General features: G+C 36.8%; 15 protein-coding genes, 1 long non-coding RNA gene and 3 other non-coding genes across 37 annotated transcripts; 11 read left to right on the plus strand and 8 right to left on the minus strand.

Moving 5' to 3' along the window:
• Nucleotides 1-9,096: 9,096 nt before the first annotated feature.
• LOC104706792 (vegetative storage protein 1-like) lies at nucleotides 9,097-10,383 on the minus strand. 2 transcript variants are annotated; one of them, XM_019229102.2, is made up of 3 exons: nucleotides 9,865-10,383; nucleotides 9,499-9,708; nucleotides 9,097-9,411 (listed from the first exon to the last, which is right to left on the minus strand). In XM_019229102.2, exons 1-3 carry the CDS (start codon nucleotides 10,269-10,271, stop codon nucleotides 9,159-9,161), a joined length of 870 nt encoding a protein of 289 aa, XP_019084647.2. In that variant the 5' UTR covers nucleotides 10,272-10,383; the 3' UTR covers nucleotides 9,097-9,158. The 2 variants fall into 2 exon arrangements, with proteins under 2 accessions (XP_019084647.2, XP_087319341.1); XM_087463215.1 differs by lacking the exon at nucleotides 9,097-9,411 and having other exon boundaries at nucleotides 9,495-9,708; nucleotides 9,865-10,315.
• Nucleotides 10,384-13,255: 2,872 nt separating this feature from the next.
• LOC104709356 (glutathione S-transferase T3-like) lies at nucleotides 13,256-14,200 on the plus strand. Its single transcript, XM_010425984.2, has one exon. It carries the CDS (start codon nucleotides 13,256-13,258, stop codon nucleotides 14,198-14,200), a length of 945 nt encoding a protein of 314 aa, XP_010424286.2.
• A 7,409-nt stretch (nucleotides 14,201-21,609) lies between these two features.
• Nucleotides 21,610-22,944, plus strand: LOC104706793 (uncharacterized). Its single transcript, XM_010423020.2, has 2 exons — nucleotides 21,610-21,886; nucleotides 22,125-22,944. Exons 1-2 carry the CDS (start codon nucleotides 21,719-21,721, stop codon nucleotides 22,698-22,700), a joined length of 744 nt encoding a protein of 247 aa, XP_010421322.2. The 5' UTR covers nucleotides 21,610-21,718; the 3' UTR covers nucleotides 22,701-22,944.
• Nucleotides 22,945-24,744: 1,800 nt separating this feature from the next.
• Nucleotides 24,745-32,514, minus strand: LOC104706794 (uncharacterized). 5 transcript variants are annotated; one of them, XR_015564573.1, is made up of 23 exons: nucleotides 32,272-32,512; nucleotides 31,939-32,109; nucleotides 31,609-31,836; nucleotides 31,342-31,428; nucleotides 31,151-31,240; nucleotides 30,917-31,043; nucleotides 30,492-30,592; nucleotides 29,928-30,096; nucleotides 29,689-29,810; nucleotides 29,341-29,469; nucleotides 29,151-29,249; nucleotides 29,023-29,080; nucleotides 28,844-28,919; nucleotides 28,634-28,763; nucleotides 28,393-28,550; nucleotides 28,147-28,219; nucleotides 27,867-28,058; nucleotides 27,657-27,750; nucleotides 26,696-27,583; nucleotides 26,489-26,563; nucleotides 26,051-26,363; nucleotides 25,654-25,926; nucleotides 24,745-25,514 (listed from the first exon to the last, which is right to left on the minus strand). XR_015564573.1 is itself a non-coding variant. In XM_010423021.3 (20 exons), the coding sequence occupies exons 1-19, from the start codon at nucleotides 32,314-32,316 to the stop codon at nucleotides 26,697-26,699; spliced, it is 3,036 nt and encodes a 1,011-aa protein (XP_010421323.1). In that variant the 5' UTR covers nucleotides 32,317-32,514; the 3' UTR covers nucleotides 26,471-26,563; nucleotide 26,696. The 5 variants fall into 5 exon arrangements, 2 of the variants coding, with proteins under 2 accessions (XP_010421323.1, XP_087319342.1); XR_015564572.1 differs by having other exon boundaries at nucleotides 24,745-25,568; XR_015564571.1 differs by having other exon boundaries at nucleotides 24,745-25,926.
• Nucleotides 24,964-26,406, plus strand: LOC104709358 (basic leucine zipper 9). The gene is made up of 6 exons (XM_010425986.3): nucleotides 24,964-25,125; nucleotides 25,240-25,330; nucleotides 25,422-25,593; nucleotides 25,699-25,774; nucleotides 25,854-25,979; nucleotides 26,053-26,406. The coding sequence occupies exons 1-6, from the start codon at nucleotides 24,964-24,966 to the stop codon at nucleotides 26,305-26,307; spliced, it is 882 nt and encodes a 293-aa protein (XP_010424288.2). The 3' UTR covers nucleotides 26,308-26,406.
• Nucleotides 32,515-32,973: 459 nt separating the features above from the next.
• LOC104706795 (aspartic proteinase nepenthesin-1-like) lies at nucleotides 32,974-39,234 on the plus strand. Its single transcript, XM_010423022.3, has 2 exons — nucleotides 32,974-33,783; nucleotides 38,710-39,234. Exons 1-2 carry the CDS (start codon nucleotides 32,990-32,992, stop codon nucleotides 39,131-39,133), a joined length of 1,218 nt encoding a protein of 405 aa, XP_010421324.1. The 5' UTR covers nucleotides 32,974-32,989; the 3' UTR covers nucleotides 39,134-39,234.
• Nucleotides 39,235-42,525: 3,291 nt separating this feature from the next.
• On the minus strand, nucleotides 42,526-42,632 carry LOC147939808 (small nucleolar RNA R71). The gene has a single exon (XR_015564883.1). It is a non-coding gene; the product is annotated as a small nucleolar RNA R71 (small nucleolar RNA).
• Nucleotides 42,633-43,287: 655 nt separating this feature from the next.
• LOC147939809 (uncharacterized) lies at nucleotides 43,288-47,680 on the plus strand. The gene is made up of 3 exons (XM_087461037.1): nucleotides 43,288-46,303; nucleotides 46,391-46,572; nucleotides 47,042-47,680. Exons 1-3 carry the CDS (start codon nucleotides 43,288-43,290, stop codon nucleotides 47,678-47,680), a joined length of 3,837 nt encoding a protein of 1,278 aa, XP_087317163.1.
• A 3,342-nt stretch (nucleotides 47,681-51,022) lies between these two features.
• On the plus strand, nucleotides 51,023-51,772 carry LOC147939810 (uncharacterized). The gene is made up of 2 exons (XM_087461038.1): nucleotides 51,023-51,526; nucleotides 51,572-51,772. Exons 1-2 carry the CDS (start codon nucleotides 51,023-51,025, stop codon nucleotides 51,770-51,772), a joined length of 705 nt encoding a protein of 234 aa, XP_087317164.1.
• A 2,135-nt stretch (nucleotides 51,773-53,907) lies between these two features.
• On the minus strand, nucleotides 53,908-54,331 carry LOC147939811 (uncharacterized). Its single transcript, XM_087461039.1, has 2 exons — nucleotides 54,050-54,331; nucleotides 53,908-53,994 (listed from the first exon to the last, which is right to left on the minus strand). Exons 1-2 carry the CDS (start codon nucleotides 54,329-54,331, stop codon nucleotides 53,908-53,910), a joined length of 369 nt encoding a protein of 122 aa, XP_087317165.1.
• A 12-nt stretch (nucleotides 54,332-54,343) lies between these two features.
• On the minus strand, nucleotides 54,344-62,640 carry LOC104709359 (uncharacterized). Its single transcript, XM_010425987.2, has 6 exons — nucleotides 61,987-62,640; nucleotides 60,904-61,913; nucleotides 59,517-60,747; nucleotides 55,019-55,246; nucleotides 54,650-54,850; nucleotides 54,344-54,538 (listed from the first exon to the last, which is right to left on the minus strand). Exons 1-6 carry the CDS (start codon nucleotides 62,638-62,640, stop codon nucleotides 54,344-54,346), a joined length of 3,519 nt encoding a protein of 1,172 aa, XP_010424289.2.
• Nucleotides 62,641-63,355: 715 nt separating this feature from the next.
• On the plus strand, nucleotides 63,356-66,320 carry LOC104706796 (pentatricopeptide repeat-containing protein At5g24830). Of its 3 annotated transcripts, XM_087463164.1 has the most exons (6): nucleotides 63,356-63,441; nucleotides 63,519-63,695; nucleotides 63,813-63,937; nucleotides 64,024-64,209; nucleotides 64,312-66,010; nucleotides 66,094-66,320. In XM_087463164.1, exons 2-5 carry the CDS (start codon nucleotides 63,690-63,692, stop codon nucleotides 65,777-65,779), a joined length of 1,785 nt encoding a protein of 594 aa, XP_087319290.1. In that variant the 5' UTR covers nucleotides 63,356-63,441; nucleotides 63,519-63,689; the 3' UTR covers nucleotides 65,780-66,010; nucleotides 66,094-66,320. The 3 variants fall into 3 exon arrangements, with proteins under 3 accessions (XP_087319290.1, XP_087319289.1, XP_087319291.1); XM_087463163.1 differs by having other exon boundaries at nucleotides 63,396-63,695; XM_087463165.1 differs by lacking the exons at nucleotides 63,356-63,441; nucleotides 63,519-63,695 and having other exon boundaries at nucleotides 63,807-63,937.
• A 10,735-nt stretch (nucleotides 66,321-77,055) lies between these two features.
• On the plus strand, nucleotides 77,056-77,162 carry LOC147939812 (small nucleolar RNA R71). Its single transcript, XR_015564853.1, has one exon. It is a non-coding gene; the product is annotated as a small nucleolar RNA R71 (small nucleolar RNA).
• Nucleotides 77,163-82,137: 4,975 nt separating this feature from the next.
• LOC147939813 (small nucleolar RNA R71) lies at nucleotides 82,138-82,243 on the minus strand. The gene has a single exon (XR_015564861.1). It is a non-coding gene; the product is annotated as a small nucleolar RNA R71 (small nucleolar RNA).
• Nucleotides 82,244-87,466: 5,223 nt separating this feature from the next.
• On the minus strand, nucleotides 87,467-88,984 carry LOC104706797 (uncharacterized). Its single transcript, XR_754488.3, has 2 exons — nucleotides 88,780-88,984; nucleotides 87,467-88,502 (listed from the first exon to the last, which is right to left on the minus strand). It is a non-coding gene; the product is annotated as an uncharacterized LOC104706797 (long non-coding RNA).
• Nucleotides 88,985-91,172: 2,188 nt separating this feature from the next.
• Nucleotides 91,173-96,172, plus strand: LOC147939814 (uncharacterized). The gene is made up of 2 exons (XM_087461040.1): nucleotides 91,173-91,547; nucleotides 91,650-96,172. The coding sequence occupies exons 1-2, from the start codon at nucleotides 91,173-91,175 to the stop codon at nucleotides 92,637-92,639; spliced, it is 1,365 nt and encodes a 454-aa protein (XP_087317166.1). The 3' UTR covers nucleotides 92,640-96,172.
• On the plus strand, nucleotides 92,756-93,793 carry LOC147939815 (uncharacterized). Its single transcript, XM_087461041.1, has 2 exons — nucleotides 92,756-93,356; nucleotides 93,462-93,793. Exons 1-2 carry the CDS (start codon nucleotides 92,756-92,758, stop codon nucleotides 93,791-93,793), a joined length of 933 nt encoding a protein of 310 aa, XP_087317167.1.
• On the plus strand, nucleotides 95,445-96,872 carry LOC147939816 (uncharacterized). Its single transcript, XM_087461042.1, has 3 exons — nucleotides 95,445-96,006; nucleotides 96,138-96,698; nucleotides 96,868-96,872. Exons 1-3 carry the CDS (start codon nucleotides 95,445-95,447, stop codon nucleotides 96,870-96,872), a joined length of 1,128 nt encoding a protein of 375 aa, XP_087317168.1.
• Nucleotides 96,873-97,149: 277 nt separating this feature from the next.
• On the minus strand, nucleotides 97,150-100,053 carry LOC104706798 (uncharacterized). Of its 12 annotated transcripts, none has more exons than XM_010423027.3 (5): nucleotides 99,726-99,972; nucleotides 99,318-99,429; nucleotides 99,155-99,240; nucleotides 98,895-98,947; nucleotides 97,150-98,335 (listed from the first exon to the last, which is right to left on the minus strand). In XM_010423027.3, exons 1-5 carry the CDS (start codon nucleotides 99,808-99,810, stop codon nucleotides 98,285-98,287), a joined length of 387 nt encoding a protein of 128 aa, XP_010421329.1. In that variant the 5' UTR covers nucleotides 99,811-99,972; the 3' UTR covers nucleotides 97,150-98,284. The 12 variants fall into 12 exon arrangements, 5 of the variants coding, with proteins under 5 accessions (XP_010421329.1, XP_010421327.1, XP_087319450.1 ...); XM_010423025.3 differs by having other exon boundaries at nucleotides 99,318-99,543; nucleotides 99,726-99,952; XR_015564629.1 differs by lacking the exon at nucleotides 97,150-98,335 and adding an exon at nucleotides 98,731-98,810 and having other exon boundaries at nucleotides 99,078-99,240; nucleotides 99,318-99,543; nucleotides 99,726-100,029.
• Between the last annotated feature and the right edge of the window lie 10,075 nt (nucleotides 100,054-110,128).

A 110,128-nucleotide genomic window follows, 5' to 3' on the forward strand; every position in this document is an offset into this window, starting at 1 on the left:
GAATATACTATTCAATAATTCATAATAATTAACTGATAATATATTATTTTAACTAAAAGTAATAGTAAGAAATATGTAATTTAAAAACGATCATACATTAACAATGCACACATCACTAAAATATAAGAATTGATGACCTATAATAAACATATATACATATATTTATATTCTACAATTATATAAATTATACTAATTAAAAATTAAACAAAACCCGTCTCTAGTGTTATATATTCATGGGGTTTTGAGTAATATTCATGTTTCTTATATACTAGTTAAGTTAAGTCACTTCTCATCTTTTTCATGTAGGATCTATTTGCACAAGTTCCTTAGGTCATCTCCATCAAAGATCCTTAAACATATCTTAGGAGATTCTTAGCTCAAAAACAAAACAAAAAAAAAATCAAAAATGCGAAATATACTTAGCATTGGCGCTTAGAAAAGTGATTTTAGGATCCTTTAGAACCAACGACGTGTCAGCATATTGTTGACTATATTTTTTAACAAAAAAGATAAAAATTACCCTATCTCCTTCTCATCTCTCTCTCGTCTTCTTACCGAGGACACACTTTCTGGAAGCGGAGGTAACTTTTTGATTAATTTAAGACATATCGGTGGAGGTAACGTTTTTACATCCATATGTCTTTGGACATTGTCACAATACTGTAATTTATATCTTCTCTTATCTCGTTCCCTTCCTTCTATAATGGCTTATGAGTTGCATGTTGATTGTTTTATGTCCAGCCGTCAACTACATAGCTATATCAAATCATCTCGGAGTTACACCATCGGTTTTAGCTGCTGGACTGGCTGCTGATAATGTTACATGTGCTGTATATTTCACGACATTGTTTGCTTTGGGCTCCAAAATACCTACCAAAGTTGTACCACCACCGAGTACCGGTAAGTCTGAATGTTGCTGTGATGTCCGGTTTCCGTTTGGTTTGGTGTCCTTTGGAAAGAATTGATCATCGAGGTTATGTAAATCTTAAGTTAGGTAGTCGTTTCTACTGTATTAAATATCCAGAGGAAGATGTTCTGTTTCATTCTTTTTATGAAATGTAATAATTTTGAAGTTTGTTTAAAATTTTATGAAATGCAATCATTACTAAGTTTTTTAAAATATACAATATTAACAAATTTAAAAAAAAAATTATACTATAACAATTTAGGGGGAGGTATTGGTTTGAGATTTTAAGAGAATTTTAATGACTTTAAATAAAATCATGGAAAGTATAAAATTGAGGATTCTAAGTGATTGTTTAGAAAGTTGTTTAAAATCTTGCTGATTTGTTTTTCCTAATCTTGTAAAATCACTCGTAAAATCTTGTAAAATCTTTCTCAAAAAATATTGCACAATATTCTTTTGATTCAACGCTTCTGTGAAAGAAAAAAAAAATCTCTTGCTTATCTCATCTTCTATAAAATCATCTTTATTCAACGCCTCTTGACATTGAATAACTCAAGTTTTTTTTTTGATTTGTATTTTTAGTGCTCTCTGTTCACATACGTTTGCTCTCTGCAAGATAACTAGTAAAATATATCTTCTTTAACAATTCACATTCACAATTCACAATCATAAGTACACGTTTGCTCTTTGTCTATCACAATTCATGTGCTGGCTGCGAAGGTACTGACTCTATCGCCGGAGTAATCAACGAAGAAGGAGGAGGAGGAGGCTTGTAGGGTAACAACGACACGACAGGTTTGGGTCGGAGCAAAAGCCGGAACCTAGCCACTATTTTTTTTCTGGGTATATGAGTTTGGTTTGCGACATATTCGGTTCTTCTTCTCTGCCTCCCAAAAAGTCATGGACTATGATTCACAAATCTCTCTATTTGATGAGAGAGTTTTCATGACTCTTTTTATGAAGAAAATGGTGTAAAATCTTAAACCAATAACATAATATTTGAATTCATTAACAATCCAAGATTCTTTTGTTTTATTTGAATAACATAAAACTTTTAATGACTTTGTAAAACTCTTAATCCAATAACAATAGATTTATCAAGATTTTAGATTACTTTTTATAAATCCACAACTAATAACACCAAATTTTAAAAGAGTTTTAGAAAGTCTTAATTGAATAACAACATATTTTACATAACTTTTAAAGTCATTAAAATTCTCTTAAAATCCCAAACCAATACCTCCCCCTTACAAAATTATATGTTTTTTTAAGAATCACAAATTTAACAATCTTCAATGGACCTATTAAATTCTAAAGTTTCTTAAGAATTTCTTAAACTAACTTTTTTCAAAATTAATAATAAATATATTTTCAGCAACTTTTGTTTACACCCATTGATGGAGATGCCCTTAGAGGTTATGATTATTTTAGACATTAATCTCTATATAATTTATCACGTTTATTTGAAATAATGATTTTTCAGCTATATCTCGAAGAATTGAATATTTCTATCTATACTATTAAAAGGAAAGCATTTTTAATAAGTAGACATAGTTTGAAATTATTACAATGAAATGCCACTCAAATAGGAATAAGGATATGTATAATCCTTGAAGCCAAACAGAAATAATTAATGATAAACTGTGAAGCCAAACAGTTATAAATGTGATTAAACGGATCAGTTATAAATGTCTATCCAAACAGATTTTTTTTTAAAAATGAATTTTTTTTTTGTCAACCAAACATTAAATTAGAAAATAACTGAATTTAATCAATTTCGTTTGATATATAAGGAAATCAAAATTTAATTCTACATTCCATATAAATAGAACCGATAATTACACAATATCTTTGGAAGTTGTTAAAAGTTTATGTCCATAATAATCAAATAATTAAAATCGAAATTATATATATGTAAACATATTTGAGTTGCTTTTATATTGTGAGATATTTATGGAAACAACAAATCAATTTAATACAATTAAATAAAAAACAAATAATCATTTAGTTTCAATTTTGCAATATTTTTTTAATAAAATGAAAGTAATTAATTGTTGACAAAAAAAGTAATTAATTATGATTAGTATAGATGGAAAGAATTAAAAATCGAAATTTTATATATTTAAACAAATTTAATTTGATTATATATTAAAAGATATAGAAAAGTGTATGTCGAGTCCCACGTCGGCTAAATATATTGAAATAGTACTAATAATCTTTCCAATTACGAAGGAGCAGGAGACTTTGATTTAGGCCTGGGCAAAATACCTGGATCCGAAAATCCGATCCGAACCTGATCCGAACCTGTATCCGAAATTGTAAAATACCTGAACGGGTTCTAAATCTCTAAATCCGAAAACCCGAACCCGAACCCGATCCGAACCGAAATCCAAACGGGTATCCGAATATATCCATGTTATTAATATATAGTAGTAATATATTAGTAATATTTATAATTTTAATAATATAAGTGTTCAAAATATTCATATTTTTAGATATTTTTGATAATTTGAAGTATTTAAACTATTTTTGATAATTTGATAATTTGAAGTAGTAAATTTAGGTAAAAAATACACTAAATTTTCAGATATATTGCGTATTATTGAATAATTTAGAGTAAATTAGATACTAAAATTTAGAGTTTTGTGAACTTCGGGTAATCCGAATCCAAACCCGAAATACCTGAACCGAACCCGATCCGAACCCGAAGTCTAGAAATACCCGAACGGATCCTAAATCCGAAAACCCGAAAATCCGAAATACCCGATCCAAACCCGAACGGGTACCCGAATGCCCAGGCCTATTTTGATTTATCAAACGTCCAAATTTAAAAGTTAATTCAGCTTCTTATTTGAGTATATATATAATATAAAACTTTTCAAAATTTCAAAATATTATGTTATTTATTTTTAAAAAGTTTCAAATATTATAAATATTGAAACTTTTGAAAGGTACACATATTATAAATATTCAAATTTTATAGAATGTTTAAATTATTATAAATAACTAAACTCCATTGAAATTTTAAAATATTATAATATTTAAACTCTATTAAAAATAAGTAATATTAATATTTTAACTCTATAAAATTTTAATATATAAAAAAGTTAGAGTTAAACATGTAATATTAAAAACTACAGTTTTTAGTTCTTCGTAATCGTCTTAAAATACCAATGTATAATTGCGAGATTTTGCAAGTTGTTTAAAGTTGTTCCATAATAACAAACAACTAAATTCGAAATTGTATATACTTAAACTTATTTGATTTGGTTTTATTGGTCAGGAAATAAAAAAATGTGACATTTAAGTCTTATTTTAACTTTAGAACGAGAACAAAAAAAAGACTAGAAAAAACAAGAAAGAGGGAAACCAAGAATTCAAAAAATTTTAAAAAAAAAGATTATGCTCCTTAGAAATTTTGGTAACCTACCAAGGAACATAAATAACGAGGAGAAATAAGAATAAAAAGAACGATCCGAAAAAGAAAAAATGATAAAACATGAATGAATAGGAAAATCTATTCCTTATACAATTTGAAAGGAACAATTTTCTTCTACGATTCTTAAAAAAAAAGAGAGTAGGAATAGTCTAGGGGCCACATGTTAAAATTCGAAAAATAAATTACTTCTAAATGGTAACAAAAACAAGGAAAAACACATTCCCTTTTTAAAAAATGACCAGTTGGACCCATAATCATTATAAATTAGTATGACAACCCGTCTCGTGGACTCCACTAGCCTTCTGCTAGCTGCCTCAACGGACCGTCCGTGGACTCTGCTAGCCCTCCGCTAGCCGTCCCAACGGACCCCAAGCTGGCCTTGCAGGACATCGATCCTAACCCCTCACCGTGGTAAATGGAACTATTCATCCAAATCCACAGTAGGTTATTGGTGCGTTAGGCGTTCCTCGAACCCTGTTCCCCACATTTTAACAACCTTCCCACAGGACAAGCTGTCACCAATTGATCCGATTTTTATATGACAATCCGTTCCGTGGACCCCACTAGCCTCCCGCTAGCTACCCCAACGGACCGTCCGTGGACCCTGCTAGCCCTCCGCTAGCCGGCCCAACATACCCCAAGCTGGCCCTGTAGGGCATCGATCCTAACCCATCACTGTGGATATCCAAATCCATCAGTAGGTTATTGGTGACAGCTTGTCCTGTGGGAAGGTTGTTAAAAGGTGAAGACCAGGGTTCGAGGAACGTCTGGCGCACCAATAACCTACTGGTGGATTTGGATATCCACAGTGATGTGTTAGGATCGATGCACTGTAGGGCCAGCTTGGAGTCTATTGGGCCGGCTAGCGGTGGGCTAACAGGGTCCACAGACGGTCCGTTGGGACAGCTAGTGGTGGGCTAATGGAGTCCCCCAAAACGGATTGTCACAGTTAGAAGCATACATGGATCATTTATGCTTCAGGGAGCATACATGGATCAAACATGTACTATGAAGTATACACCGGCTAATTGAATAATAAAAAATTCAATTAAACCAAGTTGAATTTTCAAGAAGTGGTTCATTTATTTTTAACTGTAGCATATATGGATCAGTTATACTTCAAATATTTAATGCGAATTCCGGATTAATGTTGAAAAATATTATTTTCTTTTTGATTAGACAAACAATTAGACACACATAATAGGAGAAAAAGAGACAAAAAAAAAAAAAAAACTACCCTTAATTTTAGAAATATTATGTAGAGTCCCACATCATATTATATGAAAAAATAACTAGATACTTTCTCCACTAAATAACAGTTTCACGTTAGCATGAAAATTGGGTTCCAAAGATTTGATCCGGTTTAACCAGCTCATCGGTTTAATCATGGTTTTTGGATCTTAAACGTTGTGTTTCCTGTTTTTGATGTGTTTTACGTATATCACCAGACTGGAACTCCAACCAGTTCGCGGTTAGACCGCTCTGCCTAGTCGGTTTGGTACGAATTTAAAAGAATTGCTTGAGAGAAATATATACAAGATGGGATGGGTTGGTAGTATATTTGAATATTTTCATTGACATATTTATTATAAATATTTGGAAAAAAAATGGGTACGAAACAGAAACTGGTAATTCGAAAAATAGAAAAAATTATCTAAACTATTATGGTAAAATACGATAAGAGAATTTTGGGTGGCGGGATAAAATTAAATAATTTGGATAGTTAGTTTATCAACTTGCTTACCGGGATGAATTTGACCCGTTTGAAAATTTACATCACCCGGTTTGGGAAGTTTTTATTTTTCTGACAATTTTGGCTTATTTGACACTTCACGGGTTTGATAAAAAATGAACCCGTCAAAAAATCCGATTTACATTTGATTCAGGTCTATTGCCATATCGATCCAAAATTTATGGTAACTAAAAAACGATTGGTTATGAGATGACAACGAGTAAATCAAATTATAAAAATTTTGTTTAAAAAACATGACGAGAAAATAAAGATAATGAGACGAGATCATAAAATTGGATCAAAATCATAATTTCAACTTTAAAATATCAAATATTGCATATGATACACCACATTTCTCTTACTATTTGCTGTCTCGAAATAAACATACCATATTGTTTTTAATATAGGTGTCATTATAAATAACAAAAACAAATCTGATAAATTTTTTTCGAGCTCGAATTAAAAACAACTCAAATAATGTTCTTAAAAAAATTACAAACATAACCCCATACATATGTAATATATTATAAACATAATAGCGAATTTAGGTTTTGAAATCAACCCCGCACGTACGTGCGGGTCCGAACCTAGTTTTCTATAAACCATTAGCTAGCATGCAACTACATATCTATACTATTAAAGCAAGAGTAATCATATGCTATTAAAGCAAGAGTAGTCAAATTGGACCATGACTTCTATTTGGTACGTTTTTCATTAAAAATGATTAGAGAATCACTTAATTAAATTAAATTAACCTATAGTTTAAATTTGTCTAAATGACGTTTATACCCTTTGGTCGACAACTTATTTACCACCGGTTTGGGATGCGGATCCTGTTTAACCCAACAATAGTAGACTTCAAAACACACGGATCTGTTTGTAATCTGGGTTGATACTATTCGGATCGTGTATTTGGTTTGATTCAAGAATAATTATTCTCGTCGCCAAACAGAGGTATAATCCCTATAAATAAGAAAATTGGTATCCGAGTATTTAATGACTTCAGTAATATCAAATATTAACTACTACCATACTTAATCCCTATAATTATTACGAATATTAATAATAATGAGAAATCTTTAATACTTATCGATTGTGACTTTGTTGCTTTCAAAATAATCAATAGATTAAATACAAAATTGTATATATATGTAAACTTATTTGATTTGCTTTTATATTGTGAGATATTTACGGAAACAATAAATCAACTTAATACAATTAAATAAAAACAAATCATCATTTAGTTTAGATTTTTCAATATTTTCTTAACGAAATTATAGTAATTAATTATGAGTAGTATAGATGGAAAGAATAAAAAACACAGAAACTATATATATATATATATATGTAAAGTTGTAAACTAATTTACAGAAAAGGTGTACTGTATATCCCACATCGACTAAATATTTTGGAATATGGTTCATAATCACTATAAATATATGACTAATATGTTTTGAGTACAAATGAGCAGGAAGCTTGATTTATCAGGTATCCAAATTTAACAGTTTCAATTGGTTCTATATTTGAGCATATTTAAACTTTTAAAAAGTAAACATATTATATATATTTACGTTTTTCTAAAAGTTTAAGATACTATAAATATTTAAATTTTTAAAGGATGTTTAAATGATTATAAATATTTGAACTTCGTCGAAAGTTTAAAATATTAGAATATATTTAAAGTCTATAAAATATTTAAAGTAATATTAATATTTTTACTCTTAAAAATTTTAAAATATAAAAAAAGTTTGAGTTAAACCCGTTAAAACAGCTATTTTTATCAAACTATAAATTAAATTGTTTGTTTACAATTTTTTCAGTTCGTAATCGTCCCAAAACGCAAATGTGTGTAATTGCGAGATATATTTGTAAGTTGTTTAAAGTTGCTTCCTTAATAATCATTTAAAAAATTGAAATTATCTATATTAAAGCATGAGTACTCATGGATCAATTTTTGGACCATGACTTTGTTTTAGTAGTTTTAAAATAAAATGGTTAGTAATCAATAATTATTAATACATTAGTATATTTTGGCATTAACTTCTAAATGATAACCTAAATATACATAATGTTACTATAAATACAATGGTTTCCTAACCATTAAAATATCTCACACTAAAATTTAACAAGCAACTTCTCCTCTTTTGACGACAAACCAAAATAAAGAAAAACTCATCCTCTTACAAAATTACGATCTGATATTGTGGTGTGTCTATCCTCTTACAAAACTACTATCCGATATTGCGGAGTATCTATTCTCTTATAAAACTACTATCCAATATTGCGGTATGTTTGTTTCCGTGAAAAGTTACATTCTGCAAACTAATTACTATATTAGGATTTCTAATTTACTGTATAACCCCAAATATACAAATAAACACGATATAAATAAAGAAAATAAGTCAAAATAAAAAAACTACATTACAAAAATACAAATTACAAAAAAAAAATAACTAACAAAATATATAATTTTGTGCTCTAGCACGGGCCTCCCTAGTTTATTAGTAGAGATAGCATGTATTAGGCTACATTCTAATCATATTAGCGAGATAGCATGTATTTATAACATGATACTATGTTAAGTTTTATGGATTTCAAAATTTAATTGATAATGAATAGATTAGTGCACATGTCCCTTATATACTAAGTCAACTCTTTTTTCCACACAAACTTATACTCCGTTTGCTCTTATGTTTTCACTTTGATATAAATAGTGAATTTGTTCTTATGTTTTCACTTTGATCATAATAAAGTATTGGGCTCAATTTATTGATTCTGGTAAGCGCAGCCCAGGTCCAAACCTAAATTTAACATGGTTTTATTGTTTTTGAAAAGGATATTCAATCCGGATAAATCGAAACAATACAATTTAACTCAACTGAGCTAATATTAATAATTTAATAGTTCAATGAATATTTTTTTTTAAACCAAACCCAAAAAAAAAAGTTTATTCATAACATTAAAATTCTAAAATCTAAATAACTCTGCTCGTAATTTTCATGCCCACTACACTTTAAATAATAGGAAGTTCTTTTCTTATTGAGTTTTGATAATATTAAAGTTTTATTTTAGAATTTGCACTAGCAAGTAGCAACCACGGGGATACAAAGATAAAAAAAAAAAACATACAAGGTTGATGCATGATCTTTATTAGATCTTGTAGTAGAGTGGATTAGGGAGCTTAAAAGTCCTTCTCCCAGGGCTGTCCTTAGCCAAATCAGCCCATTGGTCTCCAATATTCCCAATGATAGTGTGGCCATTCCTCTCCAGATTCTTCTTCTCCTTTGATTGAAGTTCGCTATCTTCTTGCTCGAGCCTGTTGGCCTACATTCCCTACATATACATATACATATATTGATGTAATCTTATATTATATATTTAAGTACTGTATATATGATTAAAGTTACAAACTATTCTTACTTGAAAAAGACATGCCTCCAGTAGGGGAAGCCAGCAGCTTTGAGATTCTTTAGAGTGACTTCCTCCAAATCTTGGAATCGTTCAGTGAGTAAGACGGGGCTAATCCAGAGTTCAAGGATGTTTTGGTAAAGATGCAAGGTCTCTGGGAGGACGGGAGCTTCTCCGGCCTCCAACCACTTCCTGAACGTCTCCGGTTCATGCTTCTCTGTTCTAAGAAACCAAACGAACAAAATGTATATCTCTCTATTATATGTTGACATCTAAGAATTAATAGAATATATGGACATGATGAGTACAACTACAAAAAGTTTAACTAAAACACTCTATGGTGGTGGTAGGACTAATAAAAGTAATGTATGTATATACCCGTATCCATATTTGGCGTAAAAGGGAATATTAGAGAGGAGGGTCTCGTCTAAGTCAAAGATCCAAACATTGTAGGTGTCATTCCTTAGGACAAGGTCTTTAGCGTAGAAATAAGCTTCTTTGCACACCGTTTTAGAGTCGTAACGGTACTGTTGGGAAGTTTTCAGATAGTCTTCAACATAGTCTTTGCAATTTGCGAACACCGTCTTGAAGTTTATGATGTTAGAGGTCTCGACACCAAGGTGCCAGCTGATGGAGAGTCGTTGTTTCTCTAAGAACTCGGCTTCATTCTCAACGATGTTAGTTGATGTGAGGAGCTCGATGAGCCTAGGAACGGGTTCTGAAGGCCGGCTGTGGGAGACCGTAGCGGTCAAGAACAAGAGAAGTGAGAGTGAAAGAATTTTCATTTTGTTTTTTTTTGTATGGTTATTTTTTTAATCTATAATATTTATCTGTGGCATATACAAAGGTTGGTATTTATAATAGCGTGAGGTTTGTTTTGCGTTATGGTTATTACTTATGATGATACGATGTGCAATGGGGAGATAAGTTTACGTGTCTAGCTTCGTGTGATGCAAATGATTGCTTATCCCATCACTATCAAGAGAATAAATGAGATTTTTTTCACTTGCACCATTCGATTTTGGAGCACGTTTTTGACCGTTAATCTATTTTTTTTTGGGCAAACGACCGCTAATTTATTACTAATTATTAGCTTTACAATCTTGCATGGTTGTGAAGTTGTAATCCAAGAGACTTCTTGTTATTTACAGAAACTCACTTTGTGTTTGGATCGTTAGGCCACGGTGATCCAAAGCTTACAACACCTAATCAATGCCTAATCTTTGTTTAAGTGGATGCTTACACGGTTACAACACCTTTTTTAATCTTTATTTTACATTTTCTAAGTTTTGATTATTACACGCCGTGTGTTGATAAACAAATTCCACAGCAACACCGGGGGAGAAACTCAGATTATCTTGTATGATATTGATTATGTGTGAGACTAAAATAGTTGATTATGTCTTAGACTATGCTGATACAACGAACATACGTATATGTCACTCAGAGTAGAAAATACGTACTTTTTGTATATATGTCATGTGTCGACCGACTGTACTAAAAATTTAAAACTACAAAAAAAATACATGTGTTTTTGCTATGATATAAGAGCCATACCATAGATAATATCTAAGGTGAAGATAAAACAATCGGTGGTGATGTATACACTTGTGAAGACGATTTTCTTCACGTGTTTATTTTCAGACCAAAATGATCCATTGAAAAAGTTGTCATGAAAACTGTTTTCACAAAACAAAGGTCAAAGGTGGTGTCATTCATTTTGAATAGGATAGATATATAGACCACGACAATAACAAAAAAAAAAAAAAAAAAAACGTTAATTACACGTTCATCTCCGACTCTGACAAATAATTTTTTTTAAAACAAAACCTAACAATAAAGAAAGCAAAAAAAAACTGGAAACTGATGATTAGATTTTGAGCCACCACAAACTTTCCACGTTGCAAAGTGTGGTTAAGTGGCTTAGTTCATAGATTTAGGATTTGGCTGCATATTTCAGAAATCACATGGATTAATAAGAAATTAAGCCCAGATTTAGCCCACTAATAAGCTTAAAGGTTTTTTTTTGTTCTAAAAGCTGAAAGGCTTTAATATTAAATTTCAGACTAAGAATGATAATCTATTTTTGAGTTTTGGACCCATGATTTTTCCCTCATTTCCTTTATAAATAAGAATTGAAGTCCAAAGACCTTCTCCATCGGTGGGTTGATAACAGAGTTCTTAGTGTATTTGGGCAAAAAAATAAATCATAACAAAAAAAATAACTAAGATATCCTCTTATATAGTAAACTCGAATGTAGGTTAAGAGGCGCTACGTGTCAGTTGTCTGTTGGGCTAAGAGAAAATACAAACTGACAAAAAAAAATTGGAAGTGATTGATTTTGTTATTTTTCCTCTCTCTCTCTCTCTTTCTCTCGCGTCTGTATCTCCGAAACAAAAAAAAAAACAAATTGGAATCAGAAGATTGAAGGTTTGGAATCGAAGGACCAATTGCTTCAGAGGAAGAGTTTGGATTCAATGGGAATGGAGAGAAGGCTATTAGTGGCGAAGGCGATTTGGCTCTGCAATCGCGAAAGAAAGAAATCGAGTTTCAGTTGGAGATGGATGCGGTTCGTATTGTGTAGTCGAATAAATTGGATGAGATTGAAGCAATTGGAATCACATGGTATGTTTCTTAGATTTAGTACAATTGTTTTATGATTTGGGTTCTTAGATTTTGGATCGCAAATTAGGGTTATGTGATGGGTGTTGGAAAATTAGGGATTTGGGTGTCCATGTTATCCGGTATGATCCATGTTTTTGATATTGGTATTGACGAATCCTTAATCTCTGTATATGTTTGATTAGCAGTGTAAGAGCAAGATTATTGGTAGGTTGAGACTTTACAAAACAAGTGTAAAGACTTGAGACTGTACCAAACAAGTGTTGCTTTGTTGTCTTGGTTTTGTATAAAGAGATATTGAGCTCCTGGGGATTGGTTTTGCTAATGGTGATTGTTTGTTTCTTGCAGACAAGGATCAGACAATTTGGAGAAGAAGGTGGTTACTCTTATAGTCCAAGCCGCTAAGAAAGAGAGGATGCAGTCTCTTCACAGATTTACTTGACATTTCCATCTGAAAGCTCCTTCACTCATGAAGACGTCTCAACTTATATTCAGGTAAATCATATCTATATGTGTGTTGTGATGAAATCGGGTTATGGATGTGAGGAAGGCTCTATATGTTTAATGTACAGTTGGATTTGGGGGTCATGGTTCTTGTTTGTTTTGATAGTCATGGTTCTTGTTTGTTTAGTTTAGCATGTGATGTTTGTTTTCCAATCTAACTCTTTTCTTTTTTTTTATTCATTCTTTAACAACAAAAAGAATGCTAGATCATGAGTATAGAGTCCTTGTGTCTATTCGGCCATCAATGAAGGTAATTTATTATCCTTCTCTTTCTTAATTTACTTGATGTTAGTTTAGGTATAAGTCGAGTGAGTGATTGATGTCATTGCTTTCGGATGGTGGTTGTGGTTGTGATTAATACGCTTTTGTCATTGATTTCATTGCTTTAGTACTTGTTGCTTTGTGTTAGGTAAACACTTGATGCTTTGTTAACTATGTTTGTGTACTTGATGCTTTGTGTTAGGTAAACACTTAATTTGAAAATTTAAACCATTTACCAACAACTTTAAAACATAATTTCTTTCTTATAAACCATTTACCAATCTCTTTAACACACAAAAGTAAAATACACAAGTTCTTTCTTATAAACCCTTTAGCAATCTCTTTAATCCCTTTTAACACACACAAGTTCTTTCTCACGATATGGATTCAGACGAGTTTATGAATCCATATCTTCCCTCCTCTAGCTATATGAACCTGTTACACAGCCAACTTGATAACCAAAACCTCGAATACACTCCTTTTGATAGTCCATGTTCTAAAACTCCATCTGAACCCCCATCCGAACCTCCATCCCCTCAAGTAAACCGCAAGTCAAGGCATGCATGGTTACCAACGGATGATATCATGTTGGTCAGCGCTTGGCTCAACACTAGCAAGGATCCGATTACTTCCAACGAGCAAAGACGTGGAGCCTTTTGGGGGAGGATTGCGGATTACTTTGCATCATGTCCGAATGCTGTTGATCGGCCAAAGAGAGAGGCGAGTCACTGTAAGCAGAGGTGGGGGAGGATAAACGACTTGGTGTGCAAGTTCGTTGGCTGTTACAAGGCTGCCACAAGAGAGAAGTCTAGTGGACAGAATGAAGATGATGTGATGAAGTTAGCACATCAGATATATTTCAATGATCATGGAACGAGGTTTACCTTGGAGCATGCATGGCGAGACTTAAGATACGATCAAAAATGGTGTGCCTCAACATCTATTAAAGGTAGTGGAGTGAAAAGGGGAAGAGTGAGTGTTGATGGGTCTGAACCGGATGCACACCCGGTTGTTGATGTCGATGAACCATTGCCTCGTCCTCCTGGTGTTAAGGCTGCAAAGGGGAAGTCCAAAACAAGCTCAAACACCCAACCGGATGTGGAGGAAGATGGAAAAGCTTACTTGGAGTATCAGTTGGACCGTGTGTCTTGGATGTATGAGATGAAGGAGAAGGACTTCGCATTGAAAGAGAAGGAGTACGCTATGAAGAAGGAGCATATGAAGCATGTGATGCTTGAAAATCTGATTGCCAAGAAGGATTCATTAACTGAATCAGAAAAAACTCTTAAGGATAAGCTAATTGATGACATGATGTCATCAACTTGAATGTTAAAGGATTCACTAACTATGTTTTGTTTCAGTTTGTTTGTGTTTTTTTTTAATCACAGTTTTAACTATGTTTTAACTATGTTTTTGTTTCAGTTGGACCGTGTTTATTTTTGTTTATTTGGATGTATTATTAATCGTTTTGTTATGTTACTTGGGATTAATCGGTTGGTTTTGTTATTAATCAGTTGGTTTGTTATTAATCGGTTGCTCATGGTTATTAATCGATTGGTTTTGGTAATTGGTTTGTTATGTTATGGTAATTGGTTGTTATGTTATGGTAATTGGTTTGTTATGTTATGGTAATTGGTTTGTTATGTTATGGTAATTGGTTTGTCATTGTTATGCAGGTCGACAAGAGGCAAGTCACTCTTACCCGTGACACCAAAAGAAGCCGTGTTTGTACAAGTAAACCAAAACTCACTCTTACCGTGTTTGTACAAGTATTTTTGTTTTTTGTACTCTTACAACATGTTTTTCTATCATTTTAGACCACATATTGTATCCAATGTTTGTGTACCACAAAATTATAGTTTTACGTTGACCTCAAAATTTTCTATATAATGTCCAAAGCAAGCACACAAAATATTCACACCAAACCGATTAAAACACTACTCCTTCTCAAAATTTAAAACACCAAAGCACCTTTAATTTCCTTTATTTCCAAACTCTCTACAAATGGCTTCTTCTTCCCACAATAATGTTGATGACATAATTGATGAATGTTTTAATCAAACATGCGATCAAATCAGCAATCAAGTATGGCAAAATCTTCTTAGTCCACCGGTTCAACATCAACAACCACCTAAACCAAGAAAAAAACGAGTTTACATTGAAAGAAATCGAGAAGTCGGTCATGACCACTTGTGGAACGATTATTTCAGTGAGGATGCAACTTACCCACCCAACATGTTCCAATACCGTTTTAGAATGAACAAGCCATTATTCATTCGTATTGTGGATAAACTCGCAAATGAAGTTCCCTTCTTTCAACAAAGAAGAGATGCTACCGGAAGGTTGAGTCGGTCTACATTGCAAAAGTGTAAAGCAGCAATTTGTATGATGGCATATGGTTCTGCAGCTGATGCGATTGACGAATACCTCCGTCTTTCTGAAACCATGGCGCTATCATGCTTGGACAATTTTACAGATTCAGTCATAAATTTATTTGGAGATAAGTACTTGAGAATACCCACACCAGCAGATCTTCAACGACTACTCGACATTGGCGATTTTTGCGGATTTCCCGGCATGATAGGAAGCATCGATTGTATGAATTGGGAGTGGAAGAATTGTCCCACCGCATGGAAAAGTCAATACACCCGCGGATCTGGAAAGCCCACAATCGTTTTAGAGGCGGTGGCTTCGTATGATCTTTGGATCTGGCATGCTTTCTTTGGACCACCAGGTACATTAAACGATATCAATATTCTTGATCGATCTCCAGTCTTTGATGATATTTTGCATGGTCGAGCTCCTAAAGTTAAATACAGTGTCAACGGACATGAGTATAAATTGGCTTACTATCTGACGGATGGTATTTATCCAAAATGGGCTACTTTTATCCAATCTATTCCGCTACCACAAACTCCAAAAGCCTCTTTATTTGCGAGACAACAAGAAGCTGTGCGTAAAGATGTAGAGCGTGCTTTTGGAATTTTGCAGGCTCGATTTGCCATAGTCAAAAACCCAGCTCTTGTTTGGGATAAGGTAAAAATTGGAAAAATAATGAGAGCGTGTATCATACTGCACAATATGATAGTAGAAGATGAACTAGATGGGTACACTCTGTTTGATAAAAATGAATTCGCACAATTGCAATCAAATAGAGCTTCAGAAGTAGACTACATGCTTCCAACAACCAGGCCTTCATGTGTCGAAACTATGCTCAAGATTCGAATGGATGTTCGTTATCGAGAAAAACATAAACGATTGCAAGATGATTTGGTTGAGAATATTTAGGCAAAATTTATAGCAAATCAGTATTAAAATTTATCATTTTCTCCATTTATGAATTGCACTTCTATTGTAATATGTATTAATGTTTTTATTATGTTTTATATGTTTAAATTAATTAAATGCAATATTTTTTATTTTTATAAAATCTTAAATGTTTACATATTTATATTACTTCTATTCTATTTATAATTTTTAAATTTTAAAAAAACAATATTTTCAAAAATAAGAGACCCAGAACTAAAACCTACTATTGGAAGAGAAAATTATAACGAGTATTGAAGAATATTGAAATTTCACAAGAATTCTAATTGATTTTTTTCGATTTACAACTTCATACTTAAAATGATAAGAATCATTAGCTTCCCGGTTGAATCGGCTTATTTGATTTGGTTTTTAAAATATTGCTGAATTGATTTGGAACTCGATTTTTTTATTTTGTTACAGAGTTTTAATTTGTTCCAAAAAATATATATATATCGAAAAGACGTGAGACACAGATGTTTTAGTCTGTTGTTCAAAAAAAAAAAGATGTTTTAGTCTGAGTAAAATACTACTCATATGACTCAAAAAAATCGATGGGAAAAAAGATCCCCCATGCATATGCACAGGGCGCTCATAATTTTCATTTTCTATTATTACTTTTTTTTTTGGTTCGCTTTGCATAAAGCCAGTTTCTTGCGTTCTTCACTCAATGTACACATGAGTTGTTTTATGCAAGACACATCACACATGCTATTATCTACACTAGCTACTATATATGTACCACAACACAACAAACTTTTACCGAACTATTTAGTCGTGGGATTCTACTCTCTAGTCCCATAATTCCTCATGCTAGACTTGCGGAAAACTTCTTGCTAGAGAAATCGTCACCTCTAGGCTCTCTAGCTAGTTAATATTAAATGAGTAGAACAGCGAACAATGTATAGATAACAGACAATCTTCAAAAGAAGGTAGAAGATTGTGACACAGAGATTGTTGGTCGCCATGTGAAACGTATATAAACACAGGACAAATGTTACTATGGCAGATTTGATAGTTGAATTAATTAATGAACTCATGGCTGAGTCATTTAAATGTATAAGGTTTTCGTAAACTTATCATAAAGCATTAAAAAGTTGTTTTATTACATTATCAATATTTTTTTTTTGTCAACAATATATTGTTTCTTTTAATTGCATAAACCTGAAAATTTATGTATTCTCTAAAAAAAAAAAAAAAAAAAATTAATGAAATTACGTTATAAATACTTGCAGACGTGAAAGAGTGGTATATTATATACTGTATTTATCAATTATCACTAAAAGACTTAAGCGAATATTCGCGTAAGTACTCAACTATTACATATACAGTTTACACACACACACACACACACGATTCAAGTGACTCCAAAGAAAAATGCATGCATATTGCATGTCGCCTTCCAAAGTTAACGTTGATTTCCATAATAAAACACATTGCTTTTTCTTCATCACACACGATTTGTTCTTTTTATGTAACTAATTATAGCTTACTAAACGAAGAAAAAGAGGTTTAGCTCCTATCACTACCTTACTAATTACTTTTGTTAGGTTCCTATATGTACTTGACAGGAATCTTTTAATGGTTGATATCTATTGTACTAATTTTATAGATTATATAAATTACCTCTAGTGATTTTATTTTTTACTAAGAGGTTACGTACGGGCTAACCGCCTAAGCATTAAACTCCGATTTCTTGATCTAAAAAAACTATTAGTCAACCACGTTTATTGTTCCCTAGCTAGTGTCGACTGTGCTTGTTGGCAGAGGTGGAGAATGGATATGCAGATTCTTCGATGTATTTGATTGCATATAACCCTTTAGAAGAGATTTAATATGTATACTTAATGTAACGTCGTTCCTAGAGGATATATTTTTCACATTAGACTTATTGCTCATGGCAAGAGGGTTGCTTGACTTTGAGGTGTTGACAAACGGTGGTCGAATCAATGGATGAAGAATTGAAGATGGATATGATACCATATGACCATGTAAAAGGTTGAAATGTTGAAAGGTTTATTGTATTGCTTAAGATACGAAAACGTACACATAAATTTAAAATTTTTATATAATAGATTTAATCTAAACTAGGAAGTATTCCATAGCTCAGGACTGACGTTTTCTTCAGAGAATTATAATATAATAATAAAATTATAATTGTATATATTTTAATATTTATTTTGTTTATGACCGTGTTTAAATTCAATATTGCAGTTATTTGGTAAATCTATATACAGTATCTTTATAAATTAATTATTTTGGGATTTATTAATTTTAAAGAGGTTTTAATTTATCGATAAATTAATAAAATATTAAATAATAAAAATTTTTGTCTATTCATATTTTCAAAAAATATATATTTCAAAATATAAGTTTTTGTTCTAATTCATATTTGTTTTAGAATTTCCTTTAATTATTTATAGTTTTTATGCTTTTACAGTTTACAGAATATTGTTTATAGTTCCTTACATATGTTGAGATAAGTTTCATCAAGAATAAAGAGTAAACAAACAACACCAATCAACTAACTTTTCTTACATATAAACATATATTTATATTTATTTTATATAATTATTAATTTATGATATTCATATGACCATATGTATCTATAAAATTTTCCAAAAAATAATATCTTACTATTTTATCGAATTATGTCATTTTTATACTGTCCGAACTCAGAACCGGAAAAAATTTATTAATTTATAGCGATTATTAATTTCTCGAATATTAGTTTAGTATTAATTTATAGAAATTTTACTGTACATCTTTTGAATTTGACATGCTTGGATGTCGGATCCACATTCAAGTATGTATTTGCTTTTGTATATATAAACTACTAAGAACAAATGTATAAAACAAGAAATATGTATGAAGTAGTATAGAAATGCCAAGAATGGATAGAAGATATAGTATATCTTATTACATTAAACGGTTATTACTTAGAGGGTATTCAAAATAGGATTTTGGAGGATTTTGTAGGATTTATGATAAAACGGTTATCTTATTATTCAAACGTATTACATCAAACATCTTTGCAAACCGCCACCATAAGCAGAACAGAGAAACTCACTGTGAATTAATTACAAGAACAGAGAAACTCACCATGAATGAATTATAAGAGCAGAGAAATTACAGTGAATGAAACAAGATTCACTCTTAAGTCTTTACAAACCTCTGTAAACGAGAGAGGATAATAGAGATAGAGAGAGAGTCCAGAATTTGTTTTTATTGCAAAATTGTAATTTGTTTTTTTAAACCAATATTTCAAAAACACACTCTGGAAGGTGGGATTTCTTAAATAGGATTTCCCTTATAAAAATGTACCCAAAGTCTCTCACAATCACTATTATGTTTAAAAAAAAAATTAGTTTTGAATAACAGTGGATTTGTTATGATTTTTGTAAATTGTTGATTGTATAACAATGGATTGTGAGTGATTTTGAATGATTTTTAACAAATTTCATATCTAATAACAGTGGATTTGAGATGTGATTATAAAATCATTAGTTGAATAACAGGAGATTATAAAAAAAATCACAAATCCTCCAAAATCCTATTTTGAATACACACCCTTTAGTAGTGTAAATTTAAATTTTTAATCCATATTAATAGAGTTTAATTTTGGATGTAGCGAAACAATTGTATGTCTATACTTCATATTTTTGAGTTCATATTTTGTCGAACTATACCCAAACAATCATATAATGATCTCATTGTACAAATTATTTTAGAAGATTATAGTATATTAAGTTATTTGATGTATACTATAGATTTATATTATTTGTTTGCTGTAATTGAGTTATTATTTTTGAGATATTTTAAAAAATTAATTCTAATATTGTATTTATGAGCAAATAAAACTTATTAATATATCAATTTACATTATTTCAATTTTATCAATTTGTCGATGTAGAACATTAAACACATGTTCTTTTTCATTGATTGAGTAATATATTTTCGTTTTCTAAAATTCGAATCACAAAATATGCAGAAAAAAATTCTACATATTTACTAACCATATGTATCATTTAATAATTCCAAATAATTTGTAAATGAAATCAAAGAAATATGATAGGAGAATCATAATTATAAATCTTAACAAAAAATTTCAAATATAATAACTAAAAACAAATAATAAGATATAATTGGTATAATGATAAGTTAACAATTTTTAAAAGATTAATTACTATTTTCGTCCATAATTAATGAGAGAGAGTGAGTTAGTTTTTTACAGAAAAAAATGTATTAATTTAAAATCTTAATTTATACTTTTATTCTGAATGAGAAATTTTAAAAACAAGGTTGTAAACAAGGAAACAAAACTACATGTCTTACACAAGATTTAAAGTTTTGACTAAATCTTTTTCGGTAATTTTGATTACATATGTACAAGGTACTAACCCGCGGAAAACCGCGGGCTGAACTTTTTTTGTGATGAAGATTTTTAATAATTTTTTTTGTTATTATGTTATTATATTATTTATAAAGGTTTGTGATTAAAAATTTAGTTTGTTTATATTAAAAATTTTTGTATTTTAAAAATGTTTGCTGAAAACCTGTCAATAAAAAATTTGCATGTAATGAATAAAATTATTTAAACCTTTGCAATTAAACGCAATCCTTACTATAGTTGTGAAGTAAGTAAAAAAAAATATAACTAACATGTAAAAAAAGTAACTAAATATAGCTAGTGAAGGTTCTGAAAAACCTCTTAAAAAACAACATTCATTGTTTTTTTCTGTGACTTCCCTTACTTGTCTATAATAACTAATAAGCACCTTCAAGCATTAAATATATTTAAATCTCAACTTAGTTTTATTTTCCTAAAGAACGATGGTTAAAAGAAAAATATAATTTTTTTAAATAGATAAGATACTATATCTATATTTTTTATTTTTTTAATTTTTTAAATCTAAGCCGTTAAACGGAACTGTTATATATTTTATTACATTTGATTTTTGATATAAATTTTAATCTGTGCTGAAAAGTTTTGTAATAAAATTTGTAATTATATAGATTTTATTTGATTAGATTTTTAAAATCTTAGCTGTTAATATATTTTTTTAAGTACAAATTAGTTTTGATTCTAATAGATTTTTTTTTTTACTTTTCTACAATTTATTTTATTTTATGTGTCCCCAATTTTTGTTTTTTAATTAATTATATTTATCTAATTAATTAATTAAACTTAATTAAGTTTTTCTAATGGCAAATATTGAATGTAATTTTTACACATTTTAAGGTTAGTTTCATATTTGTACTTCCCAATTAATATAGTAGGATATATAATTTTATGTATGAAATAATATTAATTATAATAATTAAGCTTCTATTTAAATTTTATGGGGAAATATTCATATATTAATTGATATGGGACAATTTAACTGATTATATTTAGAATTTATACTGAAAATCAATTTTATTTTTTCATCTAACTTTTTCATATATATAAATGAAGACAAAAGAAATCGTTAATATCGAAGAGGTTGGAAAGAAAAAGAAAAGAAAAAAGAGCTAGGAAGAGAGATAGAGGCGCAAATGGAGTGGAAGAAATGGTACTTGGATGCTATTCTTGTGCCCTTAGCTCTTGTGATGATGCTTTGTTACCACATCTACTTGTGCTTCATGGTTCGAACCCATCCCTTCTCCACCCTCCTCGGCATTAACTCTCGCGGCCGCCGGATCTGGATTTGTTCTATGATCAAGGTTTATACATCTCCATTTTCTTCTTACCCAAAATATAAAATTATGGTACAATTTAGTCATTGTCATCGTATTGATAAGAGCTTTGGTATGAGGATTAATTAGTATAGATGGTATAAAAATTAGTCTTGGTTCTGGTCTGAAATCCTCTCATACTACGACTACAAATGAAGTTTGAAAAATATTTATAATTGGAGAAATATATAAGGATTTTATTATTGTTTATTTTTTAACATTTCAGGAGAATCAAAAGATGAACATATTGGCCGTACAAACACTGCGTAACATAATAATGGGAGCTACACTGATGGCCACAACATGCGTGCTCCTCTGCGCCGGTCTAGCCGCGGTGTTAAGCAGCACCTACAGCATCAAGAAGCCACTAAACGACGCCGCTTTTCTTGGAGCTCACGGAGATTTTGCCATATCTATCAAATACCTAACAATTCTCACCATTTTCATCTTCTCCTTCTTCTTCCACTCCCTCTGCATCCGTTTCTTAAACCAAGTCGCCATTCTCGTTAACATCCCTAATTTAGACCCTAATCTTTCCGGTTGCTTATTCCTCACGTCTGAGCACGTCAGCGAGATGTTCGAGAAGAGTATCTTTCTCAACACGGTAGGGAACAGGTTGTTCTACGCCGGGTTTTCACTGATGCTGTGGATCTTTGGTCCCATCCTCGTGTTCTTGAGCGTTTTGGGGATGGTTCTTGTTCTTTATAACCTCGATTTCGTGTCAGCCAACGATAAGAAAGAGAAACAACGTGTAGTTGATTGCCGTCGCGCCTCTGATCTTCTAAATGATGGTGATGACTGATGATGATGCTATATGATTTTTCTTTTGTTTAAGGATGATGCATGAAGTAGTAAAAGACGGTGATGATGTTATATTCTCCGGATTGTTAAATATATGCACGTGGAAGAGTTTCTCTATAACCTCTAGCTTTCAGTCTCTCATTAGTCGTTACCAAATAGACGCCATGAGTTCTTTTGGTTGGAAAAATATTATATATTCCGTTTTGTAAACAGAAAGAAGATTCTAAACAAAATTACTACACTAATTTCTCTCGTGATTTTTTTTTTTTCTTTAAAGAACATTCATTTGGTCCCTTAAAACTAGAACTAAAGATACTTGTGTTGTTTATTTGTTATTTCGTCAGTTTCATATGTCACGAGAAATCTTGTTATTGTCTTGAGTTTCAAATGGTTTTTTTGGTCCTATAATTATATTTATGCACCTACGACCACAAAAGAGACAAATATGTATAACACAGCTCTATGATTTGGAATAAGTAAATTTCGGAAAACTTAAATCACTCCTAGTAATATTACTACTCTAGTGGCTAAACATAGAACAACGTCTTCTTTTTTTTCTTCTTTTTATATATTTCCTTTCCTTTTCTTTTCTTTAATTGGCTTTATCGGAAGGAAGGTGAGACCGAAGTGAGAAGATGAAGCTGTTGCCGCTCTTGATGGAGAAGGACATGTAAGGCTTACCAGCCTTCTGTGAATTAGTTGAAGTATCCCTTTGACTATACGGTCGAGAGGGTGTTCCATATGGAGCGTAAAGTTCCTTGCTTTCCAAAATTCATAAATTGTGGTATGTAGGATAAGCTTGCATATTACACTCAACTTCGGAAAAGTGGATGCATATTATTTACCCGTGAGAGAACAACGTCTTAAACTTAACTATGTTCATAAATTTATTTATTTTCTTACTAATGTCCCAAGAATTAGAGTGGTACAAATGCCATAATATCTAGGAACTGACACAATATTTTTCTAAAAAAAATCTTGAAAAAAATACTATAGTACTTTATATACATGAAGAGCTACTTGATAGAACTGTAGTGAAAAATATTCATATTAGTAAAACTTTTCACTAGAATAACAATATATCTACTAAATAAGTAGTGATGTTGTTCTCTCATGGGTTTAGGCGTTTAACCTATACTTTTGTGGCCCTTTTTTTTTTTTCTTTTTTGGATTTGAATGAGTCAAAGCGTAATCAATTGTGAATTGTATAATGGGTTCGAATCAAATGAGAACTTAAGGTCCAGTGGTTGTTTAAAAACATCACTACTTATTTATTATTCCTCATGCAAAGGGTTAACCTGTAGTGTAGTCGGTAGATCGTAAACTTTGTAGTCCACTAAGTTCGAATGTTCTAGTTGATGAAAATATATATACAGAAAAAGCTTTTCTAAAATGCTTTTGGATTCTAAATTCGGATCTAAATAACTTTTGATTTTATAAAGACACATCATTTCCTAGTTTGTTTCTTTTGTTGTGAAATATTATATAACTTTTTAAAGGAAGTAGTGCAGATCAAAAGAAAGAAAAGTTGGTTTTACGCACAAAAGCTAAAATGACTCTAGAGAGAAAAAAAACAAAAAAAAAAGCATTTCTGGTGCTGGAGAAAAGAAACGTCTTTAGATCTGCTTTCCAAAAGCATATGACGACGATAAAAGTAAGAAAACAAAGAAGGAAGAAGCATATTGTGTTCTTAGTGTGAACAGAAAAATTATAAGTTTATTTTTTGCTTAACTTTTTACATTTCGATTTCTTCATATTATTAACCATATTTTCCTAAATATTTTAGGATCCTTTTTATGAATATAATCTCTTTATATGCCTAAAAACACAAGGTTTGATATATTGAAAGAGTCTCTGACTAACCTTAGATATATAGATACCTCTAGCTGGTTAAATGTTATCATTATCATATAATTGGTAGCATAATCTTCTATAAAAATAAAACTATTTGACATATATCAAGAGGCTAAGGGAGAAAAATACAGAGCCTAAGATCTCTCTCTCTCTCTCTCTCTCTCTCTCTCTCTCTTTGCTTTTCAGTTCTCTTTGTTATTTGTTGTCATTAAAGAAAAAAAAGTTGAAAATGAAGACGTTGCATTGACAAAGCAAATTCAATTTTGCTTAGCCATTAAGAAGCTTTTTACAACTTTAGTAAAGAAGAGACGGTTATATAAAGAAGATGTCTGTCATAACTTACTCTCCCCCCTCCCCTCTTTTCCCACCAATTCTCTTCTTCTTGTGTGTTCGCATACCAAAAAAAAAAAATGAATGGTCACACAGCCAAAAACATGGGTATGAAGAGAAGTGCTTCTGAGTTGGCTCTACAAGAGTATCTCACTAAGGTCTTGTCTTCTTCTGCTTTATCCAGACAAGAATCTATTCTTGACACAAGCCCTCTAGACCCTTCTTTCGATCTCATCAACCGGGTTAGTCTTTAGTTATGTCTTTCTGTTGTCTCTCATGTTTGTATTGTTTGTTGCTTGTGTCTAGATCAAGATCCAGAGATAGTAATAAGATTCTTGGTTTTCCTTTGGTTGCAGGATTACACCAGTGAATTAAGAGATAGTCTTTTGTGGTCTGAGGGATTGATTCCGACTGGACGTTTTCGCGATGCACAGTCCTCAATCTGCGGTATGCGCAGGCCTCTTTGATTTGACTCCATGTAATGAGGTGTTGTTGTAGTTAGTATTAATGTTCACTTGTATTTCTCTTATCTGCAAAGAGAATCTGTCAGCTGATAGTCCAGTGTCAGCCAATAAACCTGAGGCAAGAGGAGGAGCTCGGAGAACCACGAGTGCATCTTCTCATGATCACTCTGATGAAGAAGATGCAGAGACAGAAGCTGGTCAATCTGAAATGACAAATGATCCTAATGATCTAAAACGTATTAGAAGGTGTGTTGGATACTGTTAATAAGTTAGATGTAAAACACTGAGAGAGAGAGAGAAAGATACATAGAAGGTGATCACTCTTCTTTTTTTTTTGTGATGTGAACTCAGGATGTATTCAAACAGGGAATCAGCAAGGCGGTCGAGGAGAAGGAAGCAAGAGTACTTGGTAGATCTTGAATCTCAGGTAAGGTTAACACAAATAGCTGGTTTGATGATTTGATTCAGGAGTTATGTTGTGATAGTGACCTTGTGTTTTCGTTAAGGTTGATTCTTTGAAAGGAGAAAACTCGACACTGTACAAGCAGCTCATAGACGCAACACAACAGTTTCGTAGCGCTGGAACAAATAACAGAGTTCTCAAATCAGATGTTGAAACTCTGAGAGTCAAGGTATCATCGATCACTTGCTCTCTCAATTTGTGAAAAGTAAAAATTGGAATGTGCTAATTTAAGTAACTTACAGGTGAAACTAGCAGAAGATTTGGTAGCTAGAGGTTCCCTCACGAGCAGCTTGAATCAACTTCTACAAACTCATCTAAGTCCACCACCACACTCCATCAACAGCCTGCACTACACAGGACATACCTCACCTGCCATGACAGTCCACAGTGACCAATCTTTGTTCCCTGGAATGACACTTTCTGGACAGACCTCAAGCCCTGGACTTGGTAATGTATCCAGTGAAGCCGTTAGCTGTGTCTCAGACATCTGGCCATGACTCTCTTTCTTCACAACATGTAATGATCACTCAGCTAATTTCCTGTATGTGTTTCACTATAGAACGAGAAACATAATGAAAGCCGACGTGTTCGTTAAACGATCTCTAGTTTCATTAACTTTAACTTCGAAGAATGGAAAATAAAAACAAAAACTATTTCAAGTTTGTGTCTAACATATACTTTATTGCTCGAAATACTGCAAATGGTATAGGCGATACATTACATTCTCACAAGGGAATTGCTCCAATTAGTTCCCTGGGTATACAGACAAAGAAACAAAAAAACTGATCATTACACTTTACTTTCCAGCAATGTCTATTTAGCTATTTAAGGAGACCGCTATGTATGTTGAAACGTAAGCAGGCAAAACTTATGTAGAAATCCAACCTTAGTTGATTAGAGGCGTAGCCATCTCTGAATCTGGACCGATAGCACTTGAAAGGGAGAAGTCCTTAGGCAAGGGAATATTTAACTCTGAGCAAACCAGTTGCATAATATTAGCCGTAACACCTCCCATAGACATCTTGTTTAGTGTAACTGCAATGGAAAATCTGTTTTTGATGTCACAGAAGCCTGTTGATCCTCCCATCCCCGAATGTCCAAATCCAGCCAGAGACCCATCTTGTGAAATGACACGCTTAAAACCAAGCCCAAACTTCCCATCAGGTACCACTAAGTTACTGTAATCTCCAGCACCCATGAAAGCATCATGGATCCTCGGGTTGCTAAACATGTTGTGAATATCATCTTGATGATCATCTCTACTGATCTCGGTTTCGCCTGCAGAACTGCTGGTATCAACTAGTCTAGCTAAACTTTCTGTATTTGACTCTCTGCTGCTACTAGCACTCATAAACTGCTTCTCATCATACAGCCTCCTCTCTTGATGATCTTTTGGTTTAAGCTTTTCTGTAGCTGCCATCTCCTTACCCTTTCTCTTTTTTGTTGTGTCTTTCAACGATGTGAATTTCGGAACATGGGTGTGGCTACCTAGCGGTGGCTGGGATAAAGAGGAATGTGGAGGTGGCACTAGGCCACCATCTGCTAGGGTTGCATAGTACCGTGCAAGTGCTCGAGCAGATAAATGTCCATTAGCCGCAGGAATGATGGCTCTGCGCACATTCAATGTGTTAAATAAGACTGGCAAGCTGGTTGCCAGTTGTAAGATCTTGTCAGGCTGAAATGTGGAAGGAAGCTCAGGCTGACTGGCAAGGGACGAGAGCTTGCTCAGTTCATCGGTGTCCAACGTCAAAGTGGCAAGCCTAGATTCAACACCTATAATAAGATCAAGATGTTAGATAATTCCAAGTAAAGCTCGTAACGTAACCAATATCTGTTACTATTTTACCTGGGGGGATTCCAATGTACATTTCTCCATCAATCTTTAGAGGTTTAATAATGGCCTCTTCCAGGATCTCCTGGAATTTCTTTCCAGAAGCATACTGTTCAAGATTGGTGAAAGCAAGATTGAAATCAACATATAGGTAACAGGTAAGAGATACAAACTGAGAATTGCATAAGTTTTATGATTAAACAATGAATGATCTGATTAGTTTACCTCGAGGATTCCACCACATAGCCATCCAAACGTGAGATAGTGATAAAACTGCTGAGTGCCAGGCTCTGTTTCAGGTGATGAATTAGCAATACGTTTCAAACATTCATCCCAGTCACAAATAAGCAGAGGATTTTCTCCTACAGGGTCAAAGGCACTGTGCATCCCAGATGTATGGTTAAGCACATGATGGACCTGAAACATAAAACCAAGGTATTAAATTGAAAAGCAATATCTCACAACAGATTGCAAAATGGTTATGTGACAGTGTAGCTCCTTATACCTTAATGGTATCTTTTCCATTTGATCCGAATCCTGGCCATATATTTGCCACAGTCTGGTCGAGCTGGAGTTTTCTGTATCATTAAATACTTAACATTACTAAAGTATGACTAAGCATGAATTCTGCAAACGAGATCATGGAATTAACAATGAGACCAATATGTAAGACTTGTAGCCGATTCGGATTGTCAGGGTGTGTGAAATAAATATATGAAAAAGTTTGAAAGCTTATGATGTTGTTACTCACCTTTTGTCGACAAGCCAATGTATCATTCCGGCAGTGACACCCTTTGTCACAGAGAAAACAGGAAATAAACTATCGGGTTGAACTGGGCGTGGGTCATATCTTCCAAGCACTCCAGCAGCAGTGTCAATAATGACTTTCCCATCTTTATATGCACATACCTAAACAATCATGGCCGAATTAAACCAAAGGTATAATGAAACGAAAGCCTCTTGCAAGCCAACAGTAAAAGAGTGTAGCTCACCTGAATTCCAAGAATTTTCTGGATACTTCCAAGTTCAGTGAGCAGCTTCCTCAGTTTGGCCTCTACATCAGAATGGATTGGCGAGTCATGTATCCAGTGAGCATCTACAGTTGGTCCTCGACTGATACTCCTGAAAAATCACATTATCATCGTACGAGATATCTTCCAAGGAAATGATGAAATGAACTGCAAAATTCCAAGGGGGCTTACCCCAACAGAACAGATTCGGCGAATGGTCTCATGATGTCCAGATAAACGATCCGAACATTCATAGTGGATGAAAGTCCTAAATAGCCAACAAAATAAATAAGTAAATAAATAGCAAAGGAATATAACTAATCCAACCCTTTGATGTAATGAGGTAAAGTAGTATGATTCACACATCATACCTCTGAGTAGATTAATGACCCTTGCAAAAATAACAATATCACCAGGAAATGCATCTATCTGTATCAAATGTTTTCAATTAGATATCGATGGTCACTAAGGCATATACTTGAATGAAATTAATGCTCACCGGATTGAAGCGTTTAACTTCTTTCTGGCTAAGCTGCATCTTCTCCTGTATAACTTTCATATTTTGCGTTCTTTGATCGTTCAGGGTTTTTAGCGTTTTCTATTAAGAGAGGAATATGTAAGAGCGGATTCGCTAAAGTTACCCCAATAGAGAAAGCAAGGTTATGGAAGAAAGAAGTAAATTTACTCACCAGGGCTTCGTTTGAGGGAGTTGAAGATCGAAAGAAGAGACCTGCCACGCTCATTGCCTGATCGGGCAGGTCTAACCGCAGCTTCAGTCCCATTTCTGAAAAGGCAGACAAAAGCGCCACTTGATCTCCCTGTGACAAAAAATTTTCACATGACCAGAGTGCAGTTGGCTCAGTTTTTTTTTCTTTTACTTTTTTTTTGCAGACTGTTCAACTGTTCAAATTTTAAAACATTTAAATTCTGTTAACGAACAAACTCATCACTCTAACATCCTACAAAATGATCAACTAATGGGTTGGGTAAGAAACACAGGTAGAAAAGAGAGATGTATTGCATAATCTTTCACAAACCTCTGCCGATGCTAAAAACATTTTGGCTAAGGCTTGTTTCAAGGAGTGTGATATTTTTTTTGTAAGCCCAAAATCAAGTAATATAGGACGGTGTGGTGGTTCTTTACTAACAAGAAAATTTCCTGCGAAACAAAATATAGATATTATTCTATCAGATGAAGACCTTATGTCTAAGCAAGCTTGGTGGTTACAAGATAGAAAACAATTGGCGAACTCCCAAAAAATCATGAGGACCATACCTGGATGAGGGTCGCCATTGAAAAATCCATCAACATATATCTGATGGGCATATGCACGAGTGATCTCTTCAACGATCTTTTGTTTATCTACACCAAAAGCATCTAGAGATTCCATATCGTTCAAACGAATTCCATCCATGTACTCAAGAATGAGAACACTCTCAGAAGACTGTCAGTTAGAGCAATAGAGGAGGTATAAGACATAAGTAGCAGGAAATTAGAGTAAGGAACGAACAGCTTTCAGCTTCTAAATTCATTAAACCTAATGCTCAGTTTAAGTGTACACTGAATACCTGGGACAATCTGTGTTACACATTAGCTTCCACTACTTATCCTAGCACATTTTCTAAGCAATACCAAATATAGACAATGTGCAGCAACAGAGATACCATGATACAGAATTACCATCGGTAAACATGACTTATCCATCCATATGCATATTCTTTGAGTATTTGGATGTCTTTTGTGATTTTCGCTAAGGGCATTGATATTTCCATCCTAGACTTAAAAACTGTACATGAAATTTTGTATGTATGTATGCTTTAGAGTAGGACAGATAAGAACCTGAATTATATCTGGAATTAAGACATCAACCCGATTGTCACTTCTAACTTCATCATTTGTCTTCTTGCATCCGAGATTCCTAGATACGGCTCGAGTATTTTCTACATATTGAGAAACAAATCAAAAATGGGGAAAACTTAGGTAATGCAGTTCAGAGTGACGCGTAAGCATTGAAAAATGCTGAATCTATGAAAGGAATTTAAAGACACAGAGAAAAGATACTGAACAGTATGATTCATCTCTGTTACTTTATCTTAGCCAGCACAAGTAACAGAGATGATATCGATGCAGCAACGTTTATCTCAGAACCACAAGCACATCCCAAGAACTTGGTCATGGATGGCAATCACAAGCTTTGATGCAAGTATAGTTTTCTCAGAGGATGAAAATTTTAACTACTCATTATTTATGCAAGTGAAGCATACCGGCTTCAATATTGAAGTCTAGTTCTCTTGGAGCTTCCTTGCACCATTCATCTATCATGGGGTTAAAGTCGTACTGTGGTTCTGCCCACGCAATCCAGTCAACTATGGACTTAGCATTTTTTAAGTCCTGTTAAGAATTGAAAAGAGAAGAGAAGTTAAAAGGAGTGTCAACAGTCATATAATATCTATAGCTCCCACTGTTCATCTCAAAAAGCTTCAAAACGAAGACAATACCTCCAAAATAATCGCTCTAATGCCATCATGCTGAACTTTAACAACCACATCCTGGCCATTAGCTAGAGTTGCACGATGAACTTGTGCTATCTACAAAACAGAGAGCTCACTATAAAACAAATCATACGAGTTTCTAGCCATTTAGTAGCTTAGAAGCATTTTGCTTCTATTAACAGATCTCAGAATTTTACCGAGGCAGTTGCCAAAGGCTCGTCAGCAAAATCGGTGAACAGAACATTCATGGAATGCCCTAGCTCTCTTTCAATGGTTCGACAAACCTGAGAAAAAGAAGGTACATAAAGAGCTTAGTATATCAACAAGGACACAGTATTATAAATAACGAGCACTCACATATAAGAGAACTTCAAAATCATACTACATTGACATAACATCACAAACAAAAACTTCAGCTTTTCTCTGTATATCCTCTAATGCTAACATAAAAGTAGAATGACAACCTCCTGCAAGGGACGAGGAGGTAGGGAGTCCTGCAACTGCCTGAGAAGAGATATATAAGCCTGAGGTAAAACATCAGCACGAGTAGATAGATACTGCCCCATTTTCACCCAAAGTCCTTCCAATTCCACAATCAAATTCAAAACCCGCTTAGCATTACGATCATGAGCTTTTTCCCACAAAGCAGGAACTTTGGACTTCTTAATCCACTTCTCCTTTTGCTGAACACCCTTCACTCACAAATCCAAATCCAAATAAATTAAAAAAAATAAATAAAAAAAATGTAACTTTAACAACACAAAACAGAGAATAAGAGAATTCAAAAGCTTTACCTTGTAATCGAGGTAAATGAGTATAGCTACTGAGAAGACTTTCACACGTCTCCTATAAATGTTTCCCCAACCCATTGATGCAAACTTGTGAAAGAGTCTCTTAAAACTTGCTGAGAGTCTGATAAAAAACGAAACGATGCAATCCAACACTAGTGACCACCACCGTTTATTCTACAACAAAATCAGATCATAAAGAGAGATTTTTTCAGTTACCCAAGTCATCGAATCAATAGAAAACAGAGAACCCAGATCGTAAAAGGAGAAATTGGAAGATAAGAGAACAAAACAAGAAAAACAGAGAACCCAGATCGTAAAAATGAGATTTTTATATACCTGGAATGAGCCAGAATTGATTCCACGAAATCGCGAACTCCGCATCAATATAAATATAAATAAATAAATAAATGCGTGAATTAGAAAATTCTACGTTTTGAATTTATAAAGAAGAAAAAGAAAAAGCTCAAAGCTTTTTTTGTTGTGTTAGGTGAGAGAGAGTGCTCAATGTATAAGATATTGAAAGAAGAAGAAGACAAAGAAAAAACGCGTCCTGCGTTTTGTTTTGTGTAAATGAAACGAAAACAAAACCCCCGCGAAGCAATGAATCTATACCGTAGATTCTTGTGAGACCCCACGCATCTCTCTTTTGTCTGATTCTTTTGGGCTTTTACGCCCAGAAGCCCAAGTTCTTATGATCCTAAATGGGCCACGTCACCTAATATATATGTGCCTCTATCACGGTAGATGCGTTTTGTAACCAACCCACCCACCTACATTATAAACCCACAAAACATGCCACATGATTTATGATGATTTTCCAGAATTTTAATAGTATTTTTAAAAACTACCAAAACTAAATATAAATTAATTAACATTATTTCAATTTCATGCAAGGTAATAATTCACAGATAATAATATATACTATAGTACCAACTTAGAAAGTTTGGATGTTACCGTTCGGAGTCTCTTAATAATTCACAGATAATAATATATACTATAGTACCAACTTAGAAAGTTTAGGGAGCATTAAACCCCATACAAGACCAAAACAAACATGGTTTCATCAATTCCACTCTTTATCTTTTTTCTTCTTCTTCTTCTCTTCATTGCATTAACTCATAGCTCTAGCCTTGATGATGATATCTCGAACGATCAACCAAACGGCTTCTTTTTACCTTTCGAATCAAATCTTTACGTTGAGATCACCATCGGAACCCCAACGCGAACTTTCAACCTCAAACTAGACTCTTCTACACATCTCACATGTCTCGATAATGATGATGACCACCAGTGCTCACTCTCAGACAAATCTTCCAACACTTTCTCTACAATCTCTTGCAATAGCTCTTCTCTTTGTCCTCATGTCTCAACCAATTCAACTGACCATTACAACGCAACAACAACGAAAATAACGTCTCTCTCTCTTCTCTGCACGCCTTCAGATTTCTGCCGTTACGAAGCCTCTCCCTCTAGCTCCGGCTACCTTGTCTCCGACACACTTCAGTTGACATCCTCGATCACTGACCAAGAAAACTCTCTCTCTATAGTTCGAGGGTTTGTCTTTGGCTTCGGGACTAGTAACCGTGCGTCGCCGAATGAAGACGGAGGTGGCGTCGACGGGAGAGTGAGTCTAACTACTCATCGTTTCTCACTCCTCTCACAGCTTCGTCTCACAAGATTTTCACACTGTCTATGGCCTTCCACCTCGGGGTCGCGTAACTACATCCGTCTTGGATCAGTGGCTGCGTACGGCGGCGATATGATATTGGTTCCGATGTTAAACACGACGGGGACGGAAGCTTACTCGTATCATGTTTCTCTCTTAGGGATCAGTCTTGGCCAACAGAGGTATATAAATATATCTTTTACTGATATTTTGATTATATATACTTTTGGATTAGTCCATTTTAGACCTAGTTAACATGGTTACGTAAAATGAAACAATGTGATATAATATACGATTCCACAGGCTCAACCTCTTGAGAGAACTAAATACTTAAACAGCAAGTTAAATAATCACAGTGAATGTAATTGTATTTCCCCATTCACATGAATTACATTTACCAATCACACATCTTTAAGCAATTGCTATATATATATATATATATATATATTGATGAACAAAATTAACTTATATTCTTAATTATACGAGTTCTTAGTTAAATAAGTTTTTAATAAGAAAAAAAAATTATTCAGTCATTGATCTTTAAAGATCTTATACTGTTGATGGTTCTTTCATTAGAAGCAAAAAACCATATTAGTCTCCATTGTTGGCATAAGCTTGAAGATAGCTTGAGGTGCAAGCTATATTAATTCTACCGAGTTATGGAATTAAGATTAATTATATTTAGGAGTTATCTAAATATGTTAATTTACCGGTTTAGAATAGGAAAGTTGTCAACTCTAGGGTTGAGCAATTGCTATAAATACCAAGAGAGCGTTTCATGAAGAGGTGCGCGTCTTAAGGTATTCTTGAGAGATGCACACAAGGTGTGTGGCGTTCCCCCATCAATAAGATAGAGATCTTTTGATGGTATTGTTGAAGTTCTATTTCTAACTAATGAATTCTGGACTTGGTCTCGGGGATGTAGGTTATCCGAACCCCGTTAACAAAGCTTGTGTCTTATTTACTATTATGCTCTTCCATACACTCACATGAACATCTCATACTTCAACATATATAGATCTAGCCACATATATATGTGCTTTATTTGGTATGAGAGCTTGTGTTTCTATTCCTGTTTCCGATGTGATTCTGGATTTGTGGCTAGGCTAGAATTGGAAGAAGATGAGAATGAGGAATATTCATGAAGAAAGAAAATAAATCATAAACTCTCAGGAAGGGTTTGTGCTATCCATCGAAGTTGTATGAAAACGCTACTTGTTTCCATTACCGCCCAGAAACGATTGAAAAAAAAAAAAAAGAGTTTTCTTGACATAGGCTAGAAAAGAAAGGTATGATGAATTCAAGAGCCAAGACCGATGACAAAGTAACAGCCTGAAATTACAGAGATTTAGAGGAGGTTGTTGATCAGAATCGTGTTGCAGAAGCATCGATGAAGAACAGAGAATCGTTTTTTTTTCTCATCATGGGTCTATGTGTTCTGTTTTGGCCCTCTATCTTGTCTAATTAAAATCAGGCCCATGAAAGCCCACTCTCTTAGTACGTGTATAGTCTTCTGTGCGTTCGAGTGAAGAAGGAAGCTCGAAGCTTGTGAAACAGAATCAAGGAGATAGTACTGAAGAGAGAGAGAGAGAGAGAGATGGAGAGAGAGGGAGTTCTAAAAGTTGTATCCCATAAAGGACAAAGAAGAAATCGAAGATCTAATTGATTGATGGGATTGATATCAGAAATCTGAAAGTTGTGATTTGTGTTGTTGTGTTTCGGGAAGAACGTGGGATTGAAGCTTGTCAACTTGTCAGCGTGTTCGTTGGGAAGAACGTGAAACATGAATCTGGTCTTCTTAATTGAGTTAGGTTTGTAATGGATTGGTTAGGAAAGAGAGAACCTGACAATGAGTCTAGAAGAGTTTCTTTGTATTGATTGAGAATCAATGATATGTTTAATTTTGAGATGGAGAAAAATATCATGGAACTCTGAGAGAGCCGGAGAAGATATCGTATTTGGTGATTCAGTGCCCAGAACACATAAAGTAAAAATTGTCAAATAATTGGTGAATAAACATCCCCAAAGAATGCAGAAGCAATGACTGAAGTTACATATGGTTCTATTGTAGGGTAAGAAGCTTTGAGGCAGAGACAAGTAGAAGGGTTATTGTAACATCCCAAATTCTATATGTGTGGGCCACTTTGAAAAGTAGACGTGCTCTTGATGTGTTGCTATTGAAAGAGAGAGGAGGAGAAAAGAGAGTCGTGAGGAGAAAAGAAGAGAGAGAGAGAGAATGGGATGTTTAGAGAGGGGAGAGAAGTAGACGTCATGGAGGCTGTGGGAACATTGGTGGGGTCTGTTTATTCATGTCATGGCTGTGGAAAGCCTCAGTGGTGGTGGAGGAGCAACGCCGGAGTAACTGAAAGGTGGAGAAAAGAAGAACAAGAAAGAGTTAGGAAGGAAATAAGAGCAGTTTGAAAAGGCGACTTTGGAGGCTCGTCGGACGCCGGATTTGACATCGGTTTATCAATCTAAAACCACCATCGCGTTCACTACCAAGCCATGAGCTCGTAGAAACTGACGGAAGTCCGATCGGAGTTATATTCAAGAAGTTAGGCTGGTTGCTTCCTGTGCAAGAAATATCTGAAACAGTTCGAACCTGCAACCCTAGAAGTCGGATTCGAGGTTGTCTCCTTGGAACAGCGTTTCGTAGTCCAAAACTTTCCTGATCGAGCTGAGATTTGGTGGAGAGCTTCACGGTACTACTGGCTACAGATTCAACGGTGGGATCGTGATTTTAACGGTTAGTTGTTGTTTTTTATGTGTCTTTCCGAGACATATTTGTATGGAATAAATGGTGACATTGTAATGTTTGGTTGGCAAACTGAGGTTGGATGGAACTCCAGCGTGTATGACCGTTCTTTAATATTGGGTCTGACATGGGAAAGGAGAAATGAGTTTCAACATTTAAGTGGCAAAGGTTAAAAGCTTTATGAGACATGAGAGAATTGGAGGCTGATCGAGTTAACAAAGGAAAGAAATAGGCATTAGATTTGAGAAAGGAAAGTTTGATTTCACCATGGGATATATGCCTTGAATATTGTATCGACGATCATCAAGGTTGATTGAGGTGGAGAAACTTGTCTTAATTGTAATATCTGGTTTATTGATGTTCATGTCACCTCATGAAGGAGAGTGTTAACTCAAAGAGATACTTCGTGCTGGATTGAAACGATGCTGAGAGAAATCCATAAAAGAGTATAAAATCAAGTGAAACGGGTTGATACTTTGTACTTGATTTCCTTTGGTTACATATGTCGGGTTTTAAGTCTGAAAGGTGTTCTGAAAACTTGAGAGCGAGATCGTTCAAATGATATAAATATCGTCATCTGATTCCTTGTGGTTTAGTGGGGAATTTCTTTCAAAGTTGGACTGCTTGCAGGTTGCATCATTCCGGATCAGTTCTGGGAAAGTGACCGTAACTTTCAAACCGTGAATGAAAATCGTGATCTGTTTTTTCCTGTGTCTTCATACGACTGTTGTTGATATATCCACAAAATTTCAAAATTTTCTGGGTTGTTTTGCTACTCCATTATGCTCTGCATCAAACGTGATGAAAATGGCAGAATTTTAGTTGTCTCAAGACAAGAAGTTGTGGAGAAATATATTGGCTAGATTGGAGAGCATAATTTCAGAAGAGAAGATAATCTTGTCTGTCTTGTAAACATGTATGTGTGATTTCCAAAGTTCATCAAGAGGATTGTGTGGTTGAAGAGATTACAAAGGGAAAGTAGAGCTGTTGAAAAAAAAAAATTCACGACATGATCTGCATCATTAAGGTTGAAGTATTTGATCTTTTTTTTAGATGAAAAAGAGAAGAGGTTCTTCTCAGTGATTATCATATGTTCAGTTATAAGTTTTCAAAGGAAATTTGCAAGGAGATATCAACCTTATTTGAAAAGAAAATCCTAACAAAAATTACTCTATATGAGAAGCTGATTGGGATCAATCTAATATGTGTTCACTGCAGTCACAAAGACTAGAAAGACTAAGGTAAAGTCTCTATTGATTATGTCTTTGTGGAATGAACCTGATGTTTAGGGGTATTAAAGATGGTTCAAAAGTTGAACCTTGTTTGATATAAGCATGGGAGAATGAAGGCGATGAAGATAGTGTTCGACGACATCAAAAGGGGATCAATCAAACATGAAATAAAATGAGATTTTTGCAGAGATATAAGAGAATGTGTGGAGAATGGGTAAGTGCAAGTCGAGCATGTTCCCGAAAGTGAGGGTAAGGTAGATATCTTCACTAAAGCGCTCGGAAGAAACGAGTTTAAAGAAATGGGGGATCTCATTGGCATGAGAGATTTGGAAGAAAAGTATTTCAAGCTTAAGAGGGAGAATGTTGGCATAAGCTTGAAGATAGCTTGAGGTGCAAGCTATACTAATCCTACCGAGTTATGGAATTAGGATTAATTATATTTAGGAGTTATCTAAATATGTTAATTTACCGGTTTAGAATAGGAAAGTTGTCAACTCTAGGGTTGAGCAATTGTTATAAATATCAAGAGACCGTTTCATGAAGAGGTGCACGTCTTAGGGTATTTTTGAGAGATGCACAAAAGGTGTGTGGCGTTGCCCCATCAATAAGATAGAGATCTTTTGATGGTATTGTTGAAGTTCTATTTTTAACTAATGAATTCTGGACTTGGTCCCGGAGACGTAGGTTATCCGAACCCCGTTAACAAAGCTTGTGTCTTGTTTACTATTATGCTCTTCCATACACTCACATGAATGTCTCATACTTCAACATATATAGATCTAGCCACATATATATATGTGGTCTTATAGAAAATTTATCTTATGTGACCTATCCTAGCCATTATATTTGGGTTTCGATTGTTTGTTTGCTTAGAAATTTGGTGTCTATTTCTTTTTTTTTAAGATACAACGTACAACGTTTAACAAGTTAAACAGCAGTTTTAATTATTCGCAAATAGATTGTAAAAAGAATAATAATATTTTATATCTAAGAAATTTATATTTTATCATCTTCACATAAAAATGCAAATGAGGGAGTAGCGTTTGAAACAAACATGTTTTTTTTTTGTTTAAATGTTAATCCATTATATATGTTTCTCACAAACTTTTTTTTTTCATCAGAATAAGCAATGAGAGTAGTGTAATAGCAATAGATATCGGGACGTACTATACAAGTCTAGAGCCATCACTCCACGAGGAGGTGAAGGAAGAGCTAATGACGCAGATTGGTCCAACGATCGTGTACAAAGTGAACGAACTAATGTGTTTCACAACCGAGGTTGGGTTCGACATAGATTCATTACCCAAACTCACTCTCCATTTCCAAGGTTTCGATTACACAATCTCAAACAAAGGCCTTTATCTCCGAGACAGCCCATCTTCTCTCTGCACGGCTTTGGTCAGATCTTCCATGGAAGATGAGGAAAGGATTAATGTGCTTGGAGCATCAGCTCTTGTTGATCAAGCAGTTGGGTATGACACTTCACAAAGGATGTTTGCATTTCAACAAAGGGATTGTTTGGCCGATTTCGTAGATGGTACGTAGGTGAGTTTTAATTATTTGTCTTTATGACCTAAATATTTGTAGACATGATCATAGTAAAGACAATGTTCGTGATTATTTTAATAAACACAACTCCCGACGCAGAGCATTGCACATGACTTATATTTAACTAGCACAAAATGATCAATAGCAAATTTTCATGTTTTTGTACTGACACTTGTAAATATATTTACCAAAACAAACAACGGAGTCATCTGTAATTACTGTTTAGAGCATCTCCAATGGAAGATTTACCACATACACTTATTTCAAAAGTGATTAAAAATAAACCATAATAGATGGAACAAATTAGAGTTTTTTCTTATTTAACAAGTTTAACATCCAATTCTCATTGTGTCTGTATCATTATATGGTTGAATTAGTATTTATTATAAAAGAAGTTTTTTTTTTACAATTAATTTTTTTTTCCATTTATGATTTGTTCTTTTATTTTTAATATAATTTTATGTTTTTTATGTTTAAAATATTATAAAATGCAATAATTTTCCTTTTTATATAATTTAAAATATTTAATTTAAACTAATTATGGGATGACAACTTTGTTTTTCCAAAAGGCATGGAATGTGGTTAAAGGTGATCTGGTGTCTTTGGTTAATCAATTTTTGGTCGAGGGTGTTTTTGACAAAGGTTTAAATCAAACGCATATTTGCCTCATCCCAAAGGTGGCTAAGCCGACCCGGATTACGGAGTTGCGACCTATTAGCTTGTGTAACATCAGTTACAAGGTCTTTTCAAAAGTCTTATGTCAAAGGCTTAAGACAGTTTTACTTGGTCTCATCTCAGAGACTCAATCGGCTTTTGTTCATGGGCGGTTGATTTCAGATAATATTCTGATTGCTCAGGAGATGTTTCATGAGTTACAGAGTAATCAGTCCTGTAAAGGCAAATTTATGGCAGTCAAGACTGATATGAGCAAGGCGTATGATAGGGTTGAGTGGGGTTTCATTGAGGCTTTGTTACGGAAGTTGGGTTTCGCGGAGTCATGGATCTCATGGATTATGTTTTGTGTTTCTTCAGTGGAGTATAAGGTTCTTCTTAATGGACAACCAAGTTGTTTGATTGTCCCGGGGAGGGGTTTACGGCAAGGAGATCCGTTTTCTCCTTATTTTTTCAATCTATGTACGGAGGTCTTGATTGCTAATATTAGAAAGGCAGAGGTAGATAAGGAATATCGGGATCAAGGTGGCCAATAAGTGCCCACCTATTACAGATTTGTTGTTTGCGGATGATAGCTTATTGTTTTGTAAGGTAGATAAGGATCAGTGATGATTAAGTCAGTGGCGGTTTCTGTTCCTACGTTTGTGATGTCTTGTTTTCGTCTTCCGAAAACGGTAACATCCAAACTTACTAGTGCCATCGCGAATTTCTCGTGGAGTTCTGATGGCCAGTCCGGAGGTATTCATTGGTTAGTGATATGTTACGGTTTTGACTCACTTTGACCCCGTTTATTTGATAGTTTTGTAGTTGTTTGAGTCATTTTCAGGTTATAATACGAGGCTAGGAAGCTAAAAGCAAGGATTGGAACAGCAGGAGCAATCGGAGCAGATAGGAGTTGAATTGGAGCAGAAAAGCTGATTTTAGACCCAGGAGCACATGCTCCCGATTTCCGAGCACATGCTCCCAACTCTACGGTTTCATGACGACACGTGGCAAGCATCTAGGCGCCGATTCCCTGCCTAATTCCCCTTATTTTAGGCGATCCTTTGTGAGAGAAAGAGGGAGGAGATCGATTTTTAATAGGGAGATTTGAATTTGGATTCTTTCCTTATTTTTCTCTACTTGTATGCTATTTAACCTAGGGTTTTTAGGAGAGAATATACCCTTTTTCTTTTTGTTTTTGAGCGACGTTTTTGTGAGAGGAAGAAGAGCGGCTACCTTGTGAAGCGTTCTCTGAACCTTTTTTTATTTTTATGTCATTGAATTTCTCATCTTTTGCTATGATTCATTTCTCTATTTCTGAGTAGTTTTCTTTGCTAGATTAGGGGTTTCAAAAGGGGTTTCATGGGTTAGCAACAGAACACAAATAGGGCTTTATATAATCGATTGTCTTCACTATTGTTAGACTTAATGCTTAAGTTGATTTGATCACCCAATCTATGATTCTAGGTTTATCTATTCATCAAAAGTGTAATAGGTTGCTAGAAAAGACATTAGTGGGCAAATTATCCTAGACCTGCGAAAGTTGATGTGTAGGTGATTTGTGAACTTATCATTCCTGTTCTTTAATGCTTGTCTGCGATTTTGGGCTCAAACGACAGTTTAGGGTTTATGGACCGCCGAGCATGTGCTCCGGATGTCTGAGCATGTGCTCCGCGTTTCCGCACAGAATCGATCAGATAGAGTTATTGATACCACGACAGTGGATCAGTTTATATTTATGTTTGAGTTCTAGACTGGTACTTAATCTATACCCTGAATAGTTGTTTAGTTGCTATCTCTGAAATTCCCGAGAATCACCCCTGATCTAGTGTTTTGCTTATTGCCTTTTTATACCGTTTTAATCGCGTTACTGTTACCAAAAAAACCCAACTTTGAATTGTCTTAGCTTGAAATTGAACCAATAGAACCATAGTGTAAAACTTGGTCTTCGTGGGATTCGACCCCTAAGTACTACTTCTTTGCTGTGCACTTGCAGTAGGAAAATAGGGTTTAAAACTCTGTGTATCAAGTTTTTGGCGCCGTTGCCGGGGACCAAATTCTTACCTTTGGTTTTCGGCGAAATTACTAGACTAAGACCTTACTGATTTGTCTTTCTGCTTCTTCTTTGCGTGTGTTTCAGGTGCATGTCAAGAAGATCTACAAGAAGAAACAACACCGAAGAACTAGTTGCTTAGTCAGCCGCAGAGCTCTCTTTGGCAGAAAGAACAAACCGCAAGAACAGAAAGTTTCAATCCGTCAACATGGGTGACAACAGAAACAATGAGGATATGGCTGCCGAGTTGCAGCAACTTCGACACCAGTTGGGGCAGTTGCTCCGTGCTCAACACGAAAGAGCCGCGCCGCCGCAACCGTCCATTGGGGACAAGGACAACCCGCATGTGTCCTACACCAACCGAGCGGCGATTGTTCCTCCCACCATCCCGAACCAAGATTTTGAGATCAAGCCACATATGATCTCTCTAGTGAAGGAGCACATATTTCACGGTCTCCCAGCTGAGATTCCGATGGACCACATCGAGAATTTTGAGGAGATATGTAGCACCACTGGTTCAAATGGGATACCGCCAGGCTTTCTGAAGTGCAAGCTCTTTCCCTTCTCTCTTGCGGATAGAGCTTCACGTTGGCTGAAGTCATTGCCACCTGGGTCTCTGACATCATGGGAACAGTGTAGGTCTGCGTTTCTGGACCATTTCTACACCAAGGCTAAGACCGCTGCCCTGAGGAACAAGATTTCATTGTTCCAACAGCACACTGGAGAAGCCTTCTGCGAGGCTTGGGAGAGGTACAAAGAGTACCGTAGAGAGTGTCCGCACCATGGATTCAGTGATGAACAGATTCTGGGCATTTTCTATGATGGAGTTAACTGGGACTACAGAAACGTTCTCAACTCGGCCAGCAATGGGGATTTTATGACGAAGTCTAAGGAAGGAGCATATCAGTTGATTGAGAACCTAGCTGCAAGCTCCAGCAGCAAGGCTCCTGAGTATGACAGGTCCGTGAAGGTCAACAGTGTCGATACGCAAAAGATTGATGAGTTGACAGCCAAGGTGAACCTTCTTCTGAAGGGGAGCCAGAAAACTGTCCATTTTGTCGATAAGACCGGAGACATGCCGCTAGCTCAGGAGATTTGTGATGGAGAGGATGAAACGATGGAGGTTAATTATGTGAGTGGGCAAGGTTTTGTGCAGAACAGGGGTTTCAACCCGAACTACAGAAGCCATCCGAATTTGTCCTATAGAAGCACCAACGTGGAGAACCCTCAGGATCAGGTGTATCCGCAGCAAGGAGCTCAGAATCAGATGGGTTATCAGAAAACCTTCTCAAACAACTTCCAAGGCAAACAGTTTGTGCCCACTCAAAACCGTTTCCAAGGGGGGAACCAGCAGGCATATACAAGCGCTCAGCAAGCACTGCCTTACACCAACCAGCAGTTGGGACCTTCATCTGCTAGCAGCTCTCAGGATGAGCTGAAAAACATGATGCAACAACTCTTGGTGAATCAACAAAAAGCTTCAGTGGAAATCAACACTAAGGTCGATACCATGTACAATGACCTTAATGGGAAGTATGAGGCAGTAATGTCACATGTGAAGAAGCTTGATGTTCAGGTTGCACAGACTGCTGAAGCCGTGAAAAGAACTCCTGGGACTCTGCCCGGAAAAGGGGAAGCAAACCTGCGGAACGAGTATGTCAATGCGATTGAGCTAAGGGGAGGAAAGAAGTTACCCCCTAGAGAAGCACCATCCGCTAGGATTGACAAGGGCAAGGGTATTGCTGAAGAATACCTTCCTCAACATGCTGCTGAGATTCCATCGTTGAGTCAAAAAGAAGCCGAAGCATCCGGCGAGCATGTGCTCCCATCCAGCGAGCACGTGCTCCCGACTCCCGATCAGACCGTTCCTACTGAGGTACCTCCTGCACGCGTGTACACCCCTAGGGTTCCTTACCCTGTTCCTCCTAAGAAATCTCGCAAGGATTTGGAGGATGCAAAGTGCAAGGAGATGTTGAGAGAATTGACGGTAAAACTACCCCTAGCTGAAGCTGTTCAGATGATACCTGCTTTGAAGAGATATGTGAAAGGGTTGGTATCTGGGAGAGTGTCAGAGGAAGAGAACGTGATGATGGTTTCAAGAGAGTGCAGTGCTGTGCTGCAAAACAAAGTGCTAAAGAAGAGAGATGATCCAGGGCAATTTGTCTTATCCGTGAGAATCGGTAAAACGATTTTTGCAAACTCCCTCTGTGATCTGGGTTCCAGTGTGAACCTTATGCCATATTCAGTGGCTAAAAGGCTGGGATACACGAAGTTCAAGTCTACACGGATTTCGTTAGTATTCGCGGATAGATCCACCAAGCGCCCCATAGGAGTGTTGGAGGATTTACATGTCCAGATAGGGGACACGCTTATACCAGCAGACTTTGTGGTTCTGGAACTTGAAGAAGAACCACGTGACCCCCTGATCTTAGGTAGATCATTCTTATGCACAGCTGGTGCGATTATAGATGTGCAAGGGGGAGCGATCGATCTCCATCTGGGGGATATGATCGCAAGGTTTGAGATGAATAAGCTGCTCAAGAAACCTATGATAGATGGTCAGACTTTTGTGGTTGATGATGGTTCAGAGGTTGCACATGAGGTCACCGATGAAGTTCTCACTCTCGACCCGTTGGAGGTTGCCTTGATAAAGGCAGAGGGTAAGTATGGATTCTTGAATGAGGAAGCTGATGGTTTTACACGCATTTTGGATGCAGGTACACGGTTCCAGCAACTGGTAGCTTACGCCAGCCTAGACGATGAGAACCAATCAGGGGAGGAATCCACCGAGGGAGCACCTGCTCCGGATTCCGGAGCACATGCTCCAGTAAAGTCAGCGGATGGTCCTTGGAGCGAGTTAAGAGCTCCAAAGGTAGAGCTAAAACCACTTCCAGTCGGGCTAAGGTACGCGTTCCTAGGTCCTAACTCTACATACCCCGTGATAGTGAACTCTGAACTAAACAATGTAGAGACCGCTTTGCTCCTTTGTGAACTTAGGAAGTATAGAAATGCTCTAGGGAATTCACTAGATGACATCCCAGGAATCTCACCAGATCTTTGCATGCATAGGATACATCTAGAAGATGAATCAATGACTTCGGTAGAACATCAGAGGAGGTTGAACCCGAATCTAAAGGATGTTGTTAAGAAAGAGATAATGAAACTTCTAGATGCGGGTGTAATTTATGCTATTTCTGATAGTTCCTGGATTAGTCCAGTTCATGTAGTCCCTAAGAAAGGTGGAATTACAGTGGTTAAGAATGATAAGGATGAGTTGATTCCTACTAGGACAGTTACGGGACATCGCATGTGCATAGACTATAGAAAACTTAATGTTGCGACCCGTAAGGATCATTTTCCTTTGCCGTTTATTGATCAAATGCTTGAGAGATTGGCTAACCATCCTTATTACTGTTTCTTAGATGGCTATTCAGGTTTCTTTCAGATCCCAATCCATCCCGACGATCAAGAGAAGACCACATTCACATGTCCTTACGGCACCTTTGCTTACCGCAGAATGCCGTTTGGCTTGTGCAATGCACCAGCGACCTTCCAACGATGCATGATGTCCATTTTCACTGACCTGATTGAGGATATAATAGAAGTTTTCATGGACGATTTCTCCGTCTATGGGAGCTCCTTTTCCGTTTGTTTGTCTAATTTGTGCAGGGTGTTGCAGCGGTGTGAAGACAAACATCTGGTGCTGAATTGGGAGAAATGCCACTTCATGGTCAGAGATGGGATAGTGCTGGGACACAAGATTTCTGAAAAGGGGATTGAGGTTGATAAAGCCAAGGTTGAGGTGATGATGAGTTTACAACCGCCTAATTCGGTAAAAGGGATCCGCAGTTTCCTTGGCCACGCCGGTTTCTACAGACGGTTCATTAAGGATTTCTCCAAGATAGCAAGACCACTTACCCAGCTGTTGTGTAAGGAAGTGAAGTTTGATTTCGATTCTGCTTGCTTGGAGGCCTTTCACACGATCAAAGGAGCTTTGGTTAGCACTCCGATTGTACAACCGCCAGATTGGGACCTTCCCTTTGAAGTCATGACTGATGCGAGTGATTATGCCGTGGGAGCGGTTCTGGGACAGAGAAAAGACAAGAAGCTGCACGTGATATACTATGCCAGCCGCACCTTGGATGAGGCTCAGTGCAAGTACGCTACAACCGAGAAAGAACTTTTAGCGGTTGTGTTTGCTTTTGAGAAGTTTCGATCATACCTTGTTGGTTCCAAAGTGGTTGTTCACACTGATCATGCAGCATTGAGGTATCTACTAACCAAGAAGGATGCAAAACCAAGGCTACTCCGTTGGATTTTGTTACTTCAAGAGTTTGACTTGGAGATTAAAGACAAGAAGGGTATTGAGAACGGTGTTGCAGATCACTTGTCAAGAATGAGGATAGAAGAAGAGTTACCCTTGGACGATAGCCTTCCTGAAGAACATGTTTACTCGATCGGCATCTTTGATCCCGCTGAGCACATGCTCCGCCCGGGAGCACATGCTCCGAAAACCCCGTGCAAGGCAATCGATACCAACAAACAGCCGAGTTTTCCTTGGTTTGGAGAATATGCAAAATACCTAGCAGCAGAGAAAGAATCTACTGAGTTTGTGGGGAACAAGAAGAAGAAGTTCCTAAAAGACATAAGGCGGTATTTTTGGGATGAGCCTTACCTCTATAGGCATTGCTCGGATGGTGTTTTCAGGAGGTGTGTGACTGAGGAGGAGGTTCCTGGAGTCTTGTTTCATTGCCATAGCTCACCCTATGCTGGAAACTTTGCTACTTTCAAACCCGTTTCCAAAGCTCTTCAAGCGGGTTATTGGTGGCCTACCATGTTCAGAGATGCGCAGCGGTTTGTGTCTACTTGCGACACATGTCAGAGACAAGGGAACATCAGCAGGAGGAATGAAATGCCTCAGAATTTCATCTTGGAGGTTGAGATATTTGATGTTTTGGGAATTGACTTCATGGGACCTTTCCCGAACTAAAAACATATTGGTGGCTGTCGATTACGTGTCCAAGTGGGTAGAAGCTTTGGCCAGCCCCAATAATGATGCAAAGACCGTGCTCAAGATGTTCAAGTCGGTTATTTTCCCACGGTTTGGTGTCCCACGGGTAGTCATTAGCGATGGTGGATCGCATTTCATTAACAAGGTCTTTGAGAGTCTTCTCAAGAAGAATGGAGTGAGGCACAAGGTCGCCACCCCCTACCACCCACAAATGAGCGGCCAAGTTGAGATCTCTAACCGGGAGATCAAGAGCATTTTGCAAAAAACAGTGAACACAACAAGGAATGATTGGTCTCTGAAGCTAGATGAGGCTCTATGGGCTTATAGAACCGCCTACAAAACACCCCTGGGAACTACACCGTTTCACTTGGTGTATGGTAAGGCGTGTCACCTTCCAGTTGAGCTAGAGTACAAGGCTGCTTGGGCAGTGAAAATGCTGAACTTTGACACTAAGAGCGCCCATGAAAGGAGGAAGATGCAACTGCATGAGCTAGAGGAGATTAGGCACCTCGCCTATGAAAACTCAAAACTCTACAAGGAGCGTACCAAAGCCTACCATGACAAGCGGATCCTCACTAGGACCTTTGCTCCTAATGATCAAGTCTTGTTGTTCAACTCTAGGCTGAAACTGTTTCCCGGAAAGCTAAGATCACGATGGTCCGGACCCTTCACCATCAAGGAGATTAGACCATATGGGGCTGTTGTGTTGCTGGACACAAAAGGAGGAGAATTTGTGGTGAATGGACAGAGGCTGAAACCATATCTTGCCGCCTCTGAGCACGCAAGGGGTGAAACCTTCGCCCTAGGCGACCCTCCTATTGCCTAAGGAGCTTTCGAGTCAAGCTAATGACCTAAAACAAGCGCTGGGTGGGAGGCAACCCACCAGGTATATATTGCTGAGTTTTTCTTTTTCTTTTTAGGATTTGTTTCTTCTCTTTTTGGTTTCAGGAATGTTGGAAGAAGATGCGGAGCACATGCTCGCAAGACGCGAGCAACCCGATGCACATGCTCGGCGAACTGAAAAATAAAAAAGAAAAAAAGCGGAGCACATGCTCGTAGGACGCGAGCAACCCGATGCACATGCTCGGCGAATTGAGAACAAAAGAAGAAAAAGAGAAGAGCGATTGGGCCAGGTAAGTTTAATGAATTTCAGGCCCAGGCCCAGGTAACCCACCAAGTTTAATGCTCGGAGACGGTGTGAAGTAAGTCCGGGGGAGGGTCACCTATGACATTTGTTTTCTTTATTTTTCTTTTTATTGAGTCAGTTTGTCATGTGAGTCGAACCAAAACTTGTGGGAATTAGGACCGAAATCTGTGATGTTTTTTCACCATTTGTGAGTTTGACCATTTTTCCTAGTGACCATTGTTGCAGAACTAAGAGTACAGAGACGAGCTAATACCTCTTCACATTCGGACCCTTCTCCTGGCCAGAAAAGCTTCATCCCATTAAGGTTTCATCGGAAAGACTTAGACTCTACTTTATTGGAACCTAACCGGATTTAAATTCTTCTCGTTTTGGGCATTAGGATAGGGAACGTGTCACATATTCAGGACTTCTTATTCATTTTGCCAATCTTGCTGATCCTGAATAGCTAGCTCATTTTAAGTTAGTACCCACCCCGAGCCTAACCTCCTTTCAAACCACTTGCACTTGTATTTTTGTTTTCTCATTCTGTGCAGCTATGTGCAAAACGGTCGGGGAGAGCAGGACTGACACAATCTCTAACTCGCTCTTGCTGGAGAACCAAAGAGGAAAGAGCCGGACGGACAAAGCACGTGCTCCAACCCAGCGAGCACCTGCTCCGAAATTATATAAATCCGAGTCCGCGAGTTGTTTTGAGCAGAGAGAGAGCCTAGGATACGGTCCGCATGCTCCAGGGGCAATATCAGAAGAAGATCCCCCATCATCCTTAATTTCTCATCAAAAAAAAAAAAAAAAAAAAAAAAAACGATTAAGGATGATGGAAAGGGACCAAAGCTAGTGTTACACACCCCCGACCATGCATTGTACCCTGAGGAGAAAAGAGAGGCTGAGTTTGAGAAGATAAGAAGAGGAGAGTGATTAGAGGTTGTGGACATCAATGAGTCCACTCTCCCTTACCATTTTGTGCGATATCCTGCATCTCTTTCGAAGTAATGGTAACCCCTAAACACTCTATAGCTCCACCATTAAAACAGCCTTTTATCTACCAAGCCTCGATTTCACTAGCTTAATGCCCTTAATGAGAAGCTCACGCCAATTTTAATTGAATGTAAAGAGTCTTTGTCTGGAAAGTGATCTTTTTCTGGGTTTGATTGCCAATTATGGTTCTGGTTTTGGAGATGTTTGCTGGAGAAGTTTTTGGTATAGCTTGTTCTAACACATGTGGTCTGCAGGTCATGGTCTACTCACGGTTTCTGAGATTTTTGCGAGTTCCCACCTTGGCTCTCTTGGCACTTGTTTTGAGTTTGTTTGAGGACAAACAAAGATCTAAGTCCGGGGGAGTTGATATGTTACGGTTTTGACTCACTTTGACCCTGTTTATTTGATAGTTTTGTAGTTGTTTGAGTTATTTTCAGGTTATAATACGAGGCTAGGAAGCTAAAAGCAAGGATTGGAACAGCAGGAGCAATCAGAGCAGAAAGGAGTTGAATTGGAGCAGAAAAGCTGATTTTAGACCTAGGAGCACATGCTCCCGATTTTCGAGCACATGCTCCCAACTCTACGGTTTCATGACGACATGTGGCAAGCATCTAGGCGCCGATTCCCTGCCTAATTCCCCTTATTTTAGGCGATCCTTTGTGAGAGAAAGAGGGAGGAGATCGATTTTTAATAGGGAGATTTGAATTTGGATTCTTTCCTTATTTTTCTCTACTTGTATGCTATTTAACCTAGGGTTTTTAGGAGAGAATATACCCTTTTTCTTTTTGTTTTTGAGCGACGTTTTTGTGAGAGGAAGAAGAGCGGCTACCTTGTGAAGCGTTCTCTGAACCTTTTTTTATTTTTATGTCATTGAATTTCTCATCTTTTGCTATGATTCATTTTTCTATGTCTGAGTAGTTTTCTTTGCTAGATTAGGGGTTTCAAAAGGGGTTTCATGGGTTAGCAACAGAACACAAATAGGGCTTTATATAATCGATTGTCTTCACTATTGTTAGACTTAATGCTTAGGTTGATTTGATCACCCAATCTATGATTCTAGGTTTATCTATTCATCAAAAGTGTAATAGGTTGCTAGAAAAGACATTAGTGGGAAATTTATCCTAGACCTGCGAAAGTTGATGTGTAGGTGATTTGTGAACTTATCATTCCTGTTCTTTAATGCTTGTCTGCGATTTTGGGCTCAAACGACAGTTTAGGGTTTATGGACCGCCGAGCATGTGCTCCGGATGTCTGAGCATGTGCTCCGGATGTCTGAGCATGTGCTCCGCGTTTCCGCACAGAATCGATCAGATAGAGTTATTGATACCACGACAGTGGATCAGTTTATATTTATGTTTGAGTTCTAGACTGGTACTTAATCTATACCCTGAATAGTTGTTTAGTTGCTATCTCTGAAATTCCCGAGAATCACCCCTGATCTAGTGTTTTGCTTATTGCCTTTTATACCGTTTTAATCGCGTTACTGTTACCAAACAAATCCAACTTTGAATTGTCTTAGCTTGAAATTGAACAAATAGAACCATAGAGTAAAACTTGGTCTTCGTGGGATTCGACCCCTAAGTACTACTTCTTTGCTGTGCACTTGCAGTAGGAAAATAGGGTTTAAAACTCTGTATATCAGTTAGCATGGGATAAACTCTGTTGTAGTAAGCAAGTGGGTGGCTTGGGTTTCAGGAATGTCGATGATTTTAATACGGCCTTGTTGGCCAAACAATTATGGTGGCTGATTGAGGAACCAGACTTACTGTTTGCCAGGTTTTTAAAAGTAGGTATTACCGGAATTCGAATCCTATGGAACCGATTCGAACATTCTCTCCTTCCTATGGGTGGAGAAGTATTATCCCCGCTTGATCTTTGGTAAACAAAGGGCTTATTAAACGAGTTGGCTCTGGGGACTCTATTTCTATATTGACTGATCCCTGGTTTCCAGCTCAATCCCTGAGACCAGCTTAAAGCAAAGGTCCTTTTAAGGACCTTTCTCTTCAATTGACTCATTAAATTTACCGTCAAACAAATACATGGCGTATGGATATGCTCGATGAGCATTTTGATCCGGTGGATGTCGCTTTGATCGGGGCAATACCTTTAGGCAGTTGTCCAAAGGCAGATTCTTTAGGGTGGCATTATACAAAATCATGCAAGTATACGTTAAAATCAGGGTATGATACAGAACGCATGGGTGTCCCAAGACTCTTTCAGGCTCTTGGGTCTGGTCCGGAGATTACTCCTCTCCTGGCCATTGTTTGGCAGATTCATTGTGTACCCAAGCTTAAGCATTTTATGTGGCAATTTTTGTCTGGCTACATTTCGGTTTATGCCAATTTGCGGCGACGGGGAATAACATGTGATTTAGGTTGTGCGCAATGCGGGGCTGATGTAGAGACTATTAATCATGCAATTTTTGTGTGTCCTCCGGCACGTCAGGTATGGGCTTTAGCTAACGTTCCGGTGGGGCCGGTTTCTTGCCCGACGGATTCTGTTTTTGCTAATGTGGATCATTTTCTGGGACCCAAAAACCCGGGTTCCCAGGTTGCGGCCTCCCCTTAGCTTATGTTATATATTTGGAAAGCACAGAATGCTCGAGTTTTCGAGAATCATGATGAACGACCTGATGATGTTGTTCATATAGCGGTCGGTGAGGCGGTGACCTGGCTGCAACCTCAGGAGGAGGCTGAGGAGGATGAGCAGTGTTTATCTCCTATTGTTTCACCTTCTCGGATTCAGGGAGTATCCCTTCCCTTCCAGCGAGATACTCAGGTTATCGGTGTTTTGTAGATGGGTCATAGAAAGAAACTGATGTTTTTGCAGGTGTAGGATGGTATTGTACTTCTTCTCACGGATCGTTGCTATCTTTGGGAGCCTCTAATTTCCGGCGTTGTCTCTCTCCATTACATGCAGAAGTCGAAGCTTTCATTTGGGCAATGTGATGCATGATTGGACATGATTTTCGGGACGTGGTTTTCTTAACAGACTGTTCAGATTTTGTGAAGATGGTGTCTTCCCCTCTTGACTGGCCAGCCTTCTCAACATACTTAGACGACATCAAGATTGACTGGAAGGAGTTTTCTTCTTTTTCTTTGATTTTAGTTTCTCGTACCGCAAATGTTAAAGCGGATTATTTGGCACGCCAAACACGTATGCCTCCGCGTCATGTTCTGTTTGTAAACAATTTCCCTCCAAATTGGCTCATATGAACTGATCTTTTGTTGAAGAAAAAAAAACTAATTATGTTCTACATAAAATATTTCTATTTTGAAAATAATATTTTTTTCAAGAGTAAGAACCCCAATTATAATTTTAATTAACTAACTCAAAATCCTTATTTTTGGAAAGTATAAATTTTTTTTTTGTCAACCGAACATTAAATTAAAACCGTACTCCAAGGTTGGTTGCCCAAACCGGAGGGAAAAGTTTACAAAAGTAGTTTTGGAATCTAAAGTACGCGATGAGCGGGCTAGACAATCTGTCCCCACATTTGTCGAACGCGGAATCCTCCTTAGGATGAAGCCGGGGATGGAAGCTCTAAGTAAATTGAAGTCGTCCAACAGGTTGGAGAATGCGGGCCAATCATCCGGAGATTGCACCATCGCCACTAGCTCTGCACAATCAGTTTCGAAAAAAGAACAATCCACGCCAGCCGCCAACATAGACTCCATGGCCCAGATCAAGGCTTGTAACTCCGAATGTAGAAGTGAGGGTGTTCTTCTATAGCATCGTGCTCCCATTAGTAACACTTTGTCCTCTCTATTGAAAAAGCACCAACCCAAGCCCACAAAGGAGTCTGACCCCTTCAAGGATCCATCAATATGACATCGTGGAGAAGGTTCCAGATTTTCCATAGATGTCGAATAATCCATGGCTCTGCCTGTGAATGACCTCGCCTCCTCCCATAAAATCCTATCATTAGCCGCCTGATTTATAATATCTATTGGCGTCGCCTCCATACCCTGAAAAACCTTTTTATTCCTATCCTTCCAAATTGACCATACAATCCAAGGTAGCCGGAAACTAATATCCGAGACACTCGATTGAGTTGTCGCCCGCCAGAATAAGAAGTCTAAATTAGAATAAACTGAGCCATAGGGAAAACCATTGAATGTTAACGAAACCGGAGATAAATCTCAGATCCGACGAGACCGAGAACACTCAAAGAGGGCATGGTTTATCATCTCAGCCGCCAGCCCACACCGTGTGCAAAGAGTGTCGCACCGAACACCACGATGAGCTAGTCGTTCCAACACCGGAAGAGAGCCGGATGCTATCTGCCAAAAGAAATGTTGAACCTTGGAGGGAACGTCAAGTTTCCAAGCTTGGGCCCGAAGGGCCGTACACGTCGGTCCGGACTCACCTACCTTAACTAAATCACGGGCTAGCCGATAACCCGATTTGACCGTATATTTCTCGGATTTAGTGTAATGCCAAATCAGTCGATATGGTATATAGGATTTACTGATTGGCATAGCCTGAATAATCTGAATATCCTCTGGATCCATGAACTCCTCAAGGATGGGCAGATGCCATTCCATAGTGTGTGGGTTGATCAAATGATTAACCATTAAGCTAGGATGGAGCAGTCTCCCTCGACTGTTAGCTTGTCTTGGTTGACTATCCGGTATCCAAGGATCTTTCCATACCGAAATATCACAACCAGATCGTAATGCCCATCTTGCTCCTTTTTCCACTAAGCCTTTCGTTGAAAAAATACTCCTCCAAGCAAATGAGGGAGAGTATGGCTTATTGGCCAATAGAGGATGTTTATTTCTAAAATATCGACCTCGCATCACACGAGCCATTAGAGATGTCGGATAATGAATTAACCGCCTATACTGCTTAGCCAGCATCGCGTCATTGAAATTCTCCAAATCTCGAAAACCCAAACCACCTTCGCATTTATCATCACACATTTTATCCTAAGCAACCCAGTGCAAACCACGAGCTTTGTCGTTAGACTGCCACCAAAATCTTGAAATAGCACTTGTTAATTTAGACGTCAATTCCTGTGGCAATTTAAAGCACGACATAACATGAGTTGGGAGAGCCAACGCAACTGACTTGATCATGATCCTTGCCGCCTTTCGATAAATATTTCGCTGACCATTCATTTACACGATCATCTAACCGATCATTAACATAAATAAAAACCATAGCTCGCGAACCTTGAAGGCTTTTAGGAATACCCAAATAAGAACCCATACCGCTTTCTTTTGAAATACCAATGACAGACTTTAATTGGGTTCTTAAGTCCTCTGGGACGTTTTTACAAAACATGATAGATGATTTCTCCAAGTTAACCTCATGTCCGGACGCTTTTCCATAATTTCCTATGATTTCCATGACCGTACTACATTATGTCGCTTCTGCTTTACAAAAGAACAAACTATCATCTGCAAAAAGCAAATGCGAGATGGTGGGGCAATCCCGAGCTAGCGTAATACCAGTAAGTTTATCCTCTCGTTCAGCCTTTTTGATATTAGCTATCAACACCTCCGTGCAAAGGATAAATAAATACGGTGAGAGAGGATCACCATGGCGTAAACTTCTCTGAGGTATAATAGAACCACATGACTGACCATTAAGAAGGACTTAATACGAAACTGAGGTGACACACCACATAATCCAGGAAATCCACTTCCGATCAAACCCCAACCTAACCATAACTGCTTCCAAAAAATCCCATTCAACCCGATCATACGCCTTACTCATATCCGTCTTAAAAGCCAGAAAATCCGTTTTACATCGATTATTAGTATTTAACCCATGAAAAATTTCCTGAGCAACAAGAATATTATCTGTTATCAGACGACCAGAAACAAAAGCCGATTGAGTCTCTGAAATAATAGAAGGTAGGTACCGCTTTAGATGGAAACACAAGATTTTTGAAATAATTTTATAACTCACGTTACAAAGGCTAATCGGCCTAAACTCCGCCATACGTTGGGGTCTTTCATTTTTCGGAGTGAGATAAATATTTGTCTCATTCAATCTTTTCTCGAAGCACCCCGTATTAAAAAATTCTCTAACCAAAGTCACTAAATCCCCTTTCAGTGAGGACCAAAACCGTTGAAAGAACAGCACTGTCATACCATCAGGACCTAGTGTTTTCTCTGAATGCATCGCAAATAGAGCCTTACGAACTTCCGATTCTGAGATTGTTTTTATTAGTTCCCTATTCATACTGTCTGTAATAAGTGGAGATACCTCATTAAACATCTCTGAGATGCCCCTCACATCTGATTTCCTAAAAAAATCCTGGAAATATTTGAAAGTATACAATTTAAGACTAAAAATATATAAAAGTCTCAAAACAGTAACCTCTCATTTGAAATGGCCTCAGCCTCTTAGGGATCTCGAGTTGAAACAACTCAAAATGATATTCGAAATATAAGTGGTAACCTGTAACTAACTTCGCAGGGTGTAATTTGAATAAATTTTTTTCATCTGTCAGCTACTATGATCTAGTAAAATCCATTGTCTTCATAAGAATTAATCAACTTAATTATCGATTAGTAGTTGATAACATTTCTAGAATATATGTTGCGGAGACCCCATAAAGATGACTAATGCTACTAATTCAATAAATGATAAATCAAAACAACAAATCATATCCCTAACAAATGATGAAAAAGTTGATTTAAAACATTATCTTAGCTTTGAGGCTTAGATACTTACATGTACCGACCAACATATATGGCAAGGACATAGGGGCGGTGCAGTTGTTGGCGGCCGCCACACCTTTTTTGCTTCCATTTCTGTTTTTTTTTTTTTTTTCATTTACTTAAAAACTAAGCTATATCTATATTTATATAAAAAAATTTAGCGTCCCTCCATATCTATGTCTGTGAATCTGCGATCAATAGAAGTTCTCAGAAGAAGAAAAAAGGTTCTAAAATGTAGAAGTCGTTTAATGCCTAGTTAAGCCATACTAATACCCTACAACAAGGTTTTATTAATTGTTACCTAGACAAGTAAATATTTAGAGGTAGTCGAATCTTTTTAAATAAATATAAAATCAATTTTGAGATCTGTAACTAAACATCATGGACTAGTTAACCAAATCGAATCCACTAAAACTAAAAACACCAGTTTATATATGCTATATTCTTTGAGCAATAAGTAAAGGTCACCCATGCTGAAGTCAAGTCCTCCTTGTGACACTCTTAAGCATTCTTTCAAACAAATATGTTATTTGGTAACCATTGTTTGAATTCTCTCTGAACGTGATCGTTTGCAGGAGTCAAGAAGACACTAAAGTACTATTTGGTATTTATATATGTAACTGACGAGGGTTATAAGATTAAGATTGAATGTATACTATAATTGACAACCCCATTTATACATATTCAGGCAAACATGGATATATAAATTACTGTTTGCATAAATCTGTCAAATAAAAGTATCTCTCTCATATCTCTAATGTTTCTTTTATTAATAGTCTCCTTTTTTTTTGTTTTTCTTGATTCTTATTTAGCATCGAGGCCAATCACCACTAATGCAATAATTCCTTTGACTTCAATATATTTGTAAACAAGTAAAACATATATTTGGTTCAAAGTAGTGGACCAATGCGCGCACCACCTAATTATATTCCGCTCCCTTTCCATGCGGTTCCTTTCGGAAACATTAAACATCAATTATATCGAATAATTGTTTATGTGTCGATACTAATTTGTTTACAACTTTGTAAACAAATTTCACATATGAGATGATTAAATAAACTTTGTCCGAATTCTTTTATTACCAATGAATTTGATCCACCTAATGTAAAGATTTTGAGAAGTGTACAAGATTTTATGAGTGGATAGTGGAAAGGCCGTGCAGTGCGAAAGGCCGAGTCTTTTGACATTATAACATAATTTACCTTTACGTTGAGCACTACAGCCACTTGCTATAGGAATCTCCAGCTGATGGTCGAATATTTATATCACCAAATATGTAAATGTATATAATATTAGAATGTAATATAATATTGGAACGGAGTATAAAACTTATATGTCTCTCTTATAAATACTTCCTCTCCTCCACTCCCTAAACCCACCACAAAACCACACACTCATATTGATGTACTTGAAATCTTGATGGACATGTGAGCCCAACGGAGTAGAATTACATGACGTGGAGTAGAGTATAATGCAGCCAAGGATGACTTGCCGGAACATTGTTAATCATGCATATATGGTGATAAACATATTTCTGGCAAGTTGTCCTTCGGCTACATTTTGCTCTCTTCTTCTCATGCAAACTCTCCTTGGGATATTCTACTTTTTCTTTCTTTCAAATCGGCGATGTCAAAATTGTTAACAAGATGTTGGTGTTGATCAAAACTCCATCGACGGTACGAGACTATCAGTCACGTATACTTATTTTTTGATTAAATGGTCAGCATTATGTATGAAGCAAGCTTAACAAAAGGTGCATGTAGACATATTTTATATACATGCATATATATATATATGTATATGCATCATGATGAAGTATATTATACTGATATTATTAAAACTACTAGTCACTAGAATGAATTCAATCTGTAAGACAGATTGATCTTCATATATTTTTTTATAAGTGTAACGTGTTTTATCAAATTAAAATCCGTGCAGGGGAAAAGGGTTGGCGGATCTAGTATGCATAGATCGGTTCACATGTTCATATAATTTTCTTCTAAACATAGTCAGAATAAGATTGTCCTGCAGGTTTTGCAAGCCAAAAACAAAACCAGACCCTTAGGCTTACAATAAGATGATTCTAACTAACCTTTAAGGGAACGAGCCCGCTTGCATTGAAGGTCCTAATATAAACGTGACTTCCCAAGGGTTACAACACACGTACCAGAGCGGATGAAACATACAAAAAACATTTTGGCATGCTCCACCTATAAACCACTCGCAGGTTGTTTTCTTGGTGATCAGCTCAGATGTAATTTTACGTAACAATCAAGGAAAATATATAAAAGCGATGAAGAAAAGAGAAAAGAAGCAAGGAAAAGAAGCCGAAATTTGTGGAATATGTTGAAATGTGCGTTGTCGGTTTTGGGAATCTAAGGTACTGTGAGCCGACAAAAGTAGAGATGTAATAAAGATTTTTGGTCAGGCAATCATAAATCCAAATCTTTGTGCATTTTAACAATGACACTCATCATCACTTTCCTCTTTTAATATGTCTCAGCTTTTTTAGTTACGTGCGTTATCATCATGTTCCTATATCGTATTCGTATTGGCCTCTCTCTTGTACAATCTGCATAGCACATTAAAAAAAAACGGATAGGACAAGAACAAAACGTCACCATATATATGGGAAAGCAAAGCCACTCAATATTGATTGTTTTATATGAATGGTATCACAAGGCGCATCTATTCATTCACACTAAATTTAGTTTGCAAGCTAAATAAGGAATTTTAAGTTAAGATTGCCGTAGCGACTTTTGGCTTCACAAGTTTATTTATTTTAGGTTCATACATTGGATCCATTGAACCAATATCAGAAAGAGAAAAATTTATATATTTCTATCCTTGAAACTTCAAAAACTAATATGTTAATATCTTAACCAGTAAATTTAACTTAGAAATTTCCTAAGATATAAATGTGTCATGCATCTACTTACTGATACATAAGTAAAACTCTGTATAAGGTTAATAAAAGTAGAGAAGAGGGAAAATGCATCACACATAGTCATGCTATAGACGTTACTAATACTACTAATGTACTTTCGTCTCTACTAATGTCTACTAATAAAATTCACTCACACTGACTCATCCATGTAGTTGTACGTAAGATACCACACTCTTTATTCATTTCAGTCGACAATTATTTCCTCTTTTTTAATTTGCGTGTAAATTGAGTTTTCCAAAAATGATACGCCCCAATTTTGACATTTTAATTTGTATTATTATATACATCTTTACGCGTCGATCGATATGGATTTACGTTTACGTATGTTTCTTAGTGGGGACGAATGAATGACACTCGAGATTCAAGTTGATCGAGAGTAGGCATGTACAAAGAGAGATGCAATTGGCACTTAAAAAAATATCTTATACTGCTGTATTTGTCGGAAAATTAAATATCATGGTCTCTCCATTAAGTAGGAATATAATATTCATGAAAATAGTAGTGGTCCGGTCGATATACATCCAAAGATTTGATTTAGGAAAGTGGGAAATTGGGGAAAGATATGAGAACGAGAAGGTGGCGGTCTTACCCAAAATAGATAAGGCCATTAAAAAGATTCGAGCCTATGAAGGATATATATACATTTGAATGTGTAAGTCTCTATATAATGGATTTTTTATTTTTTTGTTGTCAACAATAGATTAGCTCAGATGAACCAATGCGAAAGGAAATTATTTACATACAAAACATTATGCGGAGATGTGCGTGCATAGTGTGCCAAAAGATCCACTTTTACATTTGCATTTCTAGGAATAAAAGATAAGGAAACAGAAGAGAACTCCTCCCTGTCCATCTTGATATCATCAAGATATGTCGAGAACGCTGGTCAGTCGTGTGGCGAAGACACCATCTTCACCAAATCAGCGCAGTCTGAGTAGAACGCCACATCACGGTAATCATGTCCAATAATGCAACGCATCGCCCAAATGAAAGCTTCGAGTTCAGCGTGTAAGGGGGTAAGACTTCGTCGAAAGTTAGTAGCTCCCATACTTCGCGTCGGATCCTGAGACTGGGTGCAAAACCATCCGACTCCTGCGAAAAGATCTCCTGACTTCCAAGAGCCATCAACGAAACAACGATAGCCTGAAAAGAACATAGGAAGGGAAGTGTTTGGCCCCCGTAAACGAGAGTCAGCAACCGTTGGCTGGACAGTTGAAACCACAGCTTCACCCTCTTCCTGAGCCTGCTGCCAGGACAAAGCCTCACCTTCAGCTACCCAAACGACCTCCTCTGGCCGCTCCGTGATATTTTCAAAAACTTTTGCATTACGCGCTTTCCATAAATACCACAAAATCCACGGGAAAGCTGACACATGGGATCCCGGGCTTTTGGGATCCAAGAAATGATCCATATTAGCATAAACAGACTCCACCGGAAAACAATGTGGTCCTACCGGTATCTGAGATAAAGCCCACATCTGACGCGCTGGTGGACAGAGAAACAGAACATGATTAACTGTTTCCTCCTCCGCACCACAACGTGAACAGCCCAAATCACATGCGATACCACGCCGTCGCAAGTTTCGTGAAACCGGAATACACCCAGAAAATGCTTGCCACATAAAGTGGTGGAGTTTTGGTGGGCAACGAACCTTCCAAACACTAGCTAGGAGAGAGGTTATCTCTAGCCCATCACCAAGCGCCTTAAAAGGCCCAGAGATCGTCATACGTGCCGCATGATAACCAGATTTAACCGTATACCTCCCATTCTTCGTAAAATGCCAACCAAGAGAATCCTCATTTGGACAACTACCTAAAGGTAAAGCTCCTATCAACGCAACATCAACTGGATCAAAGTGCTCAGAAAGGACATCCATCCGCCACGAATTTGTCTGACAATCAATTAAGTGTGAAATTTTAAGAGAAGGGTCCTTAAACGGGCCCTTACTGAGAGTTGGTCTCGGGGATGGAGCTGGTATCCAGGGGACAGTCCATATAGAAATGGACTCTCCTGATCCAACCCTTTTAATAAGTCCTTTATGTACCACAGAGCGAGCTGAAACAATACTCCTCCACCCGTACGAAGGAGAGTAAGAACGAATCGGTTCCATGGGATCCAAATTCCTATAATACCTACCTTTAAAAACCCTGGCAAACAAAGAATCAGGCTAATCAATTAGCCTCCATAGTTGTTTTGCCAACAAAGCCGAATTAAATCATCAACATTCCGAAATCCTAATCCGCCCAGTTGTTTGCTACAACATAGTTTCTCCCAAGCTAACCAATGCATACCACCCGTCCTACCATCCGTACTCCACCAAAAATTCGCCACAGCACTGGTGAGTTTGGATGTAATTGTCTTTGGTAGCCGAAAACAAGACATCACAAACGTCGGGACCGCAAGTAGCGATAGATTTGATCATCACCTTCTTTCCCCCTTTAGAAAGCAGTTTCGCCGACCAACCAGTCGTACGTCCCTGCAGTCTTTCCCGGACAAACGAAAAGACCTTCGTTTTAGACCCTCCTAAACTCTCTGGCAACCCTAGATAGGAGCCCATGCCACCCAGATTTGTTATGCCAAGAATCCCTTGGATCTCCGTTTTTGTATCTTCTGCAACCTTATGACCAAACTGAATAGAAGATTTTGCAAAATTTATTTGCTGACCCGAGGCAGCCTCATATTTCCGTAAAATACTCAAAATGACCTCACATTGTTCTTTGGCGACCTTACAAAAGAATAGACTATCATCCGCAAATAAAAGATTTGTGATTGGCGGGCATTGATTTGCCACCTTGATCCCTGTAATTAATTTATTCTCCTCCGCTTTCCGAATATTGGCAATTAAAACTTCCGTGCATAAGATAAACAGATAAGGAGATAAAGGATCCCCTTGTCGTAAACCCCTTTCCGGAATAATCAAACCATTAGGTTGACCATTCAGAAGAACTTTGTACTCAACCGAACTAACACAAAACATAATCCATCCAATCCATCTTGCATCAAAACCCATTTTGTAGAGTAACTTTTCAATAAACCCCCACTCCACCCGGTCATATGCCTTGCTCATATATGTTTTTATTGCCATAAACTTCCTTTTACATGACGGATTAGTCCGTAAACCATGGAACATTTTCTGAGCAATCAGAATGTTATCTGAAATGAGACGGCCAGAAACAAAAGCCGATTGAGTTTCCGAAATAAGCCCTGGTAAAATCTTCTTAAGCCGTTGACACATGATCTTAGAAATAATTTTATACCCCACATTACACAAACTAATTGGGCGCAGCTCCGTCATTCGGGTTGGCTTTGCCACCTTCAGAATGAGACAAATGTGCGTAGTATTTAAACCTCTATAAAACACTCCCTCCTCGAAAAAACCAATAAACCAGCGAGACAAAGTCTCCTTTAACAACCAGCCACGCCTTTTGGTAAAACAAAGCGGTCATCCCGTCCGGACCAAGAGCCTTATCCGGATGCATCATAAATAGAGCCGCGTGTACCTCTATCTCTGTAACCGGGGCCGTTAACTGGGTATTGACCTCATTTGTAATAGCTGTGCGTACCTCACATAAGACCTCATCAAAATTTGTCGGGTGCAACGTTGTAAACAAATCGGCAAAGTACAACACTGCAGTATTGCAGATATCAACATCCTCCGTAGACCAAACCTTGTTCTTATCAAAAATACCTGTAATCCGATTGCGGGCCCGTCGCTGCTTAGTCAGGGCATGAAAATACTTAGAGTTCTGATCCTCCACCCGCATCCATCTATTACGGTTCTTCAAATACCAATATACCTCTTCATCCCTATAGGCTTCCCGCAATCGGGCATTTAAATAGGAGATTACTGAAAGTGGAGTTGCGTCATCGGCCTGAGCCACGACCAGCTGGCTCTTTAGAGCCTCAATTGTATCCCGACCAAAAGGAACTTGTTCCTTACGCCACCGAGAAATAGCCCGTCGACAATTTACAATTTTATCTAAAAAAGTGGATGAACTCTGAGTGTGTCCCCCATCCCAACCCGCTGAAATCGCCTCCATCAAACCGTCCTTCCCAATCCACCGGCGGTCAAACAAAAAGCGTCGTCTTCCTCGCGGCCTTTTTGTCCTTATATTAATCACAATGGGCTTGTGATCAAAGGCAACCATAGGTAAATATTCTAGAATCGTATCAGAAAATAATTCATGTCAATCCTCATTACCAAGAGCCCTATCCAACCGAAAACGAATAAGTTTTTTATCCCGCCAATCCCACCAAGACAAACAATCTTCAAAATAGGAAAATTCCAAAAAACCACAGTCTCTATATAATGGATATTAGCAGTTTTTTAATATTAAGAAAAGTTGTGAACCATTGATTCCCCCAGCTTGCGTTAGCTTCTCTTTTCGCAAGTTAACTAGTTGACATACAACATAAGTAAATCTGTAATATACAACACAATTATGTTAGGTCGGTCATATATGTATATCATTATTTATAATGTTCATATATATATATATATATGTTCTTGCTTTGATTTCAACTTCTCATAGTTATGAGTTAATTTTCACATTTTGTGAGTTGTGAACTTTCAAATGTCGACCTTAACGGGCAAATTTGAGTGTATAAGGAAGATTGGATGTAATATGATTATATTACACAATATCCAATTTATCTTGTTTAAGAAAAAGAAAAAGTGAAATGAACGAGAGCATGAATAATGAAACTGAAGCCCGTCTTAAAATTACTAATGGGCTACTACGGCCCATTAAAAGCAAGAACCCTAATTTTTGTCAAACGTGCCCAGAACCAAGGAGAGCTTACCTCAGCATCTGATTCCCATTTTTCGCAATCTGGATCAGGTTTGCAATTTCTGATGATTCAATCCTCATCAGGGCTTATCTTGTGACATCTCTAAGACCATGATCTTTTGTTTCAGCTTTAAGATCATAATCCATTTTGCGTTTGAATGAATGAATCGTCTCTGTTCACCAAATCAAGGCATGTTTAGAGTATAGCCGAAATGTATCTTCTCTAATTCCACCGGAGAAGAGCTTATTTCAAATCGCTGTACTTGGCTTTGTCGTTCCATTGCTTATCTGATTAATCCATGGCTGTAAGTTTGCAGATTTTTCCCTCTTTACACAGCTCTGTTTTGTTTTGGTTGGTTGGGTTATACGAAAAGTTTTGATTTTTATGCTTCAGCTCTTTTGTGTTTTACATTCGGATGCAGCTTTTCATTTCTTGTGGGGAAGTTTCATCTTCGCATGTCACTGTACTTCGCTTACTCAACCAAAGCCTTGATTTTGTTAGCGACAATGTTGCTAGGATCTTTGCTCCTATTTTCACCAACCTGAGGTTAGTCTAGTTTGATTCATCTTTTGTTCTTTTATTGTTTTCCTCACAAATCTGTTTGCTGAGTCTCTTCTTTATGGATTTTGCAGGGACTTTGAAATGCGTCTTTCTTGTATTGAACATCCTCGATTCACTCCTGTCAATCATCCTCACTCGTGCACTGAGAATTGGTTTTCTGATAAAAAAGATTTTGACCAAAAGGGAGACCCGGAAGCTATTTTTAATGTATTGGATTCGATTTTGAAAAGCAGTTTGGATCGTCTGACTTCTTTGAGGTTTGTATTTTCACAACTAACTTATGGTTTTGTTTTGTATCTCTAGCAGTTTATGTATGTGAACTGTTTCTGATAAAAGCCTAAATTTTGCTTTTGTTGTAGGGAGAGTGTATGTCGGACGAAGAGCTTTGATTATGATGATTCTTTGTCTATCCACTCGTCTATAATGAGGGATCTCTGTTTACAAGGGAAGTTGGATGCTGCTCTCTGGCTACGGAAAAAAATGATGCAGAGTGGATTTATTCCAGGTTTGATCACGCACAATCATCTTATAAACGGGTTGTGTAAGTTAGGTTATATCGACAAGGCAGATGGGCTTGTTAGAGAGATGAGGGAGATGGGTCCTTCTCCCAACTGTGTTTCGTATAACACCTTAATGAAGGGTCTTTGCAGTGTTAACAATGTAGATAAAGCTCTTTATCTCTTCAGTACTATGAATAAATATGGTATTAAGCCAAATAGAGTGACTTGCAACATACTCTTGCATGCACTTTGCCAGAAAGGTGTTATAGGAAACAACAACACAAAACTTCTTGAAGAGATCTTAGATAGTAGCCAGGCGAACGCACCCTTAAATTTAGTCACCTGTACCATTCTGATGGATAGTTATTTTAAGAGTGGACATGTGGTTCAAGCCCTTGAGATTTGGAAGGAGATGTCACAGAAAAATGTAGCTGCTAATTCAGTTGTGTACAATGTCATTATTCGTGGGTTATGTTCGAGTGGAAACATGGTGGCTGCTTATGGGTTCATGTGTGACATGGTAAAGAGAGGAGTAAACCCTGATCTTTTCACTTACAACACTCTCATAAGCGCCTTGTGTAAAGAGGGAAAGTTTGATGAGGCATGTGATCTCCATGGTACCATGCAAAATGTCGGTGTTGCTCCTGATCAGATCTCATACAAAGTTATCATTCAAGGTCTATGTATACAAGGAGATGTGGACAGGGCGAACGAGTTCCTTCTAAGCATGCTAAAAAGTTCTTTGCTTCCAGAGGTTCTGCTATGGAATGTTGTTATTGATGGTTATGGAAGAAGTGGAGATACTAGAAGTGCTTTATCTGTCCTAAATCTAATGCTTTCTTACGGTGTTAAACCAAATATTTACACAAACAATGCTTTGATTCATGGGTATGTGAAAGGCAAAAGGTTCTTTGATGCGTGGCGGTTCAAGAATCAAATGCGATCTACCGAAATCCCCCCAGATACTACCACCTATAATCTGCTAGTAGGTGCTGCTTGTACATGGGGTCACTTGGGGTTGGCGTATCATTTGTGTGATGAAATGCTGAAAAGGGGATGTCAACCTGATATCATTACTTATACTGAGCTGGTTAGAGGGCTCTGTTGGAAGGGTCGATTGAAGGATGCCGAAAGCCTTTTGTCGAGAATGCAAGTAACTGCTGGTATTACAATGGATCATGTTCCATTTTTGATACTAGTAAAGAAATATACCAGATTGCAGCGACCAGAGGAGGCGCATTTAGTTTACAAAAAGTGGTTAGTGACGAGGAACGGAGGAGTTTCATGTCCAAGCATCCTAAAGCACATGCATACAGAAGAACAGTAATGCGTTGGTTCAATCGATAAAGAGAGCAAGTTTATCCTTCCTGAAAGGCCCTTGATTAATAGTTTGATGGACATCTGAGTTAAGTTCAGTTTCTTTTGAAAACATAGAAGATCTGACATGAAGAACAACAGAACCCGGTTCCAGATTAAACCAACACATTACATGAGGAACAACAGAATCTTGGTGGAGTCACAAGAAGTCGCTTTGTTACATGCGAGGAATCCTCAAATGGTATTCCTCTATTCCTTGTTTTGGGAAACATTTGATATGTTTTCTTCCCATTCGCATCTCTCACAAATTATAGTTACATTCAGGTTTTGATGGATGATTTGGGCGTTCGGCACTCACAGGGCTGTTTCTTCAAAAACTCCCAATACATTTTTATTGTCTGAAACATCCTTTCATTACAATTTACAAGAAAAATGTGAATACGTCCCTTGCAAGCATGATTTTTTGGGTCGCGTACAAGAGTTGTATTATGCTTATTGCATTACAAATTTATATTGGTATAGTTGACACTCAGTTGACGCTTCATGTGAAAGTTAATCATGTACAACAAGATACTAACATAAATCTCCAACCTGTTGTCCTCATTGCACCATAACTTCTTAATATCTATAAACACTATCCCAAAATTTTCAAATTAAGAAAGAAGCTTTTGTTACAGCAATAAAATTACTGGGGAAAGGTTGGAAAGAACTATCCCAGCTTACTAGTCAAACATGTATCATTTGTGGAGGTTAACGTAAATATCAAAAATACATATAGTATGATAAAATCCAATGTTCTTTAGTTTAGTTTTCTATTTTTTTTTTCTATCCACATCAATTCCTCTAATGTTTTAGAAATCTTGGAAGATGAGATCAAATCAAAAGAGGAGGATCATACATATTTTTATTTACCTGTAAAAAATTAAAGAAAATTTATTAAAGATGTTAGATACTTTTAAAATCAAATCAGAGAGAAAAGCACACATAGAAAACTAAAAAAAAAAAAAAAAAAAAAAAAAACAAAGCATATATGATGCGGATAGTAGTAATAAAAACTTTCAAAAACAAAAATTCACCTTATAAAATATAAGATTTTTAAAATGAAAAATTTCATTATTCTACTTACCCTCTAAAAAAAGAAAGAATATATATGTTATACTTTAAAAGAAAATTGTTATAAACTTAAAAATTTGGGAGAAATAACATTGATTTGATGAAATATAATTTTTATCTTACTTTTTACGAATCTATTTTTCTGAAATTAAGTCCATAAAACAAAAGAAAAATCTATGAAAATGAAAAGATTTTTCGGAAAATAAAAGATTTAATTTCCTTATCTTTAAAGAACTCATATGATGAATATTTTGAAGACTAAAATATGGTGATGTTTTCTATATCTCACATCAGCATAGAGAGATTCTCCAATGCAGCTTTCCAAATATCTCGGTCCAACAATCAATAACATTTAAAAAATCAGTTATTTAGAAGGGGAAAAAACTAAACACAAAAAATAAAACAAAAATATGAGAAATTTTTATATATATAAAAAAAAGATGATGTTCATGAAAGAAAATTACTCAAAAGTTTATTATCACCATGATGTTCATGACCAAGATGATAGTCTTTTTGGTTTATGGTGAAGAAATCTGTAGCATAATTTAAAAAAAAAAAATAACAGGTAGGATTAGCAAAATTGTAGCATAGATTTGATCTAAAATTCTTTATTTATGATGCATCTAAAACAAAATTTGGCCATGAAAAAAAAAACAAAAAAAAACATATCTTATCCTACTTTTATTGTCATGATTACAATTGAGCTGCATAAAAAACAATACAAAATATATATTAGTGATGCAGATTGTGAAGAAATCTATTATTTTCTAGCATAGAAGAATTGAGAAACAAAAACTAATAACAAAGTAGTACGAATGAGTTTATTTGGTAGATTGATGTTTGGTAGATTGACGTTCATAGGTTATCTATAGTGTTAGGTGCGATATCAAATCGAATAAATATTGATGAGCAAGTAAAAAGATCTTTTAAAATATAATGATTATTATGAAAGAATTCAAAAGATTTAAAATTTATTTAGGTATATTTTTCTATTTTTTTAAATAAAATTTTTTTTTTTCCAAAAAAGGGATCTTTCAACCGTTCTCCTTCTTTGTCGACGAACCTGAGCTCTCTACTCTACGAGAGGGTAATGAAATAGGTTCCTCCACTTAAATTTTCTTGCAAATTCTCAAAGAGATCTCTGAGCTCTCTACTCTACGAGCGCCTATCTCTTGCCTTATACATTGTTCATCATGAATTTTTCTTCTTTATTATGCTCTCTTTTTCCCTTCATTTTCTCAACCTGTTTTCTTAACCAAATCAAATGTCTCTCAGAAACAACAATAAAAAAAATGGGAATGAGCTTTAGCTGTCCGCATAGGTGATTCTATTGTAGTAGCTCACCACAAATCAATTAGAGTCAAAACAATAATCAAATCATATATATTTTGAGCATGTTCCAATCATTAAACAACTATAATTTCACACAAAACTTGAACGAAAGTCCAAAAGAAATAAGTTCAAACCCTAACAAGTAACAAAACATAATTTAAAAACAAGTGAAAATGATTAGGGGTGGGCGTTCGGTTTTTCGGTTTGGTTTCGGTTCAGTTTTTTCAGTTTACGGTTGTTTTGGTTTTATAAAAATTGAACCATATAGAAACTATATGTAATTCGGTTTGGTTACGATTCGGTTTTTTCGGTTTTATCAAAAATGAAACCATATAAAAACTATACGTATAACGGTTTGGTTTGGTTTCGGTTTGGTCCCTGTTTTTAACGGTTATTCTATACTTTAAAAAATAGATAGTTGATACATAACTAAAAAATAAGCATAAAAATAACTAAACATAATTCAAAAAAATTGAATCTAAATATAGTTTTGTAAACCCAAATACTTAATTGAAATATAAACTTTTAAAAAGTAAAGGCTATTGAAAAAGAAAACCAAAAAAAAAAAAAAACCAAAAAAAAACTTGGAGATCAATAACTATAAGCCCAATAAAGAAAAAAATTAGTGATATTGTTATACAATATAAATTTATAAGTTGAAAAAACTAATTATATCTAATTATCCTAAATTTTTATAAAAAACCAAAAAAACCATTCGGTTTTACGGTTTTTAACCAGACCAAACCTAAACCAAATAGTTAATTAAAATAAAAACCAAACGGATTTTTAGACTTAACCATAACCAAACCAAACCATTTATTTCGGTTTGATTCGGTTCGGTTTTTTGGATTTCGATTTTTTTGCCCACCCCTAAAAATGATAATGAAAAATTAATGAGCTATCCATACTTCTCCTCACCGACAGTGGAATCACCACTTGAAATTTCAAAATTTAATCATAACTTTGTACGAGTTCAAAAAAATTATTACTAAATTAGACAGAGATGTAAAACTTACCTACAATAATTTGAAGTTTCTCTTTTGCAAGAATATGCATGGTTTCAACTCTTTCAAACATTTTAATTTTTGCTCAAAAGAAAATTTTACATGTTTGAGGTGTTCCACGAAACAATATATATTGAAACAAAAATTGTTTTGAAATTTTTGGCTTCTCCTATATTTTCTCTCGAGAATTATCTTTTAGAGTGATTTGGAAGAAGTATTAAAATAATAAATGAATTATAATCACAATAGAGTAAAAACATCTCAAACGCAAAATTTTTTTTTGAGAATAATCACAATAAATTTCTCTCAAACGCAAAAATTAGTTTAGGAATCAAATTAGCTATTACATATCAAAGCAGGCATTAAACAACCAGATCATCAATGTCAAAAATCAAACAAACATCTAATCTCTTAGCATGCTTCATGATAATCTTTAGTATTAGCCTTATCTAGCAACTTAGACATTGGTATGATGCTAAGAAGCTTAAGATCAATCCTTACCCTCTCAATATAAGAATAGCATAGAGCATATCTAACCCATAAGAGATATTAAGCAATCAATCTTGACCAATCCAAACAACCATAACCTTTATCCACCCTAATCCATCCTCAAGATCCTATGCCACTACTCACAATCACAAAACATGATGAACAAAGTCATAAACCCATAAATCAATGAAACTTGAATTATTAGGTAGATGAGATGAAGATCTACAATATTGAAGAAGAAATCAAACTCAAATTCTCAATACTTAGAAAGTTATGAAACCAATAAGTATCAAAGATTTCTTTGTTTTTCTACAAAAGTGGCTAGAGAATCTAAGCAAAGAAGTGCAAAAAAGTAAACAATTCCTAAAAGAGTAAATACTAGGTCTAGAATTGTACTCTAATAAAAGTCTCTCTCTTGGTGGCTGCAGGGTACAAGGCCTTTTATAGGAAAAGGAAGGGAAGCCCTAAAAATGCTAAAAGACAAAATAGGTGGACAGCTCGGTCAACTCGACCAGGTGCTCGGTCGAGTGCTGGTCGAGTGGCCTCCCCTTCTGCTTCTCTCATCCGGTCGAGTCCTTCTCCCCCACACGGTCGAGTGTCTGGTCGAGTGGACTTCCGGACCTTGATTCTTCAGCTCCAAATCCCTTGTTTCCTTCTCTTGACAGCTCCAATCTTCTTCAGCATCACTTAAATACTCCTTAGGATCCAAAATCACCTGTTTATGCAAGAAACTATGCAAATGCAATGCAAATCTACTCTAATGCATAAACAGTTTTAAAGCTACACATTAATGGACAAATGAGATAGAAAATCATGCAAAAGATGTGAATATGCTAAGGGAAAACAGGGTAAAATATATGAACATCAACACGCCCAAACTTAGTCTTTGCTTGCCCTCAAGCAAATGAAAGACACAATAAGGTAGGTGAGATTTGAAAGTGGGATCTCAGCTCCTAAAGCTTGCTAACAAACTAGCTAGAATCAATGTCCAAGTTATTAGTACTATGATGCAAGTTGAATGAGCTGTACTTAAAGATTTTAGACAAGCCTATCACAACCTTTACTGATTTGAGCCTTAGATATCCACATGCATTCAAATCAACCATTTCCTTTAACATTCATTAAGCAAGAACATGAATCAATCTTATGCAATGCTTTAAACTCATTTGGCTTGGTAATAAAGGTCTAGAGACAATGATGGTCTCTCTTTAGAGTGGGGCTAGTCAATATCAAGGTTCTCTCATAAAAAATGGATTGAGCTTTAGAAGAATGCTAAAGGTAAGAACACTTAGACACATACAAGAACAAAACCTTGTCTACCCAAAAGTAACCAAAGTGTTTGATCCTATCATTCTAAACCCAAATGATCCTAGTTCTACTCTTTGTCTTCTTCTCTTCTCAAATACCCTTTTCTCTTTTGTTTTCAAGCCTTAGGAGATGTTTCTTATTTGAATCAACTAGTGGAATGGGGATTTCTTTCTTATTGCTATATTCCTTTTTTCTTTTCAATTCTTAAGACATAAAAGCTTTTTGCTAGACTCTTCCTTTCTTTCTTTCTTCTCTTTGATTAGAACCATCTTTAACAATCTCATACTTCCCATTCTTTCACTAGAGTTTACATTTTCTTAAACACATTCCCCTCCTAAAGACTACTACCTTTTATTTCTTTCTTTCTCTTTTCTTAGAACCATCTTTAACAATCTCATACTTCCCATTCTTTCACTAGAGTTTACATTTTCTTAAACACATTCCCCTCCTAAAGACTATAACCTTTTATTTCTTTCTTTCTCTTTTCTTTTTCTTTTTCAAAACAACCAAGTCCCAAACCCAACAATTAAACCACCTAGTCCTATCTAGTTTGAAAATTGCAAACTAGAACTACACAAGGCAATATTCTTGTCAGCTCAAACCTAACACTTTCTACCAAGTTCAATCCCAAAAAGTCCTTACATACACAAGAATAAACATGGCTTGAAAGAAGGGTTGGTTAAGGGTATTGGAAACTGATCTTAATGATTAAATCAGCTACTTGGATCAACAAGAGTGGTAAAAAAGAGAAAGATGATCCAAATATGTATATGGTATCCATGAGTTTAAAGCAATGCACAAATTGATAATTAAAAGTCAATATTAGGTTCTTATAAATAGGAAATGGTATCAAATCACAACATGCTTCAATTTAGACCAAATGCAATGCATGAATTCAAGAGTTGGTTCAACCTTATGCTTCTAACCACTCAACTAGCATCAAAGTACTATTAACTTGGGCATTGATCCTAGTTTAGTGAATTTAAACAAGCTAACAAGGCTAAACTCATCATAGATCCCTAATACAGATGTGAAACAGTCCTAAATGAAACATGCTAAACAAGTTGCTAATATGCAACGCAAGCTACACGAACACTCTGTTTTTGTAAAGATGAAATGCAAGTACTAACATGATTATGCTAAAAATTTGAAATAAGAAAATAGAACACACATCAAATACTATCTCAAACCCTCCCCCAAACTTAAATTACACAGTCCCTTGTGTAAGATAAATTTGTAAGTGGATTCAAGACTTAAAACAAAATAAAACTAGAGATGCAATGTTATTTATAATGAAAAGGTGATGTTATTACCTCATGGATTGTGGAAGAAGCTGTCCACATCCTCATTCATGCTTTCATAGGTGTAATGGGAGTCTTGTGGTTGACTTGGAGGTGGGGAAGGAGGCAACTCGACTATGGCCATCGATTGATACTCGGTCGAGTGCCCGGTCGAGTAGGGTGGTCGAGTTGGTTGCCGAGTATGTGGTGGTGGAAAGAATTGATGACCTTGTTGCTGGTATAATTGCTGCAAGAGGGCTGGATCCATGAAGTATTGGGGAGGAATGGGAGGGTAAGCTTGGCCATAGGGGTATCCTGGATAGCCTGCTGGAGCTGGGAAACCATAAGGAGGTCTTGGCAAGTACTCGGCCAAGTGCATTGGAGGTGCTCGGTCGAGTGGTTGCTCGAGTGTGCCGGTCGAGTGTCTTGGAAACTGTTGTTCTGGGCAACTTGAACCTCTCCTCCTCTGAATTGGCTCATGCATTGAAGCTCTTGCCGGTTCCACTGCTAGTTCAGCTCTAGATAATGCTCTTGTTTAATTACTCCTCCTCAAAGGGTTAGATGGTGTTGGTGAAGAATTTTCACTCTTCAATTCAGCAATTTCCTTCTTTAAACCTTTGATAGACTTAGTCATTCTTCCCATCTTCTTCTTCAGCTTGTCAAAGTTCTTGCCATGCCACTTGTTCCACTTTTGTAGGAGTGTCAACTTCTTGCTAGTCTCTCTCACTCCTCTAATATCTCTTGGGCTTGGCTCATAGTCTTCAGAGTAGAATTGCTCTTCCCCATCAGCCATCTCTACATCTCCAGCTTCATCTACTCTCACTTGGGCTGTCCCATCAAACAAGAACTCAGCAGCTGGCCAAAAATCAATGTTCACCCCTTCACTTATGGTGGTAAGCTCCTTGTTGGGTAGAACAAGTTGAGTCTTCCCTAGTGTTGGGAGCTCAAAGTTGAAGAGGTGCTTCCCATTGTGCATCTCCTTGGCTAGAATGAGAGTAGAGGTGAGGTAGTTGGTGTCAATCCATCTTGGCTTGGCTTGCTCTCCTCTAAGTGGTACTTTTGCAGCCACTAGCATTGGAGTGATGATGCCTCCAATGGTTAGAACACCAGTTGACCCCCTCTTGTGCAACTTGCTTACCCAGCTTCTATAGTAGATCATTTGGTCAATGAGGAGCATGGCAAGATCAGTCTCTACACTACTCCCAAGGATGATGGTGCCATTTCTTGCTTGGAGGATGATACCATTAAGTGCTACATCAATCATCTTGAGCCTTCCTTCATTCACATTTCCAGTCTCCTTTCTAGCAAAGAAAGTGTTTGCTAAAGCCTTGTGGAAGTACCTTAGGACTGGGCTCCTTATCTTTGAGCTCTTGGACTTGGAGGATGAGTAGATATTGTTGTCTCCAATGGTTTCCCAAACAGAGAAGAGCTCTTCCCTTGGTATAGCCATACTCCTTTCACTACCAACTTCAAAGCCAAAGATATTGGCTATCTTCTTGAATGAAAGCTCATATCTCTTCCCCTTGATGGTGAAATCACAACAACCCGCTCCTAAGTCTTTATCCATCCTTGGGTAGAAGTGAAACTTGATGGTGGCTAAGAACTCTCAACTCTCTTCTCTATACCCCTCCATGCACAAACCCATGAACTTGCTTAGGTTGCACTTCTCAAAGAGAAACTCCATATCTTCAGCAATCCCCAGCTTTTCCATGGTCTCCTTGTGTGGATATCTTGTTCCTTGGAAGCTCATCCTCATGAAGGCTTCATAGAGCTGTTTTGTAGTTAGACCACAAGATTGTTCTTCTTCTCCCATTTCTTCCTCTTCTTCTTCACTCTCACTTTCCACCTCTTCTTCTTGTTGTTCTTCAGCTGGCCTCTTTCCTTTTTGCTTTGTTCCTCCTCATATGTTCTTGAAGAGTGAACTATATCTCTTCTTCACTCTCAGTTCTCTCTGGATCTTCCTCAATGAGTTGATGCTTCTTACTCGGCACACCACTCGACCGCCTACTCGAACCGGTGCTCGATTGTTTGCTTGCTCGAGTAGGTGGTCGAGTACTTCCCCCAACTTGTCTTCTTGATGCAGGATGTGCATCACTTCGATCCAAGGAGCGTTCAGCAGCTTGTTGAGATGATCTTGTAATCCTTGAAGACATTTTGAAAGAAAACTGAAAGGAATAGACTCAAAGCTCAAAGTTAATAAGTTAGTAACCCAAAAACCAAAAGAACAAAGCTTGAGTAAAGAGATGAACTTGAGAGAGATTTTAAGCAAGATTTTGATTGTTTTAAGCAAATGAGAGAGTGTGAGAAGCATATGATCGAGTTTAGCTGCTTATAAAGGAGCTAAGGGGACAAGGAGACAAGGGTGGAGCGTCCATACCATTCAAATTTGAATTGGGAATCTTTGACTTACTTTTTGCTGCAACTCGACCCCACGTGGTCGAGTGCTTGACCAAAATTTGAAATTTGAACTCCTTTCTCCCTCCACTCGATCATGCAAGAAAAAATTGAATCGATTGGGCTTGATCTTCTAGTCCACTCGATCGAGTACCTCTCATGGGCTGGTCGAGTGGACTTGCGAATCCCCTTCTACAAGTCCAAATCTTCTTAAATCCATCTACACTCTCATAAAATGGCCTGCCCAACACAAACATAAAAGAAAAGAAATCAAAACTAAAAGGAAAATTAAACATATTTACAATGATACCTTAGGGACTTCCTCCCTAGTGAGCTTGTTTAAAGTCACTAAGCTTGACTTTGATTGCCTTTTCAGGCTTGGTTTAGAGACCAAGGAGGTGATGAAATCCTCCCTGGCACCACTTGATCAATGTGCAACTGATCCTTGATCACTTCACCCTTAACACATGACTCTTGTTTCTTCTTAATCGTGAGCCTTGGTCTTGCCTTCTTCAAAGACCTCTTGTTGAGTTGCACTTGAAGTTCCTTCACCAACGTAGTCAATTTTTGAACTGAATCCTTAAGATTTTCCATTGATTTCTCATGAGAAGAGAGCTTAGCTTTTGGAGTTTCCACTTCACTTGAAACCTCATAACCATCCTTGTTCTTGATAGTAAAAGGTTGGCCCTTGATGGAGGGTAAGTTAGTTGGATTGTTGATATCAAACCTCAAGATCACATCCTCAGCTATTTTCAAATTTATAAGCCCTTCCTTGACATCAATGACAGTCCCAGCAGTAGCTAAGAAAGGTCTTCCCAAGATAATAGGATCCTCAAGCTCCTTGTCCATTTCTATCACCACAAAATATGTAGGGATCCTAGCCTTGCCTATCTTGACAAGTAAGCTCTCCAATTTACCAACCACATCCTTGTTTGATCCATCTGCTAGACTTATGTGAAGGTTGGTGGACTTGAATTTAGTGTGCCCAAGCTTTTGTGCTATGGAATAAGGCATCACACTGATAGATGCTCCCAAGTCACATAAACATTTGTTGAAGTGAAGATAGCTTAAGGAGCAAGGCAGATTGAATGGACCTAGATCTTCAAGTTTAGTTGGGATGATAACTCCCTCAATCTCTTCAAGATCCTTCTTGTCTTGATTCTGAGCTTTCTGCTTTGACATCTTAAGCAACATATCTTGATAGAGAGGATATAGAGCATACTGTTCCAAGGCAGGTCCTCTCTCTTCTTCCTTGAATGCTATGACAACTTCTTCCTTCAAAGCCATCACTTCTTCTTTCTTCTCATTGACAACCTCTTCTTGTAAAGTCATCATTTCTCTTTTCTCAATGATTTCTCTTAGTTCTTTCAGCTTTTGTGCTTTGAAACGTCCTGAGAATGGTAAATGTGGTTTCTCGATCGTGTGTGTGGTCGAGTGGTTGGTCGAGTGCTTTGCCGACTTCAACGTGTTGTGAAAAAACTTCACTCTGGGCTTCAAGAAATGATAAATCCTCCCCAGCTTGAACTTCACTGACCTTAGTGACAGCTTCCTCATACAAATGAATAGCCTTAGTAGTAAACTCCCTTGGGTTTCGAATGGCTTTTCCAGGAAGTTGATTAGGCTTTGTAGCTGAAGTAGAGGCAATGTTGCTCTCCATGTACTTCACTCTAGAGTTCAGACTTTCAAACTTAATGTTGAGATCATTATACTGAGAAGTTATCTTTTGGTTCAGCTCAACAAACTTCTTTGCATCTTTAATCTGCCCATTTGCTTGCCCAAGCAACATTTGTTGCATCATAGCCCTTAAATCTGGTTCTTGGCCTTGGTTAGTCTGGAACCCTGGTGGGGGACACAATTGAGGCTGGAAACCATTGTGCTGCTGCTTAGGTGCATAGTTATTTTGTTGTTGGGGCTGTTGAGGTGGGTAGACTTGATCTTGAGGATTTTCTACATTGGTGTTTCTATAGGAAATATTGTTGTTCTTGAACTGATTGTATCCTTTGAACCCTCCTTGATTCTGCATGTAGCAAATCTCTGCAAATTCACTATCCCCATCTTGAACTAGAGCTTGTTCTTCAGAAAGGAAATGAATGTTCTTTTGTTGGGTTAGTAGAATGTTGTCCAACTTCTCATGAACAACCTTCAAGTCCTTCTTGTACTTCTCATCTTGATTATTGGAGACAAACCTTATTGTTCTGTCATAGTCTTCATTGTAGTTCCCATCAGATTGTGCTAGGTTCTCTACTAGCTCCCATCCTTCTTCTACATTCTTGTTGAGGAAATTTCCATTGGAGGGTGTGTCCAAAAGCATTCTTATCTTGGGAAGGACTCCTCTATATAAGGTGCAGAGCAGAGACTCATTGCTGAATCCATGGTGTGGACACTGAGTTTGGAAGCTCTTGAATCTCTCCCATGTCTCACAAAAGCTTTCATTATTTCTTTGTGCAAAGCCAGAGATTTCATTCCTCAATCTAGCAGTCCTTGCATTGGAGAAAAACTTAGCTAAGAAGGCCTTTTTGCAGCCATCCCATGTTGTGATAGCTCCTGTTGGTAAGGTCTTCTCCCACAAGTGTGCTTTATCTCCAAGGGAAAAAGGGAACAGTCTTAGCTTGAAGCCATCCTCACTTACACCATTGATTCTGGTGAGGCTACAAATTCTGTCAAACTCATCAAGATGGTCTAGGGGGTCTACTATTGGCAAACCATGGAACTTATTTGCTTGAATCATAGAGATCAATCCACTTTTGATCTCATAATTATTAGCAACTGTTGGAGGCACAATACCAGCTCTTTGGTTATGTGTGTTTGGTGCATCTCCAGCACCAATGTTTCTTGGTCTTGGATCTTGATTGTTTTGTTGCCCCATTAGCAACTGATTCACTTGTTCTTGTTGGATTCTTGTTCTCTGCTGTCTCAAATCTCTTGGTAGTTTGTTGATGTGATCAAGGTACCTCTGAAGATTCTGATTGCCCTTGGATCTTGTTTGCATCAACTGACTCGATCACTGACTCGAACAGGCACTCGGTCGAGCACTGGCTCGAGTGAAGGTCGAACTGACTGAGACGAAACGACTAATTGTATCCGGGTTGTGACTCGATCAGTAGACAGTCGAGTGGTAGCTCGAGTTGTATGTCGAGTTGGTACCTGAGACTCAAAACAACCAAGCAGATGAAGAATTCAAATCAGTAATGGTTAAAGGAGCAATATAACTTAATCTTGGACTTGTATAAATCCTAAATGTCACAAAAAAACACTCAAACAGGCAACGACGCCAAATTGAAACATGTTCTTTTTTTTATGGTGATGATGGAGATGGATGAAGATAGAGATGGATGATCAATGGACAGGTGGGTGCAAAGTGTTTCAATTACCCTTATGTAGTTGTAGCATAAAGGATGTCAAACCATAATGAGCGTGATGCAAGCAATCAGGATGTGAATACTTATCTAAGTCAAGCCAAATATAAAGGATGTTTGTCACTAACAACCTAATGATGATTATGAAATGCAGAATGTAAAGCTACTAAGACGGGATTCTAATTGCAAAGTAAACAATAAAACAAAGCAAGAATGAAACTAAACAGGAACATAAATTAAACTAATGCGAAACAAGTAATGACACAGGATTTAACAGAAGCTAAATGAATGCAATAGTAATGCAACAAGAATGAAACAGAAAGATGCAGAACATAAAACAGGAACTCTGGAATGAGCTCGAGCAAGCACTCGATCGGATGCTCAATCGAGTGGATGGTCGAGTTGATGTACGAATGTCAGAAACAGAGCAAAAATTGAAACAGAGCAAACAACAATCAATTAACAGGATTTAAAACAGGGACATTAATAAACAAAGAAAGGTCTTAAGGATGGATTCATGGGATGGACTCAAGCTATAGTTATCTAAATTGGTCAACAAATCTCAATCAACAATGAGCTATCTCTAGACAATGATCTTCTAATATATGTTAATTCATTCTCATGATAATAACAATCAAGCCAAGATACTTCTTAGACCTAGCTCTCACTAGCTATTACATATCAAAGCAGGCATTAATTAATCAGATCATCAATGTCAAAAATCAAACAAACATCTAATCTCTTAGCATGCTTCATGATAATCTTTAGTATTAGCCTTATCTAGCAACTTAGACATTGGTATGATGCTAAGAAGCTTAAGATCTACCCTTACCCTCTCATTATAAGAATAACATAGAGCATATCTAACCCATAAGAGATATTAAGCAATCAATCTTGACCAATCCAAACAACCATAACCTTTATCCACCCTAATCCATCCTGAAGATTCTAAGCCAGTACTCATAATGACAAAACATGATGAACAAAGTCATAAACCCAGAAATCAATGAAACTTGCATTATTAGGTAGATGAGATGAAGATCTACAATATTGAAGAAGAAATCAAACTCAAATTCTCAATACTTAGAAAGTTATGAAACCAACAAGTATCAAAGATTTCTTTGTTTTTCTACAAAAGTGGCTAGAGAATCTAAGCAAAGAAGTGCAAAAAAGTAAACAATTCCGAAAAGGGTAAATACTAGGTCTAGAATTGTACTCTAATAAAAGTCTCTCTCTTGGTGGCTGCAGGGTACAAGGCCTTTTATAGGAAAAGGAAGGAAAGCCCTAAAAATGCTAAAAGACAAAATAGGTGGACAGCTTGGTCATCTTGTCCAGGTGCTCGGTCGAGTGCTGGTCGAGTGGCCTCTTCTTCTGCTTCTCCCATCCGGTCGAGTCCTTCTCCGCACACGGTCGAGTGTCTGGTCGAGTGGACTTCCGGACCTTGATTCTTCAGCTCCAAATCCCTTGTTTCCTTCTTTTGACAGCTCCAATCTTTTTCAGCATCACTTCCATCCTCCTTAGGATCCAAAATCACATGTTTATGCAAGAAACTATGCAAATGTGATGTTACTATATTTTACCATATTTAAGGCCTTGTTTAGTTCATGTTTTGCATCATATAGAAATGATTCCTTAGGTTTTATAGCCATTTATGTCTAAATATACAGTCAGGATGTTTAGAAGCATGCATTGCATACATTTGTGCATTTGGAGTATCATTAGGTGTTATGGAGCTCTAAAAGGGTAAGGAAGGAGTTGGTGTTATTTTTGGAGCTAAACAAGAGGACTGAAAGTATCAGGAAAAGAATTCGCAAGACAACTCGACCACAGCACTCGAGCAGGCACATGGTCGAGTACTCGGTCAGATTCATAACGAGCTCCTCAAAGATCGATCCAAATGAAGATCTTCCGTTGCGATTCAGCTTCCGCATCCTTCATGAGAGTTGTACGAAATTGAGATAACTTTCTAATGCAGCTGGTTTAAAGGCAATCAGAGGTGTAGTGTAAAAGGTATCCCGATTTTACTGAACGGATATCATCCCAGATCGAAAACTCGAGCTACGTGACGGACCAACCACTCGACCATGCACTCGACCGAGCACATGGTCGAGCTGACCGCCGCCTCTCTGTTTTGTCCTTTAGCTAACTAGGGCTTCTCTCTCTTTACTATATATATGTGTACTGGCACTTGTGGCCGAAGAGAGAGACCCTAGAGACCATGTAGACACCTCATAACCTAGTTTTTGCCATTTTTAGCTTCTTTTACTTTATTGCATCATCTCTTATCTTTTCTCTAGATTTTCATAGATTTGTAACCTTCATAACTTTGAATCTGTTGAATATTTGCTTTCACTTCTTTGTTCAATATTGTTCATTTTTATCTCATCTTTCTAATCATGATAGTTTCATTAATTTCTGGGTTTGTGTTCTTCATGATGATTTTTAGATCTTATTAGTGGCTTAGGATCTTATGGATGGATTAGGCTGGGTAAATGTTATGGTTGTTTAGATTGGTCAAGCTTGATTGTTATATATCTCTTCTAGATTAGATATGCTCTATGTTATTCTCATACTAAGAGGGTAATGATAGATCTTAATCTTCTTAGCATCACACCAATGTCTAAGTTGTTAGATAAGGCTAGTGCTAGAGATTATCATGAAGCATGCTAAGAGATTAGATGTTTAAAGTGATTTTTGACATTGATGATCTGGGTTTTAATGCCTGCTTTGATATGTAATAGCTAGTGAGAACTAGGTCTAAGAATTATTTTGGCTTGATTGTTATTGTCATGAGAATGGATTAACATGTATTAGAAGATCATTGTCTAGAGATAGCTCATTGTTGATTGAGGTTTGTTGACCAATTTAGATAGCCATAGCTTGAGTCCATCCCATGAACCCATCCTTAGGATTTTCTTTGTTTATTGATTTCCCTGTTTAAGTATTGTTAATTGCTTGCTGTTTGCTATGTTTTCATTATTTGCTATGTTTCTGTTCATTCGCTTGTCCACTCGACCTCCCACTCGACCATGCACTCGACCGAGTGCTAGGTAGAGCTCCATTTTACTTTCTTGCTTATGCATTGTTCTGTTCATGTTTTCTTCTGCTTATTAGTTAATTATGCTTAGTTTTGTTTATTGCACTTGTTCTACAGTTTAATTCAGCATTAGTATTGTCTTAAGTTGCCTTAGTTCATTGCATTTCATTATTGTCATTAGGTTGTTAGAAACAAATCAACTTGATATTTGGCTTAACTTGAATGCATTGATCACATCTTGACTGCTTACATATCACACTCTTTATGGATTGACATCCTTTATGCTACAACATCATAAGGGAACTGAAACACTTTGCATTACATTCTGATCATTCATACTTATGTTTGTTTGTTTGATTGCATCATTTATTCATTTATAAATAGATACTTGAAAAATCTCATGTTTCAATTGGCGTCGTTGCCATTAGGGTGTTTATATGTTCCAGTCGAGATTTCATTGTTTCAAGATTAAGCTATGTTACTTTTTATTGTATTACTGACCTCTTTCTTGTTCTGGTGTTCTGTTTTGATTCTCAGGTACCACTCGTCTAGGCACTCGGTCGAGTACCTCAAAGCAAACGGTCGAGTGCTTGTTCGAGCACCTGGTCGAGCACCTGTTTAGAGTCTCAAAATCAAAGAAAAAGAGGTGGCAATGGAACTCCCACATGATCAGACTGAACCTCAAAGGAGAAGGAAGATTGGTGATAGTCATGCTCCCACAACTCATACTCAGAGATTTGGGATAGTGCCTCCTGTTGTCCATAACACAACCTTCACAATCAAGAGTAGTTTTATCTCAAGGGTTCAAAGCATCAAATTTCATGGACTGCCTACTGAGGATCCACTTGCACACCTTGATGAGTTTGATAGGCTATGTAGCCTCACCAATATAATTGGAGTTAGTGAGGATGCCTTGAAGCTGAGATTGTTCCCTTTTTCTCTAGGAGATAAAGCCCATCAGTGGGAGAAGACTCTACCTCTTGGAAAAATCACCTCTTGGATTGATTGTAAGAAGGTATTCCTTGCAAAGTTCTTCACTAGCTCAAGGACTGCATATTTGAGGAATGAAATTTCAGGATTTCTCCAAAAGAACAATGAGACCTTTTGTGAGGCATGGGGGAGGTTCAAAGGATATCAAACACAATGCCCACATCATGGATTCAGCAGTGAATATTTGTTGTGTACTTTGTATAGAGGTGTTCTTCCCAATATCAAGATGCTCCTAGACACAGCCTCCAATGGAAGCTTCATGAATAGAGATGTAGCTGGAGGTTTGGAATTAATAGAGAACTTTGCTCAGTCTAATGGAGATTATAGTGAAGAATATGATAGCAGCTTAAGGGGAGGTGTTGATTCTGAGGAAGAGCATAGAAAGGAACTACAAGCTTTAGAGGAGAAGCTTGAGAAGCTAGATAACCTCTTTCTAACCCAGCAGAAGCAAGTACATGTTCTTTGTGAAGCTGAGCAGTTTATGGTCCCAGTTTACCCTCCACAACAACCCCAACCAGCTCCTGCTCAAGATCATGAGATGAAGAGTATGCTTCAGCAACTCCTACAAGGTCAAGCTAATGGAGCTATGGAAACAAGTAAGAAGCTCACAGATATGAATAACAAGGTGGACTGCACATACAGTGACCTTAATACCATGATTGAAGCCTTAACTTGCAGAATGCTTCTACTAGAGAGGAAGAATGAATCTTCTTCTTCTAGTCAACTCAATGGGACCACAATTGACAATCTAAAGGAGTTTGCCACTGCCCAAGATATCTCTCTCAAAGAACTACCTTCAAAGCGCACTGAGGACAGTTGCAACCAAGTTGAGGAGGATTTTCTTTAACCAGAGGTGCAGAATGAGAAGAGAACTGAGCTTGAGACACCATTCGACCATACACTCGACCATGCACACGGTCGAGTGCCTGACCGAGTCATTGCTCAAAATTTTAGCAAGCCGGTTTGGTTCATTCCTCCTCCCTATCAGCCACCTTTGCCATTTCCAGGACGGTTTAAAGAGCAAATGCTGAAAAGGTACAAGGCTTCTATTGATCAGCAAGCAATGATGGTCTTGATTCATGAACCTTTATTAGAAGATGTTGAAATGAAGGATAAGCCACAAATTAAAGAGCTTGAGAAGAAGAAGCCAACTATTGATGGGCAGACCTTCAGGATTGAAGAAAAAGGTCATGAAACTGAGTCTGAAATCTTTAAGGGTGTGAATGGGATAGAAACAGAGATTTTAGGTCACTCGGTCTTCCACTCGACCTACCACTCGACCTACCACTCGACCGAGCACCTTAAGTCACTCGACCGAGTGGTACCAAGTCACCCAAAATGCCCAGACTTCATCCCCAAGCTTCACCAACAACAAGAGCCAAGAAATCCTTCCTTTGATGGTTTGTCTGACCTTCAAACTATCAACTTTCTACATGATTCAGTGAGGGAATTAACAACTAAGGATGAGGAGATAAGTGGGCAAATCAAGCAACTCCATGGTAAAGCCAAAAGTTCCTCTCTAAAGAAAGCAAGGGAAGGTCTGAGTATTATTAGCAGACACAGCTCTTTTAGCATTAACCCAGGAATAAGAGGAGCAATACAATCTTTGGGAACAAAGGGGACTTCATCACCTCTCTATGACTCTTCCAAAGCATAAGAAGTATGCAAAGTCAAGCTTAGATACTTTAAACAAGCTCACTTGGGAGGAAGTCCCAAAGGTATCCTTGTATATATTGGTTTAAGTTTCTTGTTATTTTGATCTTGTTTTCTTTAATGTTATGGTTGGGCAGGTAGCATGAATGTCCTTTAAGCACTTGGTGGATATCAAATGAATCCCACCCTTATCCCATCCCAAGTAGTACTCCAACTCTATCTTTGTATATACCATTGCATTTGTTGTTTTTGTGCTCTTTCTTGATTCTTAAATCCTCTTTCAAATTTTTCTTACACAAGGGACTGTGTAATTTAAGTTTGGGGGAGGGTTTGAGATGACATTTGATGTTGTGTTCTGTTTTCTTATTTCAATTTTTTAGCATAATCATGTTAGTACTTGCATTTCATCTATGGCATAGAAAAACCTAAAAATTTGAAAATTTTTGCAAAAATCTTTACAAAAAAAAGAGAGTGTTCATGTAGTTTGCATTGCATATTAGGATCTTGTTAGTATGTTTCATGTAGGACTGTTTCATATTTGCATTAGGGATCTATGATGAGTTCAGCCTAGTTAACTTGTTTAAATTAGCTAGACTAGGATCAATGCCCAAGTTAATAGTACTTTGATGCTAGTTGAGTGAGCTAGAAACATAAGATTGAACTAAGCCTTGAATTCCTATATTGCATTTTGGTCTAAATTGAAGCATGTTGTGATTTGATGTCATTTCCTACTTATAAGAACCTAATATTGACTTGTAAGTATCTGGTTGTGCATTGTTTTAAACTCATGGATACCATACACATATTTGGATCATCTTTTTCCTTTTTACCACTCTTGTTGATCCAAGTAGCTGATTTCACTTTTAAATCAGTTTCTCCTACCCTTAACCAACTCTTCTTTCAAGCCATGTTTATTCTTAAGTGTGTGAGGCCTTTTTGGGATTGAGCTTGGTAGAAAGTGTTAGGTTTGAGCTGACAAGAGTAAAGCCTTGTGTAGTTCTAGTTTGCAATTTTCAAACTAGATAGGACTAGGTGGTTTAATTGTTGGGTTTGGGACTTGGTTGTTTTGAAAAAAGAAAAGAAAAGAAAAGGTTAGAGTCTTTAGGAGGGGAATGTGTTTAAGAGAATTTAAGCTCTAGTGAAAGAATGGGAAGTATAAAAATTGTTGAAGATGGTTCTAACCAAAGAAAAGAAAGAAAGAAAAGAAGAGTCTAGCAAAAAGCTTTTATGTCTTAAAGATTAAGAAGAAAAGGGAACCATAGCAATAAGAAAGAAGTCCCTATTCCACTAGTTGATTCAAATAAGAAACCTCTCCTAAGGCTTAAAAACAAAAGGAGAAAAATGGTACTTAAGAAGAGAAGAAGACAAAGGGTAGAATTAGGACCATTTGGGATTAGAATGTTAGGATCAAACACTTTGAGTGCCTTTGGGTAGACAAGATTTTGTTCTTGTATGTGTCTATTAGTTACCTTTAGCCTTCTTCTAAAGCTCAATCCATTTTTATGAGAGAACCTTGACTTAATGAGCCCCACTCTAAAGAGAGACCATCCTTGTCTCTAAACCTTTATCTCCAAGCCAAATGAGTTTAAACATTGCACAATCTGATTCATGTTCTTGCTTAATGAATGTTAAAGGAAATGATTGATCTGAATGCATGTGGATATCTAAGGCTTGAATCAGTAGAGGTTGTGATAGGTCTGTCTAAAGTTTTTAAGTACAGCTCATTCACCTTGCATCATAGTACTAGTAACTTGGACATTGATTCTAGGTAGCTCATTAGTAAGCTGTTAGGTTCTAAGATCTCACTTTCAAACCTCACCTTCCTACTTATGTCTTGTTTATTTGCTTGAGGGCAAGCAAAGACTAAGTTTGGGGGTGTTGATGTTACTATATTTTACCATATTTAAGGCCTTGTTTAGTTCATATTTTGCATCATATAAAAATGATTCCTTAGGTTTTATAGCCATTTATGTCCAAATATACACTTAGGATGTTTAGAAGCATGCATTGCATACATTTGTGCATTTGGAGTATTATTAGGTGTTATGGAGCTCTAAAAGGGTAAGGAAGGACTTGGTGTTATTTCTGGAGCTAAACAAGAGTACTGAAAGTATCAGGAAGTAGATTCGCAAGGCAACTCGACCACAGCACTCGAGCAGGCACATGGTCAAGTACTCGGTCGGATTCATAATGAGCTCCTCAAAGATCGATCCAAATGAAGATCTTCCGTTGCGATTCAGATTCCGCATCCTTCATGAGAGTTGTATGAAATTGAGATAAATTTCTAATGTCGGTGGTTTAAAGCAATCAGAGGTGTAGTGCAAGAATTATCCCGATTTTACTGAACGGATATCATCCCAGATCGAAGACTCGAGCTACGTGACGGACCAACCACTCGACCATGCACTTTACCGAGCACATGGTCGAGCTGACCGCCGCCTCTCTGTTTTGTCCTCTAGATAACTAGGGCTTCTCTCTCTTTACTATATATATGTGTACTGGCACTTGTGGCCGAAGAGAGAGACCCTGGAGACCATGTAGACACCTCATAACCTAGTTTTTGCCATTTTTAGCTTCTTTTACTTTATTGCATCATCTCTTATCTTTTCTCTAGATTTTCATAGATTTGTAACCTTCATAACTTTGAATCTGTTGAATATTTGCTTTCATTTCTTTGTTCAATATTGTTCATCTTTATCTCATCTTTCTAATCATGATAGTTTCATTGATTTCTGGGTTTGTGTTCTTCATGATAATTTTTAGATCTTATTAATGGCTTAGGATCTTAGGGATGGATTAGGCTGGGTAAAGGTTATGGTTGATTAGATTGGTCAAGCTTGATTGTTATATATCTCTTCTAGATTAGATATGCTCTATGTTATTCTCATACTAAGAGGGTAAGGATAGATCTTAATCTTCTTAGCATCACACCAATGTCTAAGTTGTTAGATAAGGCTAGTGCTAGAGATTATCATGAAGCATGCTAAGAGATTAGATGTTTAAAGTGATTTTTGACATTGATGATCTGGGTTTTAATGCCTGCTTTGATATGTAATAGCTAGTGAGAACTAGGTCTAAGAATTATTTTGGCTTGATTGTTATTGTCATGAGAATGGATTAACATGTATTAGAAGATCATTGTCTAGAGATAGCTCATTGTTGATTGAGGTTTGTTGACCAATTTAGATAGCCATAGCTTGAGTCCATCCCATGAACCCATCCTTAGGATTTTCTTTGTTTATTGATTTCCCTGTTTAAGTATTGTTAATTGCTTGCTGTTTGCTCTGTTTTCATTATTTGCTATGTTTCTGTTCATTCGCTTGTCCACTCGACCTCCCACTCGACCATGCACTCGACTGAGTGCTAGGTAGAGCTCCATTTTACTTTCTTGCTTATGCATTGTTCTGTTCATGTTTTCTTCTGCTTATTAGTTAATTATGCTTAGTCTTGTTTATTGCACTTGTTCTACAGTTTAATTCAGCATTAGTATTGTCTTAAGTTGCCTTAGTTCATTGCATTTCATTATTGTCATTAGGTTGTTAGAAACAAATCAACTTGATATTTGGCTTAACTTGAATGCATTGATCACATCTTGACTGCTTACATATCACACTCTTTATGGATTGACATCCTTTATGCTACAACATCATAAGGGAATTGAAACACCTTGCATTACATTCTGATCATTCATACTTATGTTTGTTTGTTTGATTCCATCATTCATTCATTCATAAGTAGATACTTGAAAAAGGTTCTTGTTTCAAAATGCAATGCAAATCTATTCTAATGCATAAACAGTTCTAAAGCTACACATTAATGGACAAATGAGATAGAAAATCATGCAAAAGATGTGAATATGCTAAGGGAAAACAGGGTAAAATATATAAACATCAGTAAGTGGCTGATGCCCATGGCAGCTTTAGGTCTATGAAATGAGGCTTCATAAATTAGCTCTCCAACTCTCTCACAAACTGAAGACCCTCTCTATCCCCCATTCTGCCAAACAATCTAGAAGAACATCAGCTATGGTTGCTCCTTTATGGTCCAAGACATGCTTAAACCCGATGATCAACTTTCTTAACCTCCAACAAGAATCAACAAAATGACAAGTAATTACCATGTAGCTTGCTCTTGTGCTTTGTGCGACCCAAATATCAGTAGTGAGGGAGACTCTTTGCTTTTGAGCTACAAGCATTGTCTTCAAGGCAGCTTTTTGGCTCACATACATTTGAACAATATCTCGGGTGGCTGTCCTTCTGGAATGTGGCTGGTAAAGTTGAACCCGTCTGCAGAAGTGTCTCCATGCTATGCTTTCAATGAAAGCAAGAGGTAGCTCACCTAACACCAACATCTCATTACATGCCTCTCTAAAAAACGCTTCTGATACTCTACCCACTTGCATGTTCCCAGCAGTAACTCCACTACCGCTGTTCAAATTTTGCTGAGTCGCTCTTTGCTTCCAAGCAATGTATGGCTTTCATGTTGTAAGATGTTTACTCAAATTTGAAGTTCCCGAAGTGGTGACACACTTCAACCCTAAAGCACAGTAGTTACACTTGCATCTGTTTCTATCATTTGGCAGCCTTGTAAAATGAGCCCACACCGCAGACCTTGTCTTAATTTCTACTTGGGAAGTAGACCCAGAACCTCTTGATTTGGCTTTCTTTTTGGAACCGGTTTAACCATCTACAAAATTTGTATCATCCTCTTCACCTTCACCCATAACTTCATCTTCTTCTCCATCGACAAAGTTTTCTTGGCAGGACGAAGTAGTCATCTACACAATAGAAAAAAAAAACAGTCACTACTCACTACATACGTCAAATTCTGAAGTACAGATTTATCTAAAAAAACAGTCACTCATCTACATAATCGAGACATGAAAGCAAAAAAAAAAAGTCACTACACATCAGAAGTATAGATTTATTTCAAAAAATCACCTTATTGATGCTCTACACAATCAAAAATTCTATGGAAGTCTATAAAGTTAAAACAATCACTTTATTGAATCTATGACTATCTACAAACAAATACGACACTGTGGGATAACTAACCTTGAATACAACCAACGAATCGACAAAACAGAGAGAGAAGATCAGAAAAGTGAAAACTTAAGCCGACAAAACCAAATGTGTGACTTTGTTTTTTTAGTTGTGGGAAACTCTACATAATCGAGAATGAGAGAAGAGGCAAGATGGATCGACAAAAATTAGGTTTAGGTGTATATATGTGGTGGGCTTAAGATGAAATAAAATCAAAATGAACTTGGTTGATATTGGACTTGTACATACACGTATCAACTAAATTTTAGTGGGCTATATATAATGTGATCTGTTAAGGTGTTGGGTAACCGAATGGATATCGGTTAATAACCGAACCCGAACCGATATCCATGGATATTTGAAATATTATCCATTCGGTTATTACCCTATATCCGAACCTGAACCAAAACCGAAATTTTTGGTCGGTTCGGTTCGGTCCATTCGGTTCCGGTTATATGCCTAGGACTACTCTTTTTTCTTCTGTCCAGGGATATTCATTGCTTGCCTCTCTCCAAGGAATATTCTAGTACAACTTCATTTAATCCCTTTTTTTTTTGCTATACTTTTAACTTAATCGTTTTAGCTAACCCTTGTTATGAAAAGTTGTTGACCTTTTATTTATTTATTCTTCCCACATGAGTGTTAGTTAATTTTTAGATTTTCTTTTCCTTATGCATTTTTGGAATTGTTGGAAAGCTGTAGTTTGTACACTCATATCTAATAAACATTATACATATATAAAAGATGTGAATATTTTGACCAAAAAAAAAAAAAAGATGTGAATATTTTTTTTTGCCTAGTTACTTCTTTTTCAAAGTCTGAAACTAAACACTCTAACATATATATGATCAAAAGACAGGTTCACGATACTGGTTCTCCAACATTAGTTCATTTTGCTTGCTCACCACCCACACTGGGTATAACAACTTATATTGGATGTACAATAAACTTTTGATATGATTTGCTATTACACTTGATCAAGTAAAATATTTCAGTTCATGATATATACATTCAGTCTTATATTTTTTATAAAAAGAAAAAAAAATATTCATTAGGGATTTATTTACACCACCCCAACGGAATCTATCTACTAATTTTAGTGAGTTGGTGACATGAGAAAATATGGTTTATCCGAGATATTATTGTTCACATTTCCCTTGCCTTTTGGTAACGATTATACTTACATTTATGAGAAGAATTTTTCCTTACAAAAAGAAATAAGCGAGAAAAATTGACAGTTCCCGACGAACAAATACCACTACAGCACGTCTTACCCTTGCACTTCTTGGTTAGACATTTTGCAATAATGAAGTAGAGAAAAAAAAGTAAAAAAATATATATATATATATACTAGCTAGTGTTTAATAAAATATATACCACGTAGGTAGGAGTATGGGTCCCCACATGCTGATTTAGTTGGGTCAACAACGAAAGCAAGCAAATGAAACATTAAAAAAATAAAAACAAAAAAGGTTGGCTCTCCCAATTTCTATGGGTTTTATGGATTCTTTCTGAAATCAAATGTCCACTTATAGAAGAAACTGGGAATCAAAGGGTTACATATCAGTGAGTCATGACGACCTTTTTATTAGTGTTTTTTACATTGATACTACTAGTACAGTTTTTTTTATTAGTGTTTTTGTTACATATCAGTGAGTAATGCACACATTTCATAAATTCGTATCACTAAAGAAAATAAACAAACAATAGCAGCCATTTAAATAAACAAAACATACTACTAGTATAGTTTGATTTTATTTTTAAAAATTTATTGACGAAAAAAAAAGAATTCTTTTATGATTTTATTTTGGACATCAATATATTTTGGGTTTCTTTTTTTTGTTTTCCTCCAAATATTACTGTTTCTTATTATAGTTTTCTATTTACCCACTTACTTTCACATTTTCAGTTCTACTACACCCAGTAGCTTTTTTTTTTTGTTTCTTTGACGAAATCAAGAATACTCTTATTAGTATTACTGTTCCTTATTATACTCTTATATTACTATAATAGCTAACACTTTTTTTGTTTTTTGTACCAATGTTAAGTAATAGCTAAATTAACACTTACTCTCAGTTGACCTTTGTTTATCCCAACATGAGTATCAATTTATTCACGGTCCATGATTTCATACCCTATCATTTCTATTTCCTAGAACATGCATTTCATCGCTTCTCTTTTTTGGGCTTAAGTCTTTCTTTATCAGATAGTGTCTTCGACTAGTTTTGAGTATAGAGTTACAGTGGAAAAAACACTTTTCTTTTCATCGTATCTCTCCTCTTTTATTCACATAGTAGTACTATTTGCCCAGATCTGAGTCCAAAACTAGGGTTTATTCTTATTTGCTCTTAGTCTGGGTTTGGTGGTGTTCTAGGAAATCTGTCAGAGAATTAGCGGAAATAAGGATGTCGTCGGCCATGGATAAAGCTCTTATGGCGATGTCGATCAGGGAAGAAGAAAATTTACCGTTTGAGATGCCAGATCTCCCAGAGTATTTTTCCACGGTTAGAAATACTTTTAGCCTGGTGGGTAGAGTTTTAAACCCGATTTGTCAACCAATGAACCGTCTGCTGAGGAATATGCCAAGTAAATGGCAAAAAGAGGGTCGGGTTAAAGGGATAGCTCTCACAAAAGAGAAATTTCAGTTCATCTTTGAATCAGAGCATGATCTTCAAGAGGTTTTAGATAAAGGGGTTCATACCTTTAATGAATGGGCACTAGCGATTGATCGTTGGTATGAACATCCTCGTGATAACTACTTGATGTTAATTCCAATTTGGGTCCATATTTGGAATATGCCGATAAATTATTACACTAAGGCGGCGATTACCGCTCTGGGTGAGTTGATTGGGCAAGTATTGGAATTGGCTTTTGATCCGTAGGTGCCTCAGTTACAGGAATTCGTGAGGGTCAAAGTCTCTTTTGATATTTCAAGACATTTGAGAAGATCAAAAGTGGTCAATCTGCCAAAAGGGGGTTCTGCAACAGTGAGGTTCCAGTATGAGAGAATCCAGAAGAGGTGTTTTGAGTGTCAACGTCTAACCCATGAGAATGATCTCTGTCCTATACTCATCAAAGAGAGACAAGATGCAGCTATGGCTAGACGTTTGGGGAAGCCTGTGGAAAAGAGGAAACAGTCAGTGATTTTGAAGGAATCGGATCCTCTTTTCGGTGTGCTAAGGGAGGATCAGGTGGGAGTGGATTCTGCGACTGGAAGACCAAGGATTGCTCCTGATGTACTTGAAGGAATGCGTCAATATCTAATGGTTGCGGATGAGACTGAATTATTGCTGAGGAAGAATAAGGTTATGAAATCTGTTGGAGAGGTTGAAAAAGATCCATTATTACAAAAATCGATGCTAAGGTTAGAACCTCTGCCTATAGTGCACATGGACCTAAACAAAGACAAAGGCAGGGTTTTCAATTATGAAGAAGAGAGGATTATCCAGGAAAGATCTAAAGGAGTGAAAGGGTTGACCAACTTGATGATGGCCTCATCTTCGGGTGTTGTGGAACATGATTGGAGGAGGGAATCCATAGCTCCTAATTCATTGCAAGTTTCGGCCAATTTTCTTGCTCTATCGCAGCCTTTTCAAGATAGTCTGACGGTTTTTAGTCCTGGTCTCTATGAGGCTGGGTCTTCCGGGATTAAACCTTTAAAGGCCAAGGCAAGGAAGAGACCTACTAAAAACCAGAGAAAAGCCAAACCAAAGGAGATCTTAAGGGCGGAAGATCTCCAGATTTTGAAGCTCGGCTGGAATAGTGGGGTGAAGGAGAAAAGAAAAGCAGTTGATGAGGGATCAAGCGCTGAAAAATCTACAAAGTTAAATCCCTTAGAGGTAATCCCAAAGGAGGGATTGCCCAACGTGTAATGAGCATAATAAGCTAGAATTGCCAGGGCTTGGGACGGTCTCAAGACTTGGCTTTTCCTCGTCTCAAGGAGATGCATAAAAAACATTTTCTCGAGATGTTTTTTCTTATGGAAACTATGAATAGTAGGGATTTAGTAGTTGACTTACAATGTTTTTTGGGGTATGATAAGGTTTATTCAGTCGAGCCGGTTGGAAAGTGTGGGGGTTTGGCGATTTTATGGAAGGATAGTGTGAAGGTTGAGATCAAGTTTGCTGATAAGAATTTGGTGGATCTCCAAGTCCAATTTGGTGGGGTGAATTTATTTTTATCCTATGTTTATGGAGATCCAGATTTTAAGAAAAGAAAGGTGGTGTGGGAAAGGTTGAGCAGAATAGGTGTTGGCAGAAGAGATAGTTGGTGCATAGTTGGTGATTTTAACGATATTTTGCACAATGGGGAGAAAATTGGAGGGCCTAAAAGAAGTGAGTCCTTGTTTAAACCTTTCAAGGAAATGCTCGAGTTTTGTGGGATGGTGGAAATGTCAAGTTCCGGAAATTGTTTCACCTGGGCTGGTAGGAGATATGATCTTTGGATCCAGAGTAGATTGGATAGAGCTTTTGGCAACAAAGAGTGGTTTAAAAAGTTTCCGGCTTCTAATCAACATTTCCTGGAAATGAGAGGGTCGGACCATAGACCGGTTTTGGTGAATCTGATGGCGTCTCAAGACTCTTATAGAGGTCAATTCCGGTTTGATAAAAGATTTTTACATAAGCCAAGAGTTGAAGAGACGATTTTACAATCTTGGAGATCAGGGGCAGTTGAATGAAATCTGAATGTCTCAGAACGGCTTAGAGTCTGTAGAAGAGCTCTTAGCAGTTGGAAACGGGAGAATAATATGAATACAAAAGAGAACATTCATAAGATTGAAATAGCTCTCGAAGTGGAACAATCAGTTTTATCTCCGAGATTCCATGAAATCTTCTTCCTTAAAAAGGAATTGGCTAAAGCGTATTGGGAAGAGGAATTCTATTGGAGTCAGAGAAGTAGGGAGAAGTGGATGCATTGTGGAGATAGAAATTCCAAGTTTTTTCAGAACTCTGTTAAAAACAATAGAGCAAAAAAAAGCATTGAAAAGCTCTTGGATATCAATGGTAATGAACAGTTCTCTGAATGAGCTAAAGGAGAAGTGGCTTTGGCTTATTTTAATGAGCTGTTAAAATCTTCCAATCCAACCAGTTTCGGCCAATGGTTTGAGGACTTTCCATCAAAAATTTATGATCATATGAATGAGTGCTTGATAAGAGAGGTCTCATCTGAAGAAATTATAGAAGTTGTGTTCTCGATTAAACCGGGTAGTGCTCCTAGACCAGATGGAATGTCGGGTTTATTTTTCCAGCATTACTGATACATTGTTGGTGATCAGGTGATTCTAGAGGTGGTTTTTGATACATGAGTTATGCCGGTAGAGTGGAATTACACACACTTGTGTCTTCTGCCAAAGGTTATCCACCCGGTGGTGATGTCTGACTTACGTCCGATCAGCCTTTGTTCGGTCCTTTATAAGATAGTGTCAAAGGTGCTGGTCAAGAGATTGAAGCCTTTTTTGGATCTGATTGTTTCAGAAACTCAAACAGCCTTTGTTCCTGGTAGGCTCATTTCTGACAACATTCTGGTCGCGCATGAAGTTGTTCATAGCCTTCATACCAAAGACAAGTTCGCAAAGGAATTCATGGCGGTGAAAACGGATATGTCCAAAGCGTATGATCGTGTGGAATGGAGTTATCTTCGAACTCTGCTTTCAGCTTTAGGTTTTCATCAGAAATGGGTTGATTGGATGATGATGTGTGTCTCCTCTGTTACGTATGCGGTTCTCATCAATGATAATCCTTTTGGCATGATTATTCCACAAAGAGGGTTGCGTCAAGGAGATCCTTTGTCTCCTTTTCTCTTTGTCACGTGTACTGAAGGTTTGACGCACTTACTGATTAAAGCACAATCCTTGGGTCTTCTTGATGGAATGCAGTTTTCAGATCAGGGACCAAACATTCACCATCTCCTATTCGCAGATGATAGCTTATTCATTTGTAAGGCTAATAAGGAGCAAGCTTTGGTTCTGTATAATATCCTTAAGGTCTATGGGAAGGCCACTGGTCAGACAATCAACCTAAACAAGTCTTCAATTTCTTTTGTTTCTAAAGTGAGAAAGTCTGATAAGCTGGAGGTTAAAGCAACGCTTGAAATTGTGAATGAAGGAGGGGCAGGGGTATATTTAGGTTTACCTGAATGTTTCAGTGGTTCTAAGTTAGAAATGTTGGATTACATCAAAATCAGCCTCAAGAGCAAAACATCTTCGTGGTTCTCAAGATCGCTTTCGCAAGGAGGAAAAGAAATCATGCTCCAAGCGGTGGCTTTGGCAATGCCAGTGTTCGCCATGTCCTGTTTCAAACTTCCTAAAACTACTTTTAGAAATTTGACAAGTGCAATGGCTGAATTTTGGTGGAACTCTAATGAGCACTTAAGGAAGATTCATTGGGTGAGTTGGGAGAAGATGTGCCTACTAAAGGATCTCGGTGGTCTTGGTTTCAGGGATATAGGACTTTTAAATCAGGCCCTTTTAGCAAAACAGACTTGGAGGTTGATTCAATTCCCAAACTGTTTTTTTCTCCAGAGTTATCAAGAGTAGATATTATCCTGAATCTGACTTTCTTAATGCGGTGCTGGGTTCAAGACCGTCTTTCGTTTGGAGGAGCATTCTTCATGGCAGAGATCTTTTGAAACAAGGGTTAGTGAAGAGAGTGGGTAATGGCAAAAGTATTAGAGTGTGGATGGACCCTTGGTTGGATGATAATGGGATGCGAGTCCCTTGGATAAAAAACCCCATAATAAACATTGATTTGTTGGTGAGTGATCTCATTGTTCCAACTAGAAAGGATTGGGATATCGACAAATTAGAGGATCAGTTCTATGCAGGGGACGTGGTGCTGATAAAAGAACATAAACTGGTGGTGGCCATGGATGACTTCTGGGTCTGGAAGCATAACCAGAGTGGGGCTTACTCAGTGAAGTCCGGATATTGGCTAGCTACTCAGATTAATATGAGACCACTATTAGTAGAAGCTTCAGTCCAACCTTCGCTAAATGAGCTTAAGATTCAGGTTTGGAAACTTAAAACTGAACCCAAAATCAAAGTTTTTTGGTGGAAAATTCTGAGTGGGGCGATTCCGGTTATGCAGCTATTATCTTGTCGAGGAATGAAGGTGGACAATAGTTGCCAAACGTGTGGTTTTGAAGGAGAGTCCATTCACCATGTTCTATTTGGTTGTTCTCTCGCGAGACAAATTTGGGCCTTGTCGGACTTTCCTACACCTGAGTTTGGTATGGATCAAGGTTCGGTTTTCTCTATTATCTACTATCTCTTGATTAATAGAGATAATAGAATTTGGCCGTTTGAGTTAGAAGAAGTTTTCCTTGGATTATTTGGAGAATCTGGAAGAACAGGAATCTATTCTTTTTTGAAGGTAAAAGGTTCTCTCCTTTGGAAACTATGCAGAAAGTAAGGAAAGATGTGGAGGATTGGTGTGCAGCTCAGGTGGTTGAAGGAGAAAGGATAACTACACCTGCAGAAGGGGGATCAAACTCTCGTTCCCCGAGGGTCTCTGTAACTACGGCATGGAAACCTCCGCAAAAAGATTGGGTTAAATGTAATATTGGTTTTTCTTGGTCAAAAAAGAAGTCTCTGGTGGGAGCAGCTTGGGTCGTAAGAGATGAGAAAGGGTTGGTCCTTCTCCATAGTAGGAGATCTTTCTCTAATATCAAAAGCAGTTTGGAAGCTCATGTGGTTTCTATTGTGTGGGCAGTTGAGAGTATGAAAAGTCACAATTTGAATAAGGTTGTGTTTGCAGTGGATGATATCTTTATGGTTGGAATTATCAACAGACCGCAGGCTTGCCCTTCCTTCAGATTTCAATCATCAGAAGTTCTGGGGGTCTTGGCATTTATAGTCGACTGGTTGTTGGTGTTTGAAGGAGTTGCAGCAAATAGAGGAGCTAATCTCATTGCTCAAAGTGCTTTAAGTCAAGGTCTGGTACAATCCTATGTGGCGATGGGGTTTCCGGTTTGGGTAGAAGATCTCTTTACGGATGAGAGAGTTTCTTCCTTTTTTTGAAGTTTTTGGTTCTGCAAGTGGTATTAGCTCTTTAAAGGAGTAATTCTTTTTGTAAAGTCCCTGTTCATATGGTATATTTTCAGGGTAGATCAGTTAGGCGGGCCTATATGTTTGGGATACCCTTTAGATCGATTTTTTTTCTGACTTTTCTCAAATTAGGGGGTGGTTTTAACATCGTATGTAATCTATATATATCAATCTAAAATCAGTTGACAAAAAAAAAAGTATCAATTTATTAAGATTTTCCTTTCATTAGGGATTTTTGGAATTACATGTACTTGGATAGGGGGTACGTAAAATGATTTTTTTTTAAAAAAAAGAAGTAAAAAACAGTAGTAGAGAAAATATACTTTTTTAACATGTAATGATGTAATAGTCTAATATTGTTAACATATTGAGAGAAAAAAAAGACATGTTCACAGTACGCAGTAGTAGATAAAAGTAATAACGTATTTGCCGAACTAATAGTCTAATATTTGTTAACATGTACAAGATACGACAGACATAAACTAACATATGATCGAAACATAGGTTCATGAATCACGATACTGGTTCTCCAACATATCAGTCAAATATTTCGGTTCATGAGAAATATTTGTCATTTAGAAAAGAAAAGAAAAAAAAAATGTTAATTAGTGATTTATTCACCCACAAAAGAGAAAGAAATTACTTTTGCTTTAGTGAGTTGGTGACATGGGAAATGGTTTATCCGATATTATTCATCTTTGCTTTGCCTTTTTGGTAGCGGTAACATACATTTATAAGAAAAATAAAAGTTTTTTATAATTAAAAAAAAATTACTACTGCTTTTTTTTACAGTTCCGGATAGACCTAGGCATAATAACCGTACCCGAATACCTAATCCGGAACCCGACCCGAAAAACCGGATTCGGGTTGGGTACGGGTTTGCCTATAAAACCCTATTGGGTTCTATTTTCTAATACCCGTGGGTTCGGATTAGGATCGGGTAATACCCGGTACCCGTTTGGGTACCCATTAAATCCGAACATATAAACATATTTATAATATTTATCATTAATATAATGCAATTACCCCAAAATTATGATTATAATTTTGAATATTTAGTTTAGTTTTATACCTAAATATCAAAAATAATCAAAATATCTAAAATATTTTGTTATGTAAGTCAAAATTTAACTAAATTTATTTAAATTTAATTATATTTTTTTGGGTACCCAGTAGTTCGGGTACTAATCGGGTTCTAAAATTTGTAACTCAAACCGACCCGAACCCGATAGTACCCAAACCGAACTGAATCCATATATCTAAAAATACCCAATGGATTCTATTTTTCTAAACTCGTTTATCCGAACCCGAATGGGTAATACCTGAACCCGAATGGATTATCCGAATGCCCAGCCCTAGTTCTGGACGAACAGATCGGTATATATGAGACCACTGTAGCACGACGTCGTCCACCACCTCTTTTTCATCTTGGTTAGGCATTTTGCAATAATGAGTTAGAGAAATAATTATTTTTCAGTGTATAAATACCACGTAGGCAGGAGTTGGAGTATGGGTCCCCACATGCTGATTTAGTTGAGTCAACAAAAGTAAAAAAAGAAATGAAAACAAAAAAGAGTAAGACCATCTCCACTCCAGAAACTCATATAATTAATATTAAACTAATCAAAATAACCTACTAATAACTTTAAACAAAATCATCTTCTACTAAAGAAACCCTATTAAGGTTGCTCAATCATCATAATTCAAAATTTGTAAACAATTTCAAGTTTTTTAATTGTGTAAAACCAATTTCAGGTGATTTACAAAGAAAATAGTTCTGATTCTTGAACTTTAATGTGTGATACCAATTTCAGGTGAGCATTTCTTATAAACCTGCATTTTTGCTACTCATAAGCTTTGTACCCAAGTAAAAAAGTAATGCATATTGAAGATATATAAACTATCAGAGAAGTCTAAAATTGGGTTGAGACATTTGTAGTATTGCCATTAGATGCAAAACGGATAAAACTTCATACTAAACGTTTGACATCTCTATTTCCTGGTTAAAAGTAAACATGTAAGAGTCTGTTATATTATGATGACACTTGCAGACAAACTACTATGCTAGTAACAGCATCTCTACCTCATCCTCCTGATTTACCCAATTGAATGGTACTTTAAACTGTAGATGGCTACCTGAAGAACATTACAAATACAGCAGGGTCAAGTATAAATATCTGAAACCAAACAAATCTATTTCTTATAAACACATAACAGTATATATTGCATCTTTACTTAATCCCAAGAGAACAGGTAGATATTCTACCAAAGCTTGATGGAGATCCGAGAGCGCTGAACCTCCATAGCCAAAAAACAATAGTCATGAAGAGTTCAAAACCTCACCGATGCTTGTTGGCTTTCTTCTGTTCCCACCAGTTTCTTTAGGTGTTGATGTGAAGCATCTCATTTTTTTACAGAGCCTAAGAAATCTACAAAGCCAAAAACAATCTACAAGTGTAAGTGCTAAATTTTGAGACATGTAGAAACAGAGAGAGCCAGAAGAAACCTATGGATGGTGACATAAAGCCTCATAAGCTCTTTCATCTCAGGCCTACCATAATCCCAACATGTGTGAAAAGTTTGCAGCATAACCCAAAGCCTCATGAGCAATTTCATCTCTGAGAACGAATCATAGGAACGAAAAAACTCAACAAGCTTATTAAGATTCATATCAAGCGCCTTCATATCAATGAGTTCTCCCAAAAGAGGAACAGCATCACTGTATGATGAACCTGAGAGCAACGCTAACATCTTCTTAACAACCTCACAATCAGACTTCACAATTTTCAAAAGACGCAATTGCTCTACGACTTCCGTAACCCTATATCGGAGTATGAATCGATCGATACTCCTTCATACATGCTAAGTTCTTCGAATTTTTTCTCTAATCTAACAAGTTTCGCTTCTTCGTTACCTTTCTCGAGTATATCCCAAAGCTCCTTAGCCGATGAAGCCGAGATAGTTTTCCTGAACGCCGAATCTGTGAGTGAAGCTTGCATCCCAAAGCTCCTTAGACCAGCAAGCCTCCAGTTTTAGCTGCAAAAATCAAAGGATTCGAGGTGAATCAATTGATTTTTCTGGTTTCTAGATGAATCGACTTCGATTCGCCGTTTGGATCGACAGAGAAGAGAGAGAGAGGAACGGGGAAGAAAGAAAGAAGAAAATAGGAAAAAAAAATATCATTTTATGTTTACCAATCAACGAATCATAATACGCCACGTAGCATTGCTACTGCGTTGCTTAAATTCCTTCCCACAGAATCGATTCTCTTCTTAATGGACCGAAAAATAGGTTTTTTTATTAGGTTTTTGGGCCCCGAAAAATAGGTTTTTTATTATGCTCTCATTTTCCCTTTTTTCTCAACCAGTTTTTCTCTCTCAGAACCAACAACAAAAAATGGGAAGATCCGAGATTTTCAAAACTTTCATAATTTCAGTCCATCACAAGATGATCTCCTTTGGAAATCAGGGGATGAGGATTATTTTGAAGGATAACTAGCCCAAGTTGAAATGGAAAGGAGCTGAAGCTGTCCAAAATCTACTAAAAGCAAGGTCTTCTTCAACTCTTCCAATTCCCGGTGACGTGCTTGATTTTATTGCATTAGGTAGCTACTCTCACTACAAGAAATTAGTGTTATTGCTAGGCTAAAATTTATTGCAATAACTTAATATATTGTTACAAATTCAAGAATGCAATAAAATTGAGACATTTTCATATGTTGCTATTTGAGTGTTGGAAATTGGTATTTGTTGCACATATGTTGCACAATTAGCAATGAATGGACTCCTTGTTATTTTGTTGTATTACTGCAACATTAATTTTGTAGTAAATTTGTCGTATAATTGTGACATAAGTTTGCAACTTTTGTTTGTTACAAATGATTGCCACATAAAAAGTATAACAAATATTATTACAAATTTACAAGGAGATGTGTTGCATTAATACAACAATAGTGATGTTGCAAATTAGTGGTGTAATCACGACATTCCAATGCAGCAACAAATTGTCGTAAATAAATACTACATAAAATTTTAAAAATATTGATACAAAGTTTAGTAATTGCTTTTCCGTCATCGTATATATTTTACGATGATGCTTGTAACAAAAAGATGATGCAAATTTTGCAACTACAAATTTTACTTCGTAGCATTTTTACGATAATATATAGCCATAAAGCTTATTGTCTAATTTCAGCTAATTTTGCAAAATTAAATTAAATTAAATCACAATGTTTTCTATATTTTTTTTTTTTGACAGTGAAGTTATAATTCTGTATTTAATAATTTTTATAATAAAATAAATTGTGATAAAAACAATGAAGAAATAGCTAACTTTATTGAATAATCAAATATTAAAATATTCCAAAAATGCATAAAAAATAATAGAAAAAACCAACTATATATAATAATTAAGTTCATAATAAAAACTTAAAAACCATAACTAAAACAACTAATTTCACTTAGTTGTTTATCCCAGTAGTGTAACATCCGCGAATCGGAATCCCAGTTTGGGAGGTGCATCGATCGATGCATAGGGTGTGTCGTTCGATGCATGGTCGGTTTTGAGTGGACAAGTTTAAGTTAAACGCTGCGTTTTGGGGTTAGGGAAAAACCTGAGGCTGAGTTTAAAAGGAGACTTTGTCGTCTTGTGGCCGAGTTTAGCCGTTTATGAGAGTAAGAAAAGAGAGAAAGTGTTCTTGAGCGTTCTTGGTGGGATTCCTGGAGTTTGGTGGCTGTTCTTGGGAGATCTGAGGCTAGAAACGTTGGAGGAGCTTTCTAGGAGCGTAGTTCTACTTTTTTGAGGTTCAGAATCGTCTTGGCAAAGTTAAGTGCATGACCATGGCTTATCTAAGCTGGAGATTTCTCTAATCTGCTTGTTTTAAGAGTATTGTTGGCTTGTTAGTACGTTATTGAGTCGCTAAAGGCTTTGGGAAGCTTATTGTGGCTTTGGTTTGTGTTTTGGTGGTTTAGGGAGGGAGATCCGGCGAGGAGATTCGGGGAAAAACGGTGCCCGGCATATGCGTCGGTCGATGCAATGTGAGGACGGTGCGGATTGACCTAGGAGCATCGGTCGATGCCATGTGGAGGCGTCGGTCAATGCAATTAGAGATTTTGTGCAATGTCGAGCATGCGTCGGTCGATGCAGTTTGCGTGTCGGTCGATGCATGTGAACTTTGCGTCGGTCGATGCAAGCTTGTGTCGGTCGATGCAACCCTAGTTGGTGTCGGTCGATGCATGGGTTGGCGTCGGTGGGTGCAGAGTCCTGGTTTGTTATTGTTTGGTTATTTATTGTTGGTTGATGATTAGAGATGTTTCTATTACTTGTGTGTATAGCCCAGTAGATAGGAGGATTGCCTTACTAAGTGTTTATAAAATACTCATGCATCTCAATTTATGTTTGTAGTGCAGGTAAAGGCAAGGTTTGTGGAATCAAGGCTATGAAGAGGAGGATGTTCTAGAGACTCGGTTGTTTTCTCTATGTCTTTGTTAGGATGCTAGAGTGGAACTTCGTGGTCTAGAACGGATGTTAGGATTGTTGGTTTATGATTTGCTTTCGTTCTGGATTTTTATTGGATTGGTGTTGTGTTATTTTCTTTATTGGTTATTGGATTTTCCATTTGTTATCCGTTGTTGTTATTGTTTGGGGTAGGTTGCTAGTAAGTATGGGATCACTAGATATTAGGATATATATACAAAAAAATGGGTTGGGTTGTTTCAGTTTGGTATCAGAGCGCATACGGTTCTAGGTACAGGTTCGCTGTGTGCTTTGTGTTGTGGATGTCAGATTGAATGCTTGTGTGTAGCATGGGGTCCTAGAACATCCTCTTCGAGCCTACGTTGTGATTCCACGGTGAGTTGTGTTCTTTGTGTAATTAGGGTTGTTTTGTTTGCTTAGCCTTCTGTTCTTGGTGATACATATGGTTAGAGGTGAGGGAGTTGCTGGTCGCGGCCGTGGTCGTGGGCGTGGCTGATAGGCGGGATTTTCCACCCAGGTTATCAATTCCCTATGCAGTTGTAGTACAAATGGTTATCAATCCAAATGGTTGTTTATGCTAGCAGGAAGGATGCAATCAGAACAATGCAAGTCAAGCCAAGCAGATAAGGGTTTTGTCTAACAATCCTAAAATAATAAAAGAAAAGAGTATGAACAAAGAACCACACGACTTAAGCTCTTGATGCAAGCATTAGAGTACATGGTGGGGTGGGGTGATCGAGTAAGCAAATGATGTATGAACAACTCGAGGGGTTACTCGAAGTAGGTGATCGTGTACCTGTTCGGGTAAGGGATCGAGTGATGAATGAAAATGCAAGCAATTAAGATATGAAAGCTTCTAAGGATGGGGTAATCGAATCCTAAGTATTCCTGACCAGCACAGATGTCTTACATGCCTCAAGCAAATATTTTCTAGACAATGAATCTCTAAACTATTATTAAAACACTCTCATGATAGAAACAATCAACCTTGATCACTCTCCTACCCAACTCTCGTTGGAGAAACATGACCAAGCAGGCATTAAGATCCGATTCATTATTGTCAGTAAACCCCTTACTCATCTAATCTCTTAGGCTAAGTGAGTAAACCTCTAGCATTGGTTAATTCGAGCATATCATCTACACCTCTCGGTGGTAAAACACCTTAGATCTAATCTCACCCTCTCGGTTTGTTGACAGCATTAAGAACACCAATCTAGAAGAAAATCTATTAAACATATACAATCAAACTAAGACATCTTAACCGATCAAGAACACAAAATCATCTATCTCATCCCTAGAAACTTTACTACACTACTCGGAAATCATAGCAAGAAACATAAAAGCATATATGAATGAAAATTGCATTATAATAAACGATAGAGTAGAGAAGTAAGAATACAAGATAGAAATCTAAAGAAATGATAAAAAGATATGAAACAAATCCTAACAAAAAGTGAAAAGAGTTTTGAGTCGCTCAGTTCTCTCTCAGAAGCTCTCGCTCTCTGGTTTGAGGGTCTGCGGCGTGCTCGTTTGCAAGGAAGAAGAGGAGGGGTTTATATATGGAAACCTCTTTGACCTAGCTTCCCAATTCTGCTCGATGGTCTACTCGATGGGGTACACGAGGATAGGGTCGGGTTACTCCTCGGGTAGATCTTCGGGTTTTTCTTCCTGCTCTTGGATTCTCCTCGATCGTGTTGGGGTTCGGACTTGTTCTTCCAGCTCGTTGGCTCTATCGGGTACATGCTCGGATTTGTCCTTGTTTCAACCATTTTAGGCTCTAAAGCACTTGTTTTCATCCAAAGTATGCAAATGCAAGAATGAAACACCCTAAATGGCCTAAAAGTGAATTCCTACAGTTAATGACCAAAAAATGCTAAGTTAAGGGTATAAACAATGCAGAATATGGACAAAACAAAAATGCTAAAAACATGTAAATTAGAGAGTTATCAGTGGCTGTGCACGGGGACAGGTTCCCGAGGTCAGTGAGAGTGTGACCCAGAGCATGGCCAGTGAGGAGGTGGCAGAGTCGCAGATTCATCCTAGTGTGTCTGGAGATCTAGTTGGTGGTGGTATCGGTGGGGCGGGTGGGCCCGGTGTCGTTATCAGTGTTGCCCCAGGAGTAAGATTGCAGCGGAGGGGGCTCCAGGTAGAGAGGATGTCTTGGCGGACTTGCTAGCTCAGGTTTTGGCACGGCTTCCAGCAATGGTGCCGTCAGTGGATGATAGGCAGGTTCCAGTAGTGCCGCCAGTGGTTGGTGGGCAGGTTCCAATGGTGCCGCCAGTAGTTGGTGGGCAGGGTCCAGTGGTGCAGCCTGTTGCTGGGGTGCAGGCAGGTATGCAGCCAGGGGCCGAGGTAGTGGATGCTCAGTATGTTAAGATGCTGGTGCATCTACGGCATGTGGGTGCGGGATTTTTCTTAGGAGGCACGGATCCGAGTGTAGCGGATGAGTGGAGAGAGCGGATGGAGGATATTTTCCAGTTGCTCCGGTGTCCCGACCACTATCGGGTAGACTTGGCAGCGCACTACCTTTCGGGGGATGCGAGGGTCTGGTGGAGGTCAGTGACGGCACAGAGAGTACAGCGTGAGATGACTTGGTTTGATTTTGTGGGAGAGTTCAATGCCAAGTATTTTCTACAGGAGTCACTTGATCGTGTGGAGGCGCGGTTCTTGGGGTTGATTCAGGGGAACCGTACTGTGAGGGTATGCAGGCCGGGGTTTGGAGCTAGAGTCGACTCAGGTGCGGAGGTTCTTGTTGGCTTTATGGGATAACTTGATGATTCGATGCAGAGTGAGGAGCTATGGTACGAGAGCAGAGCTGGTAGAGACTGCAGTTGGGATAGAGGATGACTTGAGGTCACAGGCTATGGTGGTCAGTCTTCCGGCGCAGCCGAAGCGGACTCAACCGCATTCTGCTTCTGGAAAGGGCGGTTAGCCTGTACAAGGGCAGAAGAGGAAGTTTGATGCTATGTTGAGGTCGGGATCTAGTGGTGCGGGATGCTTCGGGTGTGGGAGTCTAGAGCACAGGGTGGCGAGTTGTCCACAGAGGTGCAACCAGCCAGCACCACCGATGACTCGAGTGTGTTACCACTGCAGAGAGGTGGGGCATCTCAGATCGTCGTATCCTAAGCTACATCAGATGGTTGTGGCAGCAGTGCAGGCAGGAGTGTAGCAAGCAGGATAAACAGTGTTACCTTTGCCAGTGGCACCGCGTGTGTACACGACAGTGGAGACAGGGGGAACCAATGCTAACGCGATCACGGGTACAATCTCTAAACTTGACTTTGTGTTTTTCTGTCATTTTTGGATTTTTGGTATCTATGATGAACGTTAGGGTTCTTAGTGCATAAGGTGTGTGTAGGGACCTTATTGGTGGGAGGATTTTCGTCCCATGTTTTGTTTGACTCCGGAGCTATTCATTGCTTCGTTACCCCATAGTGTGCCGAGAGGGGTAACATTCGTGGAGATCCTAGGGCGCGGTTCAGGATCGTGAAGGTTGCTGGAGGCGGGATTATACAGGTCTATGGACGGGCGAGGGATGTGGACATACAGGTGCCTGGAGAGGATGTCGGTTGATCTTGTCATCAGTCCTATGGAAACCCGGTTTGGGAGGTGCATCGGTTGATGCATAGGGTGTGTCGTTCGATGCATGGTCGGTTTTGAGCGGACAAGTTTAAGTTAAACGCTGCGTTTTGGGGTTAGGGAAAACCCTGAGGCTGAGTTTAAAAGGAGACTTTGTCGTCTTTTGGCCGATTTTAGCTGTTTCTGAGAGTAAGAAAAGAGAGAAAGTGTTCTTGAACGTTCTTGGTGGGATTCATGGAGTTTGGTGGCTGTTCTTGGGAGATCTGAGGCTAGGAACGTTGTAGGAGCTTCATAGAAATATAGTTCTTCTTGTTTGAGGTTCAGAATCGTCTTGGCAAAGGTATGTGCTAAGGAAATAGTTTAGTAAGAGATTATTCATCTCCATCGCCTTCTATAAGGAAATAATATATTAGTTCGAGATTATTCATCTCCATCGCCTTCTAAAAGTTAGTACGAGATTTTGCTACACCAATAATATATTAAAGAACAATACTTGGATTCACCCCCTTCTTAAATAATGAAATAAAATATGTATATTTTATTATAAAATTAAAAACTTAAACCGTTCTTTTATAAACACAAACCGATATATAATTTTATTCTAATTATAAAATTTAAACCCTAACCATATTATTTATAAACTCAAACCGATATATAATTTCATTCTAATTGTAAAATCTAAACCCTAACCATCTCACTTGTAAACCCAAACCGATATATAATTTCGTTCTAATTGTAAAATCTAAACCCTAACCATCCCATTTGTAAACCCAAACCGACATATAATTTTGTTCTAATTGTAAAATCTAAATCATAACCATCTCATTTGTAAACTCAAACCGATATATAATTTCGTTCTAATTGTAAAATCTAAACCCTAACCACCTCATTTGTAAACCCAAACCGACATATAATTTTGTTCTAATCGTAAAATCTAAACTCTAACCACCTCATTTGTAAACCCAAACCGACATATAGTTTCGTTTTAATTGTAAAATTTAAACCAAATCAATATTTAATTTTTCTTAAATAAAAGTATACAAAATCTGTTTCTTTAATTTGTTTTGTTTTCTAAATTTAATTTTTATTAATATTTTAAATAAAATATTAGATATAACATTTTGACTGGTTGAGAGAGTAGGGAGTGAATACAAAAGTTTATCCCTAGGAGTAAATCTAAGTATTTTTCTATATTAAAACTCTACCTAAAAGGCTAAAACCACTAATTAAGATTTAACACCCCTAAAAATTGGTAAACGGTGGCTGGCGGAAAAAAGGCACATATTATCACAAAAATATATTTACATAGATCTTATATTAGTGTGATATAGACAAATGTATGGTAATTAATTTACGTATGGATATTATTTTAGTGTGATACTTGTATTTTGAATTTTGATAATGTCAACATATAGATATGAGAGAGACGCCAGAAATGGCTTAGCTTCGTTTATTAATTTTTGATTAGTACAAAAATATCCATCATGTGTTACATTTACAACTAACATCTTTTGTTACGGTGCATCTAACGTCACCATAATACTTAGGTCGTGAATGGTTACTACGGATCCTGCAGTTTTGTTCATTTGTGGTTTTGTCCACACTTTATTTAATATTTTGACCTAATTAAAAAATTAAACTAAAAAAAATATATATTAAAAATTAAAAAAATAAATAAAAGCGAACAGAAAAAGAGAAGAAACGCAGTTGGAAGCAGTCCATGCACACAAGAGGAATGGTCCAGTCCATAGAAAAATGGTCTGTTTTTTGACAACCAATCAAAAAAAAAATCTTTTGAATTTAATTTTTTCTCATATTTGGTATTTATAATCCGGAGGAACCAAACTTACACCATCAACTCTCATCTTTTGCTAAAGAATTTCACTACAAACTGAAAAATACACAAAAAAATCCTCTCAACATTTTTATTGTTTGTTCAGCTTGTTACTATTAAAAAAAAGTTCTAGCATTCATCAAGGTAAATAATATCTATTCAAATCATGTATATTTATCTTATATATTCACTTATTGATTTTAACTGTTTTTTTATTTGCTTCATTATAGTGATGTCTTCTAGGAGAAGAAATACAAACACGGGATCTCAACCTTCTACACGAATACAGGTAAATTTCTATTAAAAAAATATTGTTTAATAATTTAATGATAGATAAATGCTTTAAACTAGCCTATTGTGAATATTTATGTATCAATAGTTTATAGGTTTAGAAAATTTTTTTTAATTTGATTTTATATTTGGATTTGTAATTTTTTACATTTTCATCTTTTTATTATGTTGTATTACGAAAATTTAAATTTTTTTTAAAAATTATAATTATATTTGAAGAATAGAATAAAAGTAGTCTAATTTGTCCGCCTTTTACTATTCGGTTCATTAACCTACCTTTTGGGTCTGCTCCGACCGCTTTGTCTACTCTGCCCACTTTAATGCTGTTTTATCCGCTGTGTCGGCTCCACTTTAACCGTTGTTACCATTCATACCCTTATTTTCTTTATTACTAATCATAATATAAAAATGTGTACGCTATATATAACTAAGATAAGTAATCCATCACGTCTAACCGTATGGATTCATGAACTCTAAACCAAACACAACTTTCGTAATAATTACATAAACTGAACCAAAATTCAATGTTTTGCAATCAAATTAAGTATACTGAAAGTTCAAGAAATAATATATAAATTTACATAAATATTATAGAACTTATAGATGTTATAAATATAATATATTTTTCTACACGACTAAACCTAACGTAACCGATAAACAGTTCTAGTTAAGACATATATAAAATAAATTCATATTTCATCTAATAATTGAGTTAAAAAATATATGAATGTATATGTTATTTTTATAGAAAGTATTTGTTGCAAAAGAGTTATAAATGGTTATAAATACAGTAACAAATGTGTCACATAAATTGTTACATGTCTTTACTGTTATTTTTTTGCAAAGTAGCGACAACTTATTATTGTTGAATATTTCTTGTAAATTTTGCAAGATATTTTTGTATGTCGTAATAATATTGCTAATTTGTAAGGAAAATATGCAACGCAAAAATTTATCACTATTTTGCAATAAATTTGTAATAAAATTATTATGTGCATTCATCATTGCAAAAATATAACAAAAAATGTTACAAATTTTTAACGAATACGGTCATTGCAAAAATATTGTTGCAATAACATTATTTTTTTGTAGTGTCTTTCCGTCTCAGCTATGGTTAAATAATCTATGAAGAAAATGCTAAGTACATGATGAGTTCGACTCATCTCTTCTGGATGAATTGTTGTGCTTTTTGGGAGAAACTTCCAAGACTGTACCAGATGCAGAACTCAAGAGGATGATGGAGACCTGGATCACTATGAGAGTGAAGAGAGAAGTGGAGCATCTCAGGGAAGCTTCACAAAACATGAAGTCATTGGAGGAAGCTTTTTCGTACATTCAAAAACTTGTGAACGATGAAGCAGTGCGTGTTAGAGATGAAAAATAAAAAAAGAGAAGATTAACGCGAGGAAGGGGAAGAATAAGAAGAAGCCAAAAACAGGTGACATTTTTTTTGTCTTGAACTCTCTATGGTTTGGAATGTTACGCTCACTCAATTTTTGTTCAAAAGAAAATTTTCCATGTTTGACGTGTTTCATGAAACAATATATATTAAAACAAAAACTATTTTGAAATTTTTGGCTTTTCCTATATTTTCTCTCCAGAATTATTTTTTAGGGGTGTTATTCAACAACGGTTTTTAATAGATTTAAAGTATTAGTAGATTTTAGAGTCTAATGGTTTTGTAAATGCATTGAAAGTGGATTTGGATGTCATTGAACGTGGATTTGGATGTCATTATTGGTGGACTTTTTTATTTTTGAAGATAAATAAAAAAAATAGAACTTATCCATAAATTATGTTTGTAAATTAAAACCACATTAATAAACTAAATTATTAAAATGTTACGTTACATTACATAGGTATTGTAACTATTAAAATATAAAATTAAACTAACAAATTTAGTAAAACCTTACCTTAGAAAGTAAATTCATAACAAAATAAATACTTAAACAGCATAAATCATTATTCTCACTTCTAGTTTTCATTCCTAGCTAGTTGCATCCCTCCACATTTGCTGTTATCTTGTGTCTTGTGTCTCAAAAACTTCTTCATTATTTTGAGAACCATCTAATGGAGTGTTGTCTTCCATGTTTTCTTCATCAATAACTCCAGATTCTTCTTCAAGTACAGGAAATTCA

The sequence above is a fragment of the Camelina sativa genome, chromosome 8 (assembly GCF_030686135.1).
Source record: "Camelina sativa cultivar CO46 ecotype springtype chromosome 8, ASM3068613v1".
Classification (NCBI taxonomy): Eukaryota; Viridiplantae; Streptophyta; class Magnoliopsida; order Brassicales; family Brassicaceae; genus Camelina; species Camelina sativa.

Bases quoted from the DNA above. Each gene is read 5' to 3' on its own strand.
- LOC104706792 (XM_019229102.2), bottom strand. From the start codon at position 10,271: ATGAAAATTCTTTCACTCTCACTTCTCTTGTTCTTGACCGCTACGGTC. The intron at 9,709-9,864 runs GTATATACATAC...TTGGTTTCTTAG, and splicing joins TACGCCAAATATGGATACGG to AACAGAGAAGCATGAACCGG. The intron at 9,412-9,498 runs GTAAGAATAGTT...ATGTATATGTAG, and splicing joins TGGAGGCATGTCTTTTTCAA to GGAATGTAGGCCAACAGGCT.
- LOC104709356 (XM_010425984.2), top strand. From the start codon at position 13,256: ATGGATTCAGACGAGTTTATGAATCCATATCTTCCCTCCTCTAGCTAT.
- LOC104706793 (XM_010423020.2), top strand. From the start codon at position 21,719: ATGGAGTGGAAGAAATGGTACTTGGATGCTATTCTTGTGCCCTTAGCT. The intron at 21,887-22,124 runs GTTTATACATCT...TTAACATTTCAG, and splicing joins GGATTTGTTCTATGATCAAG to GAGAATCAAAAGATGAACAT.
- LOC104709358 (XM_010425986.3), top strand. From the start codon at position 24,964: ATGAATGGTCACACAGCCAAAAACATGGGTATGAAGAGAAGTGCTTCT. The intron at 25,331-25,421 runs GTATGCGCAGGC...TTATCTGCAAAG, and splicing joins TGCACAGTCCTCAATCTGCG to AGAATCTGTCAGCTGATAGT. The intron at 25,594-25,698 runs GTGTGTTGGATA...ATGTGAACTCAG, and splicing joins GATCTAAAACGTATTAGAAG to GATGTATTCAAACAGGGAAT.
- LOC104706794 (XM_010423021.3), bottom strand. From the start codon at position 32,316: ATGCGGAGTTCGCGATTTCGTGGAATCAATTCTGGCTCATTCCAG. The intron at 29,811-29,927 runs GTATGGTCCTCA...TTTGTTTCGCAG, and splicing joins CAATGGCGACCCTCATCCAG to GAAATTTTCTTGTTAGTAAA. The intron at 29,250-29,340 runs GTGAGTAAATTT...CTCTCTTAATAG, and splicing joins CTCCCTCAAACGAAGCCCTG to AAAACGCTAAAAACCCTGAA.
- LOC104706795 (XM_010423022.3), top strand. From the start codon at position 32,990: ATGGTTTCATCAATTCCACTCTTTATCTTTTTTCTTCTTCTTCTTCTC. The intron at 33,784-38,709 runs GTATATAAATAT...TTTTTTCATCAG, and splicing joins ATCAGTCTTGGCCAACAGAG to AATAAGCAATGAGAGTAGTG.
- LOC147939809 (XM_087461037.1), top strand. From the start codon at position 43,288: ATGATGCAACAACTCTTGGTGAATCAACAAAAAGCTTCAGTGGAAATC. The intron at 46,304-46,390 runs GCATCTTTGATC...CCAACAAACAGC, and splicing joins AGAACATGTTTACTCGATCG to CGAGTTTTCCTTGGTTTGGA. The intron at 46,573-47,041 runs GTTCCTGGAGTC...GTGAGGCACAAG, and splicing joins GGTGTGTGACTGAGGAGGAG to GTCGCCACCCCCTACCACCC.
- LOC147939810 (XM_087461038.1), top strand. From the start codon at position 51,023: ATGGATATGCTCGATGAGCATTTTGATCCGGTGGATGTCGCTTTGATC. The intron at 51,527-51,571 runs GTTGCGGCCTCC...TGGAAAGCACAG, and splicing joins CCAAAAACCCGGGTTCCCAG to AATGCTCGAGTTTTCGAGAA.
- LOC147939811 (XM_087461039.1), bottom strand. From the start codon at position 54,331: ATGGAAATCATAGGAAATTATGGAAAAGCGTCCGGACATGAGGTTAAC. The intron at 53,995-54,049 runs GTCAGTTGCGTT...AAATTGCCACAG, and splicing joins GCGGCAAGGATCATGATCAA to GAATTGACGTCTAAATTAAC.
- LOC104709359 (XM_010425987.2), bottom strand. From the start codon at position 62,640: ATGGAGGCGATTTCAGCGGGTTGGGATGGGGGACACACTCAGAGTTCA. The intron at 54,851-55,018 runs GTTAGAGAATTT...TTCCATCTAAAG, and splicing joins AAGGGGATTTAGTGACTTTG to CGGTACCTACCTTCTATTAT. The intron at 54,539-54,649 runs GTTAGGTTGGGG...ATTATACCTCAG, and splicing joins ATTTTTTGGAAGCAGTTATG to AGAAGTTTACGCCATGGTGA.
- LOC104706796 (XM_087463164.1), top strand. The intron at 63,938-64,023 runs GTTAGTCTAGTT...TGGATTTTGCAG, and splicing joins CCTATTTTCACCAACCTGAG to GGACTTTGAAATGCGTCTTT. The intron at 64,210-64,311 runs GTTTGTATTTTC...CTTTTGTTGTAG, and splicing joins GATCGTCTGACTTCTTTGAG to GGAGAGTGTATGTCGGACGA.
- LOC147939814 (XM_087461040.1), top strand. From the start codon at position 91,173: ATGTCGTCGGCCATGGATAAAGCTCTTATGGCGATGTCGATCAGGGAA. The intron at 91,548-91,649 runs GTCCATATTTGG...TTTGATCCGTAG, and splicing joins TGATGTTAATTCCAATTTGG to GTGCCTCAGTTACAGGAATT.
- LOC147939815 (XM_087461041.1), top strand. From the start codon at position 92,756: ATGAATAGTAGGGATTTAGTAGTTGACTTACAATGTTTTTTGGGGTAT. The intron at 93,357-93,461 runs GTCAATTCCGGT...TGAATGTCTCAG, and splicing joins GTCTCAAGACTCTTATAGAG to AACGGCTTAGAGTCTGTAGA.
- LOC147939816 (XM_087461042.1), top strand. From the start codon at position 95,445: ATGGACCCTTGGTTGGATGATAATGGGATGCGAGTCCCTTGGATAAAA. The intron at 96,007-96,137 runs GTTCGGTTTTCT...TCTTTTTTGAAG, and splicing joins TGAGTTTGGTATGGATCAAG to GTAAAAGGTTCTCTCCTTTG.
- LOC104706798 (XM_010423025.3), bottom strand. From the start codon at position 99,810: ATGCAAGCTTCACTCACAGATTCGGCGTTCAGGAAAACTATCTCGGCT. The intron at 99,241-99,317 runs GTTTCTTCTGGC...TTGGCTTTGTAG, and splicing joins CTTTATGTCACCATCCATAG to ATTTCTTAGGCTCTGTAAAA. The intron at 98,948-99,154 runs GTGAGGTTTTGA...AATGTTCTTCAG, and splicing joins AAGAAAGCCAACAAGCATCG to GTAGCCATCTACAGTTTAAA.